At 34.6% G+C, this 123,071-nt stretch overlaps 11 protein-coding genes across 16 annotated transcripts; 2 read left to right on the forward strand and 9 right to left on the reverse strand.

The window, feature by feature from the left end:
* Positions 1 to 763: 763 nt before the first annotated feature.
* LOC108199294 (cysteine synthase, chloroplastic/chromoplastic) lies at positions 764 to 22,356 on the reverse strand. The gene is made up of 10 exons (XM_017367060.2): positions 22,061 to 22,356; positions 21,352 to 21,461; positions 20,923 to 20,980; positions 17,484 to 17,747; positions 16,126 to 16,263; positions 14,389 to 14,440; positions 14,215 to 14,294; positions 5,111 to 5,170; positions 2,422 to 2,502; positions 764 to 1,141 (listed from the first exon to the last, which is right to left on the reverse strand). Exons 1-10 carry the CDS (start codon positions 22,259 to 22,261, stop codon positions 1,049 to 1,051), a joined length of 1,137 nt encoding a protein of 378 aa, XP_017222549.1. The 5' UTR covers positions 22,262 to 22,356; the 3' UTR covers positions 764 to 1,048.
* A 4,549-nt stretch (positions 22,357 to 26,905) lies between these two features.
* On the forward strand, positions 26,906 to 36,815 carry LOC108199648 (mitogen-activated protein kinase homolog NTF4). The gene is made up of 6 exons (XM_017367568.2): positions 26,906 to 27,237; positions 27,334 to 27,463; positions 30,947 to 31,084; positions 33,131 to 33,463; positions 35,455 to 35,635; positions 36,356 to 36,815. Exons 1-6 carry the CDS (start codon positions 27,032 to 27,034, stop codon positions 36,529 to 36,531), a joined length of 1,164 nt encoding a protein of 387 aa, XP_017223057.1. The 5' UTR covers positions 26,906 to 27,031; the 3' UTR covers positions 36,532 to 36,815.
* Positions 36,816 to 41,383: 4,568 nt separating this feature from the next.
* LOC108199963 (protein INVOLVED IN DE NOVO 2) lies at positions 41,384 to 45,985 on the reverse strand. Its single transcript, XM_017367994.2, has 7 exons — positions 45,806 to 45,985; positions 44,028 to 44,941; positions 43,734 to 43,894; positions 43,568 to 43,636; positions 43,176 to 43,463; positions 42,061 to 42,282; positions 41,384 to 41,890 (listed from the first exon to the last, which is right to left on the reverse strand). The coding sequence occupies exons 2-7, from the start codon at positions 44,935 to 44,937 to the stop codon at positions 41,663 to 41,665; spliced, it is 1,878 nt and encodes a 625-aa protein (XP_017223483.1). The 5' UTR covers positions 44,938 to 44,941; positions 45,806 to 45,985; the 3' UTR covers positions 41,384 to 41,662.
* Positions 45,986 to 48,550: 2,565 nt separating this feature from the next.
* On the reverse strand, positions 48,551 to 52,704 carry LOC108199961 (uncharacterized). Its single transcript, XM_017367993.2, has one exon. It carries the CDS (start codon positions 52,566 to 52,568, stop codon positions 50,346 to 50,348), a length of 2,223 nt encoding a protein of 740 aa, XP_017223482.1. The 5' UTR covers positions 52,569 to 52,704; the 3' UTR covers positions 48,551 to 50,345.
* A 3,793-nt stretch (positions 52,705 to 56,497) lies between these two features.
* Positions 56,498 to 57,349, reverse strand: LOC108198396 (uncharacterized). The gene has a single exon (XM_017366151.1). It carries the CDS (start codon positions 57,347 to 57,349, stop codon positions 56,498 to 56,500), a length of 852 nt encoding a protein of 283 aa, XP_017221640.1.
* Positions 57,350 to 57,873: 524 nt separating this feature from the next.
* LOC108199946 (26S proteasome non-ATPase regulatory subunit 6) lies at positions 57,874 to 61,598 on the reverse strand. Its single transcript, XM_017367979.2, has 8 exons — positions 61,289 to 61,598; positions 61,088 to 61,202; positions 60,017 to 60,107; positions 59,764 to 59,909; positions 59,457 to 59,676; positions 59,262 to 59,370; positions 58,302 to 58,470; positions 57,874 to 58,182 (listed from the first exon to the last, which is right to left on the reverse strand). The coding sequence occupies exons 1-8, from the start codon at positions 61,422 to 61,424 to the stop codon at positions 58,008 to 58,010; spliced, it is 1,161 nt and encodes a 386-aa protein (XP_017223468.1). The 5' UTR covers positions 61,425 to 61,598; the 3' UTR covers positions 57,874 to 58,007.
* A 6,550-nt stretch (positions 61,599 to 68,148) lies between these two features.
* LOC108197329 (tRNA-specific adenosine deaminase TAD3) lies at positions 68,149 to 77,427 on the reverse strand. Of its 3 annotated transcripts, none has more exons than XM_017364911.2 (12): positions 77,285 to 77,427; positions 76,294 to 76,361; positions 74,120 to 74,219; positions 73,691 to 73,742; positions 73,240 to 73,310; positions 72,792 to 72,913; positions 72,045 to 72,127; positions 71,053 to 71,152; positions 70,141 to 70,581; positions 69,383 to 69,495; positions 68,610 to 68,835; positions 68,149 to 68,402 (listed from the first exon to the last, which is right to left on the reverse strand). In XM_017364911.2, the coding sequence occupies exons 3-11, from the start codon at positions 74,214 to 74,216 to the stop codon at positions 68,613 to 68,615; spliced, it is 1,302 nt and encodes a 433-aa protein (XP_017220400.1). In that variant the 5' UTR covers positions 74,217 to 74,219; positions 76,294 to 76,361; positions 77,285 to 77,427; the 3' UTR covers positions 68,149 to 68,402; positions 68,610 to 68,612. The 3 variants fall into 3 exon arrangements, with proteins under 3 accessions (XP_017220400.1, XP_017220401.1, XP_017220402.1); XM_017364912.2 differs by lacking the exon at positions 77,285 to 77,427 and adding an exon at positions 77,208 to 77,226; XM_017364913.2 differs by lacking the exon at positions 76,294 to 76,361.
* A 748-nt stretch (positions 77,428 to 78,175) lies between these two features.
* Positions 78,176 to 81,413, forward strand: LOC108197677 (sm-like protein LSM36B). Of its 2 annotated transcripts, none has more exons than XM_017365368.2 (4): positions 78,176 to 78,271; positions 78,997 to 79,120; positions 80,920 to 81,033; positions 81,118 to 81,413. In XM_017365368.2, exons 2-4 carry the CDS (start codon positions 79,006 to 79,008, stop codon positions 81,162 to 81,164), a joined length of 276 nt encoding a protein of 91 aa, XP_017220857.1. In that variant the 5' UTR covers positions 78,176 to 78,271; positions 78,997 to 79,005; the 3' UTR covers positions 81,165 to 81,413. The 2 variants fall into 2 exon arrangements, with proteins under 2 accessions (XP_017220857.1, XP_017220856.1); XM_017365367.2 differs by having other exon boundaries at positions 78,179 to 78,271; positions 78,988 to 79,120.
* A 1,891-nt stretch (positions 81,414 to 83,304) lies between these two features.
* Positions 83,305 to 92,952, reverse strand: LOC108199717 (uncharacterized). Its single transcript, XM_064082684.1, has 15 exons — positions 92,804 to 92,952; positions 91,545 to 92,215; positions 91,149 to 91,461; positions 90,705 to 90,856; positions 90,542 to 90,625; positions 90,340 to 90,432; positions 88,820 to 88,946; positions 88,021 to 88,085; positions 87,755 to 87,929; positions 86,923 to 87,117; positions 86,764 to 86,811; positions 86,028 to 86,174; positions 85,828 to 85,910; positions 85,086 to 85,201; positions 83,305 to 83,640 (listed from the first exon to the last, which is right to left on the reverse strand). The coding sequence occupies exons 2-15, from the start codon at positions 92,141 to 92,143 to the stop codon at positions 83,546 to 83,548; spliced, it is 2,292 nt and encodes a 763-aa protein (XP_063938754.1). The 5' UTR covers positions 92,144 to 92,215; positions 92,804 to 92,952; the 3' UTR covers positions 83,305 to 83,545.
* Positions 92,953 to 94,333: 1,381 nt separating this feature from the next.
* On the reverse strand, positions 94,334 to 104,408 carry LOC108199559 (integrin-linked protein kinase 1-like). 3 transcript variants are annotated; one of them, XM_017367432.2, is made up of 12 exons: positions 103,778 to 104,408; positions 103,615 to 103,689; positions 103,431 to 103,535; positions 102,510 to 102,595; positions 100,135 to 100,255; positions 99,506 to 99,585; positions 99,225 to 99,287; positions 99,003 to 99,121; positions 97,362 to 97,447; positions 96,868 to 96,992; positions 95,756 to 95,884; positions 94,334 to 94,613 (listed from the first exon to the last, which is right to left on the reverse strand). In XM_017367432.2, exons 1-12 carry the CDS (start codon positions 104,186 to 104,188, stop codon positions 94,607 to 94,609), a joined length of 1,407 nt encoding a protein of 468 aa, XP_017222921.1. In that variant the 5' UTR covers positions 104,189 to 104,408; the 3' UTR covers positions 94,334 to 94,606. The 3 variants fall into 3 exon arrangements, 2 of the variants coding, with proteins under 2 accessions (XP_017222921.1, XP_017222922.1); XR_010286262.1 differs by lacking the exon at positions 96,868 to 96,992 and having other exon boundaries at positions 94,473 to 94,613; positions 103,778 to 104,386; XM_017367433.2 differs by lacking the exon at positions 94,334 to 94,613 and having other exon boundaries at positions 95,752 to 95,884; positions 103,778 to 104,386.
* Positions 104,409 to 106,754: 2,346 nt separating this feature from the next.
* Positions 106,755 to 109,558, reverse strand: LOC108197590 (2-alkenal reductase (NADP(+)-dependent)). The gene is made up of 5 exons (XM_017365243.2): positions 109,264 to 109,558; positions 108,535 to 108,718; positions 108,005 to 108,171; positions 107,817 to 107,899; positions 106,755 to 107,273 (listed from the first exon to the last, which is right to left on the reverse strand). Exons 1-5 carry the CDS (start codon positions 109,486 to 109,488, stop codon positions 106,895 to 106,897), a joined length of 1,038 nt encoding a protein of 345 aa, XP_017220732.1. The 5' UTR covers positions 109,489 to 109,558; the 3' UTR covers positions 106,755 to 106,894.
* Between the last annotated feature and the right edge of the window lie 13,513 nt (positions 109,559 to 123,071).

Genomic DNA, 123,071 nt, shown 5'->3' on the forward strand with positions numbered 1-123,071 from the left:
GTGTCTAAACTGAGGTAGTAAACTGAGGTTGCTTCAGTTTATAGATTACCAACACAAGCATTCACGCTACAGGAGCATTCAAGCTACGGGTTTATTCATTTATGTGGAATTGGTCCATTAACTGTATTAGCAACTCATTAACTAACACCAAGTCAATTATCACTCCCACCTATTCTCAACTTCATTTAAACACAGCACTGCAATGAATCTTAGTTTGTTCCAGATTATACCCTCCAACTCCATCTGAGAGTTCAATGAAATCTTAAGCTTTATGATTATTTTAAAAAATCTTAAGCATTATGGTTAGTTTACAAAATACATATAATATGAGATTGTAGACTTTGGCCGGAGAATACAGTACTGTTTGATTGTGAATGCATGGAGATGGATTCATGAAAACACTGAAACACAGAGCTCTGACACTCTGCAAATGAGATGGTCAAACAGATCAAAGACCAAAACTCTTTGGCCGTGTTGTTTGGAAGGATCGTAATCCCGGATTTTTCTCCTGTGTCTCAATTGTAAAGGATTATAATCCCATAAACAATTGTCTCAATCATTGTTTTAATCCATTTTTATGAGATTATAATACCTTGTGAGAGAAGATATTATGATCTCATGGAAATGAATAAAAAAAGTTATTACGATACAACCCTTTGAGATAATGATCTCTTAAATTTAAAGAAATAACATACCTATCCTAGGATTATAATCCTTTCAAACAAACACGGCCTTGTATAACAAAATCCACCGATCATATTCGTGTCATAAAGAAGCCTTCTGCGACCTTTTATTTGTGCATTGTTTGCTTAAGATTTACAGGTGTTCTCAATTTTTTCATATGCCATGTACACCGAATACCCAAATGACCCTATTGTGAAAATCTCCCCGGAACAAAGGTGACAAAGTAAAATAGAAAGTGAAAAAACTTATAAGGCAAACAGACTTGATCTTCCTGACAAACAAAATGCATATAACAGCTGATACTGAATAAAGCAGGCCACTAAAATATGTTTCATCACCAATCAGCAACATAAGAAAAAGAACTTCAAGACTCAGGCTTCATGTTCTCACACTCTTCCCGGACTGACTGGAATAGAACAGTTGAAAGATAACGCTCTCCGAAGCTTGGAAACACAACCTGCAAAGCATGATTGACATCAAGTTGAAAATAAATATTATAGTAGAAATGACAAGCTGCTGTATGCAATATCTATTTCATACTGCAGGACCAACGACTCCATCTCCATCTCTTTCCTAGTATACAGATAATAAAGTGAAAAACTGGATCACTGAGTTGTAACAAATTTGGAATCGGTTATAATTGCTCATTGAAGCAGCAGACTTTCAGAAACTCATTTCAACCACGAACAAGTTTTTTTTACTTGAAATAAGCTGCTCAGTGTGATACTGCCTGAGCCATGGCCAATTAGGCTCGGTCAATCAAGTCTAAAGGTGTCACTATCAGTAAAATTTTATCTGACAGTATGGCCCATTAATTTTGTTAGAATACTGTCATCCTTCTGTCCGAGGAAGTTTTATTGCATGAGAAATAAATAGATCCTCAACCAATCAATAGTTGAGACTATTAACCTACTCTCTACCCGAATCCCAAAGCTTGGAAGTTTATTTTCTTTCACTTTCTACTAGAATATAAAATGCATTGAGGAATAAACCTATTTAAAACACCTTGTTCGAGTTTTTTATATAGTAAAGATTAATAGCTAAAGGGGACAATGTACTTGACACCGACAATAATCCCCTGTAACAACTCCTTTTGTAGACAAGATTTAAAGACAAGGCCTGGTGAGTGGCGAACCAATAATATAAGGACGAACCAGACAAAAAAGATGTCACGCCATTTTGTGACTGTCATCTTTTCTTGGTACATGGTTGGGAAATTTTTTATGACCAAGATTAACCGTTAAAATATATAAATAGATAAATCAGCTGCATTTGTCAGAACTTAGCAGTCATTGCCAAGAATAACAAAGGGCAATGCACTAAATATGAGACTTCTATTGCTGGCTCGAAACTATAGATACATTTCTAATAATAAGCCATAAGATAGAATGGCACTCATGTCTCTCCCGAATATCGTAAGAATTTAGCCTTTCATATTTGTAGAAATGTATTTTTAAACGGAGGAATGCTTGACCAATAATAGGACAAGATGCTTGCATCCCAGAATTCTGCTTCACTGCAGTGAAATTACACGTAATTCTGTACGACTGTACAAACTGACAAATATGATTATATGCATTTGAGGAGCTTTTGAAATGTCTTAGTGTCCTTACTTTTCTAGTAATTTAAGATTTCACACTGAACTCATGTACCACTGGACAACCCATCTAAACTGAAAATTTGACCTCTACTCCACTTTCGAATTTTAATGGAAGGCACAACACATAAAGTACATACCGCGATAAGCTTCCCTGCATTTTCAGGTCTCTTGCCGACCTGGATGGCAGCAGCTGCTGCTGCTCCAGAAGAAATGCCGACCTGAAACATATATGTCCAGGAAAAATGAGTTTAAATAATTAGAAAAGAGAGAGAGAGAGAAAGACAAATAACTTCAAAATATACACATTTTAGGAGGAGAACGGCCAACAAACTAAACCATAAATACCCACTATTTCCCACATGGAAGTAGTGTCTGGAGATGGGGAGGGTGCGATCTAAGCAAACCTTACCCCTACTAGTACAGGGGCTTTTTCCATGAACCCCTGCCGCCCATATAAAAAAAACCGGGCGTTCGAGAATTAACTAATGAAACTCAGAAAGATTTTGAAATACCATATGTTCTTCAATTTTTGGAGAAGCTAAAATTAGGCATTAAAAGCAAACGAGACAGCGGATGGCAGGTTAAAAATTCGTTTGGAGAATGAAGGCATGTGGTAAAAACTGAGGTAACATAAAAGACAGTACAATATAAAGTTCGCAAAGTGCAAGCTGAAGCCTAAACTTCCATAAAAGCACACTCCTAACTACAGGGCATAAGAGACTAGGCAAGGGGAATCTCCCCGTCCAGCTCATCCCGGATCTGACCCACTTCGCGAACGGGGCAGGGATTCAGGTATTTTTTTCAGGGATGTGGCGGAAAACAGGGAGGATTTAATAGAACTTTTGGGTGGGGTTGGAAACTTCCCCGCCCTGAAATCCCCCGTTCCTATTCCTCGCCCCACTCCTGATTAAACTTAATATACTTAATACATGTATATCATGTAATTTATTAAAGATAAATATAATATATATGTATAATTAAAATTTTCAATTCATTTTATTAATCTATTATTTCATATCACAACAGGATATTAATTATAATAATTTTGTTTTATCTTTATTTATATTATAAATTACGGTTAAAATTTTGGTATTTCAAATAAAGTATTAGATTTTAAAAAATATGTATTACGACTTTTCAGATCAACTTTTAACCTAAAAACGTTTCTACCATATTTGGAGGCCCACTATCCATCTCCAAATAGCCCTTTACCCCAGAACCCATCCTACTGCAGTGGCTCTCAAGTGTATTTACCAATCATAGACACTTCACACTACAAAGAAGGATTACTGCAAAAGCAACACTAGAATTTTAAAAGAAAAAGATATCTAGGGTAACTGAACAGTTTTACAATTTAATAATCTCTTTCATAAACATAATTTCCTTATGACTCATGAAGTCCCTCAAAATGAGACTAGCAAACTATTATGAATGCAAGGGGATTTCTTACAAAACTATGAATCTTTGATAACATTACTATATGTAACACCAACAGGTGAAAGTCTCGGAAGGTCAGTAATCTTGTACATGAACAAGAGGAACTGAATAACACATAAGGAAACAGGGCAGCAAATCTTCAAGTTATTAGCAAGGATAATAGTATATACAGAGAATGTAATAGGATATAGCACATATGTAAATTCATTAACTAATAATATATCCGAACATGTTCTCATATTAGAATTATTGACAACATTAAATTCAAAAGATATTAGCCATCCAATACAAGCTTTCTAGTTGGAATTAGACAATCATATAATTGTTCCTTAAAATCATCAACAGAAAAAGTACATAAGAAGACCCAAACCAAGATGTTTGCTTTCATTATTTAATATGTGCTAAAAATGCCAACAGTGACAATAATATAAACTGCAGTGAGTGTAATTGGAGGCGATATAGGGCAATGACAGACATGAACATGCTTAATGACCAGTTGAAGGTTGGTCGGAGGAGGCAGTGGTGGGATTTTCTTAATAAATAGGAGGAAATGACAATTTAAAGAGAATAGTTGTGGGAAGGTGGAGTGAAATTACGGGAAAGGGAAAGGGTGTAAAAGGTTTTGTAAGGGATGTGTGGTCCGGGATTTTGATGCTGGGTGGGGGTGGAACTGGAAATTTGAGGGAATGGGACAAAAGCTTTGAGGTGGCGTTGAGCAATGGTGAAATTGTTAAATTTGGGGAAAAGAGAATAGGGGATGTTGTGGGAATAATTAGAGGCTGTATTGATGGGGTTGCTGGTGAATTTAGTGGGATAGAAGGAACCAGAAAAGAAGGGTTTCGGTGCTGGTGGAAATTTGACAACGGGAGGTGAAGGGAAGGACAGTTGTTTACTTGCACTTTCTAATTTTTAAATAATTATAATTTTGGATAGAAACTCTCTGAAGGTAAACTGGAATGTGTTCAAAGTTGATGGAGCTAACTATTGAGTGTGAAAGAACAAGCATTAAAGTGAGATATACTCAACAATCTAAATCATAAGTCATTATTTCAAGTTTACCCAAATGGGCTCTAAGTATGGAACAAACGCAATTTGGGGAAGCCCGTCCAGTCTAATATAGAAGTATAGGACCAACGAATCATAATAACAAGGGAGAATAAAGTTTTAAGATCTCAATCAACTACTTTTAGCCTTAGGATAATGGCAAAAAGGTATAGAACGGAAAGGCCCTTTATTTCAACCCTATCTCAATAGTTATAGAAACATGGGTTTGGATTTGAAGGGAGCATGCAAACTTAACACAGATATAACAGACTGAAAATACTCTTAAAAGTGTAAGAATACTCGTGGGGAAAAAAAAAAAGACAGCAACATGGGCAAAGCACTAACCAATAAGCCTTCTTGCAGTGCTAATTGCTTTGCGGTCTCAACAGCTTCATCACTAGAGATCTAGAAGGAAAAAAAATCAACAAGTTCTCATAAAACAACGTAAATATGTGATTAAGAACTATATAACTTCAAGATATCAGACTAAAATAATCATATTCAAATATAAATTATAGCTTTAGATTGGAATTCACAAGCAGTATGCACATAGAGATTAAAAAAAAAAAAAAAATTACAGAAATTGTTCGGCATGTCAGCAATACTAGATCATGTCATGATATGGAGTATAATGTTGTAGAACTTTACTAAATTATAAGAGATTAAAACATAAGCTAAATGCATTTTCCAACCAAATAGAGTATAACCACCATTATGCAGAAACAATTTGTACCTTTACTTGACTTTGGGTTTCTGAGAATATAAGACAACTGTTTAGTGTTCAGGTAAACATATGACAATTACTTAGTTTCACTGTTCACTACGTGACAGGGTAACTAAAAGCATACCCACAGAGAGACTTTCCTAATAAATAGGGACGTAGTGTAACTATTCAGCTGAATGATATTAGTAACGGTGTCGTTTCATTAAATAGATAATGGTCACATGACATTCACGTGCTAGTAATATGGATGGAAGCAACAGCTGGATGAATGACACGTGTTCCCTGAGATTATACTTATAGGCTGAGACTTGAAAGAGAATAGTAGACTTGAGCAACAATTTATCTTTTCATCTTTTCTCTCTGTATTGTTTGTCTTCCTCCTGAGTACTTTTTATTCAATTCCAGTTTGTTTCGTTATCGTTAATTCTCGTCTATTTCATTTCTGTAATTTCAAGTGCTATTTTGTTGTTGGGTAACTTGGTTGGTTACAAATTGGTATCAGCGCCATAGGTTCCTTGGCAATTTGTTAATGGCAGAAGGTACTCGTATGAGATCTATGGATGAGAGGTTGGGAGTTACCGAAGGGAAGTTGCTTGAGGTTACAGAGGAGCTCTCCAAGAATAGAGAACAAGTAGCAACGAAGTTTGTAGAAACTAATCAAAGGATGGAAGGGTTAGGGCTCAGGATGGATAAGTTGGATAGCAATTTTGAAGAGTTGAAGCAATTGATTCTGGCATATCAACAGGGAAAGGAACAGGAGCCGGTATCAACACCTGTATCGGAAGTGGTGATTGATATTGGGTCAGCGCATCAAAACCCTAACTCCTCTGAGGTAAATTCTGCTCATAGCTCTTCCATGATTGGGTTTGGTTCCTCCTTGTCTACACCCTCTCCTACACCTCCATTTAATGTTGTTAATAGTCACCCCCCGCCACACACTATGTACACAACTCAAGGCCCAACTTATTCTGCTAATTATAGTGCCCAGTACGTCCATGCTCCCCCATACAACACCTTCACTCCACCTGTGACTTCCACGGTAACGTACCCTTACCAGCAAGTGGTAGTACCCCCATATAACGCCTTCACCTACCAACAACACACACCATCTCCAGGTTTTACAAGCCATACTGGGTTCCATTTCAATCCCAAGCTCGAGTTTCCTAAGTTTGATGGAACAGATCCTAAAAGCTGGGTAATGAAAGCAGAGCAGTACTTTGAACTTGTGAATATAGAAGAGAGTAAGAAGGTTAAAATGGCTGGGTTGCATTTCGAAGGGAAGGCGAATGTGTGGTACCGCTTTTATCAGGTGGGGAGAAGCATTATAAATTGGAAATTGTTCACAGCCGATGTAGTTACAAGATTTGAAAACCCGGAAAAGCGAGATGTGCAAGATCTCTTTAACAAACTGAAACAATACACCACTGTGGCTGAGTATGAAGACAATTTTGAGGAATTACGGGCTTTGGTGGTGGCAAGGAACAAAGGATTTACGGAGGAATACTTTGTGTCAAGTTTTATTAGTGGCCTGAAGGAGTCAATCAAAGGGGCTGTCAGAATGTTTAGGCCACAAAATCTTGGGGATGCTGTGTACTTGGCTAAACAAGAAGAGGCCAGGAGTTCGAAGTCACAATCTCAGACCACCAAGTATACAGTTGCTAAGGCCACTCCACCATATAGTTTCGAAAACAAAACAACAGCAACTACTTACAAACCGGAAAATGCATTTAACAAGGGAGGTAACAAGAGTAAATCCACACTTAGTAGTAAAGAGATTATGGAAAGGCGGGAGCGGGGTCAGTGCTTCCACTGTGATGAGAAATACCATCCTGGCCAACAGTGTAAGTCCAGACTTTATATGTTACTTGGAGAGGATCAAAATTACGAAGAAAGTGCTGAATTGGAGGTGATGGTCGATGAGATGGAGAACGTCCTCAATAAAGCTAATCAGCCTGGAGAGATTTCTCTCAATGCTCTGTCTGGACACAACACTGCAAGCACTATAAGATTACAGGGTAATTACAAGGGCAGGAAACTAAATATTCTGATTGATAGCGGGTCAACCCACAGTTTCCTTGATAAAGGGGTTGCTAAAATGATGGGAATCACTGCAGAAATTGATATACCTCTGATGGTTACTATAGCTGATGGGACTAATGTTGTCGTAGATTCAGTTTGCAGGCAAGTGACATATACAGTGCAGGGACACAACTTCACAACAGACCTGAGGCCTTTTCAATTGGGGGGATCTGATGTGATTTTAGGAGTTGATTGGCTAAAATTACATAGCCCGGTTACGCTTGATTATAATCAAGGTGCCATCACAATAATGAAGGACAACAATTCAATCACTCTGCAGGGCATGAGGGATATAGGAAACTTGCAATGCATCTCTGGGAAGAAACTTCAGAAATTACTGAAGACTCACAAAAACATCACCCAAGGCTATTTATGCTTAATCACGAGCCACAACCCCGTCGAGCCAAGACCCCACAAATGGGAGGGTTCCCCATCTGCAGTGGTGTCATTACTAGACAAATACCAAGCTGTGTTTGATGAGCCCAAAGGCCTACCACCTCATAGACAACATGATCATAGAATTCCGCTTATTGAAGGGGCACAACCAGTCAACCAAAGGAGCTATAGGGTTCCTTACATACAAAAAACTGAAATTGAGCAGCAAGTCAAAGAGATGCTGAAAACTGGTATTATACAGGAGAGTACGAGCCCGTTTGCCTCACCAATCATTCTTGTAAAGAAGAAAGACGGCACTTGGCGTATGTGTGTTGATTATAGGAGACTCGACGATATAACCATTAAGAACAAGTACCCCATACCCTTGATAGACGAGTTGTCTAGCAGCTTCAACTCGTGTGATGTGCCTTCTCCTTGCCTTTGCCGACACCCATTTCCGAGCGATTCTCCTGGGACGTGCCATATTCACTTTTTACTTTTTAAAAGGATATAAGGTAGATGCAAGAATGAGCAATTAAATGCTCATCAAGTCCACGTCAAATGACAATTAACAAGATATGCACATAAAGCATACAAAAAGAGTATATTAAAGCAACAAAGCAATTACCAACAAATATCAGGACGAGTTTCAAGTAAAGAAAAATGTTGGTCTTCCAACCTCTCAGTAACACTGCATGGCTCGATCATCACCATTTCGTGATTACTGTTCTCCTGTGTAACCTTTGTAGTCTGATCGTAACTGCATAAGATACACCTATCACTCTCTCTTTGCTAGCATAAGGTTAACATTTCTATCCCTAAACTATCTGCCTCATCAGATAGTAAAAATTCTCATCTCTATAACGAATTAATAATTCTTGTTGACCAGCTTATAAAGATTCCTCCGAATACAAGAAAACTCTTTCAGAACAAATCTCTAATCAAATTATTATTCACTTTCCTCCAATAGATGCGAACAAAGCACCCTTTAATCACAAGTCAAAGATTACTCATAGGTAGAGTTGAAAGAAACACAAGGAAAGAATACTCAAAGTATAGAACAATCTTCAAGAAAGAATAAGATCATTTAAGTGGAATCAAAGTTGCGATATTCAGGCCAAGTTTCAAGAATTCAATCAAAAGTTTACAAGATATCAAGGAATGCCAAAAATATAATTTATATCAGAATCAGCTCCTTCCCGAACAATGGGAGGGCTCTAGTTATTAAAAAATAATATTGAACAATATTTTCAAGGTCTCCAAATAAAACGTAGATGTCATCTCGAGTCAAAACGGTGCGAAATGAAGTATAGTTCATAATCAGCACATTTCACAAGTTATTCGATAGGCACGAAGAGCTTCACGTCAAGATACAGATAGTAAACTTGCCTGATCTCCTCTGGAATACAATGCCTAATTTCGGGTTTGATAGCTCAGCTCGATTCCCGAGTAATAAACAATTTAGTATTTTATTCCAAATCAATGATTCCAGACTTTATTAACGTCTCTTTCTATTCCAACTATTATCTAAGATTCTTTTCCTCTTAATCATATATTTAACACCCTATTTCCAGTTATTCAACTCATATCCTTATTTTCTTAACCACGTTACTTAATAATCAACATTCTAACATTTCCCGCTTATTATAATAACTCATATTATTCTATTTGTTAATCTTTCCTCTTTAAAAATAATTAATCGTCTCAGTTATCCTTATACTCTTATTCTTCCCATAACTTCCTTCAATCCATAAATACCACTCTTTAATATTAAACCAATCCAAATCCGAAATTCATTTCTTGTTTATTAAATCACCCAAAATATAAATTTATTTAATATTTCTCGAACCCAAATCTAGACTTCACCATTAAATCTGAAAAATTATTAACTTACACTTTCATGGTTTACACTTGTATTAATTCCATCATTTAATCGCTCAAATTAATTAAATACAAATCGTCAATATTCTTGCAAATTAGAAGATGCCACGTCATCATCTTCTCCAACACACCCATCTAGTTTTCTCTCTCCTCGAAGTCAACATCCATGGCCAACTTTGACCGGCTATAATTCAATCATTTTTCATTCAAATCACTCGATTCAAGAGTCCATTCCATGTATTTTTTCACAAGGAATCCAAATATGTAACTTATTTTACAATCCGACATCAAATTCATGCACAACGGATTTTTGTAGTCGTTGCATTCTCTCCCCCTTGAAGGATTCCGACCTCGGAATCACGCTTTGCGCTGAATAATTCAGGATAGCTCTTCCTCATTTTCGTCTTCTAACTCCCATGTTGCTTCTTCTACAGTCTAATTTCGCCATATCACTTTAACTAATTTCACTTTCTTATTCCTTAACTCTTGGAACTTTGAATCTACAATTTCTACTGGTTTTTTCTCGTACGTCGAGTCAGAATGGACACTTATTGGCTCGTAACTCAAAACGTGACGATTATCGGTCTTGTACGTTTTCAACAAAGACACGTGGAAGACGTCATGGATATGTTGCAAGTTCGGGGGCTCGGGGGTAAAGCTAACTGATAAGAAACAACTCCAACTTTCTTTAATATCTCAAAAGTAACTATATACCGTGGATTCAGCTTACTTCTCTTCCCGAATCTAATAACTCCTTTCCATGGCAACACTTTCGAAAGTACCTTCTCTCTTACGTCAAACGCTTTCTCTTTTCTTTCTAAATCTGCATATTTCTTTTCTTTCTTTCAAAAGTACGTTGTGCATGAATTTGATGTCGGATTGTAAAATAAATTACATATTTGGATTCCTTGTGAAAAAAATACATGGAATGGACTCTTGAATCGAGTGATTTGAATGAAAAATGAGGGAGTTATGGCTGGTCAAAGTTGGTCATGGATGTTGACTTCGAGGAGAGAGAAAACTAGATGGGTGTGTTGAAGAAGATGATGATGTGGCAACTTCTGATTGGCTAGAATATTGAAGATTAGGATTTAATTAATTTGAGGGATTAAATGATGGAATTAGTAAGAGTGAAAAACATGAAAGTTTAAGTAACTAATTTTTCGAATTTAATGGTGAAGTCTAATTTAGGTTCAAGAAATATTAAATAAATTTATATTTTGGAGAAATGCTAAGAAGTAAGAACAGCTTTTACTTCCAAAATTATCCCCACAATTTTATTTTTGAATTGATAATAAATCATCGGTTCACTTCTGGAGCTTTCTGCGAGAAGCCTATGATTTTATCGGTATGGTTGATGGTGCGTGGAGTTCGCGCTCTGATGGCAATATTGGAGGAGGGATAGGTGGTAAACTCATCCACAAATCGGGTGCAACGGTTTTTATTTTTTCTGGTCCAGTTCCTGTATGGAACAATCATGAGGCGGAAGTGGCTGCTATAATTTTTCTTCTTAGGGCAATTTGTTCTAAGACCCTAAACAAAAAAAAGGGTTGTGATTTGTACTGACTCCTCAGTTGCGTTGAATGCTTTTTACTCGGGGTTACAGCATCAATTCCTTCTAATGGTTCCAGAATTTGATGTGGATTCTCTATTAAATTCTTCTGTTTGTCTCAAGCTTGTTCCAAGTGAATTAAATGATCTGGCAGATAACTCGACAGCAAATGGGCTTAATAGACTAGAGATCTTCTATAATTGGGCCTCACATTGGAGTATTTAGTTTCTAGGATTTTATTAAACAGAAGTACTTGCTCGTGTCCTTTTCCAGTTTTCCTGGGCTATCTCATTTTCAAATCTTCATTAGCTGTTTGCAGAACTGAGATCCTAGGCAAGATCTTAGGCCTGTTAGATTTAGCTGCAGACCTGCAGTGGTGTTTTCCTTTATCCGCTGTACCTTTGCTTGTGAACCAGACATCTATGCGTCTGAATTGTTTTCCCGGGTATCTAGACTCCAGTTCTCCTGCATTAGTCCAAGCATGCGCCTCCACATCAGTCTGTACGGTTTATTTAATATTTTCCTTCTTGCTATTTGTTCTTCCATCTCTTCTTTTCTTCCATCTGTGCTCCACTCACTAAATCTTCTCTCTCAATTTTTCTTGCTCTCTATGGATCACATCTGGGAGGTGCCGGATAAGGGTTTCTTTAAGATTAATGTGCACTGCTTGACCTCACCTATTTCGTTGCCAAACGGCAACACAAATGGTGTAGGAGCTACTGTTCGCAATGATTGTGGTAAGGACATGTGGAAATCTTTAGGACCAATGCCTGGTCTTAATGAAGAACAGGCCATCATGTTTGGAGTGCATGCTGCATGTGTTGAAGCAGTTAATAAAGAGTGGGATAAAATTCGCATTGAAACAACTGATCGTAATGTGTATGACACAATTCGCATGCAGAATCATTTTGGGCTTCTAGACCAACAGTTTGAGGTCTATAGTTTGTTCAATACCTTTTATGCTAATCATTTCAAAGATGGTTCCACTGTTGTTTGTGTATCTTGGATACCAGAGCACATGAATAGCTCTGCTCAGTACCTGGCTGCATATGCTATGCAAAATCTGACCTGCTTTGCGGAAGCTCAATCCAACGTGGGTGATCTGGCTTTCTATCTCGAAAGGGACATGGGTCATGTGCTACCTTTTCCCATTCATGAAGCTGCTCTAAACCTGGGAGAGGGCGAGGTGGTTGATGCATCACATCCGAAACTGTCAAAAAAGAGGAAGCTGGAAGCATTCCGTTTGGCTGAGGTTAACCTGTTTCAGGATGAAACGGGTCACAAGGCTGCAAGGGTTGATGAGGGGATCGACAAAGGAAAAATGAAGCTTTTTCAAGGAATGGCTTTTAATAACAATGGAGTGTTCTTTCCGGAGGCTATCAAGATCATGGAGGAGGGTCTGCTAGGTCAGTACTCTGGGCTGTTCCAACAGAAGTTCATAGACCTGGATGCCCTTGTCAAGAAGGGTTTGTTGGCTTCTGATTTACTCCATCATACTGTTAACGGGTCCTTGATTGAGATACAGCCTTCTCGTTGGGAGCTCCTGGACAATATTATCTTTGGCCGTCGCGAGTTCTTCAGTGTGGATGATGTGCTGCTGGCAATGGGCTTCCATACTGTGTCCAAACTCAAGCATGCGATGCAGTCCATGAAGCCAGCTCTAAACCTAGCTCTCCCTTCTACTTCCTCTGAGCCTGCTAATGGCTCCTTTTTTTAGTTTAGTTTCTGGTTTCGGTCCAAGAATCTCGGGGTTTCTTGCTGCTAGTTTTTAAGTCTGTTGTATGCTACTGCACTATCTTTTGTGAGGCTTTTATTTGCGTTTTGTAATGTTTCTAATGCCTCAATTGTAAGATCCTCCGAGATTATAATATATTATGCTTTTCAAAAAAAATTAAAAAAAAATCATGACAACTTAATTAGACATCCATCTCCATACTGATTTATTCTAATACCTCTCCCGCACACACTACCTTTTCCTTTCTAATCAATTTTCCATTCTTCCTCTTTTCTTATTTCCGTGCACATGTTATGTATACATAATCACTACATTTGGTTTTAAGTGCAAGGGAAGGTGAAGATTTAAACTATCATCTTGGTCATGAGGGGAAGGATACTTGCACTAGGCTATTAATGAATCCTATTCTCCCAAGTGCAGGATAACCCCAAGGGGAACAGCCCAACCCTTGGAACATACTACAGCCCCAGGTGGCGAAGAGCCGACATCAAGGTGCCAAACCTTCCCGTCGATGTGAACTCGAGCACGCTTGCCTTGGTGATTGAACCAATAAATTGAGTTGATGGAATAAGAAAGGAGGAGGTCTGAGGATAAACTGGTAGCGAGAGAGAGGATTGCTTTTTCCTTGAATAGTTCTTTCCAAAAATGAATCTAGCGGGTAGATGAGTCATAAAAAGACAATTCACAGTTCGGATGCTTAGTAAGAATAAAAGAGAGCTTGAGCATCGGCCCAGACTGAAGAAGAGCTCGAGTCAATTCGTCAAAGACAAAGAAGCTTGGGCGATGAGACTGCGTCCGACCACAACGACCGAATTGATTATCTGTAAACTTCAATCATTCAGCATCTCTGTGATTACAATATTTGAAGAAACAGATGCAAGCACCTCTAACCCCCCCCCCCCCCCCCCCCCCGGTTCCAAAGTCCTGTTTAATATTATATGCAGCATACCTTTCCAGTATCATTTTCAGGACAATCACGTTCTAGTTAACAGTAAGCTATTATATGCATGAACTATCTCAACTCGAATTTACTAATAAGAGGTAAACTAGTTGAACAAAAGTTATACAAGTCGAGATCCAATTGAACAAAATATAGTCAGAACCTGTATAATTTCATCAATTAGATCTTGGTCTAAGTTCCCTGGAACGAAACCTGCTCCGATTCCTTGAATTTTGTGAGGGCCTGCATTACAAAATAATCAATGACAAAATCTATAACAATACGACAGTCATTAACTGAAACCTATATTAAGGGAATATATATTCTTTATTCTTACCAGGCTTTCCACCTGAGAGAATGTTGCTTTCTGTAGGTTCAATACCAACAACCTGATATAATACATATGTAACAAGAATATATGAAGTGTATAAATGACCAGATTAACTTCTGTAAAGTACGCTGTAAGAGGTCATATGCCCCACTTTAGGCTATCATTCAATTAATTGTTTGTGTGCATGTTACCAACACACATACATACTATATTATTAAAGCCGAAATAATAAAAGCTTGCTGATATGTTGGTGTTTTGGCTTTGAGCGTTGCTACTTGACCATTATGGACTTAAACCCATGTCTTACATATTCCCAAAATTATATTTAGCAGTTCAATTATTCTAACAACCATTCTATTTAAAACACATAACTATTCTAATTTGAACACAACGGTAAGATCTAATGATCTTAGAATTCTAATAAAATTTAAAGACATCTCTAAGTCCTAATAATTTATGGAAATAATCAAACCACAATTTAAATAAATAGAAAATATTAAAAGCAACTCGTATATCGCACGGGATATAAGTTAGTATAGATATATACTCAAGGGATTTGTGTCATGCATCTGTGATGCTCTAAATGATTTATATATCGTAACAAAATTAATTCTCGACTTTGCCAAACATAGGTAAGTTCACTGTGAAGAACCCATCTGTAGATATTGATCTCAGAAACTACATAAAAAGACATTTCAAAGAGAACTAAAATATATTATGATGGACATGTGCAAATCGTGTACTTGAATAATTAGTATTACAAGCTTAATACCCGTGCACTACACTGACCATTATTTAGAATTAAATTAAAAAGGGTGTATTCAATTAGGAATTTAAAGGATTTTCAGCAACCATTATTTAGAATTAAATTAAAAGGATTTTTTAATAGCGGCAAGATATTAACCATAGAATTTTTATGTGTGCATGCAGGGGGACCATCACCCTATCCATGATTTAGACACTCACTCTAGGGTTTTTCTCTTTTCGTGATAATAAAGCATGTAGATGGTCATTAACAATCACTTGTCAGAGACCATCTTCCATAATAGTATAGTATAGATGTTATATGAAAAAATTATCATAATAGAATTTATATTTGGTATATCAAAATGAAAAGAGTTAAAATATGAAGAATTATTATCATTATTATTATTGTATATAAAAAAATTATAAATAAATATAATTTGTTAAAATACTATATGATTCTCGTAAGCCCTCCTCCTAACACTGTGAGGTTTCAAGAGTGGTCACTTAACATGGTATTAGAGTTCAGACTCGCGGGAGAACCGGTCACTTAACATAATTAAAATTGAAATTTTTAAAAAGAAAATCTCAAACATTACATGGGTCTAGATCTAGTATATACTACATGGCGACTCTCGAAATATACTCCCTCCATCCCACCCAAATATTTACATTGGGGTCGGGCACGGAGGTTAAGAAATAAATAAAGTATGAGTGAAATTTAAGAAAAAGTGAAGATAGTGGTAGGACCGTTCGATATTTAATGTATAAAGCAAGTATAGTGGAGAAAAGTATGTGGAATAGTTGATTTTAATATTATAAAATCTTACTATATTTGATAAGTTTTGACATGTAAAGAATTGGTTGAGATATCTCAAGAAGGAAAGTGTAAAGAAATGATTGGGACGGAGGGATGAGTATTTTGTATGTGGATATATTATATGGGGGACCAGCTAGCCTACATAATGTGACTGAATTATTTCAAAGAAAACTAATAACCTTGATGCTAGGATTCTGCTGTTTTAGGAATCGACCAACACCAGTAATAGTGCCTCCAGTTCCAATCCCAGCGACAAAAATGTCTACCTTGCCGTTTGTATCTTCCCAGATCTCTGGACCGGTTGTCTCATAGTGTATCTAGAAAAAAAAATTGTGGATAAAATCAACCAATGGATTAAGAATGACAATCTGCCGAAGTATATTACTGTAAAAGTAAACAGAATTGCTTCTCATCTAAGAGCATGTAGAACTATATTGTATCAGGTAAGCTAATATCTTGGCATTAAGGAGAGCCCTAATCTTTCATGTGAATGACCCAAACTACTTGAAGTATCTGTTATATGGACTCTTAATTACTCTAAAATAACATTCAAGTATCAAGGTGGTCTGAATACTGCTGAGTAACCAAAAACTGTTCTATGAGCTAGGGAACCTAGTGTACTTCTACTTCCCTGGGGATGGAGTCCATAAGATATAAACATATAACCTTTTCATATGCTCATTACATAAAGACAATTCATTCAAACAGTTCAAGTTTCAAGTAGATGGCACTATTTGTCATTTTGACATCTGAGACGCATCACAGGTATAACATATATATTCTTGATTATGTGAACACATACATGATACAACAGCCACAGAAAAATTTGTGTGTATCAAATAGTCCCCTGGCCAGCATTCTTCATTAAGCATGTTACTCAACAATTGTGGGCTTCAATAATTTGAAGAACAGATGATTAACCTTTCTAAGTGAAATGGGAAACAAATGTTATTGTGAGGGTGCTACAGGAGCACATACTATTAACTGCAGAGACAAGATCTAACAGTAGTTTCCTTTGACCATAAAGCTATATTACTAATCAATTTCATTTCATTATATCACAGCCCATCATTTTTAACAAGTAGCATTTCACCATCTTCTTTACTTCTATTGGAAAGTTCTTTCACTAAGATCGGAGCAGTGGGAACGGAAATTCATAAACCAGATATTTTGAAATGAAACATTATCAAAGCCTGACAATATTATCAGTTGCAGCGCAAAGATACCAACCACTAATTGCAATGTTTTTAACCACATGCCCAAGATGTTACATACACACGACAGACTCTCCGCATTCTTTATCAGAAATCAGCAAAACAGCTATCTAATTACCATGTAAACAAATAATTATTTATAAAATAGATGTACATCGAAGATGTATATTTTTGTCCATGACTTATCCAGTAACTTTGCAACTTACAGATAACCAGAATAAACATTCCACTGGAGAGAAAACATGTATTTACAGATAACCAGAATAAACATTCCACTGGAGAGAAAACATGATACATGTTGCTGATAAACGTTTAGGACAAACCTTGGGATTCGCAGGGTTGTCAAATTGTTGCAGCATGTAAGCACCTGGTGTGCTATTCAAAATTTCTTCTGCTTTTGAAAGTGCTCCCTTCATGCCTTTGGCTGCATCGGTTAAAATAAGTTCTGCTCCAAATGCTTTCAAAAGCACCCTTCTTTCCAAACTCATTGATGCTGGCATAGTTAATATGAGCTTATATCCTCTTGAAGCAGCTATAAATGCAAGGCCGATGCCTGTGTTTCCACTTGTAGGCTCTACCAAAATACTCTAAAAAAAATATATAATCAAAGATCCTCAGACAACATTCAGTAATGCACATATCAAACTAGAATTCGTTTTTATGTAAGCGGAAGCATGATGCGAGAGTTGTTTGAGCTGCAATCTCACCTAATGATTCCTATAGATATGCAACATACAAATTCTGGCATAAAATATAGAAACCAATAAACAAATTGCCTTCAAATATATAAGATGTAATAGATAAATAATATTTTTAACTTTTCAAGCTATTAAGTTATTAATTTTTAGCTGCTCATGTAGTTAGGTTATAGTTTATAGCTTTGTAAAGGATTGATTGTTTTTTTTAGCAGCAGAAATTACATCTCAGATAGAATAAACACATGCCATGCACACCAAACATAACTCCCCAATGCTATGTACACTGAGTGTAAAACATGCTTAAGACCAACTCCATACATGGACGCCGTTATTGCACAGCATTTGTGCACCAGCTTCTCTTTTTTGAACATGAAAGCAGATCAGCTACCAGCCAGGCAATTCATGACTTTGCTTCAGTAAAATTTGATCTAAATATTGGGCCAACTAAGCACTAAGAATTACACTCACATTTTGAGCAATTTGGTAGACGCGACTAGCTTCGAAAGCCTTACGATACTAATTGCCCAAGGTTTGTAAAAAATATGGATAAACATGGAAGTAGTTTCTTTGGAAACACCATATCAACCCTATTCTGTACAAGGGATAATGAAAATTTTCAGTATCCAAATGGCATGCCCCTGCCTGACCAAACGATAGTGCACACCAAGATGCCGTTTCTATCTATCCTACAAGGCTTTCGAGGAGTACAGTTAGCTCAGTGGCTATGCATAAGCAATCTAGTAGATGGAATGTACTACCATCTGACATTTTTACAAGGCCAGAAAGTATACCACAATTTATGCAGTAAATATAGTAGCAATAGTTTATCATATAGCCAGTCTGAGCGTGAAAGATGCTACCAAAAATGTTTCCAGTTATCTAGAGATGTTATTGCCTAAACATCATTTCGTTATGGAATATATAACAATGCTTGTACAGAACCAATCATGCTTTACAAAACATAGTCCAGGTTTTATACGCTCAATACTCAGTCCAGTCGATCTAGTGCATGAATCTTGATGAAAAAGAATATCAGCTACCATCCGCAACTGCCACCATCAATCTGCACCATAATTAACTGAGGCTGAAAGAGACAGGAACTAGAGATTATCATATTCAGGACACTGCTGCATAGATCGCGGGTCGATTGGGTAATTAGGGCGCTAGTTCTTATGAATCGGGTTTATCGAGTAGTGAATCAGATTCGCTGATTAATATAAGGTTTCCATTTGTAAGAGTATATTTTCAATTAACATTAAATATTTCAAAAAGGAGAAGCAAAAACATGTGATTTATTTTTACCAGGCAAAACAAAATACTAAACTTTCAATTAATATGCTTAAACATCCAAAAATCTTAGTCTCAGTTTAATATATAGTATTTTTTTTAATTATTTTTTCTTCTTTTATCACAGCAGCAACTAACATATAGTATTGAATTGAAGATACATAATATAGACATATATTTTCTTTTAAGAGTTAGAACTCATTTTAAAAACTTAAATATAATATACAATACAAACATATTCTAAATATATATACTCAATATAACAATTCTACAACGAAAATATAGAAATGAATTTCTACTAGAAATTGATTTGAATTTTAATATCGACAGTATTGGATATCTATTAAACGAATACAGCACAACAATAGGTACAAGTGTACTACTGTGGAGTTCCAATCATTTTTAAGATATCGGGACTTCCCTTCTTCCTCGACTTTTCTGCAGAAAAAATATACGCACACACATATATAAATATATATGCACCAGGCCATTTGCTATCACCCATGTAACACAAACAATACATTCCATCATCCTTTTTCTCCATCTCTTTTTCTCTTTTAACAGTCACCAGAACTGACAGATCGGGTTCGCCAAAAGTGGCGAACTGGTTCACGAACCATAGGATCTGGATTGAAGTCCACCCATGTTCGGAACGAACGAACCAGTTTGATTGTAGTTCGATTGCGCGACTTATTCCTTGTTAATTGAAATGCATCAGCTGCATGTTCATATCTAGATACACCAATATTTTATTTTTAGTCGTGTCCTTGAACATGAAATACTCAAGATCATGATTAAGCAGGTGAAATAGGTAAATAACATGCTCATTTTGCATTCCCCGCTAAGAGAGTAATAAGGATAGTTGTTGAGCAAGTCACTGTGATGCAGGACAGATAGAAAAGGACAACCATGACATCCGCAATCATTACAAAAAAAAAAAAAAAAGATATACTTGGGTAGATTAACCACAGGAAATGGAAATCCACTACCCCAAGGTTTCACATTGACAAAATTGATAAATACTATGGTTACAACCCAGGAAAAGATTTAATTTAATAATTCAAATTTATTCCAACAATCGAATTCAAGATGATATATTGGGATTACATTACTAAAATATGAATAAGAAACCCTAATACTATAACATGATGTACTAAGGTCCAAAACAATTGGTCTTATCATGTAAGCAACATACTAATTAAACTACTAGCCCCACATATAAAAGTAAAAAAGATAAATGCACTATTTATCTCTATACCAAATATACATAATATATAAAATATCTTCACTTCTGTTCCCCGTCAAATTGTTTTTTCATAAGTGTCAAAATAGGTGTGGAACATATGACTATATGAGTGATGTGCTGAATTGAATTTTGCATTTTTTTGGACTTTGTGTAACCTTCTATAGATTGCCAAGTGGGTTTACTTCAAGATAAGATAAAGTCAACTTCCTGTTACCTCAACCTGTTAGGATTTCTCAGTTCTTGTTCTTTTGAAATTTGTATACACATTCCTAAACCTATTTTACTTGGACTCTTCACACACTAAACATACATGGACACTTATTTTAGGCCCAAACATATACATTTTCAAAATATCACCGAGTCCAACACATGGACACGTATCCATGTCGGAAACTTCTAGCCGAGTCCGAGTAATATAGTCCTAAACAACACCCATATAGCTTTCTTGTTATAAGTTGCAAATCCACTGTCTATAACAATATTCAACCAGTGCATAATTTAGAATAAAACAAAATATTGCTGCTACGTTACCTTCCCTGGGGTTATTAGTCCTTTCTGTTCAGCATCAACTATCATACTGTAACCAATCCTGAAATTGCAAGAGCTCTGTAAGACTAATGCCAGGTTTTGTTATTTGTCCTTCCAGTTTATACTAATAATAAACTACAAATATATATTTAGTGGCTTTAGGTATAAACATCCCAAGTATATAAAAAATATGTGATATATTCACAACCATGTTAACACTAAATGTATCTTACTGTGAGACAGAAGTTTAAGTATCAGATGTTATAGATAAATCATGATTTATTAGTATGATATAATCTGTGTATCACGTAATATGAATTACAGTGAACAAAAGAAGCTGGCAACGTCAATGACTAAAATTTCCAAGAAATCCAAGATAGTATATATTATTGACCATAAAAAGAAGTACAGAACCAACATATATATTCTAACCTGTCTTTTACACTGCAACATGGCTCCATAATCTCGAGCTTGGCTGCTATATTTGCGCCTGAACCCTTGGCTATACTATTCAAGTACACCATCGGAGTCTTCCCTATAAGCTGTATTCAATAAACAGAAACATAAGCAATAACCTAACACTAGTTAGAGTTTCAGTTGCAAGAATTTCACAAAAACCTGTGACAAGCACAGAGGAGCTTCAACTAATAAACTCGTTAATAAGTGATATTTCGGGCCATTTCTCACATCTCTGATATTTTGGGACTTATGAAAATTGTGGTATAAGGGGCCTTTTCTCGCAGAGGCCTCGTTTCGAACATAATTTAACACATACGACACAAAATTAAGTGTGCTCTTAACAATACACACACAAACATACATATATATATAATAAGCTAACACTAGTTGAGTTTCCGTTGCAAGAATTTAACAAAAACCTGTGACAAGCACCGAGAAGCTTGAACTAATAAACTCGTATTAACTCGTAACGATATATTTAACACAAGTTAAATGTTGGTAAAGGTGAATTCGTATATTAACTCAGACAAATAAAACCTCCGCAGATGCCTCGTTTCGAACTTAATTCAACATATTCGATACAAAATTGGGCGTGCTCTGAGCAATACACACACAAACACACATATATATAATAAGCTTGGACACAATTGCAATGAAAAATGAGGCGAATTGAAAGAATGACCTGAGTAACATCATCAGCGATGTTGAGAGCTTTGAGCTGAGAGTCGGGGCTGGCAGTAACGGCTTTACATACGATGGGGCTAACAGAAGGCTTCTTCAGATTCACATTCAACAGCTTAGGTTTAAAATTGTTGCGTTGTAGAATCAAATCGGATTTAGTGTTATATGTAAATGATAAGGGTTTGTTCATCAGAGAAGCCATTTGTGCTGCTGCTGCTATCTGTTGAACTCACGATTGGATGGGTGTAGAGTCGACTCACAATCACTGATATACACGAAGACTGAGTTAGTCAATAGTTTTTGCTTTTTACACTTTACTGTATTGGATTTAAAACATTTTTTTCCGGAGGGTATTCGATTGAAATCCATTAAAATTTTGCAGTATTCAATTTAGATTTTAAATTATATTATAAAATCTGATGGTATTCAGTTACAATTTTAAAATATAATGGTAATCAATTTTGAGTGTTTAAAAGTCATTAAAATCTGATGATATTCAAATGTTAAAAGATCTTTTTTGATTTTATAAAATGATTGACTTTGCGGAATTCTTCAATTTATTTTAAGTTTTTTGAAATCCCACCAAAATTCATGATATTTTGAAGCATTGTGCTTAAATCCTATCAATTATGTGACATTATATTAAAAATCTGCACCAAATCAAAATCACATACAATCTATTAAAATTTATATACTAAAATAATTTATTAAAATCTCAATTAAATATATCGTTAATATCTTAAAAGTTTCCCAATTACTATGAATAATTTCTGATCAGATCATGATTCATTTAATGTTGTGGTTGGGAGGAGTCATTCGATAAAATTATTCATTTGTTGAGTTTTTATTGCATTTGTCAATGTCTAGGTTCATTCTCTTATAATAAATAAATATATTTTGATCTTTTTGAATATTATAAAAAACATAAGTTAAATGATCAATATTCTTAATAATAATAATAATTTAAATGATATATTGATGCATATATAATATTAAAATAAAATATGTAATTTGTGTTTTTTATGATTTAAACCATACAAGCTCTAAGAATATTTATGAGGTTGTTGGCTAAATTGTTTGAATAAAATAATATTAATATTGACCATGTAAAAGTTATTAGCTTAAAAATTAAATGTAGGGGTGTGCATTCGGTTCAGTTAATCTTAATCGATAATCGAATGATTAATTGCAAAATTTTGGTTCAATTGGTCTTATATAATATTTTGGCTTAATTTATATATTTGAATATCAATTTAATCGATTTAAATTAATATTCAAATATATTTGTTTTATTAAATTTAGACTTGACTTATTAGAGTCATTTTTAATATACTTATCTATGCTTAGTTTGTTCATGACTTAGTGGGTTGGAATCCCGAACCTCTTCAATATTTTAAAATTTATATTTTTATATTGAAATATATTAGATAATTAAATATGGTTTATAAACATAAACATTAAACCAGATTTTGATAAAATAATTTCAAATTGACAATATTACGACCATCCAAGAAAAACTTGATGAAAAATAATATCTAAATTTAAAACTACAGAACTCGAATATCGGAATAAACAATTGAAAATAAAACACTAGTAAATAAAATTCGGCAACAATATTAAAATCCATAAACAAGGGATGCGATATAATTTTAAAACTGTCTGTCTGTCGATAATCCTGTCATATTTGACCAAGGTATGTTGTAAATATGAATAAAAAATATAACCAGTTTAAAATACAATAATGTAAAATATTAAATATCATGTAGTTTTTACCGCATCATATAATTTATATGAATGATACGATCGTATCTATACTATACTATTAAAGCCGAAACATTAAAAATTTGGTCGGCCGGTCGGTACTTGGGCCAAAATACGGGCCTATCTATATAACCAATTATTCTGGGCCTATTTATATAAATAATTATTCTTTTTAATTTGGGCCAAAGTACGGACCTATCTATATAACCAATTAATAATAATCCTTTTAAAACTGAAACATTAAGAGTTTGGTAGGTCAGTACTTGGGTCAAAATACGGGCCTATCTATATAACCAATTATTCTGGGTCTATCTATATAACCAATTATTCTTTTTAATTTGGGCTATAGTACGGGTCTATCTATATAACCAGATAATCCTTTTAATTGAAATATATTACTTTTTTATATTTTTGACTAAAAAACTCAATCTTCAAAAATAACATTGAGAAGCATGGTAATTACTTTTTTAACTAAAATATATTATCTTTTTATAAATTTTCCAACTAAAAAATTAATCTTTTACAATTAATACGGACATGGGCGACATATTTATACGTAAAGATGTGTGCCAAAAGTCTAAAAGTCAAATAATAAAAAATAGAGGGGGTATTATTATATTGGTCGGGCGGTACTTGGGCCGAAGTACGGGTCTATCTATATATATAACCAATTAATCTTTTTAACTAAAATAAATTATCTTTTATATAATTTTTAGATAAAAAAAAACTCAGTCTTCTAAAATAATATCGAGCAACATAGTAATTGTCTTTTTAATCAAAACGCTTTATCTTTTTTAGATTTTCTAACTAAAAAAATCGAGTTTTTACAATTAACACGGACGTCATATATATAAAAATATAATATCATTAAATATAATTATTAATAAATAACATGTGATATTATTCAACCAAAATACATTAATAACATTATTTTTAAATACTCTAATGATCTCATATTAAAAGAAATATTACAAATCTGTCATATACTATATATTATTACACTATTAAAGCCAAAAATAAAAATTCACTTGGTTGGTCAGTTAGTTGAGTTTGATGAATCGTTTGGTATTCGACCCACGGAGCTCTTGAATTTATAACATGTTATAGTATATTTTTTATTATCAATTAAACCAAAACATTAAATTTAGGTTAGTATGATGGGGAGGTATTTGGTTTCATGCGTATGTTTTATACTATATTATTAATTATTAATAACGAAATATCAAAGGTTGATTGGTTAGTTTATATCTGAGTTTATAGGCCACCTTAAATTATAACATGTAAAAGAAAATATTTTAACATTCTCATTAAAATATATATGTTCGACCTAATTTTCAATTAGCCATTTGACGGACTTAACTATGAAGAATTTATCCAACTGTTAAGTAAAAAATTTATTAAACCATGTTATTCTATCATAATTTTATTTTTACAATAAAATTAGGTAACTTTAAAATATATATAATAAAATAACAAATATGTTAACCGCCCGTGCATTGCACGGGTTATAAGCTAGTTTAGTATATATGCAATCATCATTAATTCAGGTCAATATCATATTATGTATATTCTAAATAATTTATTAACTCTATGAGAAGGTCAGATAGATAGGATTCACAATTCATTATTCAGTACCATACGCTATTTCAATTTATATTTGGATTGTAAATATGATACGTGTCTCATACTCATCTTATCAATGATTCAGATATGATAATAAAATATAGACCTGGATACGAGCACTCATATCCGGATTAACTCTCATATTATTTTTAATAAAATGTTCGTATTGAATACTCGAACATATCCGAATTAACTCTCATATTATTTTTAATAAAATGTTCGTATTTAATACTCGAACATGAACCATAATTTGGTGGAAAAATTTAAATTTGAAAAATATATAATCATGATACGAGCAATCATCTACCCGTTTAGATTCTATCGAAAAAATAAAAAATCTACCCGTTCAGATATGTCCCATATTATTTTTATAAAGTGATCCTATCACTCCTAGATACCCGAATATTAGTTTGATCCATTGTTTTTATAACTAAGTTGTTATATTTTCTATAAATATTTGATATCCGTCCGAGTTTAAATTTTATCATATATATGAGATCGATTATTATTGAATTATAGATACCAAATTCAAGCTCGAACATAAAAAATATAGAGACGTCCGGGTCCGGTTTTATTTTAGGGCCCTGGGATAACGAAATGTGGTAAATTATGTACGAAACAAAAATTAAGATTGGACACACCATAAATAAATAAATAGCCTACCTCTCTCCCAAAAAAACCCTAATTCTCTCTAGCCTCTCTATTGTCGTAGCCGCCTGGGGCTTCCATCGGTTTTCACCGGTGGAAAGCCCCGAATCAGTTAACTACTTTATTTTATTCTTAGTTTTTGAATAATACTTTTTCTCGAGAAATTTAGATCCAGAGCCATCGGAGATTTCGTTGTCTCTCTTCCAAGCGGGTGAGTTGCAGTCCGATTTTTCTTGTTTTTGTGGTTCTGCTTCAGATCTATTCTCGGGGGATTCTTAGATCTAAAACCATCGGAGATTTCGCTGGCTTTCTCCTCTATTTCAAGTGGGTGGATTTTCAGTCGGATTCCTCTTGTTTCTGTGGTTTCATCTAAGGTTGTTTTCTCTCCCTGGTGAGAGCTTTGTTTTTCGCTTCTTAATTGTAAGCGGGGTTTGATTTGGTGATGAAAGTTTGTATGGAATCGCAGTTCTGGTCGATAGCTCAAACGATAGCTCTATCGGGGCATGATGAAGAGGGTACCAGTAATTCAACGAGAATGCATGAAGCGGGTACTTGTATTTGTACATACATTTTCTTCAAAATATCGTTTAACTGTCTCTTTGTGAGAACAGGCGATTGCAATTTACTGTTTGTTCGACTCGATCATTGGTGTAGATGCCGTATGGCCTTTTATTATTAGATTAACAACTTTGTTTCAAAAAAAAAAAGATTGGACACACCACTTGCCCAAATATACAATCTTACACATCTGCACTCTTTTGTCCACTTCCGAGAATTAAACAAAAAACAAATACTCCTATATCAAAAACAAAATACAAATGCTTAACCAAAATAAAAAAATCTCTCTCTCTCTCTCTCTCTCTCTCAAAGTACAAACACAACACAACCCAGCTGAAGAGCTGAAGAAACTCTCCGAGATCTTCAAAGCTCACAAACACTAATGGACGGTTCAATTCAGCCCTCCGACACCGTGATGTCCGACGCTGCTCCGCCGCCTCAACCCGCCGGGATCGAGAATATTCCGGCGACTCTCAGCCACGGCGGCCGCTTCATCCAATACAACATCTTCGGTAACATCTTCGAAGTCACCGCGAAGTATAAACCTCCTATTATGCCTATCGGCAAAGGTGCATACGGCATCGTTTGGTATATCTCTCATTTCATCTTCAATTTATACCTATTTATCTCTTTATTTATATATGTTTGTTTTTTTATTGGATATATATGGTTTTGTGTTGCTAGTTCGGCGTTGAATTTGGAGACGAATGAACACGTGGCTATTAAGAAGATTGCCAATGCTTTCGATAATAAAGTCGATGCTAAGAGGACTTTGCGCGAAATTAAACTCCTTCGTCACATGGACCATGAAAATGTTTGTTCTCTTTACTTTTTGTTTTCTTTTAATGTGAGGATTTTGTTTCGATTTTGTCAAGTCGATGTGTGTATTTAACTATATCTGCTTTGCAAATGAAATATTTGATAAGTATGTTTCCTATTCCTGATATGATTAAGTTTAGTGCACAATTAGCAATTCTTTCGTAGTCATCCCAAAAAGGAAACTTTAGCGGCTTCATTAGTTGCGAAGCAAACGAGCTATGCAAGAGTACGATTGTTAGTTGTATTAAATAGGTTACTTACTTTCTTTGGACTAGTAACAGCTTTCTTGTCAGTTAGTATGCTGGGCTGTTCAACTCTTTGTTCCTTAATTGGATATAAGATTTTGACTTTTAATTTTGGATCTTGTGTGCTTATTGGGGTTTATCTGCTTTCAGGCTCTGCCCTCTAGAAGCTTCTGAGGGTATTCCCCATTTTATTGTTTTCTATTTCATTTACAGTAAATTTAGGAAAACAAAATTAACATAATAATTTGAAATCTTGTATTCTGGTTCCTGGGGAGTACTTTTGAATCGCGTATTGTGATTTCTAATTGTCTTATAACTTTAAGTTTGTCTAATATAACCCGAAAATTATAATTTAGTGTTATCTAGTGGTTTTTGGGTTAGCATTTTAATACCTTTAAAGGGAAGCATGCATTGATCTATTTGTTTTGTTATCATCATTAAAAGAAGTATACTCCTTTGGAAGTTTAAATACTCACTCAAACTAGGAAGTTGCTTACCCACCCTCCTCCTACTTACACTTCCCATGAATTTATAAACACAATGTTCTACTTCCTGAAAATTCATCAAATTAAATAGTTTCCAATGAAGTATAACTTCCTTAGGAAGTCAATACAAATGTGTAACCAAACAACCACTTTGTTGTAAAAATTCCTAATTTATCTAGATATTAGCAGAATTAAGATGAGTTTCATATTTGATTTCTTTTACATGTTATGTTGCTGAAGTAAAAACCCCAGGTGCAGACCATCCTGATAGACCCAACACCAGACTATCGAATCCCTAACCATAAACTCTCCAACACTCTACTATCCACTCAACCATAAGACCTACTTTACTTTATGATACCAATTGGAAGCTGTAATCCTACAGAAGACAGTTGACCAGCATAAACTCGCCATGTGACTGAAATTCTGACATAATGACTGTGTAAGTTTATAAGCAGTCATTACGGGTTTTTCAGACTAAGGACACCAGCATGAATGGAGTTTTTGGGTGAGGTAAACAGAAGTTTGATCAGGTCAATCAAATTATGTGCCTAAGAGAAATTTTTTACTTAATCAAGGATGTAAAATAGCTCGGGCAGAGGAACATTCCCACAAAATTTGTTGCGTGATCAAACCATGAAGGCCATTGATGTAATTGAGGCGTTTGTATTATCAACAATGGTAAAATTTATTTGGATGAGAATGGGTATAGTGTTTACTCATAATCTCTGTTATCCCGACTCTTCATTTTGACTCGAGTACCCATGTTGGGCACTCGACACTCGGGGTATGGATACTTCGACACCTATATTTCAGGCCAAAAACATGTAAAATTTTTAGAATTTTGCCGAGTCCAACACTTGGATACATATCCATCTGTCGTTGAATATTCACTATGAGGGAGGATAATTTGGCAGTTTGGCTGATGAAATTATACCTAAGTGAGTAGATATTGGGTGATTAATTCGGTTACTTAAGAAACCATGACTGCTCCAGGGTTGGCTGATAAAGTTATACCTAAGTGAGTAAATATTGGGTGATTAATTCGGTTACTTGAGAAACCATGACTAAAGGGATGAAATGATTAAAGATCTTTTTAATATATCAAGAGCTATTCGAGGGTGGTTTAGAAATGGAGGATTTACCCTTAAGGCTTAAAATAGTTGTATGCATTCATTAGCCTGACCAGAAGTGGAGTCCAATTGAAATGTTTCCACAGGGATCACAATAAGGGATGCACTCCAAGTCCTTAATTGGAGACCTCTTATATCTTTGGCATTCTGATCAATTCCCAAGCAACTTTGGGCTGCCTTTGCAGAGCAGAAGTCCCACTCCAATTGGTTTAAGTTTATTCTGAATTCTCTGATGGATAGCTCGGGGGCACTACTGTTTACCAAGTAGGACTTATTTAATAAGTTGTAAGCTTCCCCATAATGATTAAGCAATACAATAGAAGATGGTTTAGACCAGCTTTGTTTAGTATAACCAAGGCAGTCAAAAAAAGGTAGGATTAAAGAGCTCCCCTGCCGAATGTCTCTGCTACGACCATAGTATTCAGACAATCCATTGACTTTGATAAAAAAATCTTACGCTTAAAGTGCGTGTATGGATCCAATGTATATAAGCTGGAGGAAATCCTCTAAGAATTAACATGTCACTGTGTCAATAATGGATTGCCAAATTATGATAAACAGTTGGCGTTCAGGTATCATATTCACAACAACACCATGCATTATGATACTTCTATCCTGAGTAATTTTTTCAGTTCTTGGGACGCTGCCTACATGGTCAAATCATGTGAACTAGGAGATTGTACGAACCCTTTGTGTACTAGTAGGAATGTTTTCTTATCTCTCTCTCGCACACTTTCCTGCACTCAAACAGAGTTTCTGTACTTCAACTCTTCCTTTATATAAGTTTTGTCACTTCTTCAACAACTATATTATAGATCTAGCCTTTAGTGCCAACATATTTACTCATATGGTGCTGCATGAAAATATGGGGCTAAGGCATCAAACTTCAGAAGCTGTACACTTGATCAGGATTTGGAGGAAGTTGGTGTTTTTTTACCTTGCATCAGTATCTAAAAGTAATAATTCCTTAGCGTAATATATTTGTAGCTAGTATATACAGCTACTGTAATGTTCACATCCCCCCCCCCCCCCCCCCCCCCCCCCCCCCGCGCCTCTTCTCTCCCTCACACACCAGGACACATCACACTCGTGCATGCCTTGCCTACATGTACGCACAGAGAGACACTCTTTATGAGTTTTTGCTACACCTACACAAGTCTTGCAATTGGAAAAACTAGTAGAATCATGGTTTCTAGTTTGATTATTTAAATTTTATTTATTTAGAAATATTGTCCACCTTTGTCTTCTCCTCTGATAACTGTGCTATTGATTGTTAAGTAGACTTTCCCATTGCAGTGAAATTCATTTACTTGTGATTTGCCATTTGAATTGGCTGTGGTCCCACTTTTCTCTTCTTTGTAATATTCTTATTTATGTAGTTACTGAAGAATAGAAGAAAACCAATAAATGATCTTAAAAATCCAGAATTTCAATCGGCAACCTACAATAGATTTTTTCAGTTCTTGATGGGTCAATAATGTACTAGTAAGAATTAAAACAAAGAATTGCTTACATTCTGTTTTAGTAAGCGAATGCTGTACCAAGAAGGTAATATGGTAGCTTAATACATTACTGCGAGTTTCTTATTCAGATGTCACCCGGTTTTATTATGCAGGTTGTTGCAATCAGAGATATTATACCGCCTCCTCAGAGGAGTGCATTTAATGACGTATACATTGCTTATGAGCTTATGGATACTGATCTCCATCAAATTATTCGTTCAAACCAGGCACTTTCCGAGGAGCATTGCCAGGTGCTGTCTTAGAACATAATTTCTTTGCATTTTGCATTGTATGAAATAGATCTATAAAATGCAAAAGTTGTTTATTTTGCATCGAAAGCATGATATAATTTGAGTTGAAAAATGTTATTGTCTCGATTTGGCAAAAAGGAGTGGGATAGTGTATCATTTCGGTGGCTGTTGTGTGTTTCCTTGCTGATGCTACCGCAATGGCTTTTTTCTATATTATCAAAAAAAAAAAAGAAGAGGAATTGTATATATCGTTTCATATTTGGGAAAATAGATTTTTTTGCCACCCAACTTATTACTTATTTAGAAACCTACCACTGAACTATAATTTTTTCTTTTTTTGTCACTAATGTTAGGTTCGGATTTTTTTTTGATCACTAACGTTAGGTTCGGATTTGATTATTAACACTATGTTATTTTTTTTAGCATTATTAAAATATAGTGTTAGCCTGCAATATTATGGTGATATGATGTGTCTATATCTTTATATGTATTAGTACATATGTGTCCTAGGTAGTATACCTTGGAGGACGAGAGTTAGACACGCATTTTGAGACTCCTAAAAATTTAGTTTCAAAAATTATTTTATTTTTTCTGAATAAAACTTAATGTTTGAATTTAACGTTGTTTTTTTTCCCTTCAAAAAAAAGGTTGCATTTTTTGGTCACTAACGTTAGGTTTTGATTTGATTATTAACAATATGTTATTTTTTAAAAATATAGTGGTGGTCTGCAATATTATGGTGATATGATATGTGTCTATAACATTATATATAGTCATCTATATATCCCATGGGTAGTTTACCTTGAAGTACGAGAGTTTAACCGCATTTTAAGAAGCTAAAAAGTTTAGTTTTATTAATTATTTTAAGACTCCACAAAAATATAGTTCACTTGACTCAATTTTAGTTGAGAATTGATCGTAGATGATAAATTGTTTGAAGTCATTGATTTCATATTGATAATTTAATGAATTTTTAGAATTCTAATTATAATTTTTCCTGATTTTACCACTCATTTATGTCATTATTACTCCCTCCGTCCATCTCATTTATTTATAGTTCTTTTATTCTTTAACACTACTTGGCACGTATTTTAAGGTTCCCACTTTTTATAAAATATAGTTTCATAACTTAATTTTGAGATTTTCTTTCTGAGTAAAAAGAATTCAAACTCTCATAAACTACCTGGGACACATATGGAATATTACATATAAAGATATAGACACATATCAGATCACCATTATATTGCAGACTACTACTATATTTTAATAATACTAAAAAGAATAACATAGTGTTAATAATCATATCCGAACCTAACGTTAGTGACAAAAAAATAAATCCGAACCTAACATTAGTGACAAAAAAGAAAATAATTATAGTTCAGTGGTAGGTTTCTAAATAAATAATAAGTTGGATGGTAAAAAAATCTATTTTCCCTTCATATTTCTGTATGTTCCTTCCGTTCGTTTGTTTTTGCACAAATTTAATACAGGACCGAGGAATTTTATTTTTGCTGGTTATTTTCCTTGAACTTTATTCGCTTGAGTGAAATTAGCTCGTTTGCGGATGATCATTCGTATATCAAACTGCAATTTTGTTTTCATTCTTATACTTACTTCCAATCAGCTGACTTGGACCAATTTTATTCCTTGCGTTGTTTTTGTGCAGGATAATTTGTTACATGTGTGCAGGATAATTTGTTACATGCTTATTGTACTCTGCAGTTAGTTGAGAATGGCACTAGATGCTTCTAGCTTAGTGATATGACCTGAGAAAAAACACTCAGAACTACTTTAAAGTACTGGGCTAATTCTTTTCTCTATTTTTACAGTGTATATATTATTGACTTATGTTCTGTTATAAAGACTATAAGATCCTTGTACAACAATATAGGAGATCATTTGGACCGGTTCACTACCTTGTTTGATGTTCTCCCAATTTGTGTATATAAATTGTACATCTGTCTTTGCAGATTTCAGTTTATCATTTAAAAAATTGCTTATGATCATTTTGTATTGCATATCTATTCATTTACTTTTCTTGTGCAGTACTTTTTGTATCAGATCCTCAGAGGGTTGAAATACATACATTCTGCAAACGTTCTTCATAGAGACTTGAAGCCTAGCAATTTGCTCTTAAATGCCAATTGTGATCTTAAAATATGTGATTTTGGATTAGCCCGTGTCACTTCCGAAACTGATTTTATGACAGAATATGTTGTTACAAGATGGTACAGAGCACCAGAGCTCTTATTAAATTCATCTGATTACACTGCTGCTATTGATGTATGGTCAGTGGGATGCATTTTCATGGAGTTGATGGACAGGAAGCCTTTATTTCCTGGCAGAGATCATGTACATCAACTGCGATTGCTCATGGAGGTACTATCTCTGTATGTCGTATCACATCATTATTACATTTATGATTATGATTATGATGCTTTTCCTACTGCTGGTGCTACTATTTAAAAGTTATTTTCACTTTTTGTACACATTATGGTTAGAAGCTTATTCTTGACCTATCTGATTATAAATATGAAAGAACCCATTTTCTGCTACATTGTCAATCTATTATAACTGAAGAAGGTCATGCTTTGCCTTTTTTGGTTTCTGTTATAAATATCTCCAGACTGTGTTTGTATAATCATGTAACTAAAGAATATAAAATTATAAAGGGTTGTTGAAGCTTCTCAACAGAATGGAAATTGCAGATGTAATATGTTTGCTTGGTATGTTTGTTTACCGCGCATAATTTTCTGATAGTATTATTTGTCTCAAATTTAGTTGTGGTGGATTAAGTGGACACTAAAATCAGATATTCTTGTTTGACTAGATCATTTGTACTTTAGTATTCTTATGAAGGACACATTCATGTGTGTTGATCTCCATCTTTCTAATTGTTCCATTGAAATTTTGTACCTTAAAATAAAATAGAGTTTTATGCAAAACACATCCCTTAAGTTTGGACTAGCTGCCCTTTAGTATCTGAACTCTTGATAACTGCATCGTGCAGCCCGTAACTTATTTTGGCTTTACTATTCCGTCAAATATCACCATGATTCCATGAACGTCTATATGCTTAAGGGGTAAACTAGGAATATTATATTTTTGCTTATTAAATGTAATATTTTTTCCCATCTCTCTATATCTGCCAGCTTCTCATATACATGTTTGTATATACAAGTCATGCATATAAGAACGCCAACCCCGCTTCCTGATCCTTCCAAAACAGCTCAATGCATCAAACCCCTCAAATTCTGCCCGAACCCAACAATCAGCATTAAATAAAAGAAAACCCATCTCGTTCATGTATTTCATCAAATAGCTTGTGTGCACAGCAGACTCTCACAGACACCCATTTTACTGTAAAAATTATTCAACTCAAGGCTAACAAAGCATTGTTAGCAAGATAATGAAGTTGATGCCCAAACGAAAAATCTGAAAGTAGCAGAGGTTGAAGTGAAACTGCGTTGGTTTAGGGAAATGGGGTGATGAAGCCATGAAATGAAGTGGTGAAAAACGATGTTTTGGGAGGGAGTTGATTGAAGAGTTTGAGAAAGATGGTGGAGATGTCATGGTGGCAGTGAGTTCTTGATTTGAAGTAGACAGTGAGGTTACCAGAGAATGTGGGTTGTGTTTCTACAATGGCTTGGGCGTGTATAAGTCTCGATATCTTTGATATAATAAACAGATTTTATCTTTAATAATGTTTTAGGTTAGAATCTGTCAGGTGAAGAAGAAGATGAACAGTAATTATAATTTATACCTATATTATCCTCACTAAAATAGATGTTAACAGTCAAAATAGACACAATATGGTCTACAGGATGCATTATGCAGCGCCAATAAATGTGATAAATTGCAATGTGCAATTATCAAAACAATGAGTAATGAAGTGATTTTGGCTTAAACCAAGGGGATGCAAATTGCGAAACTCAATAAAACATCAAGGAGATTTGGTTACTGAAATCTGCTGCTTATATAACAGTCTTTGTGGCTAGCAAGTGGTCTAATATTTATATAAGTGAATATTCATTCTGTGCAACATGTTGCCTGTTGGATGTTTGTTGTGATACATTCGTAGCACATATATGTAATATGTATATAGAATATATATATTTTGGTATGATGATGTATTTTATACAAATGTAATATGGTACACATAAGGGCACAAAATTTGCATAAACATCTGCTGGCATCTGAATCCTTATTTTTGCAGTTTTTTCTTCTTGTTGTAATTACTGCGTCACTGTGCAATGAATTTACATCCTTGCACTTGTATATGATTCTTTTAGCTTTGCAGATGTAGTCAACAAACAACAAACGAATTATTGTGTTTATTATTTTTCTACTGACATATTTTAGCCTTGCAGCTGATTGGCACACCATCAGAGGCTGAATTGGAATTCCTAAATGAAAATGCAAAAAGATACATTCGGCAGCTTCCTCTTTACCGTCGGCAGTCATTGACTGAAAAATTTCCCAATGTTCACCCTTCTGCTATAGATCTCGTTGAAAAGATGTTGACATTTGATCCTAGAAGGAGACTTACAGGTAAAATCTGTTTAACTCATAAAGATAGTCCACTTATATATTAGTGTTATCGGATGGTTGGAATTATATGTTAATCGTTAGTTTGATATTTTGGAGTTCTCTTTTATGCGAATATATTTTACATATAAATATGTTAATTGCTGCTTGTTTTCTTGCTGGATTATATATCCTACAACTAGATGTACATAATAACAAACTTTCTAAACAATAAAGCTTGTTTACATTTTGTATTTAACCTTTTTTTTTCTATTTATGCCAGCAGGCAGTTTCAGTTTCAGTTTTAAAATTACAATAATATCAAATTCGTAATGTTTAGCCAGCTTGAGCATTTCAGCAAGCTCTGACGGAGTATTTAAGAGAATTATCTCTTCTAGTTGCCAGTTATATGTCACATCAATTATACCATCAACTATCCCCAAGTAACTTTGGTTCATAACCTGATTTTGAAGGAAGATACTAATGCCACTGGTACTGACTTCATTGCTTCAAGTGACATGCAGATATATTTCCGTGCAATTAGTACGTAATTCATATATTATGTCAGAGTATAATGAATGGTTGACATCTAAAGTTCTGCTAAAGAAATCATCAGTATATCGAGTTTAGACTAAATATCAGTAGACTCCTGCATTTATGTGTACACTTTCTTGTTTTTTTTTGAATTACCTCTTCATCATCATATTGTAATTTAAGTTGAATTTGGGATTCTGTTGAATTCAGTTGAAGATGCACTGGCACATCCATACCTGACATCACTGCATGACATCAGCGATGAGCCTGTATGTGTTGCCCCTTTTAGCTTTGACTTTGAGCAGCATGCATTGACTGAAGAACAAATGAGGGAGCTAATCTACAGAGAGGCTCTGGCATTCAATCCTGAACATCAGCAGATGTAATGAATGTTTGTTTATTGTGGTTGTAACTGGTGTGTTATGTTTTTATCTCTCAAAATCTCCCCCACCCCTGACATCTTCATCCAAGATGGCACTGGAAATTGAGAGATACTGATGTGGGATGTGTAGCTAGGATTTTCAGTTATTATTTGTCCAGCTTGTATCTGTTTTCTTTTCTCTGAATGGGTTAGGCGTCTGAATTGAAACAGTAATGGACATGACTTACTGTGCTGCGATTGTCACATTAAGATTTAGTCGATAAAATATTAGAAACTCATTTCATATGATGTCTAGAGTTCATTTGGCTAGCTTGTTGTTCATGACATAACGTGAATTATCTTATAAGTTTGACAGTTTAAAATATCTGTTTTGTTAATTTTGACTTATTAATAACTTATGTGTTATTAAAAATATAAACTAAGCTAAATGTGCTCAATATATCTCGCTCAGAGCAGGATTTGAGGAGGGTAAAATTGTACGTAGCGTTTCTGTGAGACCCCGGATTAGTGCACAATAAATTAAATAGTGTGTGATATAATATAAATATAATATCTTAACCTATGAATTTCTTCAAATGGTACTTACCAAACAAAAAATGACTGAAAATTCAGGTTTGAGCCCACACAAACATAGTTTATACTTTAAATGTAACGGGAGTAATTAACAAGCACTCTCAATGACCGGAAAATAACAAAATTTTATAGAGTATTATTAACGTACAGGGTCAATATTACCTTTCCAACGACGTGTCGATAATTTTACGGAGATAATTAAAATATCTAGATGCAGTTCTGTAAATCTATAGCTAGTCAAAAATCTTGGGAATTTTACTGCTCTTTACATGGATATGGTCGTGTACGGGCAGTACGGCTGGAGGAACGTGGGAAGAGACTGAACTTTTGTATTTGAAAAATGTTTCGGGGGATCTCCGAAGTGGGTGTCAGTTGATATCATAATTTCCGGTATGAATACTAGGCCTGACCTTCAATTTGTGATTGGTTGTAAAACACCGATTCTCTTGTTGGGACTTAATTCTATCTTCATAGACTTGTCGAGATATTGGAACTTCCGCGTAATCTAAAAAGAACGTTTACTATTTACAAATAAGAAGTTAATTTTAATTAACATATAATTTTGACATATTAGATAATTTTTTTGGTGTTTATAATTTATTAGATATAAATATTATTAATATAATAATAATACTCCCTTCGTCCTAATTTATCTGCCTTGTTTGACATTTTGTGGTCAAATTGACCAAATTTTGACTAGTAATTAGTTATTCTTACATGATTTTGAAAGTTGAAAAAATACATTTTAAACTTTGATCAGCCGTTTAATATAATTTGATATAATTTTAAATCATCAATATCAAAATATTAATAAAATAATATTAAAAATTAAATTAAAAATAATAGATCGGTTTTTCTATGGTGTGCCCATGGGCACACAATAAGCACAAAATTTAATAGTTTTTCTTTGTTTTGATTGACTTACACCCCTTTACTAATGATGGCCCCCCTGCATTCACACCAACGACACCAATCAAAACACACCAAATTTATGAGTTTCCGTGCTTAGCATGTGCCCATGGGCACACACTAGACAAACCTATAATAGATTTCGCAGTAAAGATCGAAGACTGTTGTCATGTTGTGCACGTGTGCTAAACAGTTGCGCTTGCCAATATAAATGCTTGGATCAGCCCAAGCAAAGTGGACTGCAAACCAAACTTATGAATATGATTTCTAAATTTTCTTACATTTTATCAGGGGTTTATATCAAACGGGTCACTTCTTGAGTCAAAATATCTCACTTGATCCACACATCTCAGCGGGGACTCATTTAAGCCACTGTAAACCAAATACATATCATTTTTCCCACATCACTATTCATACCTTTTTACTTAATTATTTATAAAAAATTAATCGTTTGTTCTTTTACTACGAAACCACTTCGAGTACTTTCATAATTATCTCTAGTATTTATCAAAATAATTTGAGAATTCATAAAGCAACATAACAATGGTGATCAAATAAATATATATTTATAGCTACATATATTTTTAATTACATAATTATGTTACTTTAAAAATTCTCAAATTATTTTGATAAATACTAGAGACAATTATGAAAGTACTCGAAGTGGTTTCGTTGTAAAAAAACAAACAGTTAATTTTTGATAAATGATTAAATAAAGAGGTATGAATAGTGATGTTGGTAAAATGATATATATTTGGTTTATAGTGGCTTAAATGAGTCATCATTGAGATATGTGAGTCAAGTGGGATTTTTCGACGGAACGAGTGGCCGTTTGATATAAAACCCCATTTTCTTATGAATATACAAGCAGAGAGAAGTGAACAACGGTTGTGAGTGAGTCCATGCCTTGTCAAATTATCAAACTCACCAGGGTTCATATTGGTGGAGATGATCTCAGAAACTTCTACACTCTTGTAATCTCTCTCTCCCTCTCTCTCCTGCCCTCTTCGAAAATACACAGTCTGTCCCCGGTAGCTAAGCGCAAGGGCGAGAGTTCAAAATCAAGAAAATGTGAGGGGATTTAAAAAAGGTATCCATCATAATTTAGTCCGTCCCAAAATAAGTGTCATTTTAACTTTTTTCACGTAATTTGAGGTGAAAAAAACATACATCTACCTATTAGAGTATTTTTTTAAATTTTTTTTCTGAATAAAAGTTTAAAATCTATATTTCTATTCAGAAAAAGAAAATTTGAAAAAATCTATATTTCTATTCAGAAAAAGAAAATTTGAAAAATAATGCGTAGAAGTATGTTTTTCTTCCACCTTAAATTACGTGCAAAAAATCAAATCGACACTTATTTTGGAACAGAATGAGAATTATCTTCGTCTTTGGACTTTATTTATGTGACTAATTTACCCTGAAGGTATTATCGACCTCTAGAAAACGATCTTATATTAATTAGCTTTTGTTATTGTATCATGGTTGATGTGTTAGTTGGCTAGCATTGCAGCGACTTACGATAGACGAGGTCTTATCTTATTTATCTTCGGTTTAAGACTTTATTTCTGTGATTGCTGGTTGAAACATTATGGAATTGAATCAACTTTCGTTTAGTCCGATCACTCTCAAGGTATCGTCGACCTCTAAAATGATCTAATATTAATTTATGAATTGTGAAATAAACATCTTTTTATCTACTATGTGCATTTGGTCATATAATTTATTTATTTTAGGGGATGAGTCCAAGTCACTGAAATGGGCACCTGGAAGGGAGCGAAATTGGAAGAGTTTGCTTCTATCTTACAGTGAGAATATGGAGTCTGGGAGAGGGATGGACAGATGAAGAGATTAATTGTACCTTCTAGGTTCTCGACCTCTTTTTAGCCCTCAAGTCCAGTAAATAAGATGCTCCTTCACCCAGCGTTGCTTTCCTTGTAGTTCCAGATCACTCGTGACTATATTTAGTCTTATAGATTAGACGTAAATTAGTAATTTGTCTCATGTTATGAACAGTACCGACATATCAAACAGGAAAAGTAAATAGAAACGAAGGGAGTAGCATTCTTCTGTGTGCCCCTGATTTAGGTTGGTGACGGACATTCCTGGACAACTGGAGTACAATTTGGTGAGCACCGCCCTTTAAACTCCTCTCTTCCTCTGTTTTCTGAATATTAGCTATTCCGTTAGGCATCGCTTGTTTGTTGCATCTCAATCTAGTACATATTATGACTTAGAAAACCTTATCTGCAATCGTTACATGTACATATCCCATACTTGTATTAACTTGTGAATTTCGGATGTACCGTCTTGGTGTTAAGTTATAACACTCATTTTTATATGACTCTGTTAAGCCCTTGTAACAACCTGAGGTTTTAGTATAATCCACCAAATACTTAAGTTCTTGGGAGGTCTGCTACCCTAGAATCTGTTATAATCATGCATAAATTAACCCTAGAATTTTGATTACCGTTGATTACATATATTTTAACACGTAATGAAATATTGCTCATCTGATTAACAGGCAAAGAGGCGATGTGTTATGAGATTCCAGAGCCAAGGAATGGAATCCACATATCCGTCTTTATGTTGTCTGAACTGGGATGACAGACAGTTTACGCTCCACAATGGCAGCCTCTGTTATGGTATCATGGTTGAGGTGTCAAGTGATGAGGTCTTATGTTATTTATCTTCGTCTTTAGAATATTTATGTGATTAATGGCTGAACATTATGGAATTGACTTTCGTTTTAGTCCGGTTACTCTCAAGGTATCGTTAACCTCTAGCAAATGATCTCATATTAATTTGCTTCTGTTATGGTATCATGGTTGATGTGTTAGCTGGCTAGCATTGTTGCGACTTACAGTTTGATGAAGTCTTGTCTTATTTATCTTCGTTTTAAGACTTTATCCATGTGATTGAATCGACTTTTGTTTAGTCCAATCACTCTCAGATATTGTCGACATCTAGAAATTAATCTCATATTAATTTATGAATTGCAAAAGATGCAAGTTAGTTAAAATTTAGAAAAGGTTGAGTCCATGTATCTTATCATTAAATTAGGTCTGTGTTCTGTATGTATTTGTGATTTTACGATGTTATATGTCTTACAATTTTGTTAAATATAATTAAAATGTATTTAAAAATTACAAATAACATTTAAATATCTTCCGTACATATCGATTATTAAAACTAAAATATTAAAAATTTACCTATTATATGTTGCCTCGTGGTAAGCCGATGCATGTAGTTTTTGCTAGTGTTTGACAATGTACATACATGACTTGTGGGCTGTGGCAAAACACAAGTCATATAGTCTGGGGTAAAACAGTTGTAGCAGGAGTAGAATATAAAAGTTTGACCATCAAGAATTGCATTTGCTCAAGTAAACTTGAGTCAAGTTAAATTTGCATTGGATCTGAAACACACCGGAGATAAATAAGTTCCCATGTATCAGAATGGATTGTATAGCTTGTTATCTTTAGGGATTTGCATATGTTAGCAAGTAGCGACAAAATATTTTTCAGAGATGACAAAGTAAAAACAATAAACAAAGCACCAGAGATGATTCAATGCGAAACCCAGCAGTTTGTAGGCAATAAGAGTCTGGAGCCTGGAGAGGGATGGACAGATGAAGAGATTAACTGCACCTTCTAGGTTCTCGACCTCTTTTTAGCCCTCAAGTCCAGTAAATAAGATGCTCCTTCAGCCAGCGTTGCTTTCCTTTCTTCCTTGTAGTTCCAGAGTTCCCATATGATGTACCTACCGCTGGGGTTGTACTGATTCATCTCCTTTAAAGCGGTAGTCACTGCCGTCTGGACTTTATTGCCCCACTCTGCCCCCAGCTTTTTGAGTTTCTCATCCTCTAGATTAATAATTTCCTAGTGCAAAATTCAATCAGAGCAAGTAAAAATAAAGGGGCCAACAATCTATCTATGAATTACAATGTACAATAACAGTTAAAAGGAAAGGCATAGAACAGAGGATCAAGAAACATATTTCATAATAAGAAAGCAATTCAATACTACAGGAGTTCTGTGAATAGCCATACCTTGTGATCATTTCCACCTTGTAGAGTGACGATCTTGAAAGGATACCAATTAGGATCCCTCAGGTTATCCTCCCATAATGAAATGAGCTCTGCAGCCTTTTCTTCTGCATCTGGACCACCATACTTTTTGTTGCATGCTGCATGGAATGGACTTCCGTCAAGCTCTCCCATTCCTTTCACACCAAGCCACTGTTTTGGGCCTTTTGGCTTCCCCTTCAAAAACTGCAATTGGATTAATAATGGCAGTTTATCTATGCTATAATCAGCAATTACAAGTGAATCCTTTCTGACATTATGTGCTTGATTGAGAGAAAAATATTGCTATCCAGACGCTTCAAAGTTCTGTAATTTCATAGACCAGATATGTCTCGACCAAATTGCATCTTTTACTCCACAGAAATGCAGACTAAAATAAGTATTTAGGTCAAACTCATGGATTATGGATAAGCAGTAACAACTGTTGAAATTATCAAAAATTCTTACAATTAATTACAACAAATTTTCAGTCAAATGTACAATGGGTTTCTTTCTGCGTGAAATCATTTAAAATTGAAGAGAAATCATTGGTGCAAAAACAAGAATATGCCATATATCGTTTAATGTTTATCAAAATAATGGTTGAGTGACAAGCTTGTCAACCCATGGCAGTGTATTTGAGCAGAACTCAGATCAAGTGAGCTTAGAAGAATGCAGAGAAGTTGAACTGATGTAAGACCTTGATTTTTCACCGTGATTGTGCACTAAAGAAAAAAACTAAAAAGAAGTGAAGTGAAAAGGCAGTCAATATATAAATACAAGTATCTAATATACTTAATCAGATTATTGTGGTAAGTACTGGACAGCCAACAGGGTCTCTGTATTTTTGATAGAAACTAAACTAAACAGATTCTTCTTTGTAATCTGTCCAGGTAAGAGAATTCATGCACTTGAGGACTTGAGGACTTGTGCATAGGTCTTATGAAATATATAATTGCTTAGCAATCGCCCATGTTAAAAACACTAATTATGCTAGTATAATGTTTTTAGCTGGACATGTTTGGTACTATTCCAGAATCCAAGTTGGTTAATATGATTTTGCAGACAGAAATTGACATATAATAGAAGAGAATACTTACGTTAATTAATTCCTTTCGAGCCTCTTGAAGCTCGTCATTAGTTTTACGTTCCTTGACAACAAAAACTTGATTTAGTGCTTCCAGATCCTCAAGTTCTTCTTCTTTCTGCTTTAGGGCATTCTGAGTATCATTAATCTTTTGTTTGAACTTAGAATCCTCAGGATTTTCCATATGCTTCATTACTGACAAAGACCCTCTAAGACACTCAATTTCCAGTTCTAGTCCTTGCTTGGCATTTATTTGTTTTTCTAGTTCCATGCTTCTTTTGCGCAACTCTTCTTTTTCTCTCTGCAATTTCAGTTAGTGCGTAAAGAAAAATACATTAGAGGCACATAAATACAATTAAATTTTAGCATGCCGTTTGAAAAACAAAAGAAAAACAAGTAGATTACCTTATGATCCTCTGCTAACTTAATCACATTTTCATCTGCCTTTTTCTGCTCCAAGGTGGCTCTCTCATTCTAAAAGCGGGGGGAAATGCAAAATTACATTATTACTCCTACAAGAGTATCAGACCTGGAGAAGATACATAAAAAGAGATAAGTAAAGCATTTTTACCATTTCCTTCTCAAGTGCCAGTTTCTTTCTCTCACTGTCATTACGAGCCTCCCTTTTCTGCAAATCCTTCTCACGCTGCTCAAGCTCAAGCTTCATTTTTTGATGCTCATTAACAATATTTTGAATTTGGGCTCTGGTGTTCTGCTGCATCTTTTGTCTCGCTACCCAACAATATACATGATGTTACTATTGAAAAGATAATACTTAAACTAAACAACAATCATGTAACTGGACTCGGAAGTTTTAAAAAAAAGTATCACACACATGACCAGTAAACTTAAATAGATTACTTACCTTCATCGCAAGCTTGGAACATTTTGTCCATTTCATTCATCAAACTACCTAATGACAATGTAGTTTCATGGTATTTCACCTCTATCTCCTTAAGGTGCATTGCTTTTTCCTCAATTACATTACTCAGATTTGACAGGAGTTTGTTTGATTTTCTCTTTTCTTCTGCTTCTATCTCATGGACTGTCTTTAGATCCCCAAACTTTCTAAGAAAGTCACCAATTGCCTTCTCTGAATAGAAATCATCCTCTCGTCCAATCCATCCATATATTTCAGTCCCCCGGTGCTGCATATTTAAGTAATCTTGTTTTCCCTTACCAGCAGCCTCAAAACTATTTCCGAATTTCATAGCACAATGAAATCCTGGCCAGTCTTTTCCAAACTCCACTACTGCAAAACCAGTATGACCTTTGTAGTTCCATAGAGGGTTAACCCTCTTGGGGTTAAACCCCTGAGCAATAAACTCATTTCTCAGTTTTGTACCGCTTCCCCCAACATATCTGCCATTCTCAAACGTAAGAGGAAGGTTGGCCACAATTCCGACCCAAGGATAAACAAGCAATTCATTGTTGTCACCGTTTTGCACAGGCCTTAAATCTTCTGGACTGTTCCTTTCTGGAGGTTTTCTTTGTCCAAGATTTTCTAGGTATTTCATTAGACCGAGATGCTTACCCTTTTCCTTTGTGTCCCTCTTAGATCCTGATCCCTCTCCAATTGCAGAAGCATGCTGCAGAAGATCCCTGAACCCATACTGTTGCTTCCTTTTCTTCTGAGAGCAGTAAGGGCATCTATACACGTCCCCAGAAATCTTCACAGCGAGTTTTCCATCCAATAATTGCTGGTAAACTTTCTCAGAGTAATCCTCCAACTCGGAATCACTTATATCAGTTTCTTCTTCCGATGAGTAACTCATTTTTCTGAACCATGCAATAAAATTGGAAACATGATTAAAGCCCTGAAACCCAATCTCGAATCTATTCCTACAATAATTATACTTAATAATTTAAAATATCAGGAAAAACTGTGAACATGCATTGGTTGTGAAACCATGGAATTAATCAGACTTCACTAGATATTGAAAATAGTCTAAGCAAAGACACAGATCATAGCCTGTAATACTTACTGCATAGTATCTCATCACCATGATAATTTCTTAAACAGAAGCAATTACAAACAATGTACTACAAATAGGCCTAGAGCAGTTGGATATGAAGTATAATAATCAATGTACATACAAGTATGTAACTTATAATTCATCCGAAGAATTAAAATATGCGAAAGATACTTATTATTATGTAAGTTGTAGGAGCAACTACGCGGCACTATCAGATTTAAAACCCTCAACATCTCGTAAAAGGGATGATATACACAGATACCAAATAATTTACTAAGAAATGTATGCAGTATATTTGAAATATGAATATTAATCAGTCATTGCATTCACTAGGCCATACATGAATGTTTCACAGAGACTTTGATTAAAAATTCATCCGGAGCAATAAACAAGAGTGAGGGGGTAAGATAAGCACAAGAACATGAGAGAGAGGGGGGAGGGTTTAAAACCCTGAGGATGTACACTAAAGGAGAAAGAGAGAGAGAGAGAGGGAGGAGGTAGGGGGAGAGAGAGAGAGAGGAAAAACACTAAAACCTTGAGGATGCACATTAGAGTTACAATGCAGAGGAGTAGAATGTAGAGAGGGGAGAGAGAGGGAGAGAGAGAGAGAGAGAGAGAGAGAGAGAGAGAGAGAGAGAGAGAGAGGGAGAGAGAATGGGTAGCATACCTGGGCAAGTAAGAATGGATGAGGGAGAAGAAGAAGCAGAGCAGGTAGTATATGAGATGGGTTTTTAGGTGGTGGTGGTGGTGTAAAAGCGCAGAGAGAGGACAGCAGAGAGATGAAAATGGAAAAGACTGTTGGTATTCTGTCACCCTATTTTTGGTCACTCCCACTGCTCTGCTCTTCCATCATTCATTCGTCTGTTTTCTCAAAACCCTCCCCAGGGTCAGGGTGTGTCCAATCAGGGCGCGACACGTCTCCCATTTTACTTGTACCTCAAGCCTGCCCCCTCACCTGGTTACTAGACTCATTTCTCATTTTTGCACTTTAATTATACGCCTTAAACTTCTCTTACATGAGTCGTTTTAACTTGTTTTCACTTATTTTTAGAGCTAAAAGTATTTTTTTTAATTTATACATTAAAATTCACTGCGGATAACTTATTTCAGAGTTTAAAAAAAAAAAAAAAAAGATGTCACCTCAAAATATTTGAATAAAGTTAATTTTTTTTTTGAAAAGTAGTAGTATATAATACCGTAGCAAGAGGAAGGATAAAATTTAATCATGAATACCTTATATAAAATGATTATTAATATCCTCGTTTATTTAAAATAGGAGTACCTATATTTTATATACCTTCATTGTAAACATTTCTCATTCTTGGTACTAAGAAACACGAAACCAAATACTCATATTATGTTGTATAATTAGAGTTGGAGCTAAATAAAATGTACATTTGTAAAAAGATGAATAGGAAAGTAAAAAACCAGAGATCAACATATATATTCTTACTAAAATCAGGCTACTAGTATTTAAATGTGAAAGAATCAAAGAACAATATTCATTTACCTGAAATATCGAGCTTCAAGAACAGAGACAGAGGATTTCAAGAAGGGTTCTGGTCTCGTGGACGTGGACTGGTTAACTGGCACATGATTTTTGGGGCCGCTGGATATTCGCCAGATTACATTACAATGACAGATAAAGTGTATAGCTCACGTACTTTACATATTTTATAGCGTTAACGGTAATGATTACAAACTGTGTATATATTCAACAGAAAAACATTATTAAATGTTAAATATTTTAGAATCAGTGATTTTTTCGTTGAAAGATATGATAATTTCGTTCAGATTCCGTTAAAATTTAGGGTTAACCCAGATCATATTGAATCCAGATGCACTCATACACTTGTGTAATACTACTACTCTATATTTATGTCTAACAGGGCTTTGTCAGTCGGCAGGTTAACAAAATTCAATTCTTCCGATTATAGTTTGAACATTAATAGGATAAATTTAAAATTTATTTTCCTGGCATTTAAATATAAAATTATCTGTACACTGAAACAAAATTATCAAGTTCAAACAATTTGAGTTGGTTATTAAAATCGAATTTCAAATACTCGATTCAAATTATAATCCCTTCATCAAATCAGATTGTCTCTGGATTCAAACTTAATAGCCTTTTAATTTTATAGAATAATTCGGGTCACCAAAATAGTTTATATATTGTACTACTATTGTTCATGTAGTGTTTAAAGTTTTGTTTATTAAACTAATTAAATAGAAGTAAATTGAAATGTGGTATAAATTATAATTAAGTTCTTTTACAAAATTTTAAGTATAACACTATATCAATAATTATTACAAAATTTGATCATCAGTTTTATATTTCAAATCCAAAAAGTAGATTATAGTTGTAATTCTTGACATTGCAAGAGCAAGCCAAATCCTGTTTCCGACTAGAACACAGCGAAATTCAATCATAATCACCCCTGTAAAGCCTACAAATAAAACGTAACGACATTAACAACGGAAACAAAGGATCTAATGTCTCAATGATGACTGCAAAATGCCAAGGAGGACCCTTAGAGTTAGAGACCCCTGCTGTGGAACAGCTGATTTAGTGGCAGGTTCATGAATATCAGAGCAGAAAATAACATCAAGTGATAATCTATTTTGAGGGGGAAAAAAAAAAAAAAACCGCATTCCTAGCCATCCATATTTGCCAGCTTGTAAATGCAAAGGATGCTAGAATATCCAAAGCAACTTTCTTACTTGGAGGCTGGAGCTTGATCAATAAGATATTCAGCCGAGTTTAGAACCCAAGAACCAAATAAAGGACGGATCATGAGTGAACAAGCGAACCAAACAGGCTTGGTCCGGACGGGACAGAAAAACACCTAAACTTAACTCGTTATTCTCTTTCAAAAAATAAAATAATATAAAATATGATATCACCGGCTACATTCCAATTCAATTGTTTTCAGAAGTTTAAGTTAGACATTTTTTGACAATGCAAGTTTTATTTGTATTCAAGTCACGAAATTTATAGTTATGATTTGGATTGTGACAGGAATTTGCATTTTAAAGTATCACGATGTCCAAATATGTATGCTTGGTTATGACTCCTAAGTCCAGCTAGATATCATGTTTTGATAATAAACTTCTGTATCCTAAACATTCATCTGAATTCCCATTAACTAGACTTTAGTTAAAGGAACTCAAACAGAATGAACCTGTCAAATCTTCTACAACTATTATACCATACGTGCATTTATTTTGTAATTCGTTTTTAGCATAAATTGCATTGTCCACTTTTGAACTCTATCATCTACATCACCCATCTCTACCTTCTTCCCTATTTTGGATGCTCATAGTTCTGATTATTGCTCTTCCTTTTTATTATACTCCCGGGCCGTCTTTCCCTATCCTCCGACTAATTCACACGAGCCAGTATTTTTATCAATACATTTAAGTCACAACTACATACGACTTTATAGAGTACAAAATACATTTACAAGATCCTTTATAAATATAGAGTCGTCCACTTGTTGTATAATGCTGAGCCTGTAATATATAACAAAATTAATTCAAGCACTATTTTACGCGCTCACGAATCCCCAATTTACCTAACCAACACTTCCAGTGCCAATAAACCAACACCTTAAGAACATTATCTACAACATTTAAGCAAATTAAGACATTGTTTACTTACTATGCAAACTAACGAAACAAACATAACCTATTATCAGCGTTTCACAGTTCACTTAGCAAAATTACAAAACACTTTTCACTACATTTACTCAAAACATTTGTAACTACAGAACACTATTCACTGTGCAAAGTTGCCAAACAAACGAAAAAACTAATGTTTCACATACTAGGATTCTGCAAACTATACTAGGATGGTTTCAATGCAAAGTAACTGAAGATTTTAAAATTATAAGATGCAAAACTCCTCTAAGAAGATTGATCTTTCTCTACAGTCAAATTTCATCAGGTTACTGCCAGTCCAGATTATTGATTGACGTATAGAAAAGGTCAGAGTAACTTGTATATATGAACTCATAGCGTAGTCTGCCAGCTTGCCCGATTAATGAGTGCATATTTGTACTTAATTATCAACAATGAGAAAATTAAAAAAAAAAAAAAGTTCAGCTTAATTATATAGTAAAGCAAAAATAAATTTCAATTTCATTTTAGCGGGATGTGTTTGGCTGGGCTTAAAAGCCCAGCTTCTGGGCTTATAAGTTAGAAGCAGCTTATTTGTACCATTTGCGTAAAGAACTTAGAAGTTAACTTCTGACTAATAAGTCACAGAAGATGAGAAGTTGAAAATCCTGCCTTTTTTAGTAGCTTATTTTTATTTTTGAAATTTGATTTTACAGAAGTGTAAATGACCACTTTAAAAGATAATTAGATAATAATTTATTATTATATTAATAATTATTACACCTGATAAGTTGTAAATCCAAAAACAATTTATCCAAACACATAAATTAAATGTTACTTTTTACTTGTAAATAATTTCTCACTTATAATCAATAAGCACTTCTTTTAAGTTAAACCAAACAGCCCCAAAGAGTTATCAAATTCTCAGGTTAAAAAAGAGTTCTCAATCTAACAGGGCCTTTTTCTTTTTCAGGCGAACCAGGGCCTTTAAATTAATATATTCACTGTGGACATCTAAATGTTACAGAAAGGTTAGCATTTCTCATAATATTCCAACTAACAGACCTAAAAAATTCATTATCAAAGAAATTCTTTCAGCATTAAGAAGAAGAATAAAATCAAGTATCACATATGAGTGCAAGCAAAGTTTTTAGTATAGAAAAGGTCATTTAACATGAAAGTAATTCATCAACACTATTGTTCCTTTTCTTTTCTTTCTTTGACAAAGACCTTACATTCTTACCAGTTTCATTGTGCCCGACAACTACTCCATCATGCACCAGGAAATCATAAATTCTTGCAATAACAAATTTTTAGAAAGTCACAAAAAATTGTGCCTATCATAAAAGAACAAAATCCCATGCTCTATGTGCTACCATATCTAGGACGTACTGTGTGTGACCCATAATTCGATTATATTGCTTTGCAAAATACACAAGCCTATCGTTATCTTTGTGAATTTTAGTGAAGTGAGCAGGAACATAATTGTATCCAGATGATTAGCATACCACATGGTGGAGATTCACTGAATCGATAATTTTCAAGTAAGAAAGAGATAAGTGTCTCTAAGTCCATAGTAAGCCCTAAATTTAGCTTTCACTTTCAAAATTGAATTCATCAAATCTCAACTTACCTCGGTACGCATCCATTACCTCAGGAACTTCATCCTTATATGCAGTGACGAAGCGTTCCAGAAACCTGCTTTCAGTCATTTTCACTATATATGTTAGCAACAACCTCTTGCTGTTGCAATTATTTAACGCTAAGGCTTGCAGAACCGAGCACCTTGGAATAATCCTCTTTTCTAAGCTGTACCTAAGAATATTAGGTGAAGTTGACAACTTAGTTGCACTCCATCGCAATTTCTGAACAAAGAACTCCAACAGGTCCCGCATTCTTCTCTCAGAAAAATTCATGATAACAGGTTGCTTCTTGGCCATGGAACTGATATCATGATCAGAGAAACCGAAGCTTCTAAGCATCTCACATCTAGATTCCCAAGCCAAGTCCGATAAAAAACTAAAGGATCGAACTGCATCGAGAAAACACGATGAAGAAAGATCAAACCCCATATCCTTGACCTTCAGCACAACTTTACGGAATTTTGCATGACTCCCCCCTATTGATTGACCATATTCGGTGATAAGTTTCATTATCTGAATTTGGGGCACCCCAAGTTTTTGCAGAAAGTCAATATTGTGCAAGAAAGTTGTTGAAACACAATTTGAAAGCAAATATGGGTTGCGTTTAATTGCAGCAAACACATGTTGGTCATTACCCGTCAGCGTTCCAAGTGAGGTGAAAAAGGGTATTATGTGATTCTTTAAACTTCTTCCGAGTATAACAGGGTTTTTGGCGACTACATCGAATACTTCTGATCGTGATTGGGTGATAGAAAACAGATAATCAAGCTTTGGCTTAACAGACTTCTGAGGATGGAAGGAAATGATGCTTGGTTGTTTACGAACGATTCTAGCAACATGGTTTTCAGAGAATCCAAATGATTTAAATAATTTAATAACTGACTCGTGTCCCTTCTCATCAGAGGATTGCTCGAGCAATAGGGGAGATAAAGCTAAAGAATCCGTTGTTGCCATAGTAGAGATGGTTCTGTTACTATTGATGATTTTAATCTTACCCTTACTTTCTGATTCGAAATTGTAGTCACCAAATGTCAACTTACCTTGGTATGCATCCATTATCTCAGGAACTTTATCCTCATATTTAGTGACAAAGGTCTTCAAGAACCTGCTTTCATCCATTTTCAATATTGTTTGTAGCATGATATCCTTTATGTCACATTTATTTGACACCAAAGCTTGCAGAACTGAACAACGTGGAATAATTCTCTTCTCTAAGCCAAATAAAAAAACATTAGGTGTAGTTGACAACCTAGATGGACTCCATCGCAATCTATGAACAAAGAAGTCCAACATTTCCCAAATTCTTTTCTCCGAAAAACTCATGACAGCAGGTTGCTTTTTGAACATAGTGATGATATCGTGATTAGAGAGACCAAAGCTTCTATAAACCTCACATCTAGATTCCCAAGCAGATTCGGTCAAAAAACTCAAGCACAGCACTGCTTCCCGAAAATAAGACGAAGACAAATCAAAACCCATATCCTTAACCTTTAGTACAACTTTACAAAATTTATCATGCTTCACCCCAACAGATTGACCATATTTAGTGATCATTTTCAATATCTGATTGCGCGGCACACCAACTGTTTGTAAAAACTGAACATTCCTGACGAAAGACGAAGAGTTGCAAAACGAAAGCATAAAAGGGTTGCATTTGATAACCGCAGCTGCATTTTCGTTACTCCCTGCAGCAGACTTAAGGGAATCGAAAAGGGGTCGCAGGTGATTATCAAGACTCCTAGTGAGAATAAAGGGGTTTTTGGTGACTATGTTCACCACATCTGTTTCACAAGAGGTAACCGAAATCAGGAAATCGAGCTTCGGTTTCAGGTACTTTTGAGGTCGGTACGCAAGTATGGCCGGTTGTTTGGACAAAATTCGAGTAATATGTGTATCAGAAAATCCAAATTGTTGAAACAGTTTAACAAAAGAATCAGCTCCACTTGATGATTCTATTCCGCGTTCACGATATACCGGGTACGTTTGGTTTGGTTTACGGGTTAATGGTAAACAATCTGCTATTGACGACGAATCTGTTATTGCACTTGTAGAAAAGTAGAATTTGAAAGTGTTGCATTTAGTAATGAAGCATAGGGGGTTTTGCAATTTGTATCTAGAAAACAACATACGAGTATTACAACTAAGCATCTTCATCTTCCACCAGTACATAGAATACAAATCATAGAAAGAAAGACTTACAGCGGCAGATATGTCGGAATTGCGGCTCCTTTCTACCGTCTTTTCGGCTATAAATATTTTCCGACTTTCAATTGTGTTCCTGCTGGCCTGCTGTGCGTGTTTGTCACAGACTCACAAACACAGAAAGTTATTCTTTTTAAGGTTAAAAATTTTCAAAAAGAATTTTATTAATATTGCAAAATATGATTTTTAATAGAAATGATGGCCGCGCGGCGTAATTTTCTCTACTAAAACAAATCATAAATATTGATTGATTGTATGTTTTTTTTTTTGAGAGCAATTGATTGTATGTTTAAAAACAGATATATTTAATTAAAATCAAGAATAGAATTGTTATATATAATAATTAAAATATTTTTTATAATAAATTCACGTGATCTTTATCATTTTAGAAGTACAACTATTAAAGAAAATACAAAAACATATACAAATGAAGTGTACTAAGACTCTAAGAGGCATATTATAATAATATAATCATACGATAAAAGTTTTGCGATTATCCCAAAATATTAAAAATATTTAAGAAAAGTGTTATTCTTTTTTAATACTACAGGTTAATACTTCATCTGTCCCATTTAATTATATACGTTTATTTTCAACTGCTCCACACGCATTTCAATACTCTTATAAAATATAGTTCCGTAACTTATTTTTGAGATTTTTCCTTCTGAATAAAAATTTAACACCCAAACTTTAATTAAGAAAAAAAAAATTAAAAATAAATTACACAACTTTAAAAGAATATTAAAGTTCGTGCCGCGTCCCGTGGACGAGGGAGTATACAACTACATAAAATCGATACAAATTCTGATTCATTTTTTAAATTGAAATCGGATGTAACTAAATAAAATTATTTTTCTGAAAAAATAATTTAACAATCCCGATTTCTAAAAAATAATTATTTTCCCACCAACATACCGAGCATAGGAATCCACACACTGTTGCCGGTAATTTTACCAAACTAATATGAAGAATTATGTTACTCAAATATGTAATCTATACTATCTATACTATACTATAATAAGCCAACATAGGTATAATTTGTAGTCGTACAAAATTTTGGTTTGGTCATCTCTTTTGTAACTACAAGTCTGTCACATGTAAACTTCTCTTACTCTTACAATATTAAAGAGTTTTATACCGTTTAAATGACAAACACTTGAGATATAGTACAAGATAAAAATTCCACCATTATTCTTTTAAATATAATTTATATACTATATCATAATAAATCGATATTGGTATAATTTGTAGTTGTCCAAAAAATATAAACAGTTGGTAAATATATTCAGGTTAAAATCCTCTTCATCAATTCTAAAATACTAATATGATGACGTTAAAATTTAAATTACAATTAATAAATTACGAATTCTATACCCGCCCGTGCTTCGCACGGGTTAAAGGCTAGTACTATAAAAAGCCAACATAGGTATAATTTGTAGTCGTACAAAATTTTGGTTTGGTACTCTCCTCTAAAACTAAAAGTCTACAACATGTAGATAGCTATTAAACAGTTTCATATACTAAAAACACTCTTTATGTATATTAATATCTTTTTAAATATAATTTATAATTAGTTGAAAAAGATGAAACTACTGTTAATAACATATATTAATATTAAAAAAAATTTATAGATAAATGTATAACTAATTATAAATATACAATTTTGAATATCTTTTGTCTAAAATACATATAAATAATTAGAGACGCTACTTTTTAATTATAACGTATTCTACTCGAAATTTAACTCTAACGTGTTCTATTTCATTACAAACACGAACCATTACGTAACATATGAAAATATATGAAATATGAAAATTTTGATTTAAAATTAATTGAATAATAAACTATCACATATTAATATCAGAAAAATAATTATAGATAGATAATAAATTGTGAAAGCTAAATTTTCATTAGAAGATATAATCAGTTGATTAATATAATTTAACTAAAATCCAAATTATTAATACTAAAATACTAATAAAATGGTGTTGAGATTTAAATTATAATTAATAAATTACGAATTATATATGCGCCCGTGCAAAGCACGGGTTAAAGGCTAGTAGATCCTAAAAAGCAAAGATGGTTTTTTTTTTGATAAGCAGGGAAATATATATATTCTCGGGAAATCTTACAAAAGAGATTACAAAAGAAGCAACCAACAGCCCCAAAAAGGCATACGCCCGCCCTAGACTAACCCTACGTACAGAATAAGGCTACAACGGAAGAGCCCCCGAGAAAACATCAGATCCAAACAGAAACTGAGACAGCAAGCTAAAACTAACAGACTAGAGCAAAAGCAAAGTAATATACTAAGGCACCTAAGCAAAGAAAGCATTAGAAGACCAAGAGCTGTCAAACACTAGCAGCACGACGAGCTTTCTTAGGAGCATGCAAAGGAGAGGAAGAATCAAAACCCATGCAGATGAGCATCTGGTCCACAGGCATAAGAATACCAGCAGCTTCAGGCAAAGGAGGAGGAGAGACAGGGGGATTCAAGATTGCAGAGATGACATTGAGAGAGTCCAAGCATACATGGTGGAGAACATCTTTTGCAAACAAACCCTTCCCAACAGGGGCCTCAAGGTTCACGACCTCATTAGCAAAAGTGGGCGCAAAAGAAGAGAGGCAACCCGAATTTAAAATGCCCACAGCTTTTGAAGAGATGAAGCCATTGTCATTAAAAGCATAACCCTGAAACATTTTGCCCTTGCATTTCATCTTACCCTCGTTTACCACAGCCAAAGAGTTTGAGCCCCCAGGAGAATTCCCATCCAAGTTCGCCAAAACCTTTGGAGCAACCGGGGGAACCATAGCAGGGCTGTTGAAGTCAAGAAAGTCTTCAATATCGAACTCCCTCAACCTTTTTAGGGCAGGAGGAGGTGGGGCTGGAACATCGATGACCTCTCCATTTCCAGAGAAAGGTTCGATATCGATCGGAGGAAAAGCGACCACCATGCCCATATCCCTATCGAGAAAGAACTGAAAATCCCCAAAAGAACCAGGGATTTCGGCGAAAGAGTTCATGTTGGATAAGGCGTATTCCGCCATGTATTTCGCAACTGAGTTCATGTGCACAGGAACACAAATGATTTGCCTGTCAGTCTTCTCATCAACAAAATGATTTGCCTGCACCGAGTTGAAAAGCCTTAGAGCTTCCAGCAGATTATCAGGAATAACAATATGCTCCTGCATGGTAATAAAATCATAGATATCTCTGTTATCAGTCTCGATGAGAGTCAAGTCCCACCCTCTCTTCTGAGCTTCGACGCACGCTGCCTGAATTCCAGCCATGATGGCCTGTTCTTTAGTGAGATGGTTCAAAGGACCCATGGCTTTCCAAAGGTCTTCACCCCATTCATTTCTGACCACAACGCCTACAGCAACTGAGTTGCCATTAGGGAGCGGGTTACGAACTATAGCGCAGTGAACGTTAATCTTGTAGAAATCAGGGTCAGGAATATCCCAGATATGCTCCATGGAAAAGACGGAAGGAAGGAGCAGATGAGAGAAAGATGGAAGAGAAAACACAAAGAGAAAAAGAAGAGCGAAGAGGAGACTAAGTAGGAGAAAAACCCTAAACCCTAGAGAAAAAGATGAGCTGGAAAGACTAAAAACACTGCAGCAAACTAAAATATACCCAAAAGAGGTACAGAAGGGACAAAAACCGCAGTGTACAAGCATAGGGACTGGAGATAGCCCGGAAAGAAGCCGCCCCAAGGAGTGAAATCTTGAGAAATCAGAAATAGAGCAGCAGGCTAGGCTACCTAACCAGTCATATCAAAACTGACCCGATAAACAGCTATCAGATTTGAAAAAAAGAAAACACTGTAAACAAGCCCGGGAAAAAGATAGAGTATCCAACACACTTTGTCCAAAGAGAGAGAGCCAGACTATCATTAAAACACCTGTGCTGACCAGAAAGCACTAAACTGATCCCTATTAAGTCCATCTTTTGCCAATTGATCAGCTTCATCATTAAGATCAGAAGGAACGAAATTAAGGCAAACAGAATTTTGGAATATCTCATTAATGCTAAAATCTGGAACTAAAAGAGGGAACGAATATTCCAAACCCGCCGAGATTGCATTAATTGCTACCACTGAGTCCGAGCAAATAACTGAATTATGCATGAGGCAAGGGTTTGACCTGAAAACTGATAGAACATGCAGAATTGCTTCTATTTCGGCTTCATGGATAGTGTATCCATAAGACGGAGCTGAGAAACAATACAAAATCTGCCCGCACTTATTTTTAATAATCCCACCTATGCCACCTTTTATACTTCCGTCGGACGTAGCAAGCCATGCAGCATCCACCATGCAAACCGTACTATACACCTCCTGTTTAAATTTCCAAAAATTTGTCATATCCCTAAAATGATGAACGTTAATTGCACCAACCGGATTAATATTCCATAGAGGATCAGACCCGAAGGGCATAATCTTCGAGGCACTTCCCCATTTTGAGATCCTAATGAAAATCAAACGAGTGAGCTCTTTTTCATTAATCTTTGACTTGTTAAAAACAAAATCGTTTCTAGCGAGCCAGATGGACCACAAAGAAGCTGACACAACCATACGCCAAATCTTGCTCACATGCCGTTGAGGTTTCAAAGAAAGCAAATATGGAATGCTGAAAGGTCTGCTTTTAAACGAAAGAGAATTTATCGACCACCAGGAGCTAATATAATTCCAAGTCCAATTAGCCAGAGTGCAATTCCAGAATAAATGCGAGAGCGATTCCTCCATATTATTGCACCAAGGGCACCTGTCGTTGATATATGATAACCTTCTGTTTAAGAAGAGGTTTGTAGGTAGAATTCCCCAGGCCACTTTCCACATGAAAGACAGAATTTTTGGAGGAACTTTGAGCGACCAAATTAGACTCCAAATCCTGGAATTAGCGCTTGAGAAGGGTGAAGCTTTGCTTAACACTTGAGCGGCCCTCGAGGTAGAGTAATTGCCATTGGTATGTTTCCAAATAAGTCTGTCCTCTAGCAAAGATGGTTTGATATACTTCCGATATATACGACACAATTAAATTTTTAAAAAAAATCAATATAACACAACAAAGCTTTTTCTTCAAAAAAAAAAAAAAGCTTCACCGATTTTCTGAAACATGTTAAATGCTGTCAGTAACTTCCACAAATTTTTTTTTTTTAAAATTTGCATTAAAGAAAATTGGGTGAGAATTCTATTGATGAAGGCTTGATATACTATTTAGAGATTGACTTGTTTTGGATACTATAACAAAAAATTTACCGGGATGCGCATTTAAGTTTTAAAAGCAATACTAGCGAAAAACAGAATCCAAGTTGCTTCATGCATCTGTTACATTCAATTTGTCCTTGGGCACTAAAATCAAACAACTGCATCAAATTCAAAACAATGAAATGCTGCATCACATTCAAAGATCAATGACGCGAGACAGCTTCTGGATTCTGTTCAGCAAGAAATCTCCCTGTTTGATAGTTGACTGGTAGAGAGCATTCTTTGAATCAGGTCGGTTAGTTTCTAATACTCCTGCAACCTTATCTATTTTACAGTGAAGCTTTCCTGCCGAAATGAAACGTGAGAGCTCCCTGAAGATTACAAAAGAAAATATAATAATAATCAGCATATGTACAAATTCTAACATGACTAAAATATATACACACACACCCATACAAAAGTGTATTAATAAAAAAATGACAGTACTTACAAATCAATAAAATCCACAGTTACTCCAAATGCCTTTGCCATAGCTTCAATAGTAACACTTTTGTATGATTCAAGAAATTGGGAATACACAACAGTCCTTATCTCTCTCATGTAGTAACGGAAATGTGGATGCAAATACCGATCTAATTTGATATCCTTTGTCAGGCCAGCTGCAAGACATCAAATCATTTCAGTTCTACACTGACTAGAAAAACCAATATGCACATGCAGAAAAGCTCCTATTATGGCACAAAAGTGCAGCTTAATATTGTGCAAGCTATTGTATTCCCAAAATTCAGCTCAAAGATTCGGCCACAAACCAGTAGCAGAACATACTATGCACACACACACACACACACATATCCACAATATTTTCACTAGCATGAAATGCATCGTTATTAGGAATTCATTCAGGATCCTCTAAATATGCATGCTCAAGATGAAGTTCCGTCAGCCTAAACATGCCCAGAGGTTTTACCATCCATAAATATGGCATCTTTCAATTGCAATAAGTTTATTAAAAGTTATGAGAGCCCTACGATGCCGACAATAATAACAGCCAAAAATTATGTGTAAAGGGTATTGCACTAGTGATTACCGAGTTATATGTCATGACAAGACTGGTACTTGCAATTTATGTTTTATAATTACAGATTAAAAAATCCAACACTATAATATATAATTCAGCAAATCCCCGCTAAAGATTCCATTTGGGAAGGTGCTTAATCAAAGGCAACTGATCATTGTATTGACCACATGAACATTAAAGAGATATCAACTGAAACCTTCAACATAGAACATAAAGCATAGAACAAGACGGGCTACAATAAGCAAAACAACAAAGATCTCGAGTTCTTTAAGTAATCAAGTTATATACTGATGCAACTATAAATAGTGTCATTCTACGACACCATATACGAACATGTAGTATCAAGCAATATATAGATATATATACACTCACCAAAAGCAGAAAAGAATGATTTGTATTGACAACCATACAGAGAATTCAAGAATTCTGATAGATGCGGGATTTTTCCAATTACTGTCAAGATCTCCGGAGCATCAACAACCTTTCAAATATCAACCAGTACATCACTAAATTGGTAAAAAAAAATCAGACTGTAAAAACCAGATTGATGCAGTAAACTTAAAATACCTTTTGCTTTAGGGAAACCCTATCTAATGTTATAATGCTTGCAAGAACAGTGTAACATATGAAGGTGTCATAAGGGAAAAGCTCGTAAGTCGTGAAAGTTGAGATAGAATCCAAGAAGAGATCAGCTGCCTTTTTAAAGTTACGCGTGGACATGCAGTACAAGCCTTCATACACCTTCAAACGATTTTTCCTCTCCCAGTCACCTCCCTCCTCAAACAATCTGTTGATAGTCAGTATTCATATGACCTTAAATACTACTTTTAAAATCCATAAATCCAAATGAAACAAGGCCTAAGTATATACGTACTTCTTGGCTTTGTCGATACTTTTTGAAATAAGATCAAAATCCATGTAGAAAAGACCTATTTGTAGGGTATAAAACACCAAGTCCATCCGCTGGCCAACTGCAACGGTTTTACCCTCAGTTACCTTCAGTTGTTCCAAGGCTTTAACCTATATTCATAAAGAAACAAGATATCAGCCATGAAAGGGCACCATTTTCCATGTGATAGCCACCCCCCAAAAAAGCACTAGACTGATGCCACATTGTTGTAGTTCACCTTGTCACCGATTCTAATATAAAACAAGGATTTAGCCAAGTGAGCTTCTCGAACTTCACTTTCACCCAAGTTTTCTTCAGCATCAGAGATCCTAAACAAAAGTATGAAACAAATTTAAATGTTAAGCAGACCCCTAGCTGATAACATAAAAATCACAGATGCACCTATACAATATACTACCCATAAACCTTATATATGCAAAATACTACTTGTAAATCTTATATAATAAAATAAATATGTTCTGTAAGTAATGCTGATGGTTAATATTTTCAAAGCATGAAATTTCTTTTCCTGGCAAAACACATATTCATAATAAAGATATGTGAAGAGAGAGAAGAGACACAGTCCATAAACAATAGAACTTAGACTCAATAATAGAAGAGAGTTTATTTTAATTTCATTGAAAATGTGAGAAGTAAAAACACTTTGGGGATGATTGGATAGATGGGGATGAGAATCGGGGATGAAAATGTGGAGTATGGGAATGAAGTGCATAGGAATGGGTATCTCTAGGGGTGTGGAAGGAATGATTTACCCACCAAGTGGGTATGGAGTTCCCATTCCATATCACAAAATGACTAGTCCAAACACAAGACATGGATTTGAGGTTCTAATTCCCGTTAACCGTCCTCGTTAGCCATGAACCAAAAGCCCCCTTTGAGTTTTCAGTATTGGCTAACTAAATTTGACGAAACTCTCTTAAACCTATTCAGACCTGGTTTTCTTATTGTTTTATACAAACTCCTACAGCACAATAATACATTTGGGAGCCATTTCCAACTGGTGGTTTTTCTAATTAATTTTGCACAGGCTATCATCATCACAAACGTCTCACAATTTAATAGTAAGAGATATAAAGGTTTAAAATGTATGTTTGCTCATCAGCTATGTTTGCTCATCAGCTAACAAAAGGGAAAATCCTTCCACCATAGTGGTTATGAAGACCTGGTGATACGACACGGATAATTCTAGTTAGGGTTTTAGTGTCTCGTGCTCTGACAACAAAATGATGTGCTGTGTCATACATACAAACAGATCCATCACATAATTAACAGAAAAGAAAACACTAACTTGTCATCGATCTTCTTCAACTCCTGGACATTCTTATCCCGCATAGAATCGAGAAGAGCTTGATCCAATTCCAACACACCAGTCGAAACCAAAGTCTCATAGAGCGTAGCCATATCTACAATCAACAACTAATAAGAAGCCAAACGAAACAAAGCAAACAAAATCATGGAACACAGATATGTATGTACGGAGTAAGCGTACCGTCGGCGACGACGGCGTCGAGAACCTGCTGACGGAGGCGAACTTTCTCGATGTCGTCAACATCCGGTAGCGTGAGGAGAAAGAGCTTGTCTGCTAACACTAAGTGAGCCTGTTGTTTGCCGTCTTCTCCGTCCATATCGCCGTCGTATGTGGTGGTGGGTGTGGGTTTGGGTTTTGTTGTTAAATAGGATGTGAGAAATGAGATCTGAAATCGGTTTAGATGGCTTGGACAAGGGGAAACTCTGCCAAATCGCCCCTGCCTTTTCTATCGCGGTTATTGGGCTTGGACCCAAATCCCCTCTTTGGTTTTCTATTTAATTAAAATTTCAAACTTTCATATTATATTTGTTCTTTTTATTATATTTAAATTTCTTTTTTCATAATTGTATTAATAGAAGACATTTCATTTAACTATGATAATTTTTTAATTAATTAGTCTTTAAAAATATATTTAAATGACGTAAGACATGTCTGATGGTACAACCTGGTTATTTACGAACCCACATTATGGGGCTATTTGTTCGACCGAAGTAAAAGTTGCTTCTAGCTTCTACTTCTCTTGATCCGTTTGTGTAAATAAGTAGAAGTATTTTTAAGAAGCTGAGAATACCGGGCTTGGTGTTGAGAATACGAAACATGAGATGATTCGGGCTCCAAGCAGATGTATTTAAATGGCAGACTGTAAAAACTTTAAGCGCAATACCGTCCTCCCGACAAGAGATACCGCACGTACAACGCTGTTCTCAGCATGGTGACACAGATAAACGGCAAATGGAAGAACATTCTTCTTATGACAACCGATGGTTTCATTTCTTATAGTCTTCGCCCTTTTGGTGACCTCATATAACTGTCATTTGCTAGGTGATGTGAATAAAGGTGTGACCTCTTTTCCCATTAATCCAGAAACAAACTTCATTATTTGTTGGAGTGAATTAACACAAGCTCTTGTTTCACCTGAAACAGTGATAGCAGACCCACACAATGTTTCACTTTGCTTTGAATCATTAATGGACTCTTGTCTCTTGAGAAGAACCGTATCAGACGGTCCTTGGTTTCCAAAAAACAACTGCATCTTCTTCCCAGTCTTATCAACATCGTTGTAATGATGATAGACAGTGAGGTTAACAGAAGCAACAACATCGTTCCTGGATAGAACGTTGCCATAACTCGATTTGGCACCTTGAATATTGGCATGAAATTTTTTCATGTCTGCATCCTTGCCGCCATAACTCGATTTGGCATCTTGAATATTGACATAAAGTTTTTTCATTTCCGAATCCTTGCCGCCATAACTCGATTCGGCAGCTTGAATATTGGCATAAATCTTTGCTAGATCTTCAAAATTTACTCCATTTTCAGAATTGATTTGAGGCAGTAGCCCCCGCGCTCTATCAACTATTTTTTTTTCTGATAAGGCATCAGAAATCTTTTTATTTAAAATATTCACTTCGGTCTGACGCCTCAGGATAGTGTTGTAGAAGATCTTAAACTTGTCGTTGAAATCATTATCACTTTTAACTGTATAATACGAGAAAGAACTAGTGACAAGTGAGAAGAGGAGAAAAAGAAAAGAAATTAAAGTCATTGATATTTTGTTTGTGAACAATTTAGTATCATTTACCAATGAGATATGTGATGCTTTTCTTTACTTTCGTCAATATATAAAGAATGTTTGCTTGTGTTTGATTAATCATGACAATGTTGTGGTATAGAAGTGCATCAGTATTAGCCTTGAAATAGGCAGCAAGTAATGATCAATCCTGATCGTATGAAAGAGTTGGTTACAGATTCAATATTTTCAGCAAATCAAACTCGATTTATATTTCAAATTTTGTTCGATGATTAAAATATACAATATGTACTGTTAATTTTTAGATGTACAATTACAAAATATGTTTCTGCATCGCATAAGATATTTTATATATATTACTAAAATTATATAGTTACTGAAAATTAAAAATAAATATTGAAATCGTATATTACTCTTTTACTTTTATATGAATAATAATATTTAACTTCTTCAATAAACTTATTAAACTCATTTAAATTAATCCAATATAACACAAACCTATGCATAAAGAGTAGGCCTAATAACGAGTATATTTTCTATGACTTTAGTTTGGAAATTTTTAAATGAATTTAATTGGGTCAAATTACAAAACACTTTTTACCTAGCAGACCCATGAATACTCGATTTGTCAGCTTGAATATTAGCATAAAGCTTTGCTAGATTTTCAAAGCTTACTTGGGGGCCGTTTGGGTTAGCTTAAAAAAAGTGATTTCTTACTTAAATGAGAAAAGTGGAGTAGAAGTGAAAAGTAAATAAGTTAATAAAGTGTTTAGAAAAGAAACAGAAGTTCTGAGAGAAAAACTAGTATTCTTAGCTTTTTAAAAGTGTTTCTGCTTATTTACACAAACAGGTCAAGAAAGGCAGAAGCCGGGAACAGATTCGGCTTCCGCGAAACAAACACACCCTCCATTTTCAGAATTGGAAGAACTAGTGACAAGTAAGAAGAGGAGAAAAAGAACAGAAACTGAAGCCACTGATATTTTGTTTGTGAATAATTTAGTATAGTTTACCTCATTATATATACAATGAGATATGTGATCAACAAATGGTATTTGAAGTTGCTAAGTTGTTAGAGATTCAATGCCATGAAAATTAGTAAGTTCTCTACGCTATTGCCTACATGCTGGCTACAAATGTGCAGTTATAGCGAAGGATTAAAAAATATGCATTATGTTAACTTAAACCAAACTATGCTCCATAATCAAAACTTATAAAAAGATTTGTTATTTGAACTAACGAATTAAGTATTAAATTGCAAATAAAATCACAAATAATTCTTATTATACATCAAAATAGGTTTAACAGGGGTTAATGATTTTGATTTTTATATTAAGAGCTGTTGAATTGTTTTTACTTTTTATAGGAAATTTCAACAAACATAAATCTAAATTTTGAAACGGTACTCATTGATTATAGGGACACAGAGTTTTTTTTGTTTAATGTCACTCTCCGCATGCTACAAATAGAGGCCATAAAAACTGAAAGAAAAAGTGCATCGGTAAAATATATATACATTTATCAGAGAAGTAAAGAAATTAATAGTAGATTTTCTACATGGTTTTTGGATGTAAAGGTTATTTACGAACCCACACTATTATGACATCGGTCGTGAGAAAGTGACAACCGGAACACCGGGCTTGGTGTTGAGAATACGAAACACGGGATGATTCGGGCTCCAAGCAGATGTATTTAAATGGCAGACTGTAAAAACTTTAAGCTCAATACCGTCCTCCCCGACAAAAGATAACCCACGTACAACGTTGTTCTTATAACAACCGATGGTTTCATTTCTTATAGTTTTCGCCTTACTGGTGACCTCATATAACTGTCATTTGCTAGGTGATGTGAATAAAGGCGTGACCTCTGTTCCCATGAATCTAGAAACAAACTTCATCATTTATTGGAGTGAATTAACACAAGCTCTTGTTTCACCTGAAACAGTGATAGCAGACCCACACAATGCTTCACTTTGCTTTGAATCATTAATGGCCTCTTATCTTTTGAGAAGAACCGCATCAGACGGTTCTTGGTTTCCAAAAAACAACTGCATCTTCTTCCCAGTCTTATCAACATCTTTGTAATGATGATAGACAGTGAGGTTAACAGAAGCAACAACATAGTTCCTGGACGGAACCTTGCCATAATTCGATTTAGAAACTTGAATATTGTCATAAAAAAATTTCATGTCCAGATCTTGCCGCCATAACTCGATTTGGCATCTTGAATATTGGCATAAAGTTTTTTCATGTCCAAATCTTTGCCGCCATAACTCGATTTGGCATTTTGAATATTGACATAAATTTTTTCATGTCCGGATCCTTGCCGCCATAACTTGATTTGGCAGCTTGAATATTAGCATAAAGTTTTGCTAGATCTTCAAAACTTACTTCGCAGCCGTTTGGTTTAGCTTAAAAGAAATGATTTCTTACTTAAATGAGAAAATTGGAGTAGAAGTGAGAAGTAAATAAGTTAATAAAGTGTTTGGAAAAGAATTGAGAAGTTCTGATTTTTATATTTAGAGCTGTTGAATTGTTTTAATTTTTATAGGAAATTTCAACAAACATAAATCTAAATTTTGCAGCGGTACTCATTGATTATAGGGGGCCACATAGTTTTTTTTGTTTAATGTCACTCTCCGCATGCTACAAATGGAGGCCATAAAAAATGAAAGAAAAAGTGCATCGGTAAAATATGTATACATTTATCAGAGTGTAAAATGATCGGGGTGATAACGGGTACCGTGTACAAGTCTCAGATCATTTTATTTATGTACTGTTCAGATTTCGGTATAATATACTTTTATTCGGATATAAATCAATCCCGAATATTGAAAATCCGGATTCAAATCAAAAATGAGTCAGTATCGTATTTTTCTTTTTTTTAACCGGATAATTTGTGATCCATCGGATTGGAGTCGAATATGATCCACTATAATATTAAAAAAATTATTTTAAAATTTATAATGATAATTTATTCCAAAATATGTATAATATTATATAAAAAAATAGTCAAAAAGTAATAACTTAAATAAGATATGTTAAGTATATACAATTATAATTTTTCTATTTTAAGGGTGTGTAACAATATGAATTTATAGAAAGTATATATCATATTTTCTGCCAGATTTGACATATATATAAAACGGATATAAAATATATATTATATTTTTGAGTTGAATATAATCTGAGATAACGGATAGTCCGGACCAGTTTTAGGATTATATTTATCCATCCAGGTATAATAGAAGGAAGAAACGTACGGTAGTGAAAATGATTCATAAGTCATATTAGAATAATATACCAAGTCATATTAGAATGATATACTGATGTATAATCGGTGTGATATACAGGTGTGATATATTATAATGATATATTATAATTGGTGTGATATACATTTGTGTGGTAATGCTCTTCTTTGACCCAACTTATTCATATGCCAAAATGGAATAGCAATGGTCTTTCACTTTTGAAGTAGTTGTCTGGATGTGAGTTTTCATTATTTACCCACTAATGGGAATCTAGTTCCTCAGGAGTCAGGACAATCAATTTGTAAGAGTGAAGCTTATGATCTTGCACACTAGCTTGCTTTCTTCCTTTTGTATGAACAGAATTGCAAGTTGCAACCACCTTGCAGCATTCTGCTATCTATTTTTCCTTGTACAGTGCCAACCACAGTAGTCAGTGTTATTCTCTATGGTTTTAATACGCAGAGAGGAACTTCTAGGTCATCTATTTCCATTAGGTTAAATCTCAAAGTGCTCACCGAAGTGAAGAACTGGTATCAAATTGGTCATCAAACTTAACGAGGTATCACTTAAATCACTAAAGTCAAAAAAAATATCAAATAGATATCTCAAATATGTGCTCGAGAATTAAAAATTGTATCTATGGATTTCTATACGTTTTTCTTAAATGCTTTCGCAACCAAATGAAAGTTATGAATTTTAGTATTTTAGATAATATAGTGAGATTTTTAAAATTTGATCTACTAATTGTTTTTATTTAAATAAAAAATAACTACAAAATTAAAATTAAATAATAGATAAAATTTTAAAAATCTCATTGTATTATCCAAAATACTAGAATTTATAAATTTTCATTTGGTTGCGGTAGTATTCAAGAAAAATATATAGAACTCCATAGATATAATTTTTAGTTTTCAAACACATATTTGGTATCTATTTGATATTTACTTTGACTTGAGTGATTCAAGTACGGTTCAAAATGTACGGTTCGGGCCGGCGGTTCATCAGTCAACATGTGTCTTTGTCACTTATCGAGTTACTTGCTTTTTGTTTTTTTGTTGTTTTTTTAATTTTAAGTTTATTTTGTTTTATAATAACAGGTAAATTTTAACAATTCTTTAATATTAAAAATTGGATAATAAAATTTTATATGATATTAGTTTTGAAAATTATTTTTGTTTAGTGTTATTATGTAATTAATTATCAATAAAGTGTAAACTAATAAATAATTACCTAAATTTAAAAACTTAACCGAAATAAAAATAACTAAATTATTTTTAAAAATAAAATCACCTAAATTTAAAAACTTAACCGAAACAAAATTAATTAATTTTATTGCAAATAAAATTACTGAAATTTAAAAACTAAAACGAAATAAAATTAAGTAATTTTTTTATATAGTAAATGAAATAAACTAAACTAACTAAACAACAACTAAAATTAACTAAATTAACGAAATAAAACAAAAACTAACATATTAAAACCCATGTAAAAAGAACAGAAAGCAGAAGATTATATTTATATTACAAAATTTTGAAGCCTCAATATAACACATTAACATTTTGCTGACTAGCTGTCGCTGACCAGGGAGTAGGGGGTAGGTTGTAGTTTTCTTGTTCAAACCGCGGTTCCGCGGTTCTACGGTTCAAACCAGGCCGGTTCCACAGGTTTCCGCGGTTCCGGGCCGGTTACGGTTTGGTCTCCCATTTCCCAACCCATATTCGGCACGTGCTCAGTATCGGTTCAGGTTGGTTTTGAACCGGTCTGTGTTTAGACGGTTTCGGGCGGTTAAAAACCCGGTTCGGGGCGTGCCGGTTCGGTCGGTTCGGCCCGTTTGGCCAATCTCTACTTCTGGGACTCCACCGCTATTTTTCTTGCATTTGGAAACAACTATCTGTATTACAACTGATGAATGAACCGGTTACCTGTGGGTTATGTCTCTGTTTACCTGCCCAGCTACTTCATATTAGATCAGCAACTTCCGATGAACCTTTTTATTTATAATCCATACACCCAACGGTTGTGCACCTCTTGGAGCACTCGATATTTTATCATATGGAATTTTTAATATAAATTGCTCAAATTTAGTTTGGGTTTGATGCTGAATGTAGACAAATGTCGGTATATTAACCTATCATGTATCAGCCATTCTTTTATGTAGTACAATTCATTTTACTAAATATTTAGTGTAATTGACCTTTCTACAGTACAAAAATTTCCAACAGCTGGGGGGGACTGAATAAACATCTTCCTCGCGGTATGGAGGTTCAATCACAAGTGAGATATTTCTTCCAGTGCACCTGCAAAGGGAACAAATATAAATGTGAGGCCATAATATATTAATATATACATATATAGCCAGACGCCAAACTATTGCGGGAAACAACGGGCAATTCTGGACCAATAGAGCTACAGGCAACTAAACTTTTTGATGTAAATACCACAGTGGTATGAAAGTGTTCCCTCATATAAAAATACAAGGGGCGTAATTAATTGCAAGCACATACCTCCTATGAAACTTGCGTTTTGTTTTTATCACTTGTAGAAACTGCAGTGACAACATCACCTCTATCCAATATAGTTTCTGGTAAAAAGACTCTGAAAACAGCATAGTGGTGATTTAAGCTTTTCTCTCCTTGCAATCTGTGCAAACTTCCTAGTGCCCCGGCATTGAGATTAGGAAATGCGTAAAATATACGCTTAATCCGTTGATGAACAAGTGCCATAGCACACCTATCAGATAAACCCAGAAAGCATCAGAGATCCCAAAATCAATAAAAGAAAGATGGAGAGGGAACCACAAAGCATCAGAAATCCAAAATTAATTAAAAAGAGAGATGGGGAGGGAAACAGTAAACACAACAGCAACATCAAACAGAACTACAAAATATGAGTTCCTTAAAGTGCAAAATAATTGGTTTTGAAGACATCTTTTTGGCAAATTTTTACATGTTAAAGAAATAACGATATTATAAAACCACTAAGGAGTCATAATGGCTACAATGATACAGTGTGTATTTTATACTTAAGCCACCGTCAGGATATGCTCATCTGGGAACACAACCTCACATTTGGCACATGAAATGATTAATCGACACTCGCAAAAAGGTGTGCAAGAGAATCGAGAAGGTTAGTATAACATGCAGCCTACAGCATAGGTAAACCTTTCTTCCAAAGTTCCAGTAAATACTTGATTTAAGTATCAAACTTGCAGCCACACGCATCTCTCTCTGTAGCAAAGTAGTACATAAGATATAACATAAAGAATCAAAGAACTTACATAATGCATGGTTCCCAAACAAGGTATATGTCACAACCAGTGCACAAGTATGGTCTGACTGGCATGGAACCACAGGCATTAGGTTCGATATTTTGTATTCCAAAATCCTCTACCTGAAAAAGCACCTTAAGCTGGGTGAGACTTTGCTTATTAGATTGTACATTAAATTAGTTAATCATGAAACAAACTTTTTGCACTCCGATGACTTCATTTAAATCTTTCATTTTAACGGTGCATGAAGTTAGATGAAAGACTATTAATTACCTCCTTTCCTATACAAAATATTCTTTTGGACAAAAAAAATCCATCAAATTTAGCAAATTTTGTCCTTACATTTTTATAATTTTTCTGAATATTACATACTAAATTATATAAATATAAACTATATTCCTCAAATGAAATAAGACAGCCAAAAGTTCAGTAATCTAACCAGAATACACCCCATTATTCCTCAACACTGATGTGTGGAGAAAAATTGTATTTCATCATAATTACCAGATAAAATATTTATAGGGGTTACTACTGCAGATATGAGCTTTACTTTTATTATATAAACAACCCTTTTAAGTAACAGAGGATATTTACTTGATCCATTACATTTTACTAACAGTGTACAATACTGTTGTTGTTCAACAAAGACATGACATGTAACGGCAGATTGATGCATAAGAGTTGGCTCATTATGTTGCAAGATGGTCCAAATTTGATACTTTCTAAATACCACCACGTTACAATGAGAAGGGATATAATAGGCTTACCTTTGTTTCAGTCTTTTGCTTTTTTGAAGAAGATACTGTACCATCCATAACATCAGCCTGACAGCATTTATCAACTATGTGTTCACTAGCAGGGAAGAGATATCTATCTCTGGCAGCAGAATTTTCGATAGCTACCATAGTAGCATGGTGAAAAGGGTGGCGGAAACAACTTGCTTGGGACTGTTGTTCAGCCCATTGCCAAGGATGTAAACAAGAAACATCACTATATGTTCTCTTCTGTTCATTTATGGAAGAGTGTGAACTTGAAGTTGTATGGGTTTGCGGTCCCTGAATGATGGGAGAAGACATAGTTTCAAATGGTTCTAGGTACCCTTCTCCAGTACTGTTCCTTGTTGAAGGATTCTGAAAAAAAACCTGATCACATGATCTTGCTACCACTTGATTAGACGTTGGATTCACAATAACAGCAGCATTTACAATCTGCAAGGCAGATGCAGATACCATGTGGCAGAGAATAAGCTGTCCACCAATAAATGACGGTAATAGCTTAAACATGGTAAGCTGTGAATTGCTAAAGTTTAATGTTATCAAGGGTCTAGCTTTCAGTTTGAACTAACATTGACTTTATATGGCAATGCAAGAGACTTCGGTATATTTTTTCATGCATGGTTCATATATGGACATCAAAAGTTTAATATAGTTTCTGAAAATAGGTAACTCTTATGATATTCAAAACGTTGACTTCTGTGTAATTAAATCCCCGTTATAAGAGAAATTGCATGTGTATGCCTGATCATCTCAGACCCTAATGCAACAAACTGCAAAGGACTTGTCCACTACAGACTTCATCCTATATATCCATTTGTCCATTACTAAGAGTACAGAAAAGACAAGTTCCAGCCCCTAAGAATCTATTATATGGTATAATTCGTGATAAAGGCATACAATTACCTGACCATCAACAGATTTTGCCAATTCAATAGCTAATTTCATGAACTCAAAAACTGATTGTGAGTTTTCTTCACTAAATCCAGTGATGCCGTCTATATTGCTGTGCCAAAAAAAAAAAACATATACGTAACAATCAGAGTAGAATTTAGACAGTAAATGACCCTTTTGATAGTTAGAAATCAATTCAACTCATGTTCAAGTTTAATTTAATCACTGATCTTTGAACTTCTCAGCACTTTCTAGTTCTTAAGCAAAACTAATTATACTGGCCAAAGTATGTACCGTATCATGTTCGAGTTCGACTGTAAACAAAATAATTGAGTTTAGCAAAAAAAAGGTGAAAGTGAAACTAATACACACAAGATACCACATGATGAGTTCATAACTGATTTATTATGCAACGTATTACTCCACTGAAAACATTACAAAGGGCAACTAGTAATTCAGCTTATGACTAACAAAGTTCTTGCTATATCCATAGGTGTTTTAAATCCAAAAAAGTTTCTGACAATATTTCTTAGATAACAAAAAAGCTATTGTGATTAGAGATTTGAGAGTTAAAGTTGCAGAAGCTAACACGCAATACTACACCAGTTTCCTGAGAATAAATCTGAGAATCTGTTTGTGTCTCTACTGGTTCTGTTGAAATGTTCCATCAACTTTTCTGCCGACCACCAGTAGTATTTATATTTTGAACTTAAAAATAGGTTCCCAATGTGGTTGGAAATTTGGAATACTGTCAGAATCCTCTAGATAAAAATAAATAAAAAATACTGGAGTTGTGGTCTAGTTCATTAGCAATATAAAGATGAATGATAATTTTTTTAAAAAAAAATCTTAAATCAACAAAGAGGGCAAAAAGCGTTTGCACCAGAGGAAAAAGTTTAGAATTTTAGATGATTTAGCCAAATGATACTTTAAATGATCTGAAAATTAGCAAATAAACTATATTTTGTAAGAAAACTACTTAGCTTAGATGACAAACGACATACTAGGTTGGTGGATGATATGAAGTTGGCCATAGCTTGCACTGTTCTTCCCATTCTTCTTCTGATGTTGCTGCGTGTTTGGATACCTAACAAGTTTGACAAAAAACAAACAAAATTACCACTATTTACAAGAATAAACTACTGATATGACATAAATAAACTACTGATACGTCATAAATAAGGAATAGAGAATAGAAAAGTGGCTAGATAAGAAAACTTAATTATCAAGGTCAAGTGGATTCAATAAAAAGTCTGCAGAGATCATAAATTATATTCAACAAGTACATCAATGACTCCTGAAAATGTATGTAGAACAAGGCAGTCAATCATAACAGTTACAGTTATGCCTATTCTCAAGCCCTCGACCAAATCAATGTGCTTATTATGTGTGGTGTAAAATAATTACATGAATCACATGTATCAATGACTACGAAAAATCTTAAAGACCAGGGTGATATGAACACATAAGGATCACAACACTTGAAATTGCTCAAGTCTGAGCACAATATGGTAATAAAGTTGGTCACTAATCGAAATGTACTAAACCAAAGGATACATTTTATCAACAAACAAAGAAAAGTAGGAATAAAACTAATATCTCTAGGAACAGACCCCACCCTATTAGTAATCTAATGGATCAAAACACTTTAAAAATGCTTTGCACAGCTAATTACATGAACAGATACATCCCTGAAATTTATATCAAAAAAAAAAGTGGGAACGTAAAGTACGAATTAAAGGGTGACCTACTTTTGTGATAAATGTACTCAACTGGTATGACTTAATAAGCTCAACCATATCACTGGGTATGTTTTCCAACTGGCCACTCTCATCAGAAGCCAGACATAATATCACCAATAATTGAACATTTCCTGTAAATTTGTAAATGCTTATAGTCACCACCGTATTCCTCTGGATCAGGACATATGCATGACAAGACATGTACTAAATTAAATATTAAAAGAATGAAGCTCTTACATCCTCTTTGTTTCTTATTTTTTTTGTCATATTTTTTTTGCAATTCATAAGAAAGCAAGTCTCATTGGTACTTAAATAACAAGTACAAAGTACCAAATCAATCAACACATATCTCCTAAAGCATAAACAGATTACAGATCCTTCCATATTTATATATTAAAAATCCACAAGAAGGAAGGTATATGATATTAAATATGTAGGTATCTGAGTTAAAGCACACCTTCAACACACTTCTTGCGTATGCGCTTCACATGACGAAGATCTTCGAGAGGAAAAATCTTATTCAGCTTCCTAATAACATTCAATTTGTTTCACATGTTAAGCTATAACAATCCAAATTTAAGGTACTAAGCACTTTTTCAAGTAAATGTAACTATGATAATGTGCAATATGTCAGAAAATTTCATATTTTGGCCTTGGACAATATTTTCTCTTCCACAAAAAAATAAAATAATCTCATTTGTCATTTTTTTGGCACAAAAGAAGTAATCCTCGTATTAACATAATAATAACAGATTTTAGTACGAATTGATGGCACGAGATTAAAATCATTTTTTATCAGTCTTAGACATCGCTACATTGAATAAAAAACTTTTGAAAATAGGACTGTTTTTGTGAAATGACGATAGCATGTAAAAAGAAAAACAAGGACCAAAATTATTGTCACATACCTTATAAGTGTGTTAGCATGTTTCGGATTTATTATTGAAGCATAGGCATTCACTGTACCAGTACAACAAAAAACATTATAACAATATAATGGAGAGATAACTTGATACAGACAAACACACTATAGAAAACTACTACACATATTAAAAAACATGATCTCCTCGCCCCCACTTTCAATCTGTATTACTCCAAGGATCTCGACTGGAATAGAAAAACTGAAACAGCCCTTTAAAATCGTAATTATGATTTACAGAACAAACACACACACAAATTATTTTTTATCATATTCGTAATTATGATTTACAGAACAAACACACACAAAAAATATGTTTTATTATATTCGTAATTATGATTTACAGAACAAACACACACACAAAAATAATGTTTTATCATAAATTGCCAGAAGAATCATGTACATCGTGAATGTTTACCTGTGGGTTGCAAATTTGGTGGAACAGGTGCCTTATCTGGAATGTGAATAATGTTCCAGTACTCCTCATTCTCAATGTTTCCATCGGTACTTGGCATTTACTGATATTCAATATAAGATGAAGTCTTAATTTTCTGAGGAAAAAGACTATATACTAAAAAAAGAGTTCAGGAAAATGAAAAACCATACAGCTAAGTATTAGGTGATAGTATAACAGCCTTGTTTAAAAAATTTAGGCAATTACAATTTTATCTTTGTCGAAAAACAGTAATGATGGGTGGTTACCAAAAAGACTAGAGATTTGAGTGTAAAAGCATCTCCAATGGTGCTCTTAAATTATTCTTTAAAAAATAATATAATATATGGCTCCTAACAAGTTAGAGCATGGGCTCCTAAATCATTCTTTAAGAAAACCTTCTCGAGGATGAGTTTTTGGAGTCTGTGAGTTTGCTCCAAGAAGCAACAAAAACCAACTAAACAACATAACCAAAACCAAAGGAGTTCTTAATGGTTCAGACATCGTACCAATTCCAAGTCTCTAAACCAAAATGTATAGTATGTTTCAGTATGTTTTATAGATTAAAAGAGAACTTATACAACAAAGAATAAATATGTGAAAATATTAAAGTGGATGTTGTTCGTATGTGTTGTATTTTTAGAGAAGGTTGTGTAGCTTCTTGGAACAAAAGGAGGGATAAAGAAGAAGGTACAAGTGGCGGGGGTAAAAGAATTGACTGAGTCGACATTTCACAAGAAAAACAGTGTGCTTTGTAGCTTGCTTAATTTGATTTTCTGCTGCGATCAGGTGAGAAAATAAAATATGAAGGACTAGTGGGTGATGTGATGAAAGAAAGGAGCAGCTAACAATGTTTCTGTTTTGAATTAATTAATGTAGGAGCGCTGGTGAACATGATATTATTGTGCCTGTTTTGACTTTGCTAGAGTTTTGTAGCAGTTGTGTGTCAATGAGTGTTTTGTTATTCAAATGTAGCCTATCAATCATGGTGAACCAACATGACTTGTTTATGTTTGTCTCTTTTTCTGGTCAATTTGTGTATCATTGGGAGTCTTTTTGGACCAAATTGGCACTTGTTAAAAAGGTAAACTCATTTTATTGGTTTTATTTAGTGCTCTCTTGGATAGAAGGTTTGTCACGTATTTTAAAACTCTAATATAGTATAATTTCATAAATTATAGTAAAAAAAATTTAGTAAAAAAAAATTTACTGTTCAAATATTAATTCTAAGAAAATTTCAAAACAAAAATATGAAACTATATTTTATGTACGTATTAAAATGTGCATCAAGTAATGATTTAAAAAAAAATAAGTTAATAATATAAATTAAATTATTTAAGTTAATAATAAACAATATAATTTTAAGTTAATAATATAATGTATTAACAAGTTAATACATTGAATATACTACTCCAACCCTACTCTTTATACTTGCTCTCTGTTTATTTTTTTATTATTATTTGAAAAAAAGATCAGGGAGAAAAGTGAATAGAACTGAAAGGGAGTGGATATTATATTTGATAATAATAAGTTTAAAGCACCTAGATGCTTTTTAAAAGAAAGGAGAGAGAGGAGGCTTCCCATTGGAGCATTAATTTTTCAAATGCTCTTTAAATTTAGAGTAGGAGCTTTTGTAGAGAGCTTATTAGAGATGGTCTTGATAATAGACTCCACCCCTACTCTTTATATGTGTTCTTTATCCATATTTTATTATTATTTGACAGAAAAGTTGGGGAGAGAATGATAGAGAAGTGAATGGAAATAGAATGGAAATGAATATTATATTCGACGATAATAAATTAAAGGAAATAGATGTTCTTTAAAAAAGAAGAAGAAAGAGAGGAAGCTCTTAGATTTATAAAGAGCCACCAGCCCGTTGGAACTCTGATTTTTCACATCCTCTGTAAATTCAAAGTTAAGAGTTTTATTGAAGAGCCTATTGGAAATGCCCCTTTAGTAATTCCACACCATTTCATCTGCACTATAGCTATGTTTAAAGATCAGTGACATAGATGTAAAGAATCTACAAATATATGCATATACATACAGGAATGCTTTGCGAACTTTCAAGTGCTAAATTTCGGAACAAGATATATTGTAAATTTCCCGATGAAATCAAGCACGTAAAGTATGAATACAAATCTGAGAAAGAGACGAACCTTGGGATGACTTTGAAAAGAACGGGCGATAGCAGATGTGGCCGGAGTCGCGGTGAAAAGGGGATAGACTGTGGAAGTGTGGAGGAGTACAGTTAAAAAAAGAGGGGGAAGCGAACGAGTGCTCAAAGGGGCAAATATATTCCTGGAATCTAGAAATCCATGTGAAAAATAGGAATTTTTTTTAAAATTCGGTCGGTTGGGACGTTGGGTTTTAAATAAATAGTCAACACCACTTCACCTATATATATAATTAAATTTATAAATTATATATTATATATTATAATTAATACAGTATATAAGATATATAAAAATATGTGACACAAATATAAATTTATATAATTAATGTGATTCAGACTATTCAGTCTATTCGGTACAGATTGAAATATTGTTTTAGAAATCAAATTTGCATCGTTCGTTTCGATTTTTTGAGTTTATTCAACAAATTTTCGAGTTTGTTCAACTTTAGTCAAGGTATAAGAAGTTACAAAACATACATATATAAATTAATTCAGAGGTATTCTCGATTGTACACTTGCGTAATTGACTTTTCCTTATGATAGTCATCACATTTTTCACTTCTATCTCAGGTAATCCTATATTTACATTTATGCGCATATAATGCCCTCGTATTAGGGGTGAGCAAACGGTCGGTTCGGTCAAAAACCGAACCGAACCGAAATAACCGAAAACCGAAGCTTCATTTTTTTAAAAACCGAACCGAACCGAACTTGCCTTTCAAACCGAACCGAAATCGAACCGAAATACTTCGGTTTCTTCGGTTCGGTTAATTTTAAACCGAAGTTTTAAAAAAGAAGAGGCTGCAGCATTTGAATTTTAGGATTAGCTAACCATTTCTACTTGTATGTTTGTAGCCAACCCAGTAAAATACAAAACATCAATACTAGACGACCGACCTGGAGTGTGAATTGATTTTGCCAGTGTTCCATACATTTTGCTTTTCAAAGAAAAGAAAAGAGGTACCGAGCAGTACCTGCTGTCTGGTGGTGTCGTCGGTCGTGGTGGTGGCAAGGATCAAGACGCCGGTGGAGTGGTGGGTGGTTGCGTAACAGATGAGATGGGCTGTAGACTTGTAGTCGATTAAGGCTTTAGGTTTAAAGTCTTTAGGCAGACATAATAATCAGTAATGTATATAAATTATAAATATAATTTAAAAATTATATATATATTAAAAACTTCGGTTATTTCGGTTAAACCGAAATTTTGTTTTTAAAAACCGAACCGAACCGAACTTTTAGTTCGGTTATAACCGAAAACCGAACAAACCGGAGTTTTAAAAAATTCCAAACCGAACCGGACCGAATTTATACGGTTCGGTTCGGTTCGGTTATTTCGGTCCGGTTCGGTTTTGCTCAGCCCTACCTCGTATCATATAACATTTAACAGAATTGCTTTTAGATTGTGAAACAAATTATATATTTGAATCCTTATTGAAAAAAAATACGAAATACACTTTTGAATCATATAAACTGAGTTGAATTAAATGAGATATATTTAAATTTTATAAACGAATTTTGGTCATTTATAACTCACTTAGTTTGACTCTAATTTATGTGATTCAGAAATTCATCATGTATTTTCTTTACAAAGATTATATAACTTATTTCACAACCTAAATCAACTCCATTAAATTTTATATAATACGAGGGTATTATTTATGCAACACCACGAGTACATTATGATTGCCACAAATAAAAATAAAAAATATGATTGTATCTTCAGAAAAAGTCAATTTATGAGTTATAAAGAATATAATTAACTAGTATAAATATATAATAATTATTATTATTATTATTTCGAAAGGTTATTCTTTTTTGAAGATAAAAGGGTTATTATAATTATAATTATAATTATTATTATTATAAGCGTTATAAGTGGAATAGCATAGTTAGGTCATCCCGCTGCTCAAGAGCGTCTTCTCTCTCTTCCCCAATCACTCCCCTCTTTGCAGCACCTCAAGGTACCCTCCCTCCCTGCCCCCCTCTCTCTCTCCGTCCCTCCGCCTCTCTCTCTCTCTCTCCCCTCCCTCAAGAAAAGCTTTTCTCTCTTGTTGTTGAATTCCTCTATTGTTCTTCTTAAAAAGTTTTGTTTTGTTTAATAAGTGGAATTGTTGAATTACGCTCTCAAGTAGATATTTTCCTTGAAATCTATAATGTTGTGAAGCATTTGAAATTATGTTAAGCAGTAGAGGAAAAGAAATTGTTACTTGTTCATGGCAATAAAAAAGGATTTTTATGTTAGTCAAACTTTAGTTAATTGTTGCTCTAATATGTGCTTATTTCGGATTTTGTACTCTTAGTAAAACCAATTAATGGATGGTAGAGTATAATTCCGTGTGCATATTTCATGATTTATTATCACCATTTGCCAACCATGGATCCATTAGTCGGGAAGTCTTATTTTAACCACGCACGCAGGTGTGATGTCTTTGTTAGGGCGAATTATTTTTTTTGGTACAGCAGCATTTTGTTTTGTTTATATCCGTGGAGGATTGTAGTAATACCTTGGTCTTAAATCAGTTAAGAGAACCATGTTTGTATATTGAGAAGATTAAGGAATCAATTTATAAAAATAGCATTCAGCGAAACTCTATTTTTAGTTTTAGACTTGAAAAACAAGGGTTCTGTAATTTGATTCTAATTGTATTGTATGACTATAATTCGTTGTGTGGTCTAGATTTTGCAGACAGAAAAGATGAGTGGAACAGGAGAGAAAGGATCAGCGACCACCAAAACTCCAGCTGACTTCCTTAAATCGATCCGGGGAAGACCAGTTGTGGTCAAATTGAATTCTGGAGTTGATTATCGAGGTCTGTAATTATATATTCTTCAGTATGCTATGTCAGCTACTTATACTGTAATTTATCTATTTTTTCTTCACCTTGCAAGTTGGAATGAGGGAACTTTTTGGTCTTGCGTTCTTGGCTTCTACATAAGATTGATTAATCATTCTGTTATTAAACATGATCAAGAAGTTGGGGGGGGGGGGGGGGGGGGTACATTATACCTTGGTTAGAGAAAATGTGTCCGTGTTATAATGCACTGTCGCTATAAAAATGGGTTTAAGCCTTATACAGTGACTAAGCCTTAATCCCCAAAGAGCGTTGGCTTACGTTTTGTCTTGTGAAATCCCAGCCACTTCTTTGTAGACTAGGTAATCGCTGATTAGTGGAGAGGGCCAAGGCCTTTTCGCAGGAAGGGGCTTGTCTTGCATATGAATCGGGGCATTAGTTTTAAGTTACAAACCGGAAAATAGAAAGAATCTTTATAATAGAACTTCTAATAAATAATACAATGTCATGTTATTAGGCTTTTGGTTGTCTTAGCAATATGAAAATAAATTGTATACTCTTGGATAAAGACTGCTTAAAACCTTTTTGTCTGGGACAATGTGTTTTGTGGATTATTTTGTTATTTGTTTCTTCTTGCTACTTAGTTATTTGCTTTTCAAATGTGTCAAAATTTATTAAGTTTAAAATGATTTATTTTTTTCTAGTGCAACATCTCTTCAGTGACACACACGCTTCATTTTGTACTTACAGAATTTGCTTCTTTATATAATAGAATAGTAAATCTATCAACTATAATTTGCTTAAGCACATGTAAGCGTTACCTGAATTGTATGATTACAGTATGTCTGTCTCACCATCGCGTGTAATGCGTGTTTGGGCATGGAAATGGATGTTGGAGTGCTAGATTGTGGGGGCATGGAAATGGAATTGGGATTCACGTTTCTTGATTTAATGGTTCTTTAGCATATAGATATAAATAATTTTCCACTGGGTATGAGCTATGGGCGAGGAAGCACAAACTTGGATTTGGTGACACGGGAAACGGGATTCATCAGTAATCAAAGAGTCTTGAATGAGTTGCTCGGCAGATAAAAATATTATATGCACTTCTGGACACACACACACAAATTTTACGTGTAAACAATCAACAATTATTTATATAACAAGGAAGCAGAATAGATGGAAAACTAATAAACGCTCATTCAACTTTTTCATTCTGTCCATCTTGTGTTAAAATAACAGACTCCGATTCTTGTTATGGAGGGAGAGGTTTGGAATTGAATCAATTGATAATGAGTGTGTGTAATGAATGGGATTTAAATTTGTTGCAAGAATTTTAGGTTTAAAAGATATGTGTATCTGTATAAACTATAAAGAATGCTGCTTCAAAATTAGTTTAAAAACATTATGAGCCGGGCCTTCTCTGTTGGGTGGAGTCAGACGAGTGTCGCCCCCGTGCTGGGGCTGAGTCTACCGCCGCTCCCCCGTGCCGGGGCTGAGTCTACTGCCGCTTTCGTGCTGACTTGGCACCTGGAGAGTGTGATGCTAAATCAGCCGAGTGGGGCGAGTTGGACTCGCATACGCCACCCGAATCGAAGAGTCGTTCTTCCTAGGCTATGGAGCTGTGTGTTACCTGGTTCTTATCTGGAATTAGTTGAGTTCTTTTTGAAGGTTTTTTTAATCTTTGAAACTGGGCTGTTCTTGTTTTCTAATTAGTTCTGATATGTCCTTCCTGCATTGATATGATTTGAAATGCATAGGATCACTATTATGAAATGCCTGGAGTATGGTGACTGATGATCTCTTAACTTTTGCAGGTATTTTAGCATGCCTTGATGGATATATGAATATAGCTATGGAACAAACAGAGGAATACGTTAATGGTCAACTCAAAAATAAATACGGAGATGCGTTTATTCGAGGAAACAATGGTAAACATTTCATTAAATACTAATAATTTGAAACTACTAATAGGTGACATGAGTCGGAAATAACCGAAAGTATTCTCAATGCAGTTCTTTATATCAGTACATCGAAGACAACTCTTGGTGATGGGGCATAGTTTACTGTTTTCTTGAGATGATTGGTTCATATTATCATGCTTGTAACAGCATTACAAGTTCTAGTAATTTGTCAGTTCTGTTGTTAATGATACTTCTAAGTTCTTAACTAGTGGAAGGACACACTATTGTTGTAAGTTCTGCTTCAGTAGTTCAGTCAATTGAGAATTATGTTTTGTGCTCGTGATGATACGTTATTAGTTGTAAGCAGGAAACTTAATTTTATTTTTAACGCAAGAGTTGATGGTAAATCTGAAAATTTGTTATCAGTTAAATTTACAAGCTTAATGTATGCCGAGCTCAATTCAATATCTCAAGGTATATATATCTTGGGAGGGGTGGGGTGAGCTTTTATGCTAGAAAGTTCAGGCTTGAGCTTGAGTCCGACTAACAAGGTCGGGCTCAAGTTTGATGGAGTCATAACTATAAGTCAAACTGCACAATGTTATGCTTGAAAGTTCAAGCTTGAGCTTGAGTTTAATTCAAAAGTGTGGGCTCGGGTATGATGGAACCATAATTCTAAGCTTGGCTTGACCAAAGTTTTAAGTTTGAGTTTGACTTAAAAAGCTTGATATTGTGTACTTGATATTGATTAAAGCTTTAAATGTGATAGGTGCTGGGCTCGAAATGCTCATGAATAGCTTCTTATGTTCGAGTTTGGTTCAATAACGTAAAATATATACATAAATTTAGTAGAAATAAGCTCGAAATGCTCATGAACAGCTTGTTGCACCCTTTAAGATCCTAGGGGCGAATTGTCAAAGGTGTTGTCACTTCCCATGACCAGAAGCATGGGCGTGGAGTCTTCTGATGAACCACAAATTCAGCTCCAAGGAGCTTAAGCTGTCACTTCAGTAATCATTTTTTCTATTTGAGTATTTGGGTATGAGGTGAGAGCCAAGCATCTCATATTTTTGTTCTCATGCTTTCCTTTTTCTATCATTACATTTTATTTGTTCACAGAGATTTTTGTCATGTGGGATATGAGATCCTATACTTGCGAATTGCGATAGAACGTTCACATCCCGTTCCTCATCCTTACCAAGTTACCATATCTCCAATTTTAGGGAATTTTATAAGTTTCTCCCTAAAAATCACCTCCATCCAGAACCCCATAACGGGGTAGAAAATTGAGGACTAGAACTAAACCGCCAAATTTGGGTCTCACTGTGTATCCCAGTGTTCTAAAAATCGCCGAGTCGGCCGAGTATTCGTTTTTGACCCCTTGTCCGATCCGAGTTCCGAGTAATCAGGTTCAAAACCGATTTCTGAAAAAATCGGTCAAAACTCGGTTTGACTCCGAGTACTCGAGGTCAAATCCGAGTTTGACTTATCAATTTTTTATTGTTTTATTTCAAAATTATTTCAAAAGAAACTAAACGTAAATTTATATATGTTTTGGTCTTTTTTTGCAACGCATTAACATTAATTATAAAGTATATGTGTTTTATCATTAAAACTTGTGAATGATTATTATGTCAAAAACTATCAAACAAATAACTTTTATTTGAACTTCATTATTTCAAGTGTGCTATTAAAATATTAATATTATTAAATATTTTTATTATTAATCAGTATATAACTATACATGAGAGGATAAATTAATTAAAAAAAATACCCGATTTTTTATAACATTCGTCACTTTGGCTCGAGTGGCTTTTTACGACTATAACGCTATAGGAAACGACAGCATCTTTTACAACATTCGTCACTTTGGCTCTGGTGGCTTTTTACAACTTCCAATAAAATCCAACTTTCTTAGGGGATATGTTGCCATTGAATGCTTATCTCAAGTAGAAACTAATTTTGAATGCTTGTAATGATGTCAACTTGACAAGGGATGAGAATTGCAGCATATAGCAAGATATCCAGATTTGGTGTTACATTCTTCAACTTGGCAGAACAGCCGATCATCTGGATTTATTTTTTTAACATATACCTGTGTATACTGCAAAACACAGCTATAGAGCAGATATTTTAGGAACCCAGGCAATTCCAAACTCCAAAAAAGATGCAAATTTTCACATTTTTTTTAAAAAACGGAAAGGTAACTAGTGAAATACTGTATCTGGACATCTAGAATTCTCATCTATCAGCGTCAAGCCATCAATACATCAATGCAATAGTTTCCCTGAGAACCACTGCAACAATTTCAACTACATTTCTTTATATGGTGACGTGAAAATTGATCACCACGGATCAGTTCCATGGCAATGGCAAACAAAATTTAGACAATTGTACTCGGCCAAATTTAAGCTACCAGGTTACAACCAAAACCAGCCCTTGGTGAGGAAAAAATAACTCTAACCAGGCATCAAAGTTGTGGGATTTATATGTATGATTTATGAAGTATGAACTCAAACCAGCACTAGCCTTTCTGTCACTACACTCTATCATCTGCATTAGCATCTTCTTCTGCATTTATATCATCTGCCCGAATGCCCAACTTCACAATGTCTTCAACAAGAATTTTGCCGTCTGCATTAACATGGTGAAGAAATTCAAGAACAGGAAGAGCCAAAATGACATTTACTTTACAAACCATATTTGAGAAACTTATAGAAAAAGTAATATGTTGATCTTTTATTGACGGCAGCACAATTATATGTCAACATCAAAATGTTCAACTCGTCGTGGAATCTGAATTATGTGATTTATATTTCTTGGTGCAGGTTTTTAACAATTACCACCAAGAAATAAAGGTTGCAAGGAAGGAAAACACAGAAATTCAATTTTTGATTAGTCACAGGAGGCCAGCATTCCACTATAGTTGCCTCAAGAGTCCTAAACTGAGAATGAGGCAATCGTGTAAACGAATATTATAACAATCCTGTTACCAACTATCTGCCCTTCATTGATATTTTACCATCTCACAAAAACTATTCTGCTAAGAAGTCCGTATACTCTGACACACTGCAACAGTTTTCTTAAAACTTTGAGAAAAACTGTCAAAGGAATCATCGGGTGTGTTCACTTGGTGAGACTGGAATGAGCAAGGAATGAAATAGAAAATTATAACCAAATTTTTATGGAGAGAGAAGAATGTATGAGAGAATAGTGCATCAACATGCGGTAGTCTAGATTTTCTATGATGAAGATTGTAGAGAAAAGAAAAGGAGCATTGCTTCCAAATAGTTTAAAATGGAACGAAGAAGGAATAAAATTTATGAAAATTTCTGCAATCTCAACCTTAATACCCTTGTAAAGTGTATGTATATTATATATATAGGCTAGTGATCAAATACAAACCAACCCTTATATAAAAACTAAAAAACCAGTACAATTTAGTGATATTCATTTTAGAAAATAGTGATTTGTGTTGAAAAAATAGTGATTTTTTTAAAAAATTAGTAATTAGTGATTTGGGGGAAACACCAAGGGGTCAGGGTTCTAAATAATTGGGGATTGAATTGTAGAATCATCAAAATTGAAGGTATATGCATCTGAGTTGTATATATATGTATTTGTGTATATATGTGTGTGTTGTGGTTGTGGTAGTAGGTGATGACAAAGAAGATATGGGGGAGATTGAAGGTAGTGTTGCTGGTTGAGTTGTGGGATGGTGGCAATGAAACCGCCGCTGGTTGAGGGCGGCTGCTGGTGTAGTGGTGCTGGGCATGGGCGTGAGCAGAGGCGGGGGTGCAGGTGCTGGAGGCGGAGATGCAGGTGGCGGTAGCGGAGGTGGAGGAGATGGAAGCAGAGGCGGAGGTGGGGTTGGTGGAGGAATTAGTGGTGTTTGTTTTAGAAATTAGTGATATTCCAACTGGTTTGGTAGTTTGTAGTAGAATAAGACTCTATATATATATACATCTGAACTTTCAAACTATTGGTCTAAAGAGTTAGCACATTAACAGGATTTATCACGTAATTTTCTTCGGTAAATATGCAAATTGTGTAATCAAAAATGTTAAAAAAGTACTGACCCTTATCTTTTGAAAGGTTGCTGATAAGTTCTTGAATCCCCTCTCTGCCCAGGGTATCCTTCAAGTACTGAGCTGCATCTGCAACCTCCTCTTGACTAACTTTCCCATCATAATCTCTGAAGTAAAACAGTGTCAATTATTTTAAAGGATGACATTAAATGTACTCTTTATAATCTCAAACAAATCCGACAAATATACATCTAATATAAAAAATTATTTTCAACAATTTTATGTGCTCCATAGTGAATCACTGCTAATGTTTGCCTGTTCGAGTTTTTATAGGTACTAAATTATAGAAGTCTGATGGTTAGAGTATAGGATAACATCTAATAAGAATAATTAGAAGTTTCCATCCACTGACCTTCACCACACCTTAAGCCACTCTTAACTCACTTCTAAGAGGTCTAAAGCAAGCAAATCTTCTACAGTTATACATCCTAACTATTCATGTATATATAACACTTGCCCCCTTGTTTTCCAGAAATCATTAGTTAATCTTCTACAAAAATTAATTCAATTTATAATGTAACTTTATTTAACTATAGGAGATTCAGTTATCATTCTAGTGGAGTGCATTTGTCGGAGCTGGTATTTGTTCACTCTTAAATGTGGATAATTTTTAAAACCGACAGTATCAATAAATAAAATAGGTAGCTGATGAACTTCACAAAGTATACTGACTCATTAAATTATTCTAAAAAACATAATGTATGGTGTAATATATTAAACACATTATATTTACCGATCAAGAAATCGCCAACGATCACCAATTTTCGCATCCACATCATCAATTTCTTTTTCAAGCTTTTGGAGCATCGCATCAACCTGAAGTGTGACAAAGATGATGGACACAAATATCACAAGTGCACATATAGCAAACACATCCCAGAACATCTATAATCCAGTTATTCTTCAGCAAAGTCTGTAGATCCCCATACTTACCCTATCTATTAGTACTGATGAAACCTCATTACCAGCATTTACTTCAGCATCTTGGTCATTCTCTTCATGGGCAGCTCTATATGCTTTCATGGCTTCTTTCTCACCATCTGCACCCTCTTTGTCCTTAACGCTATTGTAAAGATCGATCTGAAATAGAAAATAGAAAGTCCATCATGAGAAAAATATCTACGACGCACTTAATATTAGAATATTTAGAAATTAGAAATCAGATATATTCAACTCAAATTATACAGGACCCCTAGATGTAAGATTTTAGATCTCCAAATATACCCTGCAGTGGCACTATATACTTGGGCACCGCACTTCAGGACTAAAACTTATCATGAATGGATTTATGAATTGAAAGCCTGGAAGGCAGAGCTCCAGAACCTGTTGGCTCAGTTACTGACAGCATAGAAAGATAGCGATGCAATTATTAAATATCTACACAATGCATGGTTGACACTTGACAGTATGCAGAAGTTCTGCAAGCACAAATATGTCTGCCACACTTGCGAGAATCGGAAATCATAAAGTGGTAAATAAGATGAAAACAATGTTGTTGGACTTGTGCAAACTGTTTACTCATTTCTCACTTGCAGTATAACAGTTAGCAAAACTAATGATAAAAGTCACTCATATAATATTAGGTGGAGAGAATAGAAAAAAACACTTTCAGAGAGAACTACTACATGTGGCAGAAGAATGACTATCTATGCTCGTGAATAAAATATACCTCTTTATTGACAAGCCTCAGAAACTCCTCACGCTCTGTACTCACAGACTGCACATATCATCAGGGAATATTAGCTTTCGATGTTAAAAAACATTGATTAGTAATGACATATTGGTCAGCGCCAGGGGCAATTTCATGTAAGTGATGCTTAATGCTTACCGATGCAGAAGCTAAAACAGCAATTGCACGACTAAGTTCGCAAAGCTGCTCTTGTTTGTCCACAGCTCTTGCTCTAGCTTGTTCCTGTGCTTCTTTTGCAGTTGGAGTTGTCATCTCTTTTAGAGCCAGATCCTCTTGAGTAGCATCAGATTGCTTCTTTTTCGATATCTCTTTTTCCTCTTTCTCTTCCTCTTCCTATAGAAACATGATTAAAAACTGGTAAGTAAGAATAACCAGTACCATAAATGCATGGCAAATTGCAGATCAACAATTATGTCCTCGCGTGGTTGAAGTTCTTCATTCTCTAAATTAAAAAAAAGTATAAATCACATCTAAATATAGCACATATGGTATGCAAATTGATCGTTAGGGAATGAAAAAAAATACGGTAAAGTCAGATTTCCAAAAGAGGTAATTAATTGACGGGTTAAATCAAGTTAGAAACAGAGCGGATTATGTGGAATCATGTGTGGGAAGGTGTATTTTAATTGTGTGTGGTGAATTCTAGAGGGCCATTGGATTAGATTCATCTAAGGGCTTGGATTAGTTTGTAGTTTTCATTTTAATTTTGGTTTTTGAGCAATTGCCTAAATATATAAAGTGTGATACCGCCTCGAGCAGAACTTTACTGGTTCACGGACAGCAAGCTCAGGCAAAAGTATTTTCTCGAGGCTGGAATCTTTTGGAATTACATCTTTTTAAACCTAAAGACTTCTGTCATGAATCAAGATTTTACTAATTGCATCAGTTTCTGTTTTTTCACTAGCCATGACCACAAGCCAGCCTTTATTTGCACTTGAATCACAGTGAACTAACAAGATAATAAATATACCTTAATAAGTTCCTCTTGCATTTCTAAAAATTCGAGTTTTCTCCGTCTTTCAGAAACAGAATCTTCAGATGGTAGGGATGTGATGCCGACAGTATCTACTACTTCATCTGGTAGTGAAGATAGTGTAGCTAGAACAGCTTCTTCGGGCTTTAACTTTCCAGTCACAGTGAAGGCTCTGCAAATAAGAAAGACTCATATTTACAAAACATAACCATAAAACAAGTAAAGCATCCAAGGTAATATAAGTTTATAAATGCTGAATATACCTAGAGAGGATGAGAAGTGAAGATGGAACAGAATGATTAAGAGATAAATCCAACCAGTCACGAAGCTGCACAACCGAAGCTATATCAGAGAAACTGAGAAATTCAAATTTTAAATTTCTTGTTGTACGAAACTTTTACTCGTTGAAGCTCTGCAGAAAGAGAATCTATTATGCAAATCAAGACCTTTTTCGTTGAACGAGGACATAACTTAGGGTGAGATTGAATTGTTGATTCATTTGTTTTACTTGGACACTTTACTATTTTAGCTTTTTAGGTTCTATGAAGAGGGTTTGAAAATTACCCCTCACTTTAATTGTAAATGTTCTGACCTAATTTTTTCACTTTATTCCATACATCATGTCCCTTATGTTTCCCTCTGAAAATAGTATTCTGCTGAAACTAATAGGCACTCTTAAGAAATTTAAAGGCTTTATCAGTTTTGTACAAGTGCTAACAATTTAATGACTACTTTATGCATAGTCTTTTCTGTGATTTCAGTGAACTAAAATTTGATTAAGTGGTACCCAGGTATTGCTTCATTCAACATAGACAACCTTGGCTGCAAAAACTGTTCCTTGTAACTGGACGGCCCTATTTTAATGGTTCTAGTAACTGATAGTTTGATATGCAATACACAAACACTATATAGGCAATGTGGAATCAATCAATGGAGAACAAATGAAGACTTCATGTGTATTCTCAAAGTGACAACTGGGAAATGTTCAACTTCTGTACTTATTCTTCTTTTTAAAGGTTGGTTAAATGAAAAAAAATGCAGCTTTATATTTTTCTCAAAAACCTGTTGACGCATTTCTTCCACTGAATGAAATCCAAGCATGCCTCTTTCTCGACAATCTTCACGAAGCTCATCTTCTGAAAGAGACTCCACACCCTCAGCTTGAATTAATTTATCATCTTTTTTAATCCTAAATGCAAAAAATAAAATCAGTAACACTGGGATATATGCACAATTATAAAGCTTGCATTAAGGTCCACAGAGACAAGCCCCGTAACTTCTTGGCAATAAAGTCCAACACAACTTTAGACTTATAAAAAAATATTAATGATAAGAAATTTCGAATTTTGATCTGTAGTATAAATGTATAATCAATATAAATCATTCATTACTTTCTCAGCAAGCTACTGATTCCTTTAAAAATGGATAGTCTTTCTTACAGGTGCTCTTTTTTTTTTTTACCTTGCCACCTTCATCCTAAACTTGTTTATGGCCCTATTTGGGAATTAGCGGTTAACGGTTAGCGTATTGAATTAGATGTTTTGACTAGCTGATTGAAATAGATGTTTTGACTAGCGGATTGAATTAGCGGTTTTTTGTAAAACTGTTTGGTAAATAGTTGTTTGATTAGCTTTTTGTGACGCATATCAAAGCCTCTAACCCAAAAAGCTCCTCAAAGTAGCTTTTTGAAAATTAGCTTTTTGAGCCCAAATCTCTATTTCAATCCGCTAACTATCAAACACTAAAATTAGCGGATTGAGATGGTCAAACCTCTAAAACACCCCAAACCTCTAATTTTAAATCAAACCTCTAACTTCCAAACACCCCCTATATCTTTTTCTTTTTGGAGCATTCAAAGTCCTACCTTTACACAAACATTGGTTCATTACAGCAAGACAACTTGTAACTAAGTGGACAACCTTGGATATATTAAACAAGTCTATGGGCAAACTTTGGAACAAATCTACCTCAATTACTCTTAACATAAAATTTTGTCGTAAAACATTTACTAAATACATGAAAAAGATATGAAAGAAATATAGTATAGAGGTAAACTTTTGTCATAATATTATGTCATGAATCGGATTCCCAAACAGAAAATTAAGAGATTGGGATGGAGAAATCGCTGAAGTATAAGAGATCAGAGAGATTTTATAGCATACCAGACGCTTTAACTACTCAATACATCCCAGTCTATAGAGCTAACAACTTTTGTATACGATTTTGAATACGATAAATCGCTGATTTGTGCTTTTAAAGGCCTCAAATGTAGATGTGGGATGTACATTAGACTTAATTTACAAACAACTTGTATGAATAACATTAACACCAAATTTTTGCAAGGACTTCAAAATGTCAACATATGGTTTCCATTACTGAAACAGAAGGAAATAGTTTAATCATATTGTAGGTTGTTGCAATGCTCAAAAGTCATTTCAAACTACAACATGCAAGCTAACTCACTAAGTGTTAAATCACAGCGTGGTACAATAAAGAGAGATCCATGTGAAAGCAAGCTAGATTAATACTTAGGTAATCATTATCAGTTGTCATGAGTTCATATAAGAACGGATTTGACTTACGATTGCAATCTTTTCCGTAGCATGAAACGCAAATATGAATCTGTTCCATATGGAGTGATTCCCATATACTTGCACATATTAACTAATCGAGGCCTGTTAAATATAACAAATATTGACAGTGATTATTCATCATGCAAAAAAGGACGCGATAGCATATTAAATAAATTGACCCAATTAATTTACAAATGAGCTCATGTCCTACCTGCTAATGTTATCTAATGTGAGCTCGTCATTAAACAATTTAGCGAAGCCCAAAATTTCCTCATTGGATACTAGGGCACCAGTTCTGACCTGCATGAGAAAAACAAGTGCTTAGTATAATACAAAACTAAGATTATGAAGCTGATATGGAATGAGACTTCAACCTGACCTTGTTAACAAAATCATCAAGATCTTCGGCCGTTTGTTTGATGTCACCACTTCGCAAATTTTGAACTTCTTTCGCCATTTCTCTTGCTGTGTCCTGAAGAAATTTCGCATATTCGATTCTTGCCTTGAGTTTCCTTTTCATTGCTTCCTGCAAGAATAAAATATAGTTGATCAATAAAAATGGTCATTAAATATACCTATTTTTTTCCTAGTTGTAATAACCAAACAAAATAAGATACTACTTTCATTTTGGTGGAACAATAGTCAGTAGGAGAAGCCAAGTCTATTGTAATTGTTCTACTAAATGGATACTGATAGAACTGACAAAATCTGGTGTGGCGCACAGATGTAAAATATTCAATATAAACATATTTGTACAATGTAAAAGTTTATTTCAGTGCAAAGCAGAACAAGATGGCAAACAAAAGGAGAGAGAGAACCTGTTCTTTCATCTTGTCTTGAAAAGTTGATGGCAACATGTTGGGAAATAATTTGAGGAATACTGGCAACAGAAATTCCATAAAGGGAACAATAATGAAGATAGCAACAGGAACAAGCCTGAAAATATCAGCTGTGGTTCGTGTAAGTTGCTGCCTCTCCCTCCTAGATAAACTCTTCCCACGAGCCAGCTTTACTAGCAACCGAGAACTAATCCTCACATCAGCACCCAGAAGTTTAATGCCTAACCAATAATGTTGGAGTGTTGATACAAATTCATTTTTCCAGTGAACTAGTTTCTTTGCCCAGTCCTCCCTGAAAAAAGAAAAGATATCACACAAAGACTTGTCAAAGGTCTGCAGATACGAAAGTAATATTCAACCATGAAACTTACTAACCTGCTCATGGCAGCCACAGCTCTCAAAGCTGGACCAATACCTAAGATAGTGGTCCATACTTTACGTAAAATAGTAATTGCAACATTTTGAGATTCCTGTAGACGTTTGGCTTTTGCTTTAGCTTTTGCGGTACTCAACCCTTCAACAGCTTGATCACAGTCTTCGGCAGATGCCTCCTTTCTCTTCTTAGCAACCAATTCGTCATTATGCTCATCGTCACCATCCAAGTTAGGTTGACCTGCCGTAGCAGTGGAAGCATAACGAATGAAGTGTGATGTTTGCCTTGGACCTATAATAAAACCAAAATCCGGCTTTCCATTTCCTTGTCCAGCCAGAACACTTCTGTAACTACTCCTAAATAATCCTAATGCAGAAGTTTTCAGTAAATCCCCATTTACAAAGAATGCAACATCATCAGTTTTCTTGCTATCCTTCTCTTGAGAAGGAATATGACTAACAGTACTAAAAGCCCGAGATTCCACAAGCTGCTCAGGAGACTGGCCCTGAGCCACATTCCGTACACCAAGAAAACACCGAGCGGAGATACTCAGATGATCTGAAATAACCTTTCTCCTCCTCAAAAGTGCTCCAGAAGCCATTAGCCCAAAAAAGAAGTTCTCTCAATAAGAACACAATAACATCTCAACTCTCAAGCACCTTCACCAATCACGCTAGACAAACAAAAAAATACAAATCCACCAATCAATCCATATACCAAAACTTCAATCAGACAAAACCAAAACTAAATTAAAACAGTTTTAGTATCACACTCACTTCCTCTATGGGAGGGCTAGGGCTTAAGCCTAAATCAATCTCTCCCCCCCCCCCCCCCCCCCTCCCTCCCTCTCTCTCTCTCTCTCCCTCTCTCTCTCTCTCTGTGATTAATTAGCAAAAAACAACATATATTGATGGAAACAATCGGCAACAGTAGTCACATAACCAGTATAACAGAGCTACATATTCACTCAGTGCGTGTGTCGAAACAAAACAACCATATGTACCAATAAGTTGAATAATGAACAACTTATGACAAACAAACAAACAATCAATCAATTAATTAACAAGAAAAACGTATCTACAAAAACAAGACGCCCTAAAATTCCAAGAAATGGGAGATAAACCCTAAATTACTCCTTATAGCTAACCAAGATGCCAACACAAACATTGGCATATCACATAAATGTATACATCTAAGGATTAGATATATAAACAGGTGTTTATCAGTTGCAATTGAATTAATGTGTAAAGAATTGACTTACAATATAATGGAGTAACGATCAAGTAGCAACGCCAGGGGTTTTAGCTCTCTATCTCTTTTCTGTATATATATACCCCGCAGCGTGTATATATAGCTCAGTAATGAAAGAGCTGTGCGGCCCCAAAATCTTTTTGTGCAAGAAATGAAATTGCATTTATATATTTTTCTGTCGAGACTTTTATTTACACGGAAAAGTAATCCTATTTTGTCCGTTCACAGACAGCAGCGGATTGAGCGTAAAAAATCCGAATACGGGTTTCATCCGAATTTCAGAATTTTTCATCCAATAACCGGCTTATAAAATTTAAAACATTCAAATATTTGTTTTAAAACTTTGAACCCGATATTTAGTCCAGATTATTTTTACAAATTCGTATCCAGGTCATTGCTTTTATAATTTTTTTATAAAATTGGATATCCGGATTCGAACGGGATGTTTTATTTATATAAAAAGTTTAATTTTATTTATAATAGTCAACGAACTTATAAAAGATAAATAGTGCATTCAAAATATATAAAATAATGTAAGTTTTAATACAGTTATATTTATTAGTTATTTTTTTCCCAAAGATAATTTTTTTGAAATTATGTTATTTTGACATGAGAAAATTATAGCGGATATTTAAGAAAAAAGTTTCGATCTGAACCCTTGAAATATAGATCTGAGATGAACTGTCCCGGATTACCAATTGTCGACCAGGACCCATATTCAAATATTCAGGCATGATCATGTTATGAAAAACATGGATAAGATTATATTATGAAAAATGGGTCCTGTTTCCCAGCAACAGCGTGTTAGATAAGGGTTATCTAATACACTGTACGGGGGCCGTTGGATTTATATTTCAAAAGCTCAGATCCAATCTTGGTTTTTAATGTATCCGTGCATATTTTCCGCGGAAGGGAAAATTCCCTATCCGCGGAAGGAAGTTTTCCCTTATCCGTGGATATTTATAGCGGATACATTAAAATCTCAGATTGGATCTGGGACTTCGAAATATAGATCTAACGACCCCATACAGTGTGTTAGATAACCCTTATCTAGCACGTGGTTGCCGGGGAATATGACCCATGAAAAATAATATGAGACTATTCGCAGGTATTTGAGTACTCTTTCGAATTCAATAGCCGCCAAATTTAGAAGGTTTTTGAGTTGGATAAAACAAAACACTGATCCTCCGAGTCGAATGACATCCGCAGGGACTTGATCGCATCTAGAGTTGAAAAAGTTTATCTCCATCGCATCTAGAGTCGAAAAGTTTATATCCGAACTTTGTATATATAAACGATACTATTAGCTTGAAAATATAGGTTGAAAGAGTGTAAGTTGCTAACTCGCCATGCCGGTGCAAGGCTAGCTATATAAAAGATCAAGTTTTAATATTGATGCAACACTCTCAGATGAGTGTGAAAAGTCAAAATAGGGCATTTGACTCGAGAGAGTATGAACTTGTGAAACCACCGATCTCAACTCTCAAGGTAGAGCAGTATGCAGATCTTTCTGGAATGCTAATTATGGATGAAAAGGGAAGAAAGCAAAACTATTTTCTCTATTGTTAATTCCTTGAAAATGAAAATTTGTGCACACATTCTATACATACAGATCTGTTCCAGCTCCCAGGGAAAATTGACAACAAAGGAACCATATTTTGGTCCCAAGATCATAAAGACTAGCTCTCCAAGATTGTATCAGGTTCCGAAATCCCTTATTGGCCTTCTCATTGGCCTTCTCAATCAAAAAAACATGAAACATGAAGCTGTACAACAGAACCACTCTTTTTCTTCCAACATTGTGTTGCATCTTTCATAACCTACAACAAAATGATTGGTGTTTTCATAGTCAGCTAATTTGATTGGTGTGCTTGTCGAAAGATGAAAACTGTAAAAGGATACACAGATTCGGATTACTTAATACAAGCCAAAGCTGCATTAGTTTGATAGTAACAAACACATATAGTGTGGCTCACTTTTCCTAGATGCAGATTGCAGGACAATACAAATTGATATATTAGTTTCTCGTTCAGTATCAATCCTATGGAACAATAACATCCGCGTACACCGGTGAACAATATATAGTTTTACAAATTAACAAGGTCATCGAAGATGATACTTGAAAAGAAGTAAATAAAAATGACAAGAAAATTGGAAAATGGAAATTGGAAGTTGAAAATTGACATAAAAACGGTGCGCACAGGTTTTGCCCAAGATACAATTCTAATGTTTTACAGGATTTGCAAATAGAGTGTACTAAGTTCACATGAGACACTGAGAATGTGGCTAAAACAGGGTTACCATGTACAAAAGCTAACAATTATATGAAGTTGCTATATACACATTTACTAGTATGTATTATTTTCTGCTCACACAGTTTTTTATTCCCTGCAAACTTGCAATAGTTTTCAAAGCTTTCCCTTGTGTCCTACCAATTGACACAAGTATTCTTACTTGAATGCCACTCTTTTTATCACTTTATGTGTTGCTGTTGTTATTAAATAGCAATCAAGTTGTAGTTTTTTGTTTATGGTTCTTTTGGCAATAAACACCTTGTTATATCTATCAAATTAATAGATATTCGAAAGCTGCTGCCTACAGGCAAGCATTACCACTCAAACACAGAATTTCTGTTTTTCCATTGTCCAACATGCAAACAAATCCCGATAGCTGGAGGTGATTCCAAATTGCTGTGATTGTAAAATATGACAAATCTGTACATCACAGACCACTTTCAAGAGCTAAATATAAGATTAACTATCATTTTATAGATCACACATACAACTTGCCTAAATCTTTAGGTTACCAACTTGAATATAACTGTTTATGTCTTTTTTTTTCGTGTGACTTTATTATATTTATTACCATGCAACTTCTGGCCCCTGTTTTGTGATTCATCCATTAATAAGTGGTTCACCAACTAATAAGTAACAATACAGAAAAAAAAAGATCATGTGTTTACCAAGGGAGTTTGAAGGTGTCCTTCCATCCTTGTTTGCTGCAGTTCAATATTACTTTGTCCAACTTTGAAATAACATCTGAGAAGGTAGGCCTTAAATCATATTGGGGATTCCAGCATTCCTCGATTAATCTACATTGCTCGTGAAAATACATTTAAATGAGAAGACAATACAACTCCCAAAAGATACGCAATGCAGGCAATGCAGATACTAAGAAATGAAGAATTAGTCTTGCATATCTTCAAATAAATACCATATGCTCATGATAATATGCCATCAAATAAAATTATAAAAGTAATTACTAGCAATCCTAAAAATGTGCACACAAACAACTCAGCATAAAAAGGGTACCGACCATTTTCCTGAACTAATCAGGTGTTCCCAAGCTTGCAGTTGCCTTATGTTTAAAGGAGTACTAGTCAAAAGAGCTATTCAGCTTTAGTTATCTATATATTTTTTTTAAACTCCATCTTTTGTTGTTTGCATGGTTAAATGGTTTTAAACAAATGTGATTATTTATTTTCCTTGGCTAAATCTATGTGTTTGAGTGATTTTCATTAAGTTCCACAAGCTACCTATCCATTTATTTGTAAGGGTCATTTTTTTCCGGCTAAACCTAACATATAGATAGAAGGGCCAATCAAGTAACTTAAATATCTTTTATTGACGTCATTATTACTAGTAAAACTAATTTCACCAAGTCATAAACTGAATGATGTTTGACAATGGGTTTAGCTGAGATGTATACTGAATTGACATCTTTGTGACATTAAGACATTAAGAAGTAGGAACCAAAGAAATAGTAGTAGTTACACGATTCCAAATTTGAAATAAAGGGAAAACATAAACATCGTATTAAAACCATGCCAAACAATTCACCGTCTACCATCATTCTACTTTAAAGAATCCAATTTCCCTCTAATGCCACAATATGATTTTCATAATGATCAAAAAGTCTTAAAAAAAAACAGAATACGGAATATTACTGCTGGCACAACGTTTTTGACATTTAAGGTTTGAGCTAGCATAATTAAGCAATGGCATTTTGTTACCAAGACAACATACTTTATTACTTGACTTTCAAGATGTAGACATTACATAGAAAGTAGCTTACTCTTTTAGCTCCGGAGGATAAGATTTTGATTTTTGCTTAATTGTGGGTCTTTTTCCATCCACACACATTAACCTCACAGCTTCTTGTGGAGGCTTGGGATGAAATGGTTGGACTCCTTCCATCATCTGAATCATATCACCATATCATGTGATTGAAATTACTCCAGAGTCTTATAGTTTTTAATTGTATAATCTTAAGAAAGCATTAATATTCCAGAAAAAAGAATGGGTCGCGAAACCATGACAGAAAAGAATCAGGTATTTTCAACAGAGGTTGAGCTTCATGTCACAACAAACTGTAGCAAAAACATTTTCGATTAAGCTAATGATTTTGGCTAATTAATAATCGAACTAACACACACACAAAAAAAATGTTTGCAAGACAGTATGCACCTGACAGTGACAGGGATCCACGTATAATGAATATATAAAAAATTCTAGGGAAATAATACTGCAGTAAGAATGAAGTGAATGAGAAAGGAATAGAAGTTATACCTCATAAATGATAAGAGCAAAAGAGTAAACATCTGCTCGTTTCTCAAATATGTTACCATTGTAGATCTCAGGTGCCACATATAAATCTACAAGCAACAACATAATAATAAGTCAGGCTGCATGCTATATAGACAAAACATATTATTTGCTTTGCATTCACTTATGGGTGCGGTTCTTGGGTATATCTTACTATGTAAATACACACACACATATATAACATGAGTAAAACTCTGGTGAAAACTCTTTTAGACTACAAACCCGAAACTAGTAACATTTTTATATAACTATTGTATTAAAATAAAGTTTAAACCTAGTGTGTAATAGATTTTTTAATTATAATTCTGCAAATTTTATAGCTTCACAACATTATATACATATTTTTTGGATCTGAAACTTTTTTATAATATAGTTTTGCAATCTTAAATTATTTTTATCATGGTTCTGCGAGATTTAATTAGGGTTTTACAATAGATTTATGAAGGTTCTGCATAAATTTAATACAATGCTGTGGTCTAGTAGATTAAATAATAAAACTTAATGGCAATCTATTTCCTTTACTTTAGCATAAATTATAAAATATATATCCTTTATTTTAGCATAAATTATAAAATATACAAAAATAGTTATATAAATATAATCCAATCCAAAGGATAAGAATGAAAGTTTCAGGTTTTCGTGAAAAGAATGGTTTTCTTCAGCTAGGCTATATAACATAGTGGGACTCTGGTATGTACAAAATCCTTGCTTGGCCTACTAGGATCAATTGACTTTCAGATATTGTGCCATGTTAACCACCTTCTTTACCTATCTCAATAGCAGGTGATGTATCAATGGCTCTCCTCCCAGCTGGCGCAATAGGAATACAAAGTCCAAAATATGTTATAACTTAAATTAAAAAAAAATCCAAACTTTCCATTTAATGTAGTAACCTGCCTCACACTGTTCTCTCCCAGGTTAAAAAAATGAGAGAGAAGGGCAGAGGAAGTCATGTAAATTTTCTCTCATAGTCATGTTGCTAAGTTGTTTTAGAAGAGAAGAGAAAACTATCAACAAAGTCTCCCTAAAATTTTCCTCCCATTTTTGGGATAATTTAAAAGAGATCCTCTTACATTTTTATTAGTACTTCCATCTTCTCCTAAAAATCTTGGGAGCACCCTATATAAATTCTATTGATCCTCTCCCCACTCTTATTTCTAATTCTCTTCTCTAACCGCAAACTTAGGAGCAAAGTCTTAGCTGTTAGCACAAACCTGCAGTAATTTATTAAAGTTGCATTACTAAAAGATGAAGAGGAACGTTCCATAATTTTCAATAATGGTGCCATCATATATTTATAAGTTGTACATTCAATGATTAATACAAACCATTATGTGATACGAAATGACATCTGTGGGAAAGTGCACTGGGAAAATGGTGTCCAATGATTTCAACTTGGAAGTTTGCACTTCAAATCATGTTCATAACTCTCAAGTGACTATATAACTTCTCTTCTGATTTTAAGATTGATCACTACAAGCTATAGATACTACCATGCCATACATCTTACAATACTTCACCCTAATCATGTACCGCATTTGATTTCAATTGCACCAAATTGTTTCTCCAGTAGATTACCCTATCTCAATAATAAAAACACCTTACTTGAATGATCAATGATCCCTGGATGCAATAGTTTTGCTCTGTCTGGAGATATTGTTGACATCCTCAATACACCGAATCCTGCAATCTTCAATTGACCTCCACTATCCAGCAATATATTTCTGGCACCTTAGTGAAAGTTCTCAAATTAAGTGCAGTCCATCTTAACAACATTACTCACTTAAAAATTCTATAAATGTCAAAATAATGCATTTAGTTCATTACTTTGGCTTTAAATCGCAATGAATGACTGGATCTGGTTTACATTCATGAAGATAATTCATGCCCCTGATCAACAAGAAAAAAGGTAAGATCAAATACTAGAAATTGAAATATAGGAAGCCCATAATAGAACCTTAAAAGACCAGCAGAAACAGAAACTATTGTATATAGGATAGAAGGTAATATAGGAGTAACACATAGTGATAAAGAGCACAAGGAAAAATTGATCCATACAATGATGTTACAAAAAACTTAAATGTATATGAATCATTATTTTTACTTGCCTAGCAATATCAAGAGCGAATCTGAGAGTTTTTGATAGAGGAAGGCGCCCCTTTTTATGAAGATAAGTTTCCAAGTCACCCTGAAAATTCGCCGTCGGGTTAAAACAATATTTATACATGTTACAATAATCAAGATGATATATTTCTAAGAAAAAAATGACATATATTGTCACATTGTAGCTTGTGTACAAGGAAGTATAATACTTTGAACAAACTGATAACTTTCACCAACTATATTCATGTTATGTAGTCCAGATTAGTGGGGTAATGCTTTGTCCATCTTTATGTCGTGAACTTGTACTAGATAACATTAGAAGAAAGTTAGCATAAACATCTGGGTGTGTATATTTCTTAATCTTTTGATTATAATAGAATTCAATAATTAGTGTAGTCATTCGTACTTCTAAAATAAAAAATTCATTGAAATGTGGAAGTAGGTGTTTATAATTGTGTCCATCAGCCTTAAAATTTTAAGTGTATTGAATTCAATTCAACACATTAAATTTCCAATATATGAGGGCTGTCATCCCTGCTGTTCACTATACATATTCAGCTCTTTTAACGTCCACTGGGGATATAAATTAAAGTCTATTATCCTTAAAAGTGTATAGTTAGACAGACCCACTTACCCTTGTATGATACTCTGAAACGATCATCATGGGAACATTCTGGGTGACAGCTCCAACAAACTGAATCACATTTGGATGCCTAACCTTTTCTAACAATGTTAACTCATTTTTGAAAGCATTTCTGCACGTAAGGAGATATAGAGTTGGTCACATAAACACTAAAACATCAGATAAGAAAATTATTTTCTATGGTACAATCATTATTTACAAAGCAAATGTAGAGATATAAATCTCTGTTCCTAAATGATCAACTTGATGTGCAGAAACAAAATTTGATATCTACAAGCACAGGTTCACCTCTATCACATTACTAATTATAAAGATAAGCATTTCACTACCAATAAAGAGGCTGGTGATCTCTTCATATAACACCTTTTTAAAGCCGTTCAAGCTATCAAAATTGAAGATAGTAATGTGCGTGTATCGCTGGAGCCGAGGTCTATAACATAAAATGAGAGCAATAATAGTATTCTAGTACATTGTATAACCAAAAGTTAGTGTTCCTTACATTCTCCTCGCAGAATAAGGGATGGCTACAGTTTCTAATTTTGTGGTCTTACGAATTCAAAGCATAAACTAGAGGTCACCAATATCTCAGAAGAAGCTTTATTCAATCTAATTTTCTCCCGCAAAATCTAAGTGGTTGTTTGACTACATACGGGTATTACCTTCCTTTGAAACTAATTCGTTCAAAACTTCCTAGGAAGACAAAAAATGTGTTCAGTTGACATGCAGGAATTTAAATTCATGGGAGGTGCAACTGAGCAAGAGGGGGTTGGTAAGAAACTTCGTAGGTTAACTGGGTATCCGAATTTCCAAGAAAGTTATAGTTCCTCTGTTTCTGTAATAAACAAGTAGACCATTGTGTACTTTCCAGGAAACTATAGTTTCTGGGTATTAACATGTTAACAAAGGACTACTAATTGTTGCAAAAAATACGTATAAGCTTGAATAGTAGAACTATACAATATATATTTAAACATGTGTATCTACAGTCTTCCTTCTATTACCAGGAGTACCAACAGTGTATTGCATTTAGGCCATTGAGATGCTTACTGAACAGGTAATTTTATAGTAATTAAAATTTTCTTTATACCTCGGAATCAGCGAGGATACTAATCGAAACAGCATGTACTACATGGTGGACAAGCTATAGAGCATGTATAGGTAAAGTGAGATGTCAAGGGGCAGAGTTGTTTGGACTTGAGACATATTATATGGTATACAGATGAGAACCTTTATACTTAGTACAACGAGTCTTCTACTGCTTGGGCACATTAAAATAAAGTATGGTAGCAAAACGAGTAAAGTAGGACTATTAATTAGAACTTGAATCCTACAAGAATAAGGTCGGTTATGCATTGCCCTCATATATGTTTTTCGATTGTGTTTAGGAACATGAGATTCATTTCAGATAAAGGATTTCAGATGACATGAATTAAGTAGTCATTTCAAAATTTATAATTTTATGCTTGAATTCGTAAGACGTGGAATTCAATCAAATTAAAATTGCTTTGTTATCCAAATCCAATCTTCAAATGAATTTCAAGTTCCCAAACAAGCCATTAGGGGATTGTCCTAGTAAGAGGAGTGCTGTTTGAGGTAGAAGGTTGGATAAAGGCGGGTGGATTGGAATCTGTACATATTGGTAGCTACTGGGCCATGGGAGAAGAAACGCTCAACAGGGACATAACAAACTGAGGAGAGTATGTTATCAAATTAATCTTTATAAGTATCAAAGCTTTACCATAGATTTTGTATCTAGAGACAGCACATAGCATCTTGCTCTTCTCTTTCTAAAGGTAGTTTCGGAGGCCCAAAATCCTTGGATTTCTTGCAATATGATTTGTAGGTTGAAAGCCTTGGCTTGTACATTTTTAAGAGTAAATATAACATCAAAAGATTTTCATGTAAAAATATCATGCAGTATTGTTTAAATGGAGCGTATTGAATATTGCTGAAGAACAGGCTGGTGCAATTGCCAATTCAAAGCAGAGAATCACACATTTATCATTTCTAAGTATAAAAGTTTCTTTTCCAAATATGATATCTCAATTTCAGAACCAGATCGTAATGTGTGTGATGAGAAAGTAAAATAAATGTAGTCAATTTGGAGGAGACATGACTAAGAAGAAGAATCATTTGTTCCCAACAATTTATCACATCAGATATGCATACATCAACACATGCTAATTAGCAAAAAACAAAGAGAAGAATTCTACAAGCAGAAAAAGCATAAATATAGTGTAATACTCTAATATCTTGAATTGCCAATAAGGACGTTTTTCCCTTTTAAGTAGTGTGGTCACAAATGTAAGAAAATGACTTGTTTTTATTTAAATGAATAATTGAGAAGAGAGAAAAAAGACACTAACATGCATTCAGGGTCTGAATAGCTCTCTTTGTCAAGTATCTTTACAGAGACTTTTGTGCCATTCCATTTGGCAAGCTGGTATGTTCCCTGGAATTTGACAAATATCTAGTTATATAGTTGTACTGGTTGCAGTAGGCCATGCAAAATACAGAGGAATAACTGGATGCTAGGGGGAAGCATGGTGCAACAATAGGAGGATGAATGGATGACAATATTATCTATTTTATCATGTGTTTTGGTGACAAGAATCAGTGTATGCAATATATTTAAGCCATAATATGCACCAAACAGACACATCTGACAATTATGTTATTCATGATGGGACTGAAGTTGCACAAAATTGACAATATATAAAAATATGCAAACCAGTTATGACATGATCAACAATTAGTATACATAAAAAATGAACGCAGACGTAACAAATTAATATGGAAAACCATATAAGAATATACCACAAACTAGTTATTACCGATGCTGGCAGTTGACAAGTGTACTCGGTTATTAATGACTCTTACAAGTCAGAACTTATATAAGTGAAGCATCTGGGTTTTTAGCAAATATAATTAAGTTCAAGATATCCATCACGGATCGCCAGTACACTAGAAAAAATTCTTTGCAGTTTTTAAGTTACTAAGAGGACTTCATAAGTGAAATCTCTCAGTACTGCATACATTCTATCTAATCCAAGTCAAGTGATGTTGGCTATGAAAGTTAAATGCTAAGAATAAAAGATTGCACAGCACAAAAAGGTGAGCATACACATCCAGTATGACAACTGCACAAAACAGAGGGGGAAACATAATGCTGGCACTGAAACCAGTACTACAATCACGGAAAGTCGGAAACTAGCACAAATTTGGTCTAGAGGATTCATGGTGTTGACAAGACAACAATACTTCTAGACGAAGTAGAGGAAACATACCTTAGAGATACCATCACTCTTGCGAACCTGAAGCTCCAGGGGATTGAGCTCATACTCCGGCACTTCTCGAGGATTTGCAACTGTCATCGGAGTTTTCCTGGTTCTCTACGAAAATTACAAAATAATTGATGATTATCTTCAAAGCAATAAGCAATTGCGTGATATAAAGAAAGTGTTATTATACCGGAGTTCTCGCTCCGCGTGCTTTCAAGATATTGTAAACCTCAACGTTCCCATAGTACTTTGCATCAGCTGCCGCCTGTATTCATATCAGTAGCTAAGAAAATTAAAAATTAAAATAAAACAAAATTGTGAATTGATAGAGAAAAAGAAGAAGAAAAAATTACCGTACTGCCCCAACGATCACGAGCATCGATATTTGCTTTGCGAGAGAGCAGGATTTCAACGACATGATTATGACCTTCACAAGCAGCGATATGCAACGCCGTCCGGCCGTCCAAATCGATACTATTAACATCGACGCCGTCGTCAAGCAACTCCAAGACGCCTTCCACGTCACCTCTACTGGCCATAAACAACAGCTGCATCGTGGAATCGAGATTCTCCGGCACGCTCAACTCGTCGTCGACTCCGGTCCTCCGAATCGGATCCAGCGACGACTGGCGGCCGAAGCTGAATCGCAGCGTCCTGACGCGAGGATCCAGCGAGTTCTGCCGCTTGAAGCTCAGCCTCATCACGTTCTTCAACGAGCCCGTGGAGAATTGGCGGGAGATCCCGCGCTTCAGTTGCTGCGCCATGCTTGATCACGGAACCCTAGAATGGAAGAATATTTGGGCAATGAAGCTAGTTATGACTTATGATTGTGGGAGAGAGTGTTGAATCATGCTGACTGAGAGAGAGAGAGAGAGAGCGCGAGAGAGAGAAAGAGAGATTATGAGAGTAGAAGAGAGATTATTGAATCTGCGGTTTAATTTTGGCTGGATTTCCGGGCCACTCGTTTAGCGCCACTTGAAGTGTGACTTTTATGTGTGGGGCACCTATAAATATAATTGCAAATGCTAGTAGTAGTAAATACAGTAATGGACAAGCACGTGAGCTTCGTTTTTCTATTCACAACTTGTCTTATTTGGAGTCATTTTAAAGTTAGGTCAGCTTCAATTATCAAATGATCATATCACTCGTTTACTCTCGCCCCTTGTGCTGTTCACTTGTGAAAAATAACTAATCGTGTTTAGTTCTTTTTGCATTTTGATCAATCCATTTTGTCTTCTCATTCACTGTCAATACATTTCTCCGTAAAATTGGAAATAACAAGAACTCAATTGCGTATTTTTCATTTTATATTTCTTTTAAGTCACTTTTATAAAAATTGAGCTGATGTTTAGGGTCATGTTCAAAAAAAAATCATTAGAGAGAGAACTCATGAAACCCTTGTCTTATTTCTAGTATTAGTTAGGGTTCAGCAGCAGAACTTCACATGCAAAAAATGTTAATATCAATATATTATATATAATTAATATATTGCTTATATAAATGAAAGAACATTATTTTAATATATGCTAATGATCATATACGAATAAGTAAATACAAACCAAGAGAAACTAGGCTTATATGACATCACTCATCCCTAGATTTCATCGCCACCTCTATATATCACGAATCACCCCGGACCCATTTCCGACCTCACTCAATCCACCTCAGACCCACTAAGGCCTCGTTTGGTTGAGTGTAACCCAGCTGTGTAACCGTGAGTTCCTTGGAAGATGGATTAGTTACATCGTTTGGTTTTACAATTTTCAGAGAGTACCCAGTAACTTATACTTCCTGTGTGTTTAGGGTTACTGTAAAACACCGTAACTAAGTTACATAGGTTGTCCGTGGTTTTTTGGAGTTACATAATGCTGAACGTTTTCAATTTATTTTATTATATATTTTAGGATTAGTTGACCTGGTTTTAAGTTATCTTTAATTCTTTTTAGTGATTAATTTTATAGATTTTATTCTGTTAAATATAATTATGGAAATTGTTTTGTTATTACTTAATTAGTTAAAGTAAATTTTTATATATTTAAAAAAATATAGTTTATATGAAATTTTATTATTTTTATACTGGTTTATGTTTAAATTTTATATATCTTTAAAATATTTTACGATGGCAATGTAGTTTCAAATAATTATTATAGATATTTATATTTCTAATTTTTATATATAATATTTTAATAAAGTAATATCTTTAATTTTACACTATTTTATAATAAATATTAAATGTTATAAATAGAAATTTTAAATATATTTGTTTTTAAATTTTTTGTTTAACATATTATAATAGGCTGTAACTGCTTTCTTATATATATTTGTCTTAATAAAAATATTATTATACTTAAAAATGATTTTTTTAAATATTTGGTTAGATATTTTGAAAAATGAATAACAATATAATTTGTAACTACCCCTTATAAACCAAACGCGTGTTTTTGATAATCCTGGGAACCTAATCCCTGTAGCCTACTTACCAGGAACTCTGAGTTACTGTGTAACTCTAAATACTGATTAACAAACGAGGCCTAAAGCTTCACTAAGGCTCAGGACAGGATGTGAAAGGGTTTCAAACAAGCTCAAGAGCCAATACTCTACCCAATCCTTTCTTACTAGGTCCACCCCCGTTTACTAGGCCTTGTAAAGAGGTTCACCTCAGGGTCATTCTCGGGACCCACAAACCTCCTCGTAATATTTAATGCATTGGTTCACATTTAGGTTTATAGTGGAGTAAGACTCTTTTAATATATTTTTAAACATAATACCATGATTATACAATAATTCTTTAATTTGACATAAAAAATAATAAATACTTAATATATTAAATAATTTATCCTCTTTTCACTACTAGTAATATTAAACTGGTAAAGAATATAATATTATATATTAAATAAATACTTGATACATATAATACAAGATCAAAACTAATCAGTCTCTTATACATAATATAAGAGATATTAAATAAAATTAGTCATTTTACTATAAAAATATTAAGTTAAGTATTAATTAAAAATATTTATTAAAAATATTTTTTTTTGTTATTTATTAAAAATATTTTTTGTTATTGGCCGCCTACACCGCCTAGGCGGGATATTGGCTGCCTAGGACCGATTTTTAAAAAAAAAAGTCTAACTCGCCGTCTATAAACGAATTAGGACGTTTCGGTGCCGCCTAGCGCCTGGTCACCGTCTAGACGGCCCCCTAAACCGATTTTTAGAATACTGTTTTTGACCGTTAGATGATTTTTTTGCTTCTAATACTAGTAATTCCGTGGCTGGATAGTGTGCATTGGTCACTTAAGGCCGATTCCGTTTTCTGCGATAGAGATTTTCTTAAAACATTAAACTAAGCAAACTCACATTACAACCTCACATTTATAGTTTATTACATGAAGAGAATAAGTTGAAACAACAATTCGATTATTACTGTAGATAAATAAAATTCAGCATATACATTCTGAAAATGTGTCATTCGCGGGCAACCACAACCACTTGCTTTCCAACGTTACGACCAGAGAAAAGGCCAATCAGAGCTGCAGGGGCACTCTCAAGGCCTTCTGCTGTGTCTTCCAGGTACTTAATTTTCCCTTCCCTGATATATGGCAAGATCATTTCCAGAAACTTGGGATAGAGGTGGTAGTAATCGGTTACGAGAAATCCTTCTATACGGATCCTCTTATGCAAAATCTGCGTCAGATTGTACACTCCTTCAGGCTTTTCGAGGTTGTACTGTGAGATCATCCCACACGCAGCAATGCGTCCGTGAATTCTCATGTTGGCAAGTACTGCGTCGAGCATCTTTCCTCCAACATTCTCAAAGTAGATGTCGATGCCCTCTGGGAAGTACCTGATGAATGTAGCAGACGGAAGGCAACAGCATATTAGTTTCGCAATTCAAGGAATACAGAGGTGATCGCAATTAACAGGTAGAGTAAAGTATAAATTGGTGGTCGAACTTTATCCATTTTTTCATTTTGTTAACCAAAATTTCAAATTTGCAATGGGGTGGCCAAATGCTGTTTTAATTTATCAAAAGGTGGCTAATGGCCACTGCTTTGAAAGGAAATAGTTTTTTCTCAGGAAAGTGGTCATAGCCACTTTTTTGGAACATAAAAACAATGTTTAGCCTCCTATTTGTAAATTTGAAACTCTGGCCACTAAAATGCAAAAATGGATGAAGTTCAATAACCACTTTGCATTTTAGTCTTAACAGTTATGCATCAAAAGGTTCAGTTCTGAGTTTTGCAATGAATCAAGTTTATCGGCAATAAATTTCATCCTTAAAATGAAATTGTTCTTTGAATATAATTCTACAGGCTGAAATATTTTGATGGTTTTTACGCTTTATTGCTATAACCATTTCGTAACTCAAAGCTGAAAATATACTGACCTTTTCAATGCTGCAACCAGGTCTTCCTCTTCCTTGTAGTTAAAAGCCTCGTCGAACCCACATTCGTTCTTCAAAAGGTCAACCTTGAGAAAGCAAGAATTGAAGTTCGTTAATGGAGGGATTACTTGTTTTACATATATTTCTGAAAGGCATATGACCAGAATATGAAGACATTAGTAGGAACGAACCTTTTCTTTGCTTCCAGCACTTCCAACAACATAGCAGCCCAACAGCTTTGCGAATTGCCCAACAAGTTGACCAACTGCTCCAGATGCTGCTGAGATGAAAACAAACTCTCCTTTCTTTGGAGCACACACCTCGTAGAAACCAGCATACGCGCTCATACCAGTCATGCCTATACCGTGACAACAAATTGAGCAAGCAAAACTTTTTAGCTCTCTATGGAATCCGATATACCAACAACACAGATCATATTTGATCTACTGTCTTTCGATATCTAATATTTCTATAGGTTCTATATTTCCTTCTTTGTTTAATCAGAGGCCAGTCCAAATTTCAAGTCTCTCAAACACATTTAAAAACAGGGAAGTGAACATGATGACACAAACAACTAAGATACAACAAAGATTATTACATGAGTAACTATGATAATCAAGGTTAAATGCTAACATTTTCTTAAGATGCGTAATTTTCCAAAAGAGACATGTAAAATGAGACAGAGTAGTAACGAAGATACTCCAATAAGGTAGTTACCCACCTAGCAACCCTGTATAGTAGGAAAGAGGCACATCTGTGTGCTCAATCTTGAACAAACCATGTGCGTGCGCATTTGTAATCAGGCTGTACTCTTCCCATCCAGTTAATCCCCAGATCAGGTCCCCTTTCTTGAACTTCTCATCCCCTGAATCCAAAACCTTAGCCACCCCTAATCCCACAATAGGCTGCAAATCATCATTCAACAAAAGTCACGAAACTTACAGCAAACAGGCCTAGCACCCGTCTCGAATTATAAAGGATAAAAATCGAAAATGGCAGAATACAGATCTGGATTATTCTGAATACGATTGCAGAAAAAAACAGTTGACTAAAATTACATCTGCAGAAACCCTTTATCCTGATTAATTCAAAATGTGAATGAGACATTAACATATAGCTAATTATTTCGAAACAGTCAAGACTAAAATCATTATTCCAAAACAATAAAACATGGAGGTTAGACCAGACTTTTAATAAACATTTAAAAGTCTGCCGAGACTATAATCAAAGCTAGCAGCTCCTGGTTATGCCACTTCCCAATAAAGCAATTCCTCTAGATTATACAACTTGATATATATACAGGGTTAAATGGCTTAAACATAACTGATGCATATATATTATGTTCGACCGGAATTCCATCCGAGTTCGATCATGTTTAAGCGAATTTGATGCAGATAGATTTATGCATAATGAAAATTGTAGACATGTACTATTGCATGTATAAGGGTACCTGATCAGGAGTGAAGGATTCAACATAACGACCTTCATATTTACTCATACGAGAGCGCATGTAAGGATCGCAGGACAAATAAAGATTCTTGACGAGAATCACATTGGGACCCACTGGTACGTTGAGGTTTATTTTCGAAACTCTTGTGATCAAATCACTCTCTTTGGGAGAACCAGCCCCGATGTTATCTTTCAATACTATCTGCTTGTTATTCACTTCTGCCATCTCTATATAATGTTTAAGAACTTGATGTTTTCTCACTGTAAATTTGGTTTATGCTGTGTGTTTAAAACTTCAATTTGTTGATGGGTATTTATAAGGGGTATCATCGGACTAGTCAATGCTACACATAATATTATTTTAAATTAATCGTAATATAATTTATATTGAGTTAAAATATGCAGTATGGATCTATTAATAAAGTCGAAGTCTTCGCCTCAACCAGGCTGCTTCTCACTTCTCAAACCATCTTATATATTGATTCCTTCGATCAAAATGTTACTTAATTATTTTAATTATTTGATGTAGCCGATGATTATTACGGTCAAAGGAGAACTGCATAATTTGCTTAACTTTGTTAGGCTGCTCCATTTAATAAATAATGATAAACTCTTGAAATTAACTCTCAAGTGACGGCTGTTAAATAAATTCAAATATATATTACATCAAGCATTACGTTAGCTGTCCTCGATATAATAATAAAATAACACCTGGTAGATACTAGATAGTCCTTACTCTATCATTTTAATTTAAATACGAATTGACAATTTTAATATTTGAATAGATAATACTTCCTCCGTTTCAAATTAGATGTCCACTTCCAAAAAATCACACAGTTTAAGAAAAGTAGATGTTCACAAATTAATTGCATTGAATTACCATAACATGTGGAGTGAGATTGATCTAGGAAATATAAATAAGAGATATATGGAGTAGAAATGGCTTTGGAATATAATTTTACATTGAAAGTTGAAGTGAACAAACAAATTTGAAACATAATTTTTTTTCAAAGTGGACATGTAAATTGAAACGGAAGGAGTATTAATGAAATCGGTATCCGCTGTTTTCCCATTATTACTATATCCATCATTAATATTCTAAATATCATATCATTTATTAAAACTACATCGTATAGCATTCGGTCGAGATTAAAAGAAACGCTAATTTCCGTAGCGTTATGTTAGGATTAAAAAAACAGAACGTTATATCTTGGCATAGCGTTTTGTTGGGATATAATCTAGCGTTTTCGTCTCAAATTTGGATCATCTTTCAAACGATATCAGACACCATGTTATTAAATTTTATAATATTAAAATGTCACGCATTACGCGGAAGAATAATAATTCATATTTTTAACCAGATGCATGGCGAGAACGTGACTAAATACTAATCTTTGAAAGAAATTAAAATGACAGGAGGGGGCGGGTTGAATTTTAAATAGTCAACTATCAAAACTATTTATAAAATTATGGTGACATCAGGCGTGAGGTTTGAAACGTAGAGAAATAAACTAATCCAGGACCAAATTTGAAATTCATTGCAACATATTCATATGTGTGGTGTTTCAAATTTCTTACCATTTTTACATAGCTTTTAAAAAAAAAAACTAGTTCCGTGTATATTATGTGATATTATTATCAGGGTCATGTTCAAAAGATAACCAATGAACCATTAGACAGAGAACTCATAAAACTTTTATCTTATTTCTAGTTAGGGTTCTACAGCATAACTGCACGTGAAAAAAAGTGTTATTTATGTATTATATTCTGAAATTATTTCTGAACACACACAACGATGAAAAAAATGTCTTATTTATGTATTATATAATTTTAGTGGGTTCTTTTTTAAGCATTGGTTCTCTCTGAGCGCGACCCATTATTATCAATCTTAAATTTTGATAATCATATTTTATAACAAATCATTTATGATTCTAATTTGATATTGTTATATCTGATGATAATAGTCTGCTTAATTCAGTTTTGAAGAAAATTTTATTATCAATACATGTGATGACAAGCGAAGTGTTAGAGGCAGAAACGCTGAGATGTCTTACAGTAAAAACTCTATAAATTAATAACATCGAGATCGGAAAAAATTATTAATTAAAAGAGTTATTAATTTATTGATAATTTAATAATTATAAATCTAAGGAATTTTTAACCGATTATATTGTACATACCAAACAAAAAAACAAATTAATTTATGCCTCTTAGAATTACATTACAGCGAACCTTAAAACTCCGCGTAAATTAGTAATTACTATGTTTATGTGTATTGGAAATCAATAATGACTTTTGAATTACTGTACGATAAATGTAAATAAGATGAATAAATGTGTTCAATGTATAGTATTCTTAAGTAAGTTTCTTTGAATTATTAATTTATGATTTTCTTGGGACTAGAAATTATAAAAGGATCTTCCGAAAAATTATTATCTTATTATTTTATCGAGTTTTTCAATTTTTTACACTACCCAAGTCAGGATCGAACAAATTTATGATTTTAAAGAATTTATTAATTTACCGAGTAATTAATTTAAAGAGTTTCTACTGTATGTTAGGAGTTTTATGTGTTATTTGTCTGATAATTATATGTTTTTTTTTGAAAATATATATAGAGATAATTACAGTCGGGGTAAGTTATGGGGATAACAACAAGCTAATTTAAGTGACTGGTTTAAAAGATTTATTATTATTATTTAATTGTTTAATTTTTCTAGTATAAGTAATTTTTTTTTACGAAGTTGGTAAGGGATCAGGAAGTAAACCATTAGAATTAGGAGTCGAACATGATTAAAACGTCTTGTGCAATTTATTTTATTGGATATTACTGTTTCCGTTATTACATGCATAATAGCTTAATATAACTCATTGCTCAAGTCATTCTTAGGTACTATAGACTGGTTTAATAACTGTTGGTGTAAAATCCTGTGATTTTATTTATTTATTTAAATATTTTTATTTAATTAGTATTGTTATTATGAGTTAGATATTAGATTTAGATTGTTTGTATTTATATATTTAAATTTTAGTATTAATTGGAAGTTTCTAGAATTTATTTTCGTGTTAGTTATTTTGAATAATAAAGTAGAGAAGATTCTTTATTGATGGAAAGAAGTGTGGAATTATTTTCGAAAATTGAAATCTTTTTGAGAAGACCTTATATTTGGAAATTGGTTTATGAGGTGGAGAAAATTGTGACCCAAGTTTGGAAATTACTATTTGCAATTTAGTTTTATGTGCTATATAAGAATCCCTCTAGAATCCGAATAAGTCGTACAGTACTTTACGTGGACCAACTGTAACATCCCGACTTTTCGGAATATTAAAACTAAATCCAAAACTAAATTACAACGAATTTATTAATCTAAAATTCTATTACAAAGATGACTATTACAAAGGCGCAGCTAAAATCTATAAATCCACGTGTCAAACTTATCCGAAATCTCATATCATCGAACTCCAATTTCAATGCACATCAACTTGCTTTTAAATCAAACCTGAAAAACTGTAAGGGGTCGTTTGGTTCATGGAGTGGTATGGGGTTGGAATGAGGAATCGGGTTAAGATGGTATAGGGATGAAGTATCATTCTTGATATCATGTGTTTGGTTGAGTGATGGAATGAATAATATATTGAATTTAAATATTTTTAAATTATTATTTTTTATTGATGAAAAATAATTTTATAATTTTATTTTATCCAATTTTGAGTTGTTGATTTAATTTTGTGTCAAGCATTTGATGTAATTGTATATAAAATAAAAATAATTTTGATTCCTCATACCCATGTTCCATACCCACATCCCCCTAAGGTATCAAAAACCCATATCTTGGGGGTTTGAGGTATGGGTTTGGACGAATAAATTTTCCAACCAAACATCAAGTATGGGTTTGGAATGAACCAAACCCATACCTGATACCTGAAAACGCTGAACCAAACGACCCCTAAAAGGGGATGAGCTACACAGCTCAGCAAGTAACAATTTGACCAACAATTAATCTCGAAATCAGTGGGTGTTTTTATAAAACATTGTTCCTCAAAACAATAATAATTTTAAAAACACTTGTAAAAGCAAATCCAACCCACAGTTTATATTTTAAAAGCAAACATAATTTAAAACAGATCAGAAACAAAAATCTTATCAATACCACAGTCTTGCTCTACGGTCACACTTTCCCAGTGACCGGGATCTTATTCTTATTCTTTTGCCACACTTACCCAGTGACCGGGATCTAAAGTTCAATAATCACGCGCCCTTAGCAGGTATCTAAAGTTGCACACTTGTGCGCCTACTAAGGGTATCTAAGGCTAGTTACGGAACTATAGCGTAAATTACGAACGGGTTCGAAACGTAGAGACTGGGTCTTCAAAGATTCTCATGTCTTATATCTTATAAACTTCGAAAATATATTCTTATATCTTATAACAAAAATCCGAAATTCACAAAAATCTGAAATTTGCAAAATCAAAATCTTTTTCGAAAATAAAAGCAAGTCAAAAAGTACTTACCTCAAAGTCGACACTTAAAATCCGAAATTAATAACCCGAACAAAGCCTATACATTTAATTAATAAACAAAACATAATTAACTTATAGTACATCTTAAACAATAAAGAGCAAGTCACGTAACAAGTCTTAACAAAATCAAACTTTAACAAATAATAACAATTAACACATTTTCATTTATCGAATAAGATAAATTGTTAGGTCCTATATTTTCACTATATAGAATGATATAGTGATCACAATCTGTAACACAGTAAGACAATATAAGAGATCGAAAGCAGTAAACTCTTATATTCACAAAGCTTTAATAGTTACAAAAACTCTCTCAGTGATTTATATTCTATCACCAAGAGCTGCTAGGGTTCTTAACAATGTACTCGATAACTCAACTCATATAGAGTAACCCTAATCTGTGTTTATATAGACACAGTTACAAAATCAATCTCTGATTTGATATCCTATAAATCAGCTAATAAATCTATCAATCAAAGATTGCTCCAGTTTTCTGTTTAGTTTCCATAGTCAGCAAATCACTCCTCAGCTTCTATCCTTCCTTGAAGTATATCCGCTTCTGAGCTCTTTCCACGTGTAAACTCTGTCGAGTCTTGACTATGTAAACTCTGATCAGACTTTATCAAACTCTGTCAGACTTTACTAAACTCTGTCAGACTTTACTAAACTCTGATCAGCTTCTAGCTTAAACTCTGATGATTCCTGTTCTAAAACAAACTTTAAGAACATTAGCAGTAATCATCAATTATATCTAACAATCTCCCCCAACTTGTGCATACATTAATTATGTGCAAGTTAACAGATAATTGATGATGTCAAAACATTTAAGTCAAATGCAACAGAGTTTAACTATATAACAGAAAACTTTTAAAACTTACAGATACTTTATTCCTTAGCTGCATAGACACCATTTGCTGTCTTTAGATACCCTCTGAGGAGTTCTTTTTCAGCATCATCAAGCACTGTAATCATTTGTCTCTTGATCTCTCTCAATTCTGGATCTGAAACTCCAGTTTGATAAATTGCAGCTCTGAGATCATAGATCTTGTTCTTCTTCAAGTCTCTATCCAGCCTTATATTGTAAGCTTTATCAGACTCTTCATTGAATGCAAGAGTTCTGATTCCAGCTATTGTCACTATCTTTGCTGAATTTTTCTTCATCTCAACCAGCTTTCCCTGATGGTTAAAGTATTTAGGAATGAAAGGTCCAGCATTTTTATTTCCTGTAATACCCATCTTTCTTCTGATTTGATCTTTAAGCAGGTTGGAGATGTGTTGTCCTGACTTGTTTTTCACTTGAAATATGTGTGATACATATCTCAATTCCTCCCAGTGTTTAGCATAGAGATCTGCTTCAAGTACTCTAAACACTGTTCCATCAGACATGAAGTAGATAAGAATATTATCTCCCCTGTCATTCTTCACCAACTGAACTGAATCAAGTTTTTCCATTTTGTCTTGCAATACTCCAGTCTTGGGAGCACAGAGAGATGAGGGGTCATCTGGTCTTGATCCTATACTCTGATCAAATTTTTCATACTTGGATCCCAGCCCTCCTTTATCTCTTCCTGCCTTTTGATGAGAAAATGGTTGAATTGAGCCTTTTTCAAAACTAATCTCAGTCATCAGAGTAGGCTTTGCAAATCCAGCCAGTGGAGTAGTTGTTGGTTTGAACACAGCTTGAGCTTTGTCAGAGACTGTGTCTTTCTTTGCTTCCTTATTGACTTGAGCTGTGTCAGAGGTCAATTTTCCTTGTTGTGATTCTGCAACATGAGCTTTGTCAGAGATTGCAGCTTCTGATTTCTTTTCCTGTACAACTTGAGCTGTGTCAGAGGTTGTAAACTTCTTCTTATCCCAGCCTTTCTCCAGATTTTCATCTACTTTGCTTTTTCCTTTAGTTGTATATTCATCTTCAGAGAATACCTTTTTGACTGGTAAACTCTGATCAGCAACAGTAGCTTCTTTGATCAGTATCCCTTTTTCCTTTGGTCTGGCAGTTGATTTTGCAGGCTTTTGGATTTTTCCTGACTTTATTGCTTCAGCATGTTCTTTCTTTAGTTCTTCTTCTTCTGCAGCAATCAACTCCAAGTCCAAATTGGCTTCTGGATTTTCTTGTTCAAAAATTAACTTAGCAAGTTCTTCATCAGTCATTGGTTGATCTGATCCAGCCACTGGTCTCTGCTTTGACCCAGATGTGACATTGTGTGTTGGGACTGGAACAGACTTTGAACTTTGCTTAGGTTTTGAACTGTCAGAGTTTGAAACTCTTCTTCCAGTTCCTGCCTGAAATCTCTTGTGCTTTGTGAAGTCATCAGCATCATCATCATCATCCTTTTTCTTCCTTTTCAGAGTTTGAGTAGTAGACTTGCATTTGACTTGAGCTACTCTCTCCCCCTTTTTGGCATCATCCTCATCAGGAATCAGAATTGATGTGATCAGAGAAAGTGATGTTTGGATAGCTTCCAGCTGTTTTGACATCTTTTCTTGATTTGATTCAATCAAGGTCATCCTCTGGTCCAGAGATTCATTTACAGTGACCAGCTTCTGTACACTTTCTTTTATAGGATTGATGGTCCTTTTCTTTTCCAGTTCATTGGTCTCCTTGACCTTTGCCACCTCTGTTCTTAGACCATCTATTGATTTAGATGTCTGGGCATGAGCAGGATGAAATGTCTTCAGATATAGAATTGTGCCCTTGAGGCTTGACATAACATCAGAGTTTGTAATTTTCTTCTCTGCCATAGCTAAGAACTCTTCAGCTTTAGGTGCTTCCAAGGAGTGCTGGTGACTCAACCAGAGTTTATCCCAGACTTCACTTGGAGGATCAACCTGAAGATCCCTTGGGAGTGGCTCAGAGTCTGTATTCAGAGTTTGTAGCCTGGCATTGAACTGGCTAGTAGACTCCCATTTCTGTTGTGTCAGAGGGACTTCAGCATTTTCATCCTTGTCAGTATCTGAACTGGCATCATTCTCAGGATCAGAGTTTGCTTTTTCATCTGCAGGAACAGGATCTGCAACTTGCTCCACATTATCCTGAGCAGATTTTCCTTTATCTTCAGACTGTGACTTGATGGGCTCTTCACCAGTCTGAGCAAGAGTTTGTAACACTTCCACAGCTACCTTGTCTGATTCATCAACTACATCAGACCTGTAGTTTTCTGGAGCTGTATCATGAACAATGGCATTCTCAGGTATTTTCATTGGAGAATGAGGAATTGGAGTAGAATGGCCATGATCAGATATTGGAGATTTAGGATCAGAAGTTTTTGCTCCAGCTTCATTTGTAGCTTGTGCATCACACTCTATTTCTTCATCTACTGCAGATGCTGGAGAAGTTGCTTTAGGAGATGTTGTAGGAGATACTGTAGGAGATATCAGAGGGACAGCTTGAAGAGGGTCCACCATCAGAGGTTGAGAATCTTCAGCAACTGGAGTTGATGTTGTTTGCTCCTCTTGGATGGTGAAATCAGTAATTTCAGATTCTGGAATCTTGGCCCTCTTTGGCTTGTGTGCCCTTCTTTTGAATCTAGCTGGTTTTGGACTGGGCTGAGCAGGTTCATTTGTTGTTGTAGGAATAGGTTCAGGATTTACATCTTGTGCAGGTTCAAGATCATCAAATTCATATGCTGCAACAAGTCTCCTCCTTCTTTTCTGCTTTGGAGTAGAAGCAGCTTCAGAGTTTACTGGGACATCAGAGTTTGCAGCATCAGAGTTTGCTGGTTTATCAGACTTTGTCTTGAGAACTTGTGTATCAACAGAGGTTCTGGTTTTGGTAGTAGAGGGTTGGTCATCAGACTTTGTAGATTTGGATGGTTTGGTAGTTGATGATCTGGGTTTTCTGGTGACTGTGGGAGAGGTAGGATGTTGTGGTTGAGATTGTTGAGGCTGTTGATGTGGTTCTTGAGGAAGGTTCAGCCTTGCTCTGAATGGAGCTGGGATTTGCAGAGGCCTGAGAACTGGTCTCTTCTCATCTTTAGATATGAGATCCTTAAAAGCCCTTTTATGAAGTTTAAAAGGTTTGATCTCATCTGCAGCATCAAAATCCACTTCTCCAACAGTGGCATTAAACAACAATTGACAAAATCTTGAGAAATATATGACGTTCCTGTTCTCAAGCATTCTTTCACCAATATTTCTAAGAACTAATCTACCAAAATCAAAAGCAGTAGAATAGATCAGAGAATACCCGATTTGGAGCATGTCCATTGGAATAGCATCCCAGTTGGTAGATTTCTTCTGGAAAGCTCTAGTAATGCAATCAAAGAAAAAGCTCCACTCCTTATTGAGCCATGGACGCTTCAACTGACCCAGTTTATCCAGAGATTCGTAGTACCCCAAATCAAGCATCATCGTTCTGAGATTTGCATCTCCATTTGTAATGTATGCAGGATGTTCCGGCAAGTTGAGTGCCTGACGAACTGTTGCTGGAGTAACTGCATACTCCTCCCCGTCATAGGAAAACACGATTGATGGTGATCCATCTGCACCACCATTGTCATATGTACCCGACCTCCAAAAGCTGATGATTTGGCTTCCTGAAAGTCTTGCAGGAGCGGTGAGAGCTGTACTGATGACACTTTGTGCCAAGAATCGCTGAAAGGGATGATAATCCCTTGGGGCTTCAGCAGTATCAAGGATGGCTGTATAGTTGTTGGGAACAAATTCAACACCTGCCAAGATAAACGCTGTAGTGGCCATTATACCAGAGATTGTGTTTGAGAAAATGTGTGTGAGAAGATTTGAATATGAGAGAGAAGAGAGCAAGAGTGTGTTGAGAGAGTATGTGTAAGTGAAGAAGTGAATAAGTGTATAAGTGAATGATAAGAAATAAAATCTGAAGTGAAAAACTCTTCAGATTTTGTTTCACTGAACACGCATGAGCTGTTTGTTCACTTGGACACCTGTCACAATACAACTGGTTGATGAAAGTTAGTGGGATGGAGAAACGATATTAGTAATCATGAGTGCAGTAAAACACGCGCAGTAATAAAGGCTGATTACACGTTCTCCTATTAAAATGTTTTTCATGTAAACCCACTAACAATACACCCGTTTGAAAATACTCTCTTCACATTCTCTGAATATTTGAACTCCTGAAATGTACAAGATTTAAAAAAATCAAGAACAATTCACTCGAATTTTAAACTCTGAGATTTAAATCATAGAAAATAAATTTCTAAATACCTCAGAATAAAGACATGATTTTCAGAATATTCATCAAAAATAAATCAGAATTTATTCTAAAATCCATAGCTCAATAATGTGCTTGTGAAATCTGTGTGTGGACATGTGAAATCAGAGAATATAAAATTTCACAATTTCGTAATTATAAGGTAGACAAAAATAATTTATTCAAACTCTCTAAATTTAGACTTGGACATACTCTGATGTTAATAAAATAATATAAACCCCCTCCTTTTTTTTTTTTTTTTTTTTTTTTTTTTTTTTTTTTTTTTTTTTTTCAGGACGCTTCTCAGTGTAAGTGAGGCACGACCTTTAAATATAATATTGTATTGGTATTTCTCCAGTAATCAGAGAATGTGACTGGTCACCATAGATTATAGAATCTTAGCAAATACTTAATACCAGCAAATGTTTGGTTCTTCCCAGTCACTGTCATCTAAGATCTCAAAGGAGTACCATGCTTATTTTTCAGAGGGTTTTGACTCAGGGAACAAAAACATCAGAGTTTATAATCACTGTCTAAGATATGAGAGAAAGTTCAAATTAATTAGTCTCACTTATAATTAAGATATGTGAAGTAGTAGAGTCTCAATGATATTAACATGCATATTGTGAAATAATGTAGCACAAAAATTGAGATCAGGATGAAAGAACTTAGCTGAGATTCATGATTACTAATTCAGAACATGCTTCATAGTATCTTCATAGGTGATTTGTCTCAGAGAAGATAAAAATGAGATCATTTATCAAGATTCAGAGTTTTATAAGCATCAGAGAATACTATCAGAGAATGTCATCAGAGAAAAGCAAACAGAGTATATCATCAGAGAATGTCATCAGATTTTAACAATCAGATTATATCATGGCAAATGTGTGAGTAATACATATGGTAAATTAGACAATTTAAATTTTAAAGACCTAACCAATATGTTTACTCAGTTCCTGATATCATTCCTAGCTCATTCACCAGCCTAGTAAAAGTTGCTTCACTTAATGGTTTGGTGAAAATGTCTGCTAGCTGCTGTTCAGTAGGAACAAAGTGAAGTTCAATTGTTCCTTCCTCCACATGCTCCCTTATAAAATGATATCTTATACTGATGTGCTTTGTCAGAGAATGTTGAACTGGGTTTCCTGTCATAGCAATAGCACTTTGGTTATCACAATAAATAGGAATTTTAGAGAAGGATAACCCATAGTCCAACAGTTGATTCTTCATCCAAAGAATTTGAGCACAACAGCTGCCTGCAGCAATATACTCTGATTCTGCTGTTGATGTTGAGATGGACTTCTGCTTCTTACTGTACCAAGAAACTAGTCTTCCACCTAGAAATTGACAACTTCCACTTGTGCTTTTCCTGTCAATTTTGCAACCTGCAAAATCTGCATCAGAGTATCCAATTAGACTAAAATCTGATTCTCTAGGATACCATAATCCCAATGATGTGGTTCCCTTGAGATATCTGAATATCCTTTTTACTGCAATCAGATGAGGCTCTCTTGGATCTGCCTGAAATCTTGCACATAGACATGTGGCATACATAATGTCTGGTCTACTTGCAGTCAAGTAAAGCAGTGATCCAATCATTCCTCTATAGTTTGTGATGTCCACTGATGCACCAGTATCTTTTTCTAGTTTGGTTGCTGTTGCCATAGGAGTAGTTGCAGCTGAACTGTCTTGCATACCAAATTTCTTCAAAAGATTTTTGGTATACTTGGCTTGATTTATAAAAATCCCATCTTCAGTCTGTTCAACTTGTAAACCCAGAAAATAACTGAGTTCCCCCATCATGCTCATTTGGTACCTAGACTGCATGAGCTTGGCAAATCTTTGACAGAGTTTAGCATTAGTGGAGCCAAAAATAATGTCATCAACATAGATTTGAACTAAAAGCAGATCATTACCATGATTCAAATAAAACAGAGTTTTATCTATGGTACCTCTAGTAAATCCACTTTCAAGAAGAAATTGAGCTAGAGTTTCATACCATGCCCTTGGAGCCTGCTTTAGTCCATAAAGTGCTTTGTCCAACCTGTAGACATAGTCTGGATGTTTTGGATCCACAAAGCCTGGAGGTTGTTCAACATATACCTCTTCATCCAGTTTTCCATTTAAAAAAGCACTTTTGACATCCATCTGAAATACTTTGAATTTCTTGTGTGCAGCATAGGCCAGAAAGATTCTAATTGCCTCCAATCTTGCAACTGGAGCAAATGTCTCATCATAATCAATACCTTCCTGTTGTGAATACCCTTTTGCCACAAGCCTTGCTTTATTCCTTGTAATGACACCCTCACTGTCAGTTTTGTTTCTGAACACCCATTTTGCACCAACTATGGATCTGTCTTTAGGTCTTGGTACTAGGGTCCAGACTTTATTTCTCTCAAATTCATTTAACTCTTCTTGCATTGCTTGAATCCAATCAGCATCTTGAAGAGCTTCCTCCACCTTTTTGGGTTCTGTTTGTGACAGAAAGCAATGATGTAAACACTCATTGGCTGTAGCTGTCCTTGTTTGTACACCTGCTTCTGGATTTCCAATAATTAAATCAGGTGTATGAGATTTTGTCCACTTCCTAGCATGTGGAAGTTGACCATTTTCATCATTGGATCCTCCCCCTTGATCCATGCTCTCCTGATTCTGCTGATTAATCTCTGTAGCTCCCCCTGCAATTGTGCTATCAGAGTTTGAATCAGCATTCTCTGATGAGTTTGAGTTAGCATTCTCTGATGAGTCTTGAGTAGAGTCTGAAACATTCTGATGCTCCCCCTCAGCAAGTGCTTCACCATCATGAACTTGTAAGTTTTCATCAGAGTTTACTGTATTCTGTTCACAGTCAGAGTTTGACTGATCATCAGAGTTTGTTGAATCAGAGAAAATTTCTTCATTTTCAAAATGCAGTTCTTCATGATCATCCATATCTGTTAGACCCATTATTCTTTTGTCATCAAATGACACATGTATGGATTCCATGATCACCTTGGTTCTCAGATTATAGACTCTGAAGGCCTTTGTTATGATAGGATAACCTACAAAAATGCCTTCATCAGCTTTTAAATCAAACTTGGTAAGCTGTTCTGGATGAGTCTTCAATACAAAGCATTTGCACCCAAATATGTGAAAGTACTTCAGATTTGGCTTCTTTTTCTTCACCATCTCATATGGAGTTTTGCCATGCTTATTAATCAAGGTTGCATTTTGAGTGAAACAAGCTGTTTGAACAGCTTCTGCCCAGAAATAAGTAGGCAATTTAGCCTCATCAAGCATAGTTCTGGCAGCTTCTATAAGAGTCCTGTTCTTTCTCTCAACTACACCATTTTGCTGTGGTGTACCAGGTGCAGAGAATTGTTGCACTACACCTCTTTCTTTGCAGAACTCCTCCATTGTTGAATTTCTGAACTCAGTTCCATTATCACTTCTAATGATCTTCACTTTGTCATCAGATCCATGATCCAGTTGTGTCACATGATCCATCAGATGCAGGGCTGTTTCATCTTTAGAGTGAAGAAAATATACCCAAGTGTATCTGGTATACTCATCAACAATGACAAGAGCATATTTCTTCCTTGCAATGGATGGTACATTGACTGGTCCAAATAGATCAACATGTAGAAGATGATATGGTTTGTTTATTGAGAATTCAGTCTTACTCTTGAAAGATGTCTTTCTCTGCTTGGCTTTTTGACATGAATCACACAATCCATCAGATGTTAGTAGTGATTCAGGGAGTCCTCTCACAAGCTTTTTCTTTATAAGCTCATTTATTGAATTGAAATTTAGATGTGAGAGCTTCTTGTGCCACTTCCAACTTTCTTCTGCAGAGATTCTTGTAGATAAGCAAATTGCTTTTCCCTCAGAGTTTGTAGGCAGGTGAATTTCATAAATATTTCCATGTCTGTGTGCAATCACTGCCACCTTGCCTGTAGACTTACTTACTATCTCACTGTGTTCTTCATAGAAATCAACATGATACCCTTTGTCACAGATCTGACTGACAGAGAGTAAATTGTGCTTTAGCCCTTGAACAAGAGCTACATTTGATATGATGACATTTCCAAGATTGATATTGCCATATCCCAGAGTCCTTCCTATGTTGCCATCTCCAT

This window comes from Daucus carota, chromosome 8 (genome assembly GCF_001625215.2).
Source record: "Daucus carota subsp. sativus chromosome 8, DH1 v3.0, whole genome shotgun sequence".
NCBI classification, from domain to species: Eukaryota; Viridiplantae; Streptophyta; class Magnoliopsida; order Apiales; family Apiaceae; genus Daucus; species Daucus carota.

Excerpts from the sequence above, each read along its gene's own strand:
- LOC108199294 (XM_017367060.2), bottom strand. The coding sequence starts at position 22,261 with ATGGCTTCTCTGATGAACAAACCCTTATCATTTACATATAACACTAAA. Across the intron at positions 14,441-16,125 it reads AGCAGAATCCTAGCATCAAG|GTTGTTGGTATTGAACCTAC; the intron begins GTTATTAGTTTT and ends GTATTATATCAG. Across the intron at positions 1,142-2,421 it reads ATGCAGGGAAGCTTATCGCG|GTTGTGTTTCCAAGCTTCGG; the intron begins GTATGTACTTTA and ends CATGCTTTGCAG.
- LOC108199648 (XM_017367568.2), top strand. The coding sequence starts at position 27,032 with ATGGACGGTTCAATTCAGCCCTCCGACACCGTGATGTCCGACGCTGCT. Across the intron at positions 31,085-33,130 it reads TTTCCGAGGAGCATTGCCAG|TACTTTTTGTATCAGATCCT; the intron begins GTGCTGTCTTAG and ends TTTCTTGTGCAG. Across the intron at positions 33,464-35,454 it reads AACTGCGATTGCTCATGGAG|CTGATTGGCACACCATCAGA; the intron begins GTACTATCTCTG and ends TTAGCCTTGCAG.
- LOC108199963 (XM_017367994.2), bottom strand. The coding sequence starts at position 44,937 with ATGAGTTACTCATCGGAAGAAGAAACTGATATAAGTGATTCCGAGTTG. Across the intron at positions 43,895-44,027 it reads GTTCCAAGCTTGCGATGAAG|CGAGACAAAAGATGCAGCAG; the intron begins GTAAGTAATCTA and ends ATTGTTGGGTAG. Across the intron at positions 42,283-43,175 it reads CTCGAAAGGAATTAATTAAC|TTTTTGAAGGGGAAGCCAAA; the intron begins GTAAGTATTCTC and ends ATCCAATTGCAG.
- LOC108199961 (XM_017367993.2), bottom strand. The coding sequence starts at position 52,568 with ATGTACTGGTGGAAGATGAAGATGCTTAGTTGTAATACTCGTATGTTG.
- LOC108198396 (XM_017366151.1), bottom strand. The coding sequence starts at position 57,349 with ATGGAGGAATCGCTCTCGCATTTATTCTGGAATTGCACTCTGGCTAAT.
- LOC108199946 (XM_017367979.2), bottom strand. The coding sequence starts at position 61,424 with ATGGACGGAGAAGACGGCAAACAACAGGCTCACTTAGTGTTAGCAGAC. Across the intron at positions 61,203-61,288 it reads CGACGCCGTCGTCGCCGACG|ATATGGCTACGCTCTATGAG; the intron begins GTACGCTTACTC and ends TGTTGATTGTAG. Across the intron at positions 58,183-58,301 it reads ACTGTGGATTTTATTGATTT|GGAGCTCTCACGTTTCATTT; the intron begins GTAAGTACTGTC and ends TGTAATCTTCAG.
- LOC108197329 (XM_017364913.2), bottom strand. The coding sequence starts at position 74,216 with ATGCCAAGTACCGATGGAAACATTGAGAATGAGGAGTACTGGAACATT. Across the intron at positions 73,743-74,119 it reads ACCAAATTTGCAACCCACAG|TGAATGCCTATGCTTCAATA; the intron begins GTAAACATTCAC and ends GTACTGGTACAG. Across the intron at positions 70,582-71,052 it reads CAAAATCTGTTGATGGTCAG|ATTGTAAATGCTGCTGTTAT; the intron begins GTAATTGTATGC and ends TCTGCCTTGCAG.
- LOC108197677 (XM_017365368.2), top strand. The coding sequence starts at position 79,006 with ATGAGTGGAACAGGAGAGAAAGGATCAGCGACCACCAAAACTCCAGCT. Across the intron at positions 79,121-80,919 it reads TTCTGGAGTTGATTATCGAG|GTATTTTAGCATGCCTTGAT; the intron begins GTCTGTAATTAT and ends TAACTTTTGCAG. Across the intron at positions 81,034-81,117 it reads GTTTATTCGAGGAAACAATG|TTCTTTATATCAGTACATCG; the intron begins GTAAACATTTCA and ends TTCTCAATGCAG.
- LOC108199717 (XM_064082684.1), bottom strand. The coding sequence starts at position 92,143 with ATGGCTTCTGGAGCACTTTTGAGGAGGAGAAAGGTTATTTCAGATCAT. Across the intron at positions 87,930-88,020 it reads TCACTTCTCATCCTCTCTAG|AGCCTTCACTGTGACTGGAA; the intron begins GTATATTCAGCA and ends TCTTATTTGCAG. Across the intron at positions 85,202-85,827 it reads CGTTGGCGATTTCTTGATCG|AGATTATGATGGGAAAGTTA; the intron begins GTAAATATAATG and ends GTTTTACTTCAG.
- LOC108199559 (XM_017367432.2), bottom strand. The coding sequence starts at position 104,188 with ATGGCGCAGCAACTGAAGCGCGGGATCTCCCGCCAATTCTCCACGGGC. Across the intron at positions 99,586-100,134 it reads TTTCAGAGTATCATACAAGG|GGTGACTTGGAAACTTATCT; the intron begins GTAAGTGGGTCT and ends GCGAATTTTCAG. Across the intron at positions 99,122-99,224 it reads CATTGCGATTTAAAGCCAAA|AAATATATTGCTGGATAGTG; the intron begins GTAATGAACTAA and ends CTAAGGTGCCAG.
- LOC108197590 (XM_017365243.2), bottom strand. The coding sequence starts at position 109,488 with ATGGCAGAAGTGAATAACAAGCAGATAGTATTGAAAGATAACATCGGG. Across the intron at positions 108,719-109,263 it reads AATCCTTCACTCCTGATCAG|CCTATTGTGGGATTAGGGGT; the intron begins GTACCCTTATAC and ends GATGATTTGCAG. Across the intron at positions 107,900-108,004 it reads GTGCTGGAAGCAAAGAAAAG|GTTGACCTTTTGAAGAACGA; the intron begins GTTCGTTCCTAC and ends TGCTTTCTCAAG.